This window comes from Aquarana catesbeiana, linkage group LG02, assembly GCF_042186555.1.
Source record: "Aquarana catesbeiana isolate 2022-GZ linkage group LG02, ASM4218655v1, whole genome shotgun sequence".
NCBI lineage: Eukaryota > Metazoa > Chordata > Amphibia > Anura > Ranidae > Aquarana > Aquarana catesbeiana.
Genome location: NC_133325.1, coordinates 508,708,650 through 508,852,828, shown reverse-complemented (window position 1 = coordinate 508,852,828; position 144,179 = coordinate 508,708,650).

Below are 144,179 nucleotides of genomic sequence, written 5' to 3'. Positions count from 1 at the left end.
ATTCGAGTGGCGCGTCATGGCCCATGATTCAGGGTGGCTTTGGCCAATTATGGCTCAGGAGGTTTAGTACACGCCCCACACTATATAAGGCCACCTGCGTGGCGGCCTTGTGTAGTGTGTTGTGGCGGCGGAGAGATAGACAGAGAGATAGTGTCATTTGAGTAGGCAGGCGAGTCAGTTAGCTGCACTTACAGTGTATTGTATATATATATATATGCATCCCAGGTGTGTTTTAGATATATATATCTAGATATATATACAGTATATCTAGATATATATACCGTATATACTCGAGTATAAGTTGTTCCGAGTATAAGTCGAGGCCCTAATTTACCACAAAAAAAATGGGAAAAACTTAGTGACACGAGTATAAGATGAGGGTGAGAAATGCACAGCTACTGTAAGTGGAAAAGAGGGTCAACAATGCCCATTTGCAGCCTCACTGTGCCCATTTGCATGCCTCACTGTGCCCATTTGCAGCCATAGGTCTCCCAAACTTCAAACTTGGTAGTTAAGGGTTCCTAGATTCCCACTAGCTACAGCCAAAATTTGGGGTCTCTGAACCCAAATGGTCCCGAAATGACATTGCTGCAGATGGACACAGTTGACCAAATTTGGGGCCCCGTATCTCGGGTCCACTTAGTGCTAGGAACCCCAAATTTGGTGTACAAACTCAGTGGAACTAGCACCATAAAATAAAAAAAGCTGGGATTTCTATCACCAAGTGTCCCCGAGATACTGGGCCCCAAAAATCGGTTCAGAAAATGTCAAGCACTTTTCTGCAGCAGAGAATGACATTTTCCAAACCGATTTTGGGGCCCCGTATCTTGGGGCCACTTAGTTCCAGGAACCCCAGCTTTGGATATGTTATGGTACCAGTTCCACTGGGTTTGCACACCAAACTTGGGGTTCCTAGCACAAAGTGGCCCTGAGATACGGGGCCACAAAATCGGTTCAGAAAATGAAATTTTTTGCTGCAGAAAAGTGCTTGACTCGAGTATAAGTCGAGGGGGGCACTTTCAGCACAAAAAAATGTGCTGAAAAACTTGACTTATACTCTAGTATATACGGTATCTAGATATATATATTTATATCTATATATATATATATATATATACACACACTGTATTCAGTTTAGCTAGATCCTGTTATTCACTATCTACTGACAGGCAGGCAGGTGTTTTTACAGTAGAAAATGACTGGTGTTCTTCTGATCCTATTAGTACCACAAACAGGCAGCTACAGTATTTACAGTTAGTGTACTGTGTCCTCTGCACAGTGTGCACCTAAAGCTACCCAAAGAAAATTGCTGGTGTTCTTCTGATCCTATTAGTACCACAGGCAGGCAGATGCAGTATTTACAGTTAGTGTAGTGCATCCTCTGCACAGTGTGCACCTAAAGCTACCTGAAGACAATTGCTGTTGTTCTGATCCTATTAATACCACAGGCAGGCAGTTGCAGTATTTACAGTTAGTGTAGTGCGTCCTCTGCACAGTGTGCACCTAAAGCTACCTGAAGACAATTGCTGTTGTTCTGATCCTATTAATACCACAGGCAGGCAGCTGCAGTAATTACAGTTAGTGTACTGTGTCCTCTGCACAGTGTGCACCTAAAGCTACCTGAAGAAAATTGGTGGTGTTCTTCTGATCCTATTAGTACCACAGGCAGGCAGCTGCAGTATTTACAGTTAGTGTAGTGCGTCCTCTGCACAGTGTTCACCTGAAGACAGTTGCTGTTGTTCTGATCCTATCAATACCACAGGCAGGCAGCTGCAGCATTTACAGTAATGCCCCATACACACGATCGGACATTGATTGGACATGGATTTTGTCCGATGGATGTTGGCTCAAACTTGTTTTGCATACACACGGTCGCACAAAGTTGTCGGAATTTCCGATCGCCAAGAATGCGGTCACGTACACCACGCACAACGAGACTAGAAAAGGGCAGTTCAGAAACAAGTGGGGCACCCTTTGGGCTCCTTTTGCTAATCTCGTGTTAGTAAAAGTTTGGTGAGAGGCGATTCACGCTTTTTCAGACTCGTGGTTTTCAGATCGTTTTCTGCTGTTCAGTTTGTGCTTGTGGGTTTGTATCTGCTCTTCAGTGCATGCAGTCAGTTTGTATTGGATTTTTCTGTGCGATCTTGTCCGCTCGTTGCTTTTTTCAGGTCGCTCTTCACAGGCCTTGCTGTTCTTCAGTGCGTTCTGTTACTTCGTTCTGAGCAGCCGTCCGTTTTCTAGCCATGTTGCGTATACGTCCTCCTCGTAGAGTTCGTGCTGTGCGGGGGCTTGGTGTTGGGGTCCTTACCTTGACACAAGTCCAGCCCATGAACAGGGTGGGGAGGAGTTCATGGACCAAGAATTGGTTGCTCCAGCATGACCAGTTCTGTCATATGCCTTTGCTCCGTGAGATCCATGAGAATAATCCTGATGATTTCAGGAACTTTCTCCGGATGACGGACCCCGTATTTCACCGTTTGTTGGCTTTGCTGGCCCCTTATATTAGCAGGCAGGATACCTGCATGAGGCAAGCTATCACTCCGAAGCAGAGGCTAGTTGCCACCCTGCGGTACTTGGCGATGGGGAGAAGCCTGCAGGACTTGAAGTTCTTGACAGGCATCTCCCCCCAGGCTCTGGGGATCATTATCCCGGAGACCTGTTCTGCCATCATTCAGGTCCTGCAGAAGGAGTATATTAAGGTAAAATTTTTATCCTTTAACATCACATAACATTGTCTAGAATGTTTGTTAATTTATTGTATTTCTTTCCTTATTCCCTAATTACCATGATTGTAATATGCTGTGAATGTCCCCTTTGTCCTCATGCATGCTGGATTTTTATGTAATTTTTTTTTGTCCTTCATACATATTTGTCTTCACTTACCTCCCCAGCATGGTCTCCTGGCCCTATATTCACTTCGTGTAGTCACTTAACAATGTATTTTATCAGCTCCATAGTAGTGCTTTACCCTAAAAACCCCCTAAAATGTAAAAAAATGTGATGTGTGCTTTAAATTCAGGCAGAGTGCCAGAGGCTTTTTATTTTTGGTCCCCAAATCATTTGGAACCCTCCCTCCCCCCAACTGCTAAGTCAGCTGATACCAATTCTCTATCTATCCTCAGTCATCTATCTGCTGACTTTACCAAAACCCATACACACTATAACCATCTCTTTTGTGATCAGATGTATGGATGAATTCCCCAAAGCATGTAGTGCAAGGGCCTGCCTGTATGCTTTCAAATGGTACTGTTGAAAGTTTTTGTATCCTATTATTATCTTGATAGGTAATAGCAGAATTTACAAATGTGCTCAAATGTGTACAGTGTGTATTTATATCTTTGTATTATGACACGTCTTACCTGTCCAGTGGGCTGTCAATAGTGTAAGTAAGGAGGGGCTGGCCAAAGTAATACACATTATTTAGGCATTCATCTCTCAATGGAGTGGAGAGGGTTACCTGTCCAAGAGCCCCCCCTATAATGTTAGAAATGGCCCGTGAGAGGGGGGAGGGGGAATCTGATAGGTGGACCTTATACTTTGGTCTTTCAAAACTCTGTAAAATAAATGTTATACTGATGTTGGGCAAGAATGTTTGTGTCTAATCTGCTTTCCCTGTTTATGTGCAAAATGATTTTTTTTTTCTTGTCTGACTCCACAGTTTCCTTCCAACCCACAGGAATGGCAGACTGTGGCCTCCCACTTTGCCCAGCGGTGGGACTTTCCTAACTGCAGAGGGGCAATTGATAGGAAACACGTCCACATCATCCCACCACCCAACTCGGGGTCATACTATTATAATTATAAGGGGTTCAATAGTATTGTGATGTTGGCAGTGGTGTTGGCTACTTACTAGTTCCTGTATGTGGACGTGGGGAAGAATGGCCGGATGTCCGATGGTGGAGTCATCGCCCAGACGGACTTCTACAGGCGTCTCCAGAATGGCAGCTTGGACTTGCCACCTCCAGAAGACAATGTGGAAGGAATCCCATTCGTTTTCGTTGCTGATGAAGCGTTTGCGCTGGGGGACCATCTTATGCGGCCATTCCCGATGAGGACCCTCACCCGGGACCAGAGGATTTTTAATTACCGGCTGGCCAGAGCCAGAAGAGTGGTGGAGAACACGTTTGGAATCATGGCCAGCCGGTTCCGCCTATTTCTTACACCCACACACATGGCGGAGTACAAACTGAATCATATCATCCTGGCGTGCTGTGTTCTACACAACTTTTTAAGGCAAAATTCTACCAATTATGCTGGCTCAGTTGGGCCTGAGGCTGGAATTCCTAATGAACCAACCCTGACGGCACTTGAAAGTGGCCGTCCTGGCTTGCCCCCCCTGAGTACCCGTGAGGTCCGTCTTAAACAGTTTTCAAATAAAAAAATAATTTTAACTACTAAAATTTACATTTACTGTTTCTTTTGACTGACCCTGACAGAAATGTGGGGAGTCCTGAAAATGGCATGATTGTGTAACATTACAAAGCACTGTTGGGTGTTATTTACTAAAGGCAAAGACACTTTGCACTACAAGTGCACTTGAAACTGCACTTGTAGTGCAAAGTGGATTTTCCCTTAGGAAATAACCCCCATTGTCATAGAAAACACCAATTTGAGCACAACAAAAGTTTTGGAGCGTTGAAACAATAATCCACACATTCTTGATTATCAATCTTTTTAATACCAGCACAATCACATGTGCATTTGTAAAAGGTTTTTTAAACAAACCAACATGTTTGTTGTATAACAATTTTTGGGGTCACCTTAGAAAAAGTAGAAATGTCCATTTAAGATAAAACAGGCATGTTTAAAACCAACTAGAAGGACACAAATCTTGAACTTACAAAGTTCAACTTTTAAAGAAATTGAAGGCAATATCAGACATGAGTATTTACAAACTGTGTTTGATAATGCGTTCAGATGGGGTAAAGTCACCCCTGGAAAAGCCAAATTTTGAAGATGTACACAAATTGCCGAATGTCAACATGTGCTAGCTGCCATCACGGGGGATCAATGGATGTGTTTTGGGGGTGCAACCGCTTCCTCCCATCTACTTTGTTATTGAGGAAGGGGTTGCACCTCCAAAACACCTACATTGATCTCCCGTGATGGCAGATAGCACATGTTGACACACTGTGTGCATCTTCAAAATTTGGCTTTTCGCAAATATGTCAAAAAATGTTAGAAATTTTTAGATCACAAAAAGCACAAAAAAGGGAAGGGATTTGGAGGGGTCTTAAACTCTCCCTAAAACATCAGTGATGTTCTTTATTTTTTTTTAACATCATTGATGTTTTTCTGGATGTTTTCCAAGTCCCTATTGCACCCCATGATCTCCCCGATCAGGATCTGTGCACTTTCAGAGGTGAAATGATCTGGATCCACAACATCACGATCACCTAAAAAGATAGAAACAAAAACACACCATGTATTATAAATATGCCAGCATCCATCTCTTACCTGAACCTGTGGTTGAAGACACTCACCTGTTGTGGTGACAATTTCCACCACGTCTCCTTCCTCCTCCTCCTCATGTTGGCTTTGTGGGATCTCCACTTCTTCTTGAGGTGGGGGGTCTTTTGTCTCCTCGGATGAGGGGTGTCCTCCGAGTCTTTTATTCCCTATGTAAAAAAAAAAGGTATACTTAGCACACAGATATTTGATGGCAGAAATAGGAATATGAAACATTGCTTGGAAGTGGGGTACAATTGTCTCTTTTGGCAGAGTTCCAAGATGCAGAAATTTTTTTGTCCTTGGTCAAGCTTGAATACTTACCTGTTTTGTACAAGCTTCACAGATGGAGTCACTCCTATAGTATACACTGGAGCACCTGTGTGGGCCCCCTAATAAAAAGGGTGTTCTTTTGTCCCACACTAGTGCTCCAGTATCCAGATGTGTAAACAGCTGCTGAGTGTCAACTCCTTACACAGAATCTAGTTTGCATTTCATTCTAGTTACAAACCCATCTACACAACCAAATTATTTTAAGAGAAGTAGGCCGTAAAAAATCTATTCAAATGCATATGGCCAAAACAATGGTGTTTTCTAGGCCGAACGAACAATGTTTCATACGAACGAATAATGTGCCCATGAACATGAAAGTTGCCATTTTAAACTGTACAACAGTTAAGAAAAGCACATGGAGCAGCACGAATGTAATAAACATAAAGAATAGGAACACAGTACAACTACTTACTTTTTTGCAGCTCTCTCCTGATCCTTCTATACTGCTCGTGCTCCCTTAATTTGAGGTCCGACCACCGCTTCCTGAGCTGATCCTTGGATCGTTGTACCCCGAAATTCTTCTGCAGACTCTTGACCACTTTCGCCATGATCTTGGCCTTTCTGACACTGGGGTTGGGGTAAGGTCCATACTTCCTGTCATAGTAGGGATGAGCCGAACACCCCCCTGTTCGGTTCGCACCAGAACATGCGAACAGGAAAAAAGTTTGTTCAAACGCGCGAACACCGTTAAAGTCTATTGGACAGGAACATGAATAATCAAAAGTGCTAATTTTAAAGGCTTATATGCAAGTTATTGTCATAAAAAGTGTTTGGGGACCTGGGTCCTGCCCCAGGGGACATGGATCAATGCAAAAAAAAGTTTTAAAAACGGCTGTTTTTTCAGGAGCAGTGATTTTAATAATGCTTAAAATCAAACAATAAAAGTGTAATATCCCTTTAAATTTTTTTTTTTGGCCAGGGGTTCCCCTTAAAATCCATACCAGACCTGAAGGGTCTGGTATGGAATTTAGGGGGACCCCCACGTCATTTTTTTAAAAAATTTTGGCTGGGGTTCCCCTTAATATCCATACCAGACCTGAAGGGCCTGGTATGGAATTTAGGGGGACCCCCACGTCATTTTTTTTTTTGTTAGGGGTTCCCCTGTGGGGAATTCCCATGCCGTTTTTATCAATGAACTTCTATATGTATTGTCGGACCGGCAATGCAATAGCTGCAAGTAGTTTTAAATGGGTTTTTTCCTTCGAAATGTCATTTTGCTGTCAGACTGTTCTAAACACAGGAAACATGCGCCCCTTTAAAGGCATACTATAGACACCCCCCAGCTACGAAATTTAGGGGGATATTACACTTTTATTGTTTAACTTTAAGCATTATTAAAATCACCGCTCCTGAAAAAACGGACGTTTTTAAAACTTTTTCTTGCATTGATCCATGTCCCCTGGGGCAGGACCCAGGTCCCCAAACACTTTTTATGACAATAACTTGCATATAAGCCTTTAAAATTAGCACTTTTGATTTCTCCCATAGACTTTTAAAGGGTGTTCCGCGGCATTCGAATTTGCCGCGAACACCCCAAATTGTTCGCTGCGAACTTGCGAACAGCCAATGTTCGAGTCGAACATGAGTTCGACTCGAACTCGAAGCTCATCCCTACTCTTCAGTATGTCGACCATCTCCAACATCTCCCCAAAGGACATATTTGAGGCCTTAAATCATCTCTTCCGGGATCGGGACCTTTCTGGCTCCGGTCTTTCCTCCTCCTCCTCCTCGTTGCTGTACTTAGCACGCACCTGTTGTGTCTCTGCCATGTGCTCTTCCTCCACTGCGCTGAACGAGAAGGGGCGGGGAATAGACTAGAAAGAACGTCAGGGGCAGGCGGAGTTTCACGCAGGCACAGTGTATATAAAGCGTAACACGCGTGCATAGTACATACAATCTGTGAGCGGAGGAAGGAGTATCGGAGGCGCCGATCATGATAATGAAGGTAATATCTAAACTTGGGCCTATACTACTTCGAGATTGAGACCTATATTATAACAAGATTAGGAGAGTTTCGCCTGACATTAGGGTTTGTCTTGTGTTGTGTCTTGCAGAGAAAATGGATGGCTTCAATGACCACAACTTCCTCCCCCTGTTCATAGACAAATACAGGGAGCTGCCCTGTCTGTGGCAGGTCAAACACCCGCATTATAATCATAAACAAAAGAGGCAGGCAGCGCTGGAGAAACTGCTGGAGTTGGTGAAGCCCGTGGTCCCCACAGCAACCGTCCCTTATTTAAAAGCCAAAATTGGTGGCCTAAGGAGCACTTATCTTAGGGAGCGCAAGAAGGTCACAGATTCCCAGAGATCAGGAGCTGCAGCAGATGACGTTTATGTCCCCAGGCTGTGGTACTATGAGAGACTTTGTTTTCTGTCAGACCAAACTGGAGTCAGGGAATCCCTCTCAACCCTTCCTTCCACTCTTCCTTCCACCCTATCTTCCACCCCAGCAGAGGCTTCCAATGTCCAACCTGGGACTTCCAGCCAGGAAGAAGTGGAGGAGCCCAGCTGGAGCCAGGTAAAGCATTCTTCTACAGATTTCTGGTCAATAAATAAATTATGTTTACTAGATTTTATTATTGATCACTAATTGCTGATTTAATAAAGTGTTTTACATATCAATAGACAGTAGTGGGCAAAAATAATTGGGACACGAATGAAAAATGCTGGGCTCAGAATGATAATCTGTTATTTTTGTTAACATTCAATTTGCAACAGTCATGAGATTAAAACTATGTCCCTTTTTCATACACAGGAAGACCTCAGCCAGGAGGAGGAGGCTGTGGAATGTGGCACACAGGAGGAGGCTGTGGAATGTGGCAGCCAGGAGGAGGAGGGGTTAGTGGTAGCCAGGAGGAGGCAGGCTAAGTGGCAGCCAGGAGAAGCCTGGGCCAAGTGAGAGCCTGACAGAATCACAGGTTCCTCCCCTCCACCTTCCAAACAAAAGACCCAGGAAGGGGAGTCACATGCAGGATTCAGCACTCAGGCTGATTCAGGAGGCTTCTGCGTCCCTCAGAGCCACCCCCACTCCTGGAAAGGCCTTTGCCTGCATGGCTGCCACCAAACTGCAGGGCATGCAAGAGGGCCAACACCTCCTGTGTGAGGACCTTCTTTATAAAGTCTTAACTAAGGGGGTGAGGGCGAAATAACACCCAATACCCACCTGAGTGAGTTGGATCATCCCCCTCCTCCTCCTGCCACAACTTCACCACCAGAGCCACAGCGTGGAAGGAAGCATGGAAGGAAGACCAGAGAGTGATGACCTGGGTTCAGTCTGGTCTGACAAAAGATGCAGGCTCTTGTATGACCACAGCCTGGGGACACAGATGTCATCTGCTGCTTTCATGATCTCCGGGACTTCTGGACCAGACTGCACTCCCTTAGATATGGACTCCTCAGGCCACCAATTTTGCTGTAAAATAATTGATGTGTGCCCTGGGGGCCAAAGGCTTCGCCAATTTCTGCTGTTTCTCCAGCGTTGCCTCCCTCTTTGTTTGGTTATGAGCCCTTAATAAAGAATTTTTTGTTTCAATTATACTCGCCTATGTGTGTTTCCCTTCAAAAAGGACAGTTTGTTTGTGAGGAGGCAGGTACATTTGTTAACTACAATGTGAAATTAACAAGAGACACCAACAATGCTTTAAATGCTTCTTCTTTCTTTTATCTTCTATCTTCTTTCTTCTATCTTCTTTCTGCTATCTTCTATCTTCCTTCGGTTTCTTCCTCCATCTTCTTCTTCTTCTAACTCCGATCCTTCCTTCTTCGTGCTCGGGCCGCTCCGTATCCATGATGGGAGGCTCCCGCTGTGTGATGCTTCTCGTCTTCTGGCGGTTCTTAAATAACGGAGGGGGGCCACCTGGTAACCCCGCCCCCTCTGACGCACAGGGACTTCCCTGTCCACCCCTTTGATGTCACGGGGAAAGCGGTACTTGGCGATGGGGAGAAGCCTTCAGGACCTTAAGTTCTCAATAGGCATCTTCCCCAGGCTCCGGGGATCATTATCCCAGAGACCTGTTCTGCCATAATTCAGGTCCTGCAGAAGGACTATATTAAGGTAAGTTTTATCCTTTAACATTACATGATATGTCTTTAATGTAAATTAGAACCTTCCCCCACCCCCTCAAATGTCTCCAAATGTCATGGATTTTCTTCTACTAAATTATAACCCTCCCCCACATACAAATTGATCAATGGGCCATCAGAGGGGGTGAGTAATCTTATAAGTGGGCCTTATATTTTAGATTTTTGGAAATAATACTTTTAAAAAATGTTATACTGTTGTGGTGCAAGAATGTTTTTGTGTAATCTGCTTGCAAAGTTATGTTTAAAAGTACTTATATATTTTTTTTCTTGTTTGACTCCACAGTTTCCTTCCACGCCACAGGAATGGCAGACTGTGGCCTGCCAGTTCGCTGACTGTTGGGACTTTTCCAACTGTGTAGGGGTGATCGATGGGAAGCATGTCCGCATTGTGCCACCACCCCATTCGGGGTCTTACTACTTTAATTATAAGGGGTTTAATAGTGTAGTATTGATGGTGGTGGTATCGGCACAATATGATTTTATGTTCGTGGACGTGGGGAAGAACGGCCGGATGTCGGATGGAGGAGTCTTTGCACAGACCGAGTTGTGCCAGTGTCTCCAGACTGGTGGCCTGGGATTGCCACCTGATGCCGAGAACGTTGAGGGACTCCCCTCTGTATTCATCGCAGATGAAGTCTTCGCTCTTGGCGAGCACCTGATGAGGCCGTCCCCCCAAAGGTCCCTCACCCCTGAGAGGAGGGTATTAAATTACTGGCTGGCCAGAGCGAGAAGAGTTGTGGAGAATGCCTTCGGGATTATGGCCAGCCGGTTCCATTTGTTCCTCTCGGCCATCAATATGGCGGACTATAAAATCAATTATTTCATCATGTCTTGTTGCATTCTACATAATTTTTTAACAAGACATTCACAAACATATCTAACTTCTGTTGGGCCTGAGGCCGGAGTTAATGCCGAATTTGCACTCACAGGCCTGGATAATGGCCATACTGGCTTGGCCCTCCAAACCGCCCGTCAAGTGCGGGACAGATATGTCAATTATTTTAATGATAGGGGGGCCATTGCAATGCCAGAACATATTTAAACTTTAAACTAATAAAAAATGTATTTGGATCAAATCTCTTGTTTTTATTCTTGTTTGATTTTATTTTTGGCTGTCTCCTAGTGCACTTGTAGTGGCAAGTGCATTTCCCTTTAGTCAATAAGGCCCTTTGTCACTGTAAACAAAAAAAAATTACAAAACTGGTATTGAGTATTGAAAGAAGAAGCCACACACATTGTTGTAGTAAAAACATTTTACTTTGCGCACATTCAAAGGTGCATTTTTTTAAAACGTCATTTAAATTTTTATTATTTTTATCATTTTTTTTAGTTTTTTTTATTAATCTAATTTTTTTTTTTTGTTATTTTATGTATACTTTTAAAAAAATATTTGTTTATACAACTTTGTTTTTTACAACAGGGTTTTTTCACACATAATAAAAAAACACTACTCTGGAACTTACAACATGTCAAAAAATGTGCTGGTGATGTCACCCATGTAAAAGCAAAATTTAGCAATTGCACACAAATTGTGAGTCCAAATGGGTAATGTCAACATGTGCTATCTCCCACCATGGGGTATCAATGGATGTGTTTTGTGGGTGCAATCCCTTCCTCTCACAAACTAGCATTATGAGGAAGGGGTTGCAAACACAAAACGCGTACATTGAGATCCCCTGATGGCAGATAGCACATGTTGACACACTGTGTGCATCTGCTAAATTTGGCTTTTACTATTTAACAACTTGAAAAACATAAAAAAGATAAAATGTTAAACTGAAATTAATAACATGATTGATGTTTTAGGCAAAAAGTGATTATATTCTCCCCAAAACATCAATCATGTTCTTCATTTCCTGTTGCATGCTGTCCAGCCGATTTCTCATGCTGTCAATTTGTTTGTGCATTGCATCAATTTGGCCATTCCAGACCATTATCTGCCCAATGAGTCTTTGTGCACTGTCTGTGCTAAATGGGTCCGCCACTTGGCCTTCCACAACCAGAACATCACCTAAAATTTGAGGAGAAAAATGTATTTAGAAATATGCATGCTTAAATAGATTACCTTAAGCTGGGGTGTCAGACTCTCACTTGGTGGGGTGCAAATCTCGCCCACTTCCTCCACCTCTCCTTCCTCCAGATCCTGGGGTAGGCGTGGTCTTGGGCTTGGGCTTGAGGTAATTCCCGATTCAGGCTGGTGAGTTTGTGGGGTCCTGGGATCCTCTGACTGTTGTCTGAGTCTTTTCTCCCCTATGAGAATGAAACAAAATGTATACTTAACACAGTGATATTTCAGTCCAGAAATAGGAATATGAAACTTTGCTTTGAAGTGGTGGACAATTGTCTGTTTGTAAAAAAAAAAAACTATTTTAAGACATGATTCAAATTCTCTTTTAACAAAACTGCAATACTTACCATTTTTGTCCAAGTTTCACAGATGGAGACACCTCAAGTATCCCCTGGAGCCCCAGTGTGGATAACCCTCAAAAATGCTCTCTGGTATCACACAGTATACTAGTGCTCCTGAGTCCAGATGTGGAAACAGCTGCTGTGTCCTGTCCTTACATTACACTGAATCATTTTTTATTAAGCATTCTAGTTTCAAACACATCTACACAACAATATCCTAAACTTCTTTTAATACGACAAATTATCAAGACCTAAATGTATGTAGAACCCTGTACCATTGTATTTCTTGCCAAACGAACAGCATTTTATTATAATCATATGTAGTTTCAAAAGAACGATCTTTACGAACTATGCTGTATAAACGAAAAGCATATGGATCAGCATGCAAGTTAAGTATCTCAATAGGAACACACAACAAGTACTTACTTTTTTTAAGCACCTTCTTGATTCTGTAATATTGTTCTGGCTCCCTAGTTTTTAGGTCAGACCAGCACTTTCTCAATTGGTCTTTAGCCCATTTAATTCCAAATTTTTGCTCAATAGTGGTGACAACTGAGGACATTAGTTTGTCCTTCCGCATATTGGGTCTTGTGTACGGTCCTTTTTTGCCATCATCTCCACCATCTCTTCAAAGGCCATGTTGGTGGCCTTATATCTCCTCCTGGATCTGGATGTTTGTGGCTCCGGGCTTTCCTCCATGCTAGTTCCTGATAATCTCTCCGCCATCTTTATCTATATACTCCCACTGCGCAATGAAGAGTGAAGGGGCGGGGAAAAATCATCCTAAAGAACATCAGGGGTGGGCGATGCAGGTGAGGCAGGCGGAGCATGACACATGCGCAGTGTATATAAAGCTAGTACGCTGGCCTACGTATGTCTGAACAGAAGTAGTGAGCGTCATAAACGAAGGTAAGATTTAAACATGAGTGTGTGTTTTGTGTATGTGTTTGGTGTGTGTGTGTGTGTGTGTGTGTGCACCCTATATTGTGATAAAAATAATACTGGGAGTTTGGACTGACATTTTACAGTTTTTATCTTGTGTCTTGTCTTTCAGAAAAAATGAATCCCTTTAAGGAGGAGGATTTTTTGAGTCATTTTATTGACCTCTATCAAGAGAACCAAAACCTGTGGGAGGTCAAGCACCCCTTGTATTTCAATAAGCAAGCAAGGCAGGCAACACTGGAGTTTGTAAAGACTCGAGTCCCCCAGGCAGATACGAAGTTAGTGGAAAATAAAATTGGGATCTTGCGGAATATGTACAGGTGGGAACACAAGAAGATACAGGATTCCCTCAAATCAGGAGCAGCAGCAGACAAGATTTATGTCCCCAAGCTGTGGTACTACCCCAAACTGAGATTTCTGGATGACCAGACAAAAGCAAGGCAATTGCTTTCACCCCTTCCCTCAACCCATCCCTCCACCCTTCCCTCAACCCATCCCTCCACCCTTCCCTCCACCCCAGCTGAGGCGTCCCAGGAAGAACCGGGCCCTTTTATCCTTGATGAAGTGGATGCGCCCAGCTGCAGCCAGGTATACTTTTTGTGGTAATTTTGGATTGTCTAAATGTTAATGATGTAAACTAAAATGTTTGAATTGCTTACAAATCAATGAATTAATCACAATTATTATTATGTATACATATTGTCACGGAAGGTCCCACACTCCGCTTGAGTGCTCCCATCAGTATACCACTTCCTCCCAGTCTGGATACATATATCAGATATTCCAACTGCTCCCAAGCACAAAACAAGGCGAGACTTGCTTAGATGCTAACATGGACTGTTTTTTTTAGAATCAAAATTACAAGACTTTATATGCCGTTGTAACCTCCTCTAACAATACAACTGTAACCTATTTAACATGAGCTAGTTATCTAACATGACCTTTTGCCCAGACTTGTGGTCACCGAGCTTCACACAGTACATTATACATTATCATAAGTACAACCACAGGACCTTTTTACAATAGCAGGAGCTAATTACAATTAACAATACAAACAGTGTCCCCCCCCCTCCTCAGCCTAGTCATCAACAACTATAGTAGGAGTAGACTGTTCGTCTCCTAGCCAGTCCTGGAGGCAAATGTGAGCAGCTCACTCAAGTAACATGTTGAGTTCAGAATCAAACAAACCAATAATAGTCTTTACAAATATATCCTGGGAGATATTGGGGATAAATATTACTGTCCCATTTTAAGCAATCCAAGACATACCCTCCAAGTCACCATTTCCCATATGGCATACACAGGGTCCCCAGAGTCTGTTTGTCCCAGGGGACCAGCATCCGAATCCACAGCAATACCACCTCAAGTGTCCCCAGGCACACAGCTCACAAAGAGCACCATTCCCCCAAATGCCAGGGCCCATAATCGGTTGTCAAGAGGCTTGCATTCAGTCCCCTCCAAAAGCCTCTATCACGGGTGAGTCTGTCACACATATCACTAGACAGTAGTGGCAAAAAAGGTTGTTCAATGATTGGTGAACAGCTAGAATAATGGTGGGGTCAAAATGATAGCCTTTTCTATTTGTTTAAAATTATATTTGCAAGTCATGAGCTGAAAATTGTGTGTTTGAGGAAGCAAAAATTACAACTATGTCCCTTTTTTTATACACAAGATGAGCTCAGCCAGGAGGAGGCCGTGCCCAGGGGTAGAGAGGAGGAGGCCTTGCCCAGTGGTAGAGAGGAGGAGGCCATGCTCAGTGTCAGGCAGGAGGTGGCTGGGCCCAGTAGAAGTCTCACCGAATGCCAGGTGCCTCCCCTCTGCCTTACCACCAATAGGCCCAGGAAGATGACCCGAACAGAGGAGGAATCACTTGCCCTCATTTGGGAAGCCAGCCAAATGCTGAGTAACCCCCCCAATGCTGAAGAGGCCTATAGTACTTATTTGGCCACCAGGTTGGTGGAACTTGGGAAGGGGCAATGCCTCCTCTGTGAGGGGATTTTTTATGAGGCCCTTCAGAAGGGATTGAGGGGCCAGCTTACTCAAACCAGCCATATTTCTGATGAAGCCCCTCCTCCTCCTGCCACAAGTACACCACCAGAGGCACAGCCTCCATGGAAGGCTGCAGAGAAACGTGGAGGGAAGGCTGCAGGGCAGCGTGCAGGGAAGGCTCCACGGAAGAGTCGAAAGTGATTGCCTGGCTTAAGTCTGGTCTGACAGAAGATGCAGATTGTGCTCCCTATTATATGAACTTCGCAAGATCCCAATTTTGATTTCCACTGACTTGATGTGTGCCCTGGGGGACAAAAGGCTTCACAAATTCCAAAAGTGCCTCCAGTGTTGCCTTCCTCATTTATGTTTTTCCCAAAATAAATGGCTATTTTATTTACCTAAAATTATTTACTATGTGTTTTTATTCAAAAAGGACATTTTGTTTGTGAGTAGGCAGGTACATGTCAAAAAGACTATGGGGGTTATTTACAAAGGGCAAAATCATTTTGCAATTCAAGTGCAAACTACAAATGCAAAGTGCACTTTAAATTGCACTGCAAGTGCACTTGTTGGAAGTGCAGTCGCTGTAAATCTGAGGGGAAGATCTGAAATGAGGGGAGGCTCTGCTGATTTTATCATCCAATTATGTGCAAGCTAAAATGAATTTTTTTTGTTTCCTTGCATGTGCCCCTCGGATCCACAGCGACTGCACTTCCAAGTGCTCTTTCAGTGCAATTTCAAGTGCACTTTGCACTTGTAGTGCTAAATGAACTTTCCTTTTGAAAATAACCCCCTATGTCAAATTAACAAGGGACACCAACCTCATTAAGGTTCCTAAACAATAAACGATAATAATGTTATTGTGGTAACTTGAAACTCCTAAAAAAAAATTAAAAATTTAAATCAATAGATTTTTTATAATTTTTCACATTGTAAAATATATATTGTTGAAATATAAAAGTAAAAAGATGAGTCAAATAAATAATTTTCTACATTATTTATGGAGATCTGGCTTTTAAAAACTATAATATTAGTCACGACACGAGGATAAATAAAAGTAGTTTGTGAGAACTCTGTGTAAATATAAGCAGAAAAACAACTTCATTCTTCTTGCATTATAAAGAAGAAAAGAATGTGCTGTATTAAAAGATCACAGAATTAGCAGCATGAGGAATGTGCTAGCTTCAATACGAAGGCTAGTTTTACTAGACCGAGCGCTTCCGTCTTGTACTTGCTTCGGAGTATGCGTCAGTTTTGGTCCGTCGGACTAGCACACAGACGAACGGTTTGCACGTTATAAAGCCGAGTCCGTCGGAAAGATTTGAAGCATGTTTCATTTCTAGGTCCGTCAGACTTTTGGGGAAAAAAGTCCGCTGGAGCCCACACACGATCGAATTATCCGACGGAGTCCGGTCTGCCGGAAAGTCCACTCGTGTGTACGCGGCATAATATGTACTTTCTTTGTTCAGGAGTGAGGTAAATTTGGAGATCTTTCTCATGGAGAAACGGGTGGTATGAAAGAGTCTAGTGGTATTAAAAGTTGAGAAGCAAGAGATACAGGGTGTCATAGAGTTTCAATGTCTGAGCATATTCGTTCTAGCACTGTCTGAGTGGTCAACCTCTGGGAATTATTGTGAATTGGAAATTGGAGAGCACGTTTCCAGCAATCTAACAGGGGTCAGCCATGAATCTAATTTAGACATGTGCAGAATGAAAACATTTGTTTTGTTTCGTTTTGTTAAATATAATTATTCAAATTGTATAATTTTGTTTAGTTAAATTGTTTAAATTAATTAAATTTTATTGGAATTTGTTTTGTTTCATTTCTTTTATTCATTTTTTTTTTTTGAAAAATATTTATTAGGTTTTACACAATACAGCAGTATAAAACAGAGTACATAATAGCTATAAAGCATGTACATGCAAATTCTCTAATCAGTAAGATAGTTTTATACCTAAACAAAGGTGGGGGGGAGGGGGATCAGTAATTCTCATTTACCATCGTAGCAGTGGTATTAAGCAATATAATGCCTGTGAGGCTGTACCTTACACCTTTGTACCTTCAGGAGTGCAAGCAACGTTTGGACATAACTAACTAGTGAACAGATAGATTGGTCTAGTTAAAACAGTGAAACTAAATGATGATACTGAGGTTAAATAGAAGAGAATTGTGGAAGTCAAAGAGCATCGTGAGCTTGCAGTTGTCCTATGGTGGCCTAAAAGTAGAGGGGTCAGAAGCGTGAGATATTTTGAGGTTGCCAAGTGAATTAGTAAGATCTCTCTTTAAGTACCAAAGGGAATGGTTGCATTATATCTTGTATTGTTTGTTGAGTGAATGTGGCTTCCATGTAGTTTCTCCATCTCTTGAAAAAGCGTGAGGCAGAACAAAAGTTCACTGTAATCGTGTCTAATCTCTCCAAGTAAAAGAGTGAAGTCATGGATTTTTTAACCGCCGGCAGATTAGGTGGTGTTGATGTGATCCAGTGAGACATAATAGTCCTGCGGGCAACTAAAAGACATAGATGAGCCCATTGTGGAATATTCTGTAGGCCTATTGCTGATGAGGAGGATGATTTTGGTATACAGAACAGGCATAAGAGACAGGCTTTCCATATCCACGTTTTATTGATTTTGTTGATGTAGGCTATCACAGCATTCCAATAGGAAGTGACAGCCGTGCAATCCCAGAGTCGGTGGAGCAGTGTGGGGCAAGGCAGGGAGCACCAGGGGCATTGCGCTTGAGTTGGGTCTGCCTTGTTAAAGCGGAAAGTAGGCCCTGTGAATGATTTTAAATTGTGTATCACGCCATGTTTCTGATGCAGTAAGTTTGCGGATATGTCTGTATCCCTCAAGGATTTTTTCCGACAGATCGTTGTCACCCATTATGTGAGACCATTTTTGGAATGGTTTGAGACAATATTTCCATGATTGGTGTTGGATGAGGTAGGAGTAGATATTGGAGATGGAATAATCATTACTTTGAAGTACAGTGTCGATGAAGGACATTTGAAGGGGATCGGACGCAGGCCCACAGCAAGACCTTAAATAATCGGTGAGTTGGTGATAAAAAAAATGTGTGTCGGTGGCAGTGAGAATTCCCACATCAAGGTTTGAAAAGGTTTAAATTCGCCTGGTTTGTCATGGTAGATGGATGTTATTCTCGTAAGGCCCTTGAGTTTTCATTGACTAAAGCTTTGTGCAGAGTGAATGGGAGGAACATAGGGTTTCCTTGGATCGTTAGGTGACGGGAGATGCTAGAAGGCAGTCCAAGAAATTTTCTGACCTCTCTCCAGGCGATGACTGTATCTCTAAAAAGTACACTTGTCTTGAGGTGGGGAGGCAAAGTATTAGGATTAGAGTGAAGGATGGCTAAAAGGTCATATGGGGAAGCTATAGCACCTTCAAGAGCAGAGTTGGTGTATTTAGACTTTCCATCCAACCAATCTAGGCCCTGTCTAAGTAGGCATGCAAGGTTATAGAAACGTATATTGGGTAGTCCTGCCCCGCCTTCACCCTTTGGGAGACACAATTTTTGTAGCGCAATGCATGGTTTCTTGTGAGACCATATAAAAACAGTTAATGCTCTCTGGATTTTTTGTACATCAGAGTGTCTCAATAAAAAAGGTATGGTCTGCATTGGATAAAGCAGGCGCGCAAATGACACCATTTTAAAAAGGTGGCATCTCCCAAAGAGCGAGAGAGGGAGGCCCCCCAAGCTTCCAACTCCTTCACAATTTTGGTTATTAAGGGGGGATAGTTGAGTAGATATAGAGAAGATGGCTCACGTCCTATACAAATACCCAGGTATGTGATATGTTGGGTTGCCAGGGCAAGTGGTGATAGATGTCTCCATTTAATAGATAGGCATGGGTATAGTGCTAAAACTTCACTTTTGTCAAAATGTATGTGAAAGCCAGAGCATAGTCGGAAGGCCGCAAAGAGTTGTTGGAGTCTGTCGAAGTCTGATATGGGGTCGGTAGAGAATAACAGTATGTAGTCCGCGAACAGGGCGGAGTGGAGAATTTGGTTACCCAAAGTGATGCCACTAATCCCATTAGACAAATTGAGTACTCTAGATAAGGGTTCAATTGCAATGTTGAATAACAATGGAGATAGGGGGCATCCCTGCCTCATTCCCTTTGCTAAGGGAATCGTGTCAGAAACAGTCGGGGGTGATAAGACGTGTAGTTGGGGAGGCATACATTTGCAATAAGAATCGCATAATTTAACCCGAAAAGCCGAATTGTTCCATTACTCTGAAAAGCCAGGAGAAACAAATGTTATCAAAGGCTTTTTCAGCGTCAAGAGACATAATAGCGACATCTTGGTTTAGGGTGGTTAGGGTGAGTTTTAGCGTATTCTAAAGCCATCAAAGCCTTGCGAATGTTCAGGGTAGCTGATTGTCCTGAAACAAAGCCAGATTGGGTTGGGTGTACTAAAGAAGTAAGTAGGAGAGCTAAGCGTGATGCAATTATTTTAGACAGGATTTTTACATCAACGTTAATTAATGAAGTTGGACGGTATGATCCTGGTAGTAGGGGATCCTTGCCTTTCTTTGATGTGTGCCTGCGTCCCTGTGGGAAGATAGGGGCCCCCATCCCACATGGCTGCGTATACATGTTTCAGGGTGTCAGGAATAAAGTCACTTGTTAATTTGATAAATTCAGCCATGTAGCCATCCGGGCTTTGGCTGACGCCAAGGATTTGATCATAAGCCGGATGTCGTCAGTAGTGATAGGAGCATTGAGTGCCTCCAATTGTGTATTTTGAAGTTTGGGCAGACATATCTTGGCTAGCAGAGCTTCTGCTGTAGGTTGGTCAGTTGGGTCAGCTCTATATAAATTTGTGTAGTACTCTGCAAGTAATTTGCTAATTTCAGCAGGCGAGGTAACCAGGGAGCCGGCCGCATTTCTCAGGGTAGCGATATGAGTAGGACGTCTTGGTCCTGAACATAATTTAGCCAATAATTTGCCTGCCTTGTTACCAAACTTGTGGAAGTGAAGAGTAGAGTATGATGTTTTGGCTGCTTCGTGTTGCTCTGCCCAAAGATCAAAAGTACGTTTAGCCTGCCACCACTCTTGTATTTTATCAGAGGTACGGTTTAGTGTTAGCCGCTCATGAGCCAAGCGTAAAGCTTCGCTGGCCTGCCTGTATAGTTGTCTGGCCTGTTTTTTAAATTGGGCGGTATATGAGATGATTTTCCGCCGTAGGAAAGCTTTGCAGGCTTCCCAAAAGAGGTTCGGGTCAGTAATGTGAGCTCCGTTTGTGGAAATATATTCTTCCCATGCTTCATATAGTAGGTGTCGGAAGTCTTCACTATCCGCCAGGTACGAAGGAAAGCGCCATGTGGGAGAGGGAGATGAAAGCTTAGCCTGAGTTATGTGTACAGCGATAGGGCTGTGGTCAGAAATTCTGGTGTCATTTATTTCTGGAGCACATATTGCAGAGATTAATGCTGGGGAGGCAAAAAGTAATAGATGCGAGAAAAAGTGTTATGCGAGAGCGAAAAAAAGCATATTCTTGATCTGTCGGGTGGATTAAATGCCAAACGTCAAAGAACCGCATGGAAGCGATGGATTGTGCTAGGAGGGTAGAGTAAGGTGTAGGGGGGGTATATGTACGTGGCCTACGTGTTGGGTCGCACGTACGATCTGTCAGTGTGGACATAACAGAGTTGAAGTCTCCACCCACTAAGTGTAGCGTCTCAGGAGCAGTGAGTACCCACTGCATCATATCGTCGAAAAAGGAAGTGTCAGGGGAATTAGGAGCATAAATGTTGGTTATAGCAACTGTTTTGTTGTCTAAGGTCATATGTAGGGTCACTTTTCGGCCTGTCGAATCAGCCCTGACATCTCTGACAGTATGTCGTAGGTTTTTGTGTAATAATATAGCTACTTCCGCCTTGCGGCCTACTGCCGGTGAGCCATATACAGTGCCCACCCACAGTTTTCGAAGGTGTGTTAAATCGTCTGCAGACAGGTGTGTCTCTTGAAGCAAAGCCACATCCGCCCGGAGACGCCGTAAATGCTTAAGGACTGACATGTGTTTACATGGAGAGCGAAGCCCTTTAACATTCCATGAAACAATCTTTAGGTGACTCCCATCGGTTGAAGATGCCATGTCTGGAGATGAGCAATGTAGTGGGCTAGAGGCTTGCAATGGAGCCTCTCTGCAGGTACAGTATCAACCATCTGAGAGTCACCAAAGTGTTGTAGGTCTCCTGAGAGCGTAGGTACAAAACAGGTAAAGATGAGTTTTACATCATCTAAACTACAATAAAGAAAGAACAGTAACAAAGCAGATTTTCGGTTAAATAAAATCAAAACACACATGGTAGACTCCACTTTTTTCCACATGAGGTTAAACTACCTATCATATCCCCCGCTGGTCGCTAGCTCCTCTCGTAGGGACAAGATGCGGGCTATGGGGAGTGGAGGGAGGGAGGAAAGGAAGGGAATGAGGGGAGGGAGGAAAGGAGGGAGATGGGTAGTGGGTAACAGGGAAGGGTAGTCAGAGGGGAGAAGATCAGGAATAGAGCATATCACAACTGGATGATGGGGCAGGCTCAGATGAGTGAGGGCTCAGTTCATGGGTCTAATCCTCAGAGGGGCAGTGGCTGCGGCTATCACAGGAGCCTCTAGAGTGACCCTCTAAGCAGATAGCATGCGGCCTTATTGGTAACTGAAATAGCAAACTAAGAAGCAAATAAATGTTGAGCAACAGGCTGACACAAGTACTGTGTCAGAAAGTTCAGTCATGAAAAAGTAAAATAAAAATAAATAAAAAGAGAGAAATAAGGGGGGTAATACTACCCGTCTTTGCATGCATGACTGGTGAAGGTGAGTTTCTAAAGTCCTTCAGCGATTCCCAGAGCAGTCCTCCTGGTGGGTAAAGCGGCTGCGTTTATATGAAGGTTTGGTCAGGCTGCGTTGATGTTTAGGCGGTGTGGTTGGAGAGGACGTTGATGTCAATGGTGAGCCCTCTGCAGAGTTGCTGTGTTCCATCTCGGTGCCCTGGGCATTTATGTAGTTTTCCACCTCATCTGGTGTGGTGAAAGTGGGATGTTCTCCTTCATGCGTTTGGATGCGGAGGATAGCTGGGTAAGCTAGGGAGAACTGGATTTGGTTGTTGTGCAGAGTTGAGCAGATCTGCGAAAACGCTTTACGTTGTTTCATCACCTCCATGGAATAATCCGCAAAGAGCAGTTAAGGAGCACGTGCAGCCAAATTTTTGCATTATGGCATTCCTATCAGCATAGAGGTATTTGACTATGATGTGACGAGGTTTAGCTCGGGTATCTGAGTATTGACCCATACGGTGTGCACGTTCAATGGTGCAGGGTATGCGGAGGCCCAGTTGCTCAGGGATTTTTGCGCAAATATTCATGAGCTGGGTAGCGGATACCAATTCTGGCAATCCAATTATGCGCAAATTGTTCCTTCTCAAAAGATTTTCCAAATCGTCAAGTTTATTTCATATGTCCCTGTTTGTGGCAGTAATGCGCGCAATCGAGGCAGAGGTGGCTGTGGATTCATCTTCCAAGGATGAGATCCTCTCCTCCACATGCGTGAGTCTCCGTGCCTGTGCTTGTAGCTCTATATGGAGCTGTTCCAGTCCTCTGTGTACTGCTGCATCCACAGTGGCCGTTAGTGTGGGGCCCAGCAGTGTTACCACTGCTTGTGCAATGCCAGCAGGGGAGGTAGGATCCGTACCTGGCAGTTTTGGGGCTGAGGGAGGCTGTGGCTGAGTCTGCAGCAGTTCTGGCAGGCATGGAGCGGCCACCATCTTGGCTGTGTCTGCCGCATTCTCTCCCACGGGGGGTATCGTGGAGGATACCGCTCGGGCATACGATCGCTCCACAAATCGATCCATGTGTGCCCACAAGGTAGCAGGGATGGAGGGGGATCTCCCCAAAGCAGTGGCCGGGTTTAATAGCCAAAGTTGTGAGGGGCCCTGCGGGAGCTGGAGATACTGTATCTACTTCCTCCTCATGTGGCGCCAGAACCGGAAGTTTATTCATTTTTTAATTTGATTGGAATTCGATTTGAATTTGAAATGGCATTTGAATTCGAATTCATTCAATCAAAATTTTCGGTAGACGCTTATATTCTTTCTATTTTATTCTATTCAATTCTATTCTATTGTTTTTTCTATTTAGTTCTTTTTAGTCTATTCTATTCTTTTATTTTCTATTTTATTCTTTTCTATTCTAATCTATTCTATTTGAATTTGAATTTATTCTATTCTAAATTCGAACTTTGGAAGAGTGGTATATTCTTTCTATTTTATTCTATTCTATTGCATTGAATTAAATTGAACTCTGTTCTATTGTTCATTCTATTCTTTTCTATTCTATTCTTTTCTATTTTATTCTATTTGAATTTGAATTGGCATTCGAATTCAAATTTATTCTATTCAAAATTTGAATTTCGGATTCAATTTATTCTATTCTATTCTATTGTTTTTTTTATTATTCAATTCTTTTCTATTATATTCTCTTTTCTTTAAGTCTATTCCTTTCCATTCTATTCAAATTTATTCTATTTGAATTTTGGAAGATGGTTATAGAAAAACACAACATTTCTGCGCTGATTGAAATGAATATATAAATGAATGAAATGATTAACAGTATAAGCAGCTAGCATAAAAAGTTTCTGGAAAACTGAACATAAATAGCAATAGAAGATGCAGCGCTTATAATAAATAAAGCCACCAAGTGAATAGTGTGTTACAAGGATATAAATATAAAGTCCATATATAAATCAAAAATTCCAAAAAACTCCAGTGACAACAATTCAAGACAATGGGTGTTGCAATGAAGACCACCACTGATAGGGTGGACACATGCTGACCCCAACCCTAAGCATTGGACTATCCAATAAAGTATTCAAAACAACTTTGTTTACAACAAGGACATGAAGCTCCTCCACATCCAAAGTGACTAGATTAAACTAGCAAAGTCTCCTTCCGAGATGTTAATTGAATCTCACATATTTATCAGATATAAAACATAAAAACTTCACTGCGCAGTATTACTATTACGATGCTTTATTTAAAAAGATCCAAAGTACTCACAAGCATCGAATAAAAAAATCACATATGTGTCCACTGACAGCAATGAGAAGTAAAAACAACTGGATCCAACCAACATAATGTCAAACCATCAAACGTGGCAATGTCACATATTTCAGCACCTCTCTATGCATTTCATCATCATGGAAGTCAGAACAAGAATCAGCTCCAGTGCTGGATGCAAAATAAAATAAATAAAAATTAAATTAAAAAAAGAACAGGATATTATTTCTATTTTATTCTACTCTTTTCTATTCTTTTATTTTATATTCTATTATATTATTTTCTATTCTTTTCTATTCTATTTATTTCTATTCTATTCTTTTCATTTCTATTCTATTTCATTCTATTCTTCTATTTTCTATTCTATTTTGTTCTGTTTTACTCCATTCTGTTATTTTTTTATATTCTTTTATTTTCTATTCTTTTTTATTCTATTCTGTTCTGTTTTTTTATTCTATTCTATTCTATTCTATTTTCTATTCTATTCCTTTATTGTCTATTATATTTGATTCTATTGTTTTATTTTCTGTTCTATTCTGTTCTGTTTTACTCTATTCTATTCCTTTATTTTCTATCCTATCTGATTTTATTGTTTTTTTCAAATTAAAATTTGTTTTCAAGTTCGGACGAATTTTCATTTTGGATTCATATAAAATTTGTTACTATTGTAATTTGGAGATTCGTATACATCCACATTTCTGAATAACTAAAAATTTGTCCGAATTTAGTTTCAGAATGAAACGAACCGCACATGTCTAATCTAATATCTGTAAGGGATTTAATGACCCTAGAAGATAAGAAGTCTTTAAGATGCCATTTGTTTGTTTTGTGGAAGTGCTTTTATACTTTTGACCAGGAGTAAAGGATGGATTCCCTGTTACAGGAGCCATGAGTGATGGTTTATTATCAGGTGTCAGGGTGCAAGTTGTAGAAGATGCAACCTTCAGAGTAGGGCAAATGCTAGAGTGATTGTAGAGGAAGATGGTCTGTTTCACCTCCAGCCATGACAGGCATGATAGGGGTATATTTTAGTTTGCTTGTTCTAAAGGTATCCATTCAGTTTCTGCACCAGTCCATGATTCTAGCTGAGGGAGTTGCTTCATAATTATTTATAGAGTCAGGTAAACAAATACCTCCATGCACTTTAGGTAGAGTCAGTAGTTTAGGAGACATTCTTGGTGAAGATATAAGTTTACAGTAAAAATGGAGCAATTTCAGGAAGAAGGATAGTATCAACATTGGGAGGGTTTGGAAAAGGGAAAGTATCTGGGGTAAGATATTAATTTTTAAAATAGCATTTTTGCCAAGTTATCTGTAGGATGACTTACTATAGGCATATATCCCTATGTACAGTATCTCACAAAAGTGAGTACACCCTTACATTTTTGTAAATCTTTTATTACGTCTTTTCATGTGACAACACTGAAGAAATTACACTTGTATAACAGTGTAAATTTCCTGTCTCCTCAAAATAACTCAAAACACAGCCATTAATGTCTAAACCTCTGGCAACAAAAGTGAGTACACCCCTAAGTGAAAATGTCTAAACTGGGCCCAGTTAGCCCTTTTCCCTCCCCAGTATCATGTGACTCGTTAGTGTTACAAGGTCTCAGGTGTGAATGGGGAGCACGTGTGTTAAATTTGGTGTTATCACTCTCACTCTCTCATACTTTTCACTGGAAGTTAAACATGCACCTCATGGCAAAGAACTCTCTGAGGATCTGAAAAAAAAATGTTGCTCTACATAGAGATGGCCTAGGATATAAGAAGATTGCCAAAACACTGAAACTGAACTGCAGCACTGTGGCTAAGACCATACAGCAGTTTAACAGGATAAGTTCCACTCAGTACAGGCCTCACCATGGTCGTGGTCGACCATAGAGGTTGAGTGCACATGCTCAGCATCATATACAGAGGTTATCTTTGGGAAATATACGTATGAGTGCTGCCAGCATTGCTGCAGAGGTTGAAGGGGTGGGGGGGTCAGCCTGTCAGTGCTCAGACCATAAGATGCACACTGCATCAAATTGGTCTGCATGGCTGTCATCCCAAAAGGAAGCCTCTTCTGAAGATGAACAAGAAAACTGTTTGTTGAAGACAAGCAGACTAAGGACATGGATTACTGGAACCATGTCCTGTGGTCTGATGAGACCAAGATAAACTTATTTGGTTCAGATGGTGTTAAGCGTGTGTGGTGTCAACCCGGTGAAGATTTGATACAAATACAAATGTGTCTTGCCTACAGTCAAGCATGGTGATAGGAGTGTCATGGTTTGGGGCCACATGAGTGCTGCCAGCACTGAGGAGCTACAGTTCATGGAGGGAACCATGAATGCCAACATGTACTGTGACATACTGAAGCAGAGCATGATCCCCTCCCTTCAGAGACTGGGCCGCAGGGTAGTATTCCAACATGATAACGACCCCAAACACACCTCCAAGATGACCACTTGCTAAAGAAGCTGAGGGTAAAGGTGATGGACTGGCCAAGCATGTCTCCAGACCTAAACCCTACTGAGCACCTGTGGGGCATCCTCAAACGAAGGGTGGAGGAGTGCAAGGTCTCTAACATCCACCAGCTCTGTGATGTCGTCATGGAGGAGTGGAAGAGGACTCCAGTGGCAACTTGTGAAGCTCAAGTGAACTCCATGCCCAAGAGGGTTAAGGCAGTGCTGGAAAATAATGGTGGCCACACAAAATAGACACTTAGGGGTGTACTCACTTTTGTTGCCAGCGGTTTAGACATTAATGGCTGTGTGTTGAGTTATTTTTAGGGAAAGAGCATTCACACTGTCATATAAGCTGTACACTCACTACTTTACATTGTAGCAAAGTGTAATTTCTTCAGTGTTGTCACATGAAAAGATATAATAAAGTATTTCCAAAAACGTGAGGGAGGGGTGTACTGTATGTAATGTCTGTGCCCAACTGAAAGAGAAATTGGGAGAGATGGCAATTATTCTAGTTGGGGGAAGTGTTATATTAACAGCTTCAACCCCGGAAGATTTGGCTGCTGAATGACCAGGCCATTTTTTTGCGATTCAGCACTGCGTCGCTTTAACTGACAAGTGCGCTGTCATGCGGCACTGCACCCAAACAAAATTGATGTCCTTTTTTTCCCACAAATAGAGATTTATTTTGGTGATATTTGATCATCTTTGCGGTTTTTATTTTTTGCGCTATACACAAAAAAAGAGCGACAATTTTGAAATTTTTGAAAAAACACAATATTTTGTACTTTTTGCTATAATAAATATCCCCATTTTTTAAAAAAAGCTATTTTTTTATCAGTTTAGGCTGATATGTATTTTTCTACATATTTTTTGGTAATAAAAATTGCAATAAGCATATATTGATTGGTTTGTGCAAAAGTTATAGCATAGATTAGGATAGATTTATAGAATTTTTATTATTATTTTTTTTTACTAAAGCTGAATTACAACACATCATTAGTAGGGTAAAAGTTGAAAAATAAAAAGTGTGCTTTAAAGTTTTTTTTTCCTCTTTTATGCACAGTTGCACAAGGCACAGTGATGTAGTGGGTAGCACTCTCACCTAGCAGTATAAAGGGTCACTGGTTCGAATCCCAACCACAACACTACCTGCCTGGAGTTTGCATGTTCTCTCTGTGCCTGCGTGGGTTTCCTTCAGGTACTCCGGTTTCCTCCCTCACTCCAAAGACTGGCTGGTAAATTGGATTCTGTCCAAAATTGGCCCTAGTATATGAATGTGAGTTGGGGACCTTGGATTGTGGGCTCCTTGAGGGTAGGGACCGAAGTGAGTGTGCGATGTATGTGTAAATTGACGGCGCTATATGGGTACCTTAAATAAATAATAATATAATAGATGAGCATCTTAATGAGATGCAATGTACTGAGATAGGGATAATTATAGACATGCACACACACGCAGGTTGGACTGGTGTCTTTATTCGACCTTACTAACTAGTAATGGCAGTGATCTGCGATTTTTATCGGAACTGCAACAGTGTGGTGGACACATCGGACACTTTTGACACATTTTTGGGAACATTGACAATTATACAGCGATCAGAGCTATAAAAATGCACTGATTACTGTAAAAATGTCACTGGCAGGGAAGGGGTTAACACTAGGGGCGATCAAGGAGTTAACTGTGTTCCCTCTCTGTGTTCTAACTGAAGGGGGGTGGGACTGTTTAGGGGAGATGACTTTGTATGAACACACGATCAGTCTCTTCTCCCCTCAGAGAACCGGGATCTGTGTGTTTACACACACAGATCCCGGTTCTCGTGTGTATCACAAGTGATCGTGGGAGCCCGGTGGTCATCGCGCCTGCCAGGCACTAACATCAGCTCCGGGGGGTGAGCAGCGGGTGCGCGAGTGCCCCTAGTTGCCACAGGGCGAAGCGACGTAACATAACGTCGTTTCGCCCAGCTGTGCCAGTCTGCCACAGTAAAACTGCGGCAGCTGGTCGGCAAGTAGTTAAGGGGTTCTGATTTATGAGGGTTTAATTTGAAGTTGGATAGATCTCCATAAATATATTGTTCATTTATCAGATAGGATGAGTGACTTCCAGCTTATTGACCAAAAAATAATAAGTCATTCACAAACTCAGCAACCTTATGAAGCACATCTTGGATATCAATGCCAGGATAGGCTTGCATTTTGGGTTGATTCATAGTAAGAAGGGTTCCAGAGTGAGAATGAAAAAGATGTGTAACAGTAGGTAGCCCTGCCTTTGCTAAGAGAATCATGTCATTGCTAAGAGAAATAAAGGGTATAAGGCTTTGCTCGCTCTTACCAGAGCAATGTTTTTTGAATATATGGTCTCCAACCAGATGCACACGTTGTTACCTAGCCCTACATGTCAGAAGGTTGCTTTCAGAAAGTGCCAGTTTAGGCTATCAAATGCTTTTTAAGCACCAGGGGAAAGCAGTCAAATAGAGATTACACACGAGTGGGCCATCTGTATGGCATTTAGGACCCTTATGGTGTTGTCTTTTGCATCTCTACCAGTCATATTGCCTATTTGGTCCCAGTGGATAATTTTTTGTAGCAGTGGAAGCAGTCTGTTGGCTAAGACTTGGGTACAAATGTCTATATCAATGTTTAGGAGGGAAACAGGGTGATAATTTGCTCACTTGGGTTTTTCTAGCTCTTTATGTTACTGATATGTGAATGTATAGTATGTTATCCAGCAAGGTATGGTCCAAAATGAAATTGAATGCTGCCACAAACTGGAGAGTTGTGATATCTGTGAGAGAATTTTCGTTACAGAGTGTGGAACCATCAAAATTAGGTCATGTTCCAGCTTGGATGCTGCAACATTGTCCATCAATAAGGCAGCTGTGGCAACTGAACTTACACAGCTTGGGGAGCTTTCAAGAACAGGGTTCAAGCTGGAGCTGTATCTGTCAAATTAAAAAAGCCAATTTTTGGGGCTGATAGCAAATTAACAAGTGGGGTGCACACTATCCTGGGGAACATGCACCAATTTAAAAACAATTTTGAAAAGTTTAATTCATACAGGAGCAGTGATTTTTTTTAAATGCTTAAAGTGAAATGTTAAAAATGCCACATAACCACATCCTGCCCAGCCTTTTGAATTGCCTCCTCACCATATACTTTAACCTCTTGGACACTTGTTCACTTGAATGGGTCACAATTGGGGGGAGTGCAGGGGTATAATTCCTGCCACAGCTGCGAAGCTAAGCATCGTGACCATGCCGATGTAGATCCCCAGCCACTGCAGCTAAAGAAGGTAGTGGTTAAAGCATGGTAAAACAGTGGCACAACCACCAGGTTTTATCATTCTCCAACTTCATGTGTGAACTAACCCTAATAGAAATTTAAAAAAACAGGAGCAAGTGGGGGGACTTTACATGAGGCACACGGAAGCAGATGAGTAAATGGAGTAAAAACAGCTTTAATAGATTCAAATAATCATATATTTATATGTTTAATGTTAAGGCATAATTCTATATATCAATATTTTATATTTCATAAGAACCTAATATTGCACAGTAGTATACATTCCAACAAGGAAATAACAATGTTTACAAATACATGGAGAACTTAATGCATATATTACACACATAATAGTAGATACCTATACAGATTAGTATTCCACTAAGGTGTCACTTAAAAGGGATAAAAAGAAATGAAAATAGGTCTAGAAGGAACGTCCATACAAAGTTGATAAGTTGTGTACACATATCGGTAGTTGTAAGTTCTACGCGTTTCGGGACCTTATAGCCACTAGTCAGGAGTAAAACCGTAGTGATCACCTATGAGTAGGGAAGACAACCATATTTTAAATAATCCAGGGGGATTATGGAAACAAGTGGGCAAATGTAAAATATGCAAGACCTATACACATGTACATTTGGCTCACAAAACTTACGTATACATCTGCGAAATGGTGGTGCAGCCATGAGTCACAGACCAGCCAAAGATGCCACATCAGGGAACTGAGGGGGCGGATATACAGTGGGGACGGAAAGTATTCAGACTCCCTTAAATGTTTCACTCTTTGTTATTTTGCAGCCATTTGCTAAAATCATTTAAGTTCATTTTTTCCTCATTAATGTACACACAGCACCCCAATATTAAAAAGAAAATCTGAAATATCATATGGTCCTAAGTATTTAGACCCTTTGCTCAGTATTTAGTAGAAGCACCCTTTTGATCTAATACAGCCATGAGTCTTTTTGGCAAAGATGCAACAAGTCTTTCACACCTGGATTTGGGGATTCTCTACCATTCCTCCTTGCAGGTCCTCTCCATTTCTGTCAGGTTGGATGGTAAACGTTGGTGGACAGCCATTTTTAGGTCTCTCCAGAGATGCTCAATTGGGTTTAAGTCAGGGCTCTGGCTGGCCATTCAAGAACAGTCACGGAATTGTTGTGAAGCCACTCCTTCATTATTTTAAGTGTGTGCTTAGGGTCATTGTCTTGTTGGAAGGTAAACCTTCGGCCCAGTCTGAGGTCCTGAGCACTCTGGAGAAGGTTTTCATCCAGGATATCCCTGTACTTGGCCGCATTCATATTTCCCTCGATTGCAACCAGTTGTCCTGTCCCTGCAGCTGAAAAACACCCAAGAAGCACGATGCTGCCACCACCATGCTTCACTGTTGGGACTGTATTGGACAGGTGATGAGTAGTGCCTGGTTTTATCCACACATACCGCTTAGAATTAAGGCCAAAAACTCCTATCTCGAACTGCCCCTTATACCTCATTTAAAGTCCCAAAATTCTTCTCTCTTCTCTTTGTCAACTAGCTCTAATAGTGCAGCCATTCACAGTTCTCCGATCACCACCACATGAGCCACAGTGTCGCCAGACCAGTGTATCTAGAATCAGTATTCCTGATTTGCCTGTTTTTTTACCACATTTCTGCCTAATGCCTTAACTGACCCATCGCCTGTATACTGTCCATTTCTCTGCCTGCACCTGAACTGACCCATCTACATGACTGACAGACAATGTTCCTGCGAGACACCAGTCCCAGCATCCTCTGTGGACAACTGAACTCCTTGAACTCCTTTTTAGTTTCTTTAGCCTCCTTTACTTCTTGGCCAGTGAACATGGCATTACTGGGGGCAGCAACATACCAATAGGCTGAGCTTGCTTGGCTTATAGGAACAGGGACTGCTATAGGTGATAATACACTAAGCTTTATTCCCTGACTACTCATACAGAGGCGACCGTTACAGTACATTTGTTTTGATACATCAGGTTGATTTATGTGATACACATGTTACAATGGGGCTCTATTCACAAATCGGTATCTTACCGCATCCAAGTATGCAATAAGATACTGCACAGTGTCCCCCCCCCAAAAAAATGTAATTTACTAAAAAACACTGCTAAAATACCGCATGCGCTATTTTGTGAAGTGATACAATATTTTAGTAGTGAAACCTTGCATTAGATTAATGCTGGTGGCCTTAACAACTGATATGTCATTAGCTGTCAGCAGGGTTCCCTGCTGACAGCTGAATGTAAAGAAAAGAATTGACAGCATTATAAAGTCACAGAACAAAATGGCATGGGTCCCCCCCCCCAATCCATACCAGGCCCTTCAGGTTGGGTGTGGATGGTATGGATTTTTAGGGGGAAAAAACAATTGCCCCCCGGTGTAAATCAATAGCAATGAACACCAGCCACCGACCAGAAAAAAAAAGCTCTATTCCTGATGAAGGGTCCTACTGAATGACAGCTCCATCACCTCCTGCCACTAAATAAACTAAGTTATGACGTTACCGATTGGGGCATGCTGGGTCCTTAACTATCACATGATGGGACCACTAATTATTTACTGCATGCATTTATTTTTTTATTTCCTTTTGTTAATGTGGTATTTACAGAGTGTCTTTTGCTTTATGCGGTAAATACTACATAAAGCAATAGAGAATTGACATTTTTAGGATGCAGTATTTGGAAAAAACCTAAATACCATATGCGATCTGCTTTTGTGAATGAAGCCCAGTGTCTGGTACATAATCAGTTCAGATAGTAAAAAAACTCACACATGGTATCACCATTCTCAGAAGGCATGGCAGAATGTGTTTTGAATTGTGATTCTAAGTATGCCCATGTTGTATGTGAGAAATATCTTACTAAATTGATAACTTGTAAAAAAAAATTTGTGGCAGAAAATTAAGGTTTCAAAAGACTCCCTATACCTCTCAGAAAATACCTTGAGGTATTTGCTTTCCAAAATGTGGTCATTTTATTGGTGTTTCTACTGTCCTGGTGCTCCAAGGCCTCTAAAAATGGGGTACGTAGACAGAAAATTAGAAACATATATTAAGGCCCTTAGAAAGCCTGAAAGTGCTCCTTGGATTTTGGGCCCCTCTATATGGTTAGGCTGTGAAAAAATCTCACACGTGTGGTATCCCTATACTCAGGGGGTATAGCCAAATGGGTTTTGGGGTGTAATTCTAAGAATGCCTATGCTGTGTGTTAGTCATAACTTGTTAAAATTAGAACTTTGTGAAAAAAAATATTACTTAATTTCTATTTTCCAAACAACTGTGAAAAGCTGACAACTTCAAAAAACCCACCACACCTCTTACTAAATACCTTGGACTGTCTACTTTCTAAAAAGGGGGTCATTTGGGGAGTATCTGTGCTGTACCATCCTTTAGGATCTCTGGAAATTAGATAGGCAGTCAGTGCATCAGGAGTGATCAGATTTCCAATATTTAGTGAAATGAAAAGTGAAAGTGACTTTTAGTGAAATGGGACTTTTGAGGCATAACATTTTACATTAAAACACAATTTCTTTAAAATCAACACTTGTAAAAATGTTTTCCATTTTGTTGCACAACATAGCATAAAACACCAAAATACAACATAGATACAGTATTATAACATTGTTGTGACATAGCATTACACGTTTAATAAAATACTGACTTCTTATGGCTGAACACATTTCTTTAACTTAATCCACTTCTTCAGGAGTCATCAGTATACTTCTACACAAAACAATGTAAACAAAAATAATCATAATTATTATAAAGCTTAACATCCCAGTATATAGCAGGGTGATCTGCCACAGTTTATATACGTACTGTATATCGTATATCTATACTGTTTATTGAACACATTCTAGTTTCCTAATCATTTTATAAGTTGTAAATCAATCATATTTGAATGTGACAATGGGTTTCTATAATTCACGTGCCATTTTTTATTGACAGAAGAAAGACGGTAAAGAATACAAGTTCCTGTCTGCCACATACAACAGATGGCTTACTGTGGATTGCATCTTCAAAGTCTGTTATAATTTGAAAATGTATTTGTTTTTCCAGGAAACTTTTCACCATGCAAATATCTAATTTAACATCAAAAATGTTGTTTTAAAGGTATTCTTTTGACTAGAAAGACGTAATTCTTGGATAATACTGTTTTTATGAAAAAACGCATAGACAGATTATCTCTGTGAAATGACCCTCTTATCATTTATTTAATGCTCTTATGTACTTAAGCATGTTAACACAGTTAGCAACAACAAACTTAAATTAGAATGCAGATACATAAATTTTTAAAATTCAAAAAATGTACTGAATCTTTAATCACATCAGAATAATGTGTGGATTACATAATACTACACAAAGCAATATAAAGCACACTTCAGGGCATATTTATAAAACTTTCACTGGCACATTTACAGGTTAATAATAGCACAGTTGCCAGCTTATTAATTTCAACCATCCTTAATGGGTGATGCAAAAAAAAAAAGGTTTTCTTCACTGAAATTTCAAACACAAATTTAAAGTAACCTTGGAAAAATTTCTCAATTCAGTCAAATACATTAGACATGTACACACTAAAATATTTTGTTTTGGAATTTCGGTTTCGTCCGCAAAATACATTTATTTTTTTACTCCCGTAATCCGTTTTTATTTATTTTGTTTCGTTAAAAAATACATTCGTACAAAAATCCAAATTAATTTAGGTCAAATCTGTCAATTAAAGGCTTATGGTATCTATCGGATGTTCTAAGAAGATTCAACGAAGCAGCTAAACTGTACGATGCCACGATCGTACATTTCCAATCGAATGCTCCACCCACAAGCTATAGTAGAATTTGAATGTTGTTTGACTAGTAATAATTGTATTTACATTTATATTTAATAAAAATTATTATTACTAGTCAAACAAGCCTATGGGTGGAGCATTTGACCGTAAATGTCCGCTCGCATCGATCGTATGTTTTTAGCTGCTTCGTCGAATCTTCATGTTGAACGGTATTATACATATTTTTAATTGTATCGAATGATACGATACTTGTTTGTTTCTGTTATGCCGCGTACACACGAGCGGACTTTCCAGCAGGCTTGGTCCGGCAGACCGGACTCCATCAGACATTTCGATCGTGTGTGGGCTCCAGCTGACTTTTTTTCCCAAAAGTCAGAGGGACCGAGAAATAAAACATGTTTCAAATCTTTCCGACGGACTCAAGTCCGGTCGTAAAATCTGCTTGTCTATATGCTAGTCCAACGGACAAAAACTGACGCTAGGGCAGCTATTGGCTACTAGCTATCAACTTCCTTATTTTAGTCCGATCGTACATCATCACGTACGAATACGTCGGACTTTGGTGTGATCGTGTGTAGGCAAGTCCGTTCCTTTGAAAGTCCGTCGGAAAGTCCATCGGATCAGTCCGGTCAAAAAGTCCGCCCGTGTGTAGACATGTGCACAGCCAAAAAATTTGTTCATTTTCATTTTCGTTTAATTAGTTTATTATTTTTTTTAGTTTTTCGGGTCATTCGTTATGATCGCGATTTGTAAATTTATTCATTCATAAATTCGTAAATGCGTTCATTCGTACATTCGTACATTCGTAAATTCAAATATTCGTTCATTCATTCATTCGTTCATTCGTACATTTTTACATTTGTACATTCGTAAATTCGTAAAATCGTACATTTGTAAATTAGAAAATTCGGAAATTTGTAAATTCGAAGTTTGAAAATCCAAAACCCCGAAAATTCAAAAATCTGAAATAGTAACTAACTATTAAATTATAGGTATTGTGATTTCCTTTCAAATTTGACTATCAGTGAACATAACAAATATGAATTTATCCGAAGTTACGAATTATCCAAAATGAATGCTGCATCTAAACAAATGGAACGGAACAAATTAATAATAAATAATAATACATTGTTATTATTATTACTGTTATTTATTATTATTAATTCATTACGTTCCATTCCATTTTTTCGGATCATTCATAACTTCGGATAAATTTGTATGTGTTACGTTCACTAACAGCCAAATTTGAAAGGAAATTACAATACCTATAATTTAAAAGTTACTAGTAATTACTAATAGTTAAGTTATTATTAGTTAACTATTATTTCAGATTTCTGAATTTTCGAATTTATAAATTTACAAATTCACTAATTTACTAATGTACGAATGTACAAATGTACATTCGTAAATTGTGAATGTACGAATGTACGAATGCCCCAATTCACGAATGTCCAATTTTATCGAATTTACGAATATTCTGAAAAAATTTGTTAAATGGATTTTCGTTAATTCGGATATTCCCGAATTAACGAATTTGTCGAAATTCGTTAAAAAACAAATTCGGAACAAAACGAATTGCACGTGCCTACCCGTGTGTACGCAGCATTTATGTCGAACGGTCTACCCCAACAGCCAATGGAATTGCATTGTATCGAAATTCAAGCTACAGTATATCGAACTGTTGTCACAACTATATGAAATAAAGCATTTTTTTTTATTTCAGATCTTTTGGATTTTCGCGTTCATTATCATTTTGTTAAAATGAACATGAAAATCCCCGAAATTCAGATGAAAATGCATTTGGACGATAACGAATGCACATGTCTAAAATATATTTTTGGTTAAAGGGGGAAGCAATATTAAGCTGATTTTTGTTATATTCTGTAAGTTAATTTCTGGTATTCTAGACTTGTTCTTACACAAAAAACAGACACTTATTAGCTAGAATTTGAATCATCGTGTTAGATATTGTAATGATTGTTGTTTTGTTGCCTATGTATTTGTAACAATTGCTCAGGGTTGCCTGTTTGTGGTTAAGAACACCCATTTATTTCTTGCATTTTTGAGTTACTGTCTATCCATTATCAAGAAATGCCCATTTATTGCAAACATATTTTTATCATCATTTCACATTTGTTGCACATGTATTAGCATGCTTGCCCCTTCGTTGCCTGCATTTTATCACAATTGCCCATGTGTTGTCCTCATATTATTTTAGCTGTTTTTTTTGTATCCTTGTAGTGTCACAATTGCCCATTTGTTGTTTATGTATTGTCACCATTGCCCAAATCTTGCTCAAGTAATATAAAGAATGCTTATTTGTTGCTTACTTGTTGCAATGGTGCCTGTTTGTTGCCTGTGTATTGTCATGATTGCCCATTTGTAGCAATGCATTCTAAATTGTCTGTTGGTTGACTAAACTTTGCCAGGAATGCCATTGTTAATCTACAGGTCAGCACTATTTTTTTTAATAGACCATATTACCGGAATATAATCCTCTGCAGGCCTGTTACTATCACACCCTGCCAATATAATTCCCCACTTCAATGCACACATGTCATTCCTTTAAACTCTTTAATTTGATTTTACGTTAAACTCTTTCCATTCAAAGATTGTGTGCTAGGGAGGTTTGCAAAACAACATGCCAAGGTTCTACTAAAGTGTAGATTCATTTTTTCAAGCACTTTTTGTTTAGAGGGTCGTTTTAATGAAATTTTGCTGAAATTATTCTACTCATCTTTATTATAAAATTAACCAGTAATATCATATAAATTGTGAATGTGCTTCCAGGGAAATTTTACAGCATGCCAATGACTAGCAAATGTGAGTCCTGTACAAATTTTTTTTGTCCTTTTTTTATACAAATAGAGCTTTCTTTTGGTGGTATTTGATCACTTCTGGGTTTTTTATTTTTTGTGCTATAAATGAAAAAAGACCGAAAATTTTGAAAAAAAACAAATTTTTCTAAGTTTCTGTGATAAAATTTTGCAAATTATAAATTTTTCTTCATAAATTTTGGCCAAAATTTAGGCTGGGTTCACACTGCTGCGAATTCTATTGCGAATTTGAGCCGTTGCGATCGCTCAAATTCGCAAGTCATTTAAATTACATAGATTAACATTAGTGCCGTTCACATCGACGCGTTGCGAATATAACCTGCGTGAAAAAAAGGTCCTGTGCGAGTTTACTGCGTTGCGTTGCGTTGCGAATTTAGTCTCCATAGACATCAATGTAAATCGTTCTTGAATCGCATTGATGGTTCACATATGTGCGAATTCCACCACACTACTCTCCACAAAAACCAGGAAGTACACAGGAAGTTAAGACCCTTTTTTTTTTTACATTATGATTCCATTGGCTAGACTATCAATCGCAGCTATATCCAACTCCTGAAATTCGCGGTAAAATCGCGGTAAATTCGCGGTAAAATCGCGGTAAATTCGCGGTAAAATCGCGGTAAATTCGCACTGCAGCAGTGTGAACCTAGCCTTATACTGCTACATATCTTTGGTAAAAATAACCCAAATTAGTGGATATTATTTGGTCTGTGTGAAAGTTAGAGAGTCTACAAGCTGTGGTGCAAATCATAAAAATTGATCACACCTGATGTACTTGTGGCCTATCTCATTTCTTGCAACCCAAACAAGCCAGGAAAGTACAAATACCTCCCCAAATGACCCCCTTTTTGAAAGTAGACATTCCAAGGTATCTAGTAAGATGCATGGTGAGGTTTTTGATGTTGTCATTTTTTCCCACAATTTTTTGCAAAATTAAGAAAATACATTCTGCTACTCCTCCTGAGTATGGTGATACCACATGTGTGGGACTTTTTCACAGCCTAGCCACATAGAGAGGCCCAACATGCAGGGAGCACCATCAGGTGTTCTAGGAGCATAAATTACACATCTAACTTGTTGACTACCTATTGCACTTTTGATGACAGATGGCACTAATACGTGGCACTGATGGCACGTGACACTGATGTGGCACTGATGACAGATGGAACTAATACGTGGCACTGATGGCACGTGACACTGATGAGAGATAGCACTAATACATGGCACTTGATGACAGATGGCACTAATACGTGTCACTGATGACAGATGGCACTAATACGTGGCACTGATGACAGATGGCACTAATACGTGGCACTGATGACAGATGGCAATAATACGTGGCACTGATGACACGTGACACTGATGTGGCACTGATGACAGATGGCACTGATATGTGGCACTGATGACATGTGACACTGATAACAGATGGCACGTGACACTGACAGGTGGCACTGATGACAGGTGGCACTGACAGGTGGCACTGGGGACAGATGGCACTGGGGACAGGTGGCACTGGGGACAGATGGCACTGATAGGTGGCACTGGGGACAGATGGCACTGACAGGTGGCACTGGGGACAGATGGCACTGGAGACAGGTGGCACTGGGGCCAGGTGGCACTGGACACAGGTGGCACTGGGGCCAGGTGGCACTGGGGACAGGTACTGTGGGCACTGTATTTACTGTTTTTTTACTGTTTTCACTCACGCTGCAGCACAGGTCACTCTCCCTCCTCACATGCGGTCTCTGTGTGAGGAGGGAGAGCTGGCAATGAGAGATGATCTCATATGTTTACACTTCAGATCATCTCCCACACCGATCAAGTGCTAAATGGCCACTGTGATTGGCCATTTAGCACGATCTGTGATTGGCTGTGTCTAAGGGACGCACAGCATGCGGCGAAGCAGTGGGAAAGCGCGGGGACATCCAGGAACGCCCTCCCGGCAATTAAGTGTTGTGCTGTAGCCGTCATTCAGCTATAGCGCAGGCACCTAGTGGTTAATTCTAAATAACACAGAGCTCCTTACAGATGTGCACATTAGATCATAATGTAATTACATGTGCCTTAAGCTACATGAAAAAGAGGCATGTGGGTATGGCAAGAACTCTAAATTTCAATAGGGCTTACTTCAATAAGCTGCTCTCTTTATTGCATGGTTCTGAACAAGACCATTTTTTTTAATAAAAAAAGACACAAAAGACATATGGGAATGTTTTAAAGACATTTTAAATGGGGGCACATGCGTGGCACAAAAATGGACGGAGGCTTGTGATCAGAGCTCTGTGAGTGACAGAGGCTTCTGCTGGTTCCCCAGAGCTGTTTAGCTGTGCTTTCCCCTTCTTTTAGCCTGGTGGAACACCCAGCGCATGTCGGCACCTAAGAATAGCAGCAAAAAAGGCCCAAAGATCCCTGATGACCTATTTACTCCGGGTGAGGAAGCAAAACAAGTTGTCTAAAGATGGTGCCCTGGCCCAAACAGGCACAGACACACTCCCAGGCTGTGGAGACTTCACCAACACACTCCATGGGGCACAGTGAGTACTCATTACAGCTGACTAAAGCAGATCTTGATGCCAGCATATCAGCAATGTATGAAAAATTGCTCAGAAATTCCAATCTGAGCTAAACTAGTCTACTATTACACTCTCTCTTGAAATTGTGGCCTTGGGCAATAGGACTGACTTGCTAGAAACCAAGCATGACGAGCTCAGTCTAGCATACTCAGACCTCAGGAAGGAGTATGAAACACTATGAGACTGTCTTGCAGCTCCAAGCCCATCTGGAAGACCTGAATAACAGAAAAAGGTGCAACAATCTCAGAGTGAGAGGGTCCCTGAGACGGTTTCTGATCTGCTCAATTCTGTGCAGAAACAGTTTCAGTCTCTACTCCCAGATTCTCCAATGGCTTCCTTTTCCTGCCATAGGATCCACAGTTCTACGTCCCAAACCACCGCCTGAGAAACCACCTAGGGACATTATACTGTGTCTTAAAGAATATTAAATAAATATTAAAAGCCTCCCATAACACTCCCTATCCAAATATAACCTGACGTCTCTCCCACAACCTTGGACAGGTGCAGGAAAATGAAGGAAGTCAACATTGTATTTTTGAAAAAGTGAAATTCAGTTGATTGCATTGCCCTCAGGTGGCAATCAAACACCTTTGGTATAAATGTGCCACATCCTACATAATCTATAAATGCTGAAATTTCGGAATAATGGACTTTGTAGGCAAGTATAAAAATAATAACAAGTTGTAATAGTTTACATAAAATTCATACATATACAACACATTGATTATAAAAAGATATGGGACACAGTGATTTGTCCTGGAGGATATACTTGAGTATAGGTAGGTGACCGCGATATTGTTTCAATCTTGCCGCTGTTATCGGAGAGATTTGACACCTGCGAGCCCCGGGCTGGCTCGCTCATGGGGAAAGGAAAACAGTTTTTTCCTTTTGCATTGAGCGACGGGCTGTGCTGACAGCTGTCTGGTATGAATCATGAGGGGGAACGCCGCAACAAATTTTAAATAAAAAACTGGCATGGGTTCTCCCCCAGGGGCATACCAGGCACTTAGGTCTGGTATGGATTTTAAGGGGAACCCCCTACACCGAAAAAAGGCATGGGGGTCCCCCAAAATCCATACCCAGACCCTTATCTGAGCACGCAGCCCGGCCGGTCAGGAAAGGGGGTGGGGACGAGCGAGCGCCCCCCCTCCTGAACCATACCAGACCACATGCCCTTGACATGGGGGGTGGGCGCTTTGGGCCCTGCGGCCCCTCCACCCCAAAGCACCTTGTCCCCATGTTGATTAGGACAAGGGCCTCTTCCCAACAACCCTGGCTGTTGGTTGTCGGGGTCTGCAGGCGGAGGGCTTATCAGAATCCGTGAGCCCCCTTTAATAAGGGAGCCTCCAGATCCAGGCCCCCCACCCTATGTGAATGAGTATGGGGTACATCGTACCCCTACCCATTCACCTAGGAAAAAAGTGTCAATAAAAAAACACACTACACAGGTTTTTAAAGTAATTTATTAGTCAGCTCTGAGGGTCTTCTTCCAACTTTGGGGGTCTTCTTCTGACTTCTCTGCTCTCTCTGGCCACTTCTCCCAGGGTCTGGCCTCTTCTACCGGTGTCCTGGTTCTTCTCCCGATCTCTGGATCTTCTGCCGGGCTCCTCCACTATCTTCTGCTCTTTTGCTGCTTTTTTGCTAGCGAGGCACGCAATGACTTATATAGGCATGGGGCATGATCACCAGGTGATGTCACCCGGTGACCCCGCCCTATGCCTATTTAAGTCATCGCTCACCGCTCACACAGCATTACAGCGGGAGAGAGCGTCATGTCAACATCGGAAGAAGAGAAGAAGGAACAAGACAGCGGAGAAGACCGGACCACCACTAGCAAAAGAGGGGCAAAAGAGGGGCAAAAGAGCAGAAGATAGCAGAGGAGCCCAGCAGAAGATCCGGAGAGCGGAAGAAGAATCAGACACCGGGAGAAGAGGCTGGACACTGGGAGAAGAGGCCAGAGAGAGCGGAGAAGTCAGAAGAAGACCCCCAAAGTTGGAAGAAGACCCCCAGGGCTGACTAATAAATTACTTTAAAAACCTGTGTAGTGTGTTTTTTACTGACACTTTTTTTCCATAGGTGAATGGGCAGGGGTATGATGTACCCCATACTCATTCACATAGGGTGGGCGGCCGGGATCTGGGGGCCCCCTTGTTAAAAGGGGCTCCCGGATTCCGATAAGCCCTCCGCCTGCAGACCCTGACAACCAATGGCCAGGGTTGTCGGGAAGAGGCCCTTGTCCTAATCAACATGGAGACAAGGTGCTTTGGGGTGGGGGGCCACAGGGGCCCCCCTGCCCCAAAGCACCCACCCCCCATGTCGAGGGCATGCGGCCTGGTACGGTTCAGGAGGGGGGCGCTTGCTCTTCCCCGCCCCCTTTCCTGACTGTCCGGGCTGAGTGCTCGGATAAGGGTCTGGTATGGATTTTGGGGTGGACCCCCACGCTGTTTTTTTCGGTGTAGGGGTTCCCCTTACAATCCATACCGGACCTAAGGGCCTGGTATGCCCCTGGGGGGAACCCATGCCGGATTTTAATTTAAAATTTGGCACGGCGTTTACCCTCATGATTCATACCAGACAGCTGTCAGCACAGCCCGTCGCTCATCGCAAAAGAAAAAAACAGTTTTCCTTTCCCAATGAGTGAGCCAGCGCGACATGCACAGTACCCTGTCGCCGAGAACCTGCGCTATGGGATCACGCTGGAAACACAGTCCCGCGGTCAGGTACTGTATGTATTCCTCTTGGTTGTTCCCACAATCCTCATGTATGTCAGAAACCATGAATCAGACTGAGACAGAAGTACAGTTAAATCACAGAGAGCATCAGAGAGTAGTGAATATCTCCACTAGACACTAAAGGAGTGGACCAATGATCAGCTGGTAGAGATCATTCGTTTTGCTCACTCCTACGTTGAGGGCTGTATGCTGTTTGGGGAAGTTCAGCCTTTAATTCAAATCTGCACAGAGCTGGCTTTGCCCTGCATGCCAGAGGGCCAGGATGATTTTTCTTCCCCTTTCAGTATTAATCAGGTCACATCACTGGTATGGCTTTTGGAAGATGACTCCCCTTACTTTTTTGAACATTACACAGCCTGTTCCCAACAGATGATAAAAGAATGTGTTGATTCTGTACAATCCCTTGTCAGACAGACAGTATGTAACCTGCAGTTTGTGCAACCTCTACTTTTAGCATGGTCCGGTATTTTGCAATCAGCCCCAGCTAGTCCACAACAAAGCATTTCTGCTGCCAGACACCTGCCTGCCCAAGAGTCTTTTTTCCCCTTCACCCATGGCAACCTCCGTTTCAGCCCAATATACCCTGCTTCCCACCAAATATCAATACCCTGTCTCTACCCGCTGCACTTATCCTGCCTTTAACCCGCCTGCCTCTTCTCTGCTACCTACAACTTCCCCACAAGAACTTCCTCTGGCCACTGTTCCCTCTTCCTTGCCATATCCCAGCCCATCACTTCAGCACGCCTCACTTGATGTATCCCTGTCTGCTGCCCAGCCTGATTTGCCCATGCCTGCTGCCCAGCTTGAAGTGCCCGTACCTGCTGCCCAGCTTGAAGTGCCCATGCCTGCTGCCTAGCTTGAAGTGCCTGTGCCTGCTGCCCAGCTTGAAATGCCCATGCCTGCTGCCCAGCTTGAAGTGCCCGTGCCTACTGCCCAGCTTGAAGTGCTTGTGCCTGCTGCCCAGCTTGAAGTGCCTCTGTCTGCTGCCAAGCCTGATGTGCCTCTGTCTGCTGCCCAGCCTGATGTGATTCTGTCTGCTGCCCAGCCTGATGAGCCTCTGTCTGCTGCCCAGCCTGACGTGCCTCTGTCTGCTGCCCAGCCAGATGTGCCTCTGTCTGCTGCCCAGCCTGACGTGGCTCTGTCTGCTGCCAAGCCTGATGTATCCCTGTCTGCTGCCCAGCCTGATGTATCCCTGTCTGCTGCCCAGCCTGATGTATTCCTGTCTGCTGCCCAGCCTGATGAGCCTCTGTCTGCTGCCCAGCCTGATGTGTTTCTGTCTGCTGCTCAGCTTTATGTGTCCCTATCTGCCTGATTTGCCCATGCCTGCTGTCCAGCTTGAAGTGCCCATGCCTGCTGCCCAGCTTGAAGTGCCCATGCCTGCTGCCCAGCTTGAAGTGCCGTGCCTGCTGCCCAGCTTGAAATGCCTGTACCTGCTGCCTAGCTTGAAGTGACCATGCCTGCTGCCCAGCTTGAAGTGCCCGTGGCTCTGTCTGCTGCCAAGCCTGATGTATCCCTGTCTGCTGCCCAGCCTGATGTATCCCTGTCTGCTGTCCAGCCTGATGTGTTCCTGTCTGCTGCCCAGCCTGATGTGTCCCTGTCTGCTGCCCAGCCTGATGTGCCACTGTCTGCTGCCCAGCCTGTTTTGCCCATGCCTGCTGCCCAGCTTGAAGTGCCCCTGCCTGCTGTCCAGCTTGAAGTGCCCATGCCTGCTGCCCAGCCTGATGTGTTCCTGTATGCTGCCCAGCTTGATGTGTCCCTGTCTGCTGCCCAGCCTGATGTGCCACTGTCTGCTGCCCAGCCTGATTTGCCCATGCCTGCTGCCCAGCTTGAAGTGCCCGTGCCTGCTGCCCAGCCTGAAGTGCCAATGCCTGCTGCACAGCCTGATGTGTTCCTGTCTGCTGCCCAGCTTGATGTGTCCCTGTCTGCTGCCCAGCCTGATGTGCCACTGTCTTCTGCTCTGCCTGATTTGCCCCTGCCTGCTGCCCAGCTTGAAGTGCCTGTGCCTGCAGCCCAGCTTGAAGTGCCCGTGCCTGCTGCCCAGCTTGAAGTGCCTGTGCCTGCTGCCCAGCTTGAAGTGCCCATGCCTGCTGTCCAGCTTGAAGAGCCTGTGCCTACTGCCCAGCTAGAAATGTCCATGCCTGCTGCCCAGCTTGAAGTACCCATGCCTGCTGCCCAGCCTGATGTGCCTCTGTCTGCTGCCAAGCCTGACATGCCTCTGTCTGCTGCCCAGTCTGACGTGCCTCTGTCTGCTGCCCAGCCTGACGTGCCTCTGTCTGCTGCCCAGCCTGATGTGCCTCTGTCTGCTGCCCAGCCTGATGAGCCTCTGTCTGCTGCCCAGCCTGATGTATTCCTGTCTGCTGCCCAGCCTGATGAGCCTCTGTCTGCTGCCCAGCCTGATGTGTTCCTGTCTGCTGCCCAGCTTGATGTGTCCCTGTCTGCTGCCCAGCCTGTTTTGCCCATGCCTGCTGCCCAGCTTGAAGTGCCCGTGCCTACTGCCCAGCTTGAAGTGCCCATGCCTGCTGCCCAGCTTGAAATGCCCATGCCTGCTGTCCAGCTTGAAGTGCCCGCTGCCCAGCTTGAAGTGCCCGTGCCTACTGCCCAGCTTGAAGTGCTCGTGCCTGCTGCCCAGCTTGAAGTGCCTCTGTCTGCTGCCAAGCCTGATGTGCCTCTGTCTGCTGCCCAGCCTGATGTGATTCTGTCTGCTGCCCAGCCTGATGAGCCTCTGTCTGCTGCCCAGCCTGACGTGGCTCTGTCTGCTGCCAAGCCTGATGTATCCCTGTCTGCTCCCCAGCCTGATGTATCCCTGTCTGCTGCCCAGCCTGATGTATTCCTGTCTGCTGCCCAGCCTGATGAGCCTCTGTCTGCTGCCCAGCCTGATGTGTTTCTGTCTGCTGCTCAGCTTAATGTGTCCCTATCTGTGTCAGACTTGTACGTAGCAGACAGGTGAGCCCGATGTAGCAGGGGGAGGCCTCCCTTACGTATCTGGTTACCGGCCCCTGGTAGTATGGACAGGAGGCACGGGAGCACAGAGTGATATGAGAGCCTGGCGGGTAGCTGCAGGAAGATCCCGGTAAAGATGGTTATGGAGATCACCAGTCAACTAAAGCACAGGCAGTGGATGCAGAGCAGGAGTGGAGCGGATTGGTCGGGTCACAGGCAGAGGTCGGCAGCAGGCGGGCAACGCAGTACAGAGGAGCAGGCAGGTTCGTAGTCAGGACGGTCCGGGATCAGTGGCAGGCAGCAAACAAGGAGGATCAGAGACAGGCCGGTGGTCAGGAGATTGGGAACAACAGGAAACAGGAAGCAGGAAGCAGGTGCAGGGATACAGGGAGCTGAAGATCGGACAGCACCGAGCCCCCTGTGCAGATGGCCTAAATAGGCAGGTTGGCGCCAAACACCGGGCGCGCGTGCCCGCCGACGCGCGCCCCCGCACACACGCACGTGCTCGCACACCGGCACCCGCAGCAGCGCGCACGGGAACGCGTGCGCCGACGCGTCCCAACGCACCGCGATGCCCCCCAACAGCGCATCTGCCCAAGGGAACTCTCTGACAGTGCCCCCCCCTCAAGGGCAGCCTCCGGATGTCCAACTGTGCCAATTTGGAAGCGTGGGTACTCCTAAAAGACCTCAGAAGCTCTTCGGCATGTAAGTTGCCCTCTGGCTCCCAGGAGTTGTCCTCTGGTCCGTACCCCCTCCATTTGATCAAATACTGCAACTGGTTGCGTCTTTTCCTGCAATCCAAAATAGCCTCCACCTCGAATTCTTCCTTGCTATCGACAATTATGGGTTCTGGTGGGTCAGTACTTCGACCAGCAAAAGTGTTGGGTACAACAGGTTTTAACAATGAAATGTGAAAGACCGGATGAATCTTCAAAGTACTAGGTAGATTGAGTTCGTAGGCCACATTGTTAATCCTCTTCTTGACTGCGAACGGACCCAAGAATTTGGGGCCCAATTTCCTTGAAGGCAGGCCATTCTTATATTGGTCGTGGATAACCAAACCTGGTTGCCAGGTTCCAGGATGAGCTCTCCCCGCCTCTTCCTGTCAAACATCTTTTTATTATACTCTTGGGTCTTAGCCATGGTGTCCTGCAAGAGTTTGTTGTTAGAAAGAAAGAAGTCCATGGTCTCAGAGACCACAGGGATCGCACATTCAGGTAAAGACCTGGGCAGAAAGGACGGATGGAATCCGTAATTGGCAAAAAACGGTGTTTGCTTAATGGCCGAATGTAAAGAGTTGTTATAGGAGAACTCAGCGATTGGCAGCAGAGAGACCCAGTTGTCCTGAGAGAAAGATGAAAAACAACGGAGGTATTGCTCCAAAGTTTGATTAGTTCTCTCTGTCTGCCCATTAGTCTGTGGATGGTAAGCGGAGGAGAGTGCCAGCTCAATTTCCGGGGAGTTACAGAGAGCCTTCCAGAACCGAGAGGTGAACTGAACACCACGATCAGATATGATGTTCGATGGGACTCCGTGCAACCTGACAATCTCTTTAATGAAGACCCTTGCTGTCTCCATGGCCGAAGGCGTGCCCTTCATCGGCAGGAAGTGAGCCATCTTGGTTAACCTGTCTACGACGACAAAGATGGTAGAGAAGCCCTCTGACTGGGAAAGCTCTACAATGAAATCCATTGATATCATCTTCCACGGTCTTTCCGGGACGGGTAATGGTTTTAACAGACCCCAGGCTCTAGTCCGGCTATTCTTGTTCCGGGCACAGGTGGTACAAGATTCTACATAGTTCTTGCAGTCGTTTACTAACAAAGGCCACCAAAATGTGCGCTGCACTAACTCCGTTGTCTTCAGCACACCGAAATGTCCAGCCATCTTATGATCATGGCAGAGCTCCAGCACTGCCACCCTCAAATCTTCAGGGACTACGATTTTACCCTTGTGCCCAAAAAGACCATCCTGGGCCCTCACCACCTCTCCGGAACTTGGGGTCCAATTTAAAGAAGCTTGTTTTATGCGGGATAACAGATCCACTTGGAGCAAAAGAAAATTTCCGGATGGAAGAATGGTGTCCGGATGCTCAGGTTTGCCGGAATCAGGGAACATACGAGAAACAGCATCCGGCTTGGTATTTTTGGAACCAGGTCTGTACGTTATATGAAACTGAAATCTGGAGAAAAATAGAGCCCATCTTGCTTGTCGAGGTTTCAGTCTTTTGGCAGTTCGGAGATACTCCAGATTTTTGTGGTCCGTATAGACCAGGATAGGGTGTGCTGCACCCTCCAGTAAATAACGCCACTCCTCCAAAGCGGATTTAATGGCCAGAAGCTCCCGATCGCCAACATCATAATTTCTCTCCGCTGAAGAGAGTTTGCGGGAGAAAAAGGCCACTGGGTAGAGAAGGGCCTTTGGGCCTTGCCGTTGGGACAGAACAGCTCTGACTGCGACCTCCGAAGCGTCCACTTCAAGGACGAATGGTAGAGCAGGATCCGGGTGATTTAAGATTGAAGCGGAGGTGAACAGCTCCTTGTGTTTTTCGAAGGCAGATTGTGCCTCAGAGGACCACTGGAACCGATTCCCTTGTCTGGTTATTTCAGTGATGGGGGCAATTATTGTAGAGAAGCCCCTAATGAACTTCCTGTAAAAGTTCGAAAAGCCGATGAACCTTTGAACCCCCTTTTTATCGGAGGGATCGGGCCACTCCAGAATGGCTGATACTTTCTGCGGATCCATTTTTATACCATCAACAGAAATGATTAGGCCTAAAAACTGGATGCTTTGAAGTTCGAATTGGCATTTTTCTGGTTTAGCATAAAGTCCATGCTGCCTGAGACGAGCTAACACATTTCTGACATGCCTGCGATGATCTGAGACTGAGGAGGAAAAGATCAGGATATCATCTAAATAGACAATAACATAGATCCAGGAAGTCACGGAAAATGTCATTGACAAAATGTTGGAACGTAGCAGGTGCGTTGCACAGACCGAAGGGCATGACAAGGTATTCATAATGTCCGAATCTGGTGCGAAAAGCTGTCTTCCACTCATCTCCTTCTCGAATGCGGATCAAGTTGTAGGCACCACGGAGATCTAACTTGGTAAAGATTACTGCGGATCCTAATCTCTGGAAGAGTTCGGGCACTAAAGGTAGAGGGTAACGGTTCTTGATTGTTACTTTGTTCAATTCCCTATAATCGATACAAGGACGCAAGGAATGGTCCTTTTTCTCCACAAAGAATATACCAGCCCCGGCCGGAGAGGTAGATGGGCGGATAAACCCTTTCTTCAGGTTCTCGTCGATGTATATTTTTAGAGTATGCAACTCCTGCTCTGTCAGTGGGAAAATCCTTCCAAAGGGAACTTCTGCTCCAGGTAATAGCTCGATTGGGCAATCGTAAGGCCTGTGAGGAGGTAAGCCCTTTGCTCCTTTTTTGCTAAAGACGTCCAGAAAGTCCCAATAGGGTGCAGGGACCACCTGTTGAAGCTCGGATTCGGTGTCTAAACAGAGTAATTGGGTAGACTCAGCAGAGTTTGTATGTAAGCAGTGTTGTCGGCAGTAATCAGAAAAGAACTTAACTTCTCCACTGGACCAGTCAATGCTAGGGTTATGGGCCTGTAACCATGGCATCCCCAATATGATGGGAAAAAGGGGAGAGGAGATGGCATCCAGGCGCAGAAGTTCTTGATGATTAGAGCCCATGGTGGCTAACAAAGGAATGGTTTCCTGCGTGACAGGGCCGGAGCGAAGAGAGGAGCCAATCCGCGAGATGTACCGAGAGTCCCCGGACTTTGGACTGGAGAGGAATGTGATGGTTGGCAGCGAAGGTCAGGTCAATAAAACAGCTGCAGGCTCCTGAATCAATGATGACTGTAGCTGGAATAATCTTTCCTGGAAGCTGTAGGGTGATAGAAAGAGCAAGATGATTAACAGGTTTAGAGAAAGCAGGTGCACAAATTGAAGAGATGGGCAGCGACTTAAGCGACTTATGTGTCTTGTTTGGGCAAGACCTCACGTAGTGTCCAGGCTCCCCACAGTACATGCAGAGATTGTTAACTCTTCGGTGTTGGCGTTCTTCTGGATCGAGAGAAGGGCGGAATAGCCCGAGTTGCATTGGTTCGGGGGTATCTGGAACTGGTGTGGCCGGTGCCGGGAAGGACTGGCTGGGAGAGCTTGGAACCTTGGGTAGCATCCAGGTAGGGCGGAATTGGCTGGTAGACCTCTCGGAGCGACGCTCTCTGAGGCGTTGGTCGATCTGGATAGCCAGATTGATGAGTTCATCCAAGGTTTGGGGTACACCGACCCGTGCTAACTCGTCCTTCAGGGGATCAGACAACCCCATGCGGAATTGATAACGTAAAGCCGCATAATTCCAACCAGTGTCGGAGCTCCACCGCCTAAATTCCACCACATAGTCCTCTGCGGCTCTACGCCACTGTTGAAGGGCGTGCAGGGCGGCTTCGGCAGTCGCTGTCACCTGGGGATCCTCATACAACTGGGACATGACGGTGAAAAAAGCATCAAGGTCGTCCAGTGCTCCAGATTTCTGTTCCAGGAGGCGGTGAGCCCAGGTCTGTGGTTCACCAGACAAGAGAGAGATCACAAAGCCCACCTTGGTCGCCTCCAAGGAAAAAGTGCGAGGTTGCAGGGCAAAGTATAGCTCGCGGGCATTGCGGAAGGCCCGAAATTTACTGCAATCCCCAGCAAATCTTTCGGGTACGGGTACCTTAGGCTCTGGAGGTAGCATAACTACTGAGGGCGCAGATGGCGCTCCGGCCGATGAAGCAGCTTGTGGACGGGTTGGAGCTGACAGGACCTGGACTTGTTCTTCCAGCCTTGTGTAGCCTTCCTGGAGGCTCTTCACAGCTTGCGTGAGACTCACCAGGTGTCTACACAGTTCCTCCATGGGGGAGGTTCCCTGCTCGGGCTCGGACATGGCTGTCCGATACTGTTAGACTTGTACGTAGCAGACAGGTGAGCCCGATGTAGCAGGGGGAGGCCTCCCTTACGTATCTGGTTACCGGCCCCTGGTAGTATGGACAGGAGGCACAGGAGCACAGAGTGGTATGAGAGCCTGGTGGGTAGCTGCAGGAAGATCCCGGTAAAGATGGTTATGGAGATCACCAGTCAACTGAAGCACAGGCAGTGGATGCAGAGCAGGAGTGGAGCGGATTGGTCGGGTCACAGGCAGAGGTCGGCAGCAGGCGGGCAACGCAGTACAGAGGAGCAGGCAGGTTCATAGTCAGGACGGTCCGGGATCAGTGGCAGGCAGCAAACAAGGAGGATCAGAGACAGGCCGGTGGTCAGGAGATCGGGAACAACAGGAAACAGGAAGCAGGAAGCAGGTGCAGGGATACAGGGAGCTGAAGATCGGACAGCACCGAGCCCCCTGTGCAGATGGCCTAAATAGGCAGGTTGGCGCCAAACACCGGGTGCGCGCACACATGCACGCGCCCGCACACCAGCACCCGCGGCGGCGCGCACGGGAACGCGCGCGCACCGACGCAACCCAATGCCCCGCGATGCCCCCCAACAGCGCATCTGCCCAAGAGAACTCTCTGACAATCTGCCTGATTTGCCCATGCCAGCTGCCCAGCTTGAAGTGCCTGTGCCTGCTGCCCAGCTTGAAGTGCCCATGCCTGCTGCCCAGCTTGAAATGCCTGTGCCTGCTGCCTAGCTTGAAGTGCCCATGCCTGCTGCCCAGCTTGAAGTGCCCGTGGCTCTGTCTGCTGCCAAGCCTGATGTATCCCTGTCTGCTGCCCAGCTTGATGTATCCCTGTCTGCTGCCCAGCCTGATGTGTTCCTGTCTGCTGCCCAGCCTGATGTGTCCCTGTCTGCTGCCCAGCCTGATGTGCCACTGTCTGCTGCCCAGCCTGATTTGCCCATGCCTGCTGCCCAGCTTGAAGTGCCCCTGCCTGCTGCCCAGCTTGAAGTGCCCATGCCTGCTGCCGAGCCTGATGTGTTCCTGTCTGCTGCCCAGCTTGATGTGTCCCTGTCTGATTCCCAGCCTGATGTGCCACTGTCTGCCGCCCAGCCTGATTTGCCCATGCCTGCTGCCCAGATTGAAGTGCCCGTGCCTGCTGCCCAGCTTGAAGTGCCTGTGCCTGCTGCCCAGCCTGATGTGTTCCTGTATGCTGCCCAGCTTGATGTGTCCCTGTCTGCTGCCCAGCCTGATGTGCCACTGTCTGCTGCCCAGCCTGATTTGCCCGTGCCTGCTGCCCAGCTTGAAGTGTCCGTGCCTGCTGCCCAGCCTGAAGTGCCAATGCCTGCTGCCCAGCCTGATGTGTTACTGTCTGCTGCCCAGCTTGATGTGTCCCTGTCTGCTGCCCAGCCTGATGTGCCACTGTCTTCTGCCCTGCCTGATTTGCCCCTGCCTGCTGCCCAGCTTGAAGTGCCCGTGCCTGCAGCCCAGCTTGAAGTGCCCGTGCCTGCTGCCCAGCTTGAAGTGCCTGTGCCTGCTGCCCAGCTTGAAGTGCCCATGCCTGCTGTCCAGCTTGAAGAGCCTGTGCCTACTGCCCAGCTTGAAATGTCCATGCCTGCTGCCCAGCTTGAAGTGCCCATGCCTGCTGCCCAGCCTGATGTGCCTCTGTCTGCTGCCAAGCCTGATGTGCCTCTGTCTGCTGCCCAGCCTGATGTGCCTCTGTCTGCTACCCAGCCTGACGTGCCTCTGTCTGCTGCCCATCCTGATGTGCCTCTGTCTGCTGCCCAGCCTGAAGTGCCCATGCCTACTGCCCAGCCTGATGTGTTCCTGTCTGCTGCCCAGCTTGATGTGTCCCTGTCCACTGCCCAGCCTGATTTGCCCGTGCCTGCTGCCCAGCTTGAAGTGCCTGTGCCTGCTGCCCAGCTTGAAGTGCCCGTGCCTGCTGCCCAGCCTGATGTGCCTCTGTCTGCTGCCAAGCCTGATGTGCCTCTGTCTGCTGCCTAGCCTGATGTACCTCTGTCTGCTCCCCAGCCTGACGTGCCTCTCTCTGTTGCCCAGCCTGATGAGCCTTTGTCTGCTGATATAGGGAGTATTATTCCTGCGCTACCAAGCAGTGGTGTTATAGGTGGTTTTAGATAGGGAAAAGCAGCTTGCACCGAATGGGGTCCAGCCTTAAACCCTGGTGTGACTAACAACTGACAAATGGGGATGGTGCTGTGCTAATCCTACAATAAATTATAATATCTAGGTGTACTGGGTATCAACTCTTGTCTTTACTGAGGTATAGGATGGTGATCTAAACCACCATAGGGAATATAGCACTATGTGGATGTGCAGGCAGTATGTGCATAATAGAAAAAAATAATAATAAATAAAGGGTGGAGCCCACCAAAAAAACTATACATATGTATCTCACAGGCTGGGCAGCAGACAGTGGCACATCAGGCTGGGCAGCAGACAGGGACACATCAAGCTGGACAGCAGACAGGAACACATCAGACTGGGCAGCAGACAGAGGCTCATCAGGCTGGGCAGCGGACACGAATACATTAGGCTGGGCAGCAGACAGGGATACATCAGGCTGGGCAGCAGACAGTGGCACATCAGGCTGGGCAGCAGACAGGGACACATCAAGCTGGGCAGCAGACAGGAACACATCAGACTGGGCAGCAGACAGAGGCTCATCAGGCTGGGCAGCGGACACGAATACATTAGGCTGGGCAGCAGACAGGGATACATCAGGCTGGGCAGCAGACAGAGGCACATCAGGCTGGGCAGCAGACAGAGGTACATCAGGCTGGGCAGAAGACAGAGGTACATCAGGCTGGGCAGCAGACAGAGGCACGTCAGGCTGGGTAGCAGACAGAGGCACGTCAGGCTGGGCAGCAGACAAAGGCTAGGTGTACTGGGTATCAGCTCTTGTCTTTACTGAGGTATAGGATGGTGATCTAAACCACCATTGGGAATATAGGACTATGTGGACATGCAGGCAATATGTACATAATAGAAAAAAATAATAATAAATAAAGGGTGGAGCCCACCAAAAAAACTATACATATGTATCTCACAGCTTAAATAAAAATAAAACCATGGTGAAATCTACAATAAAATTAAAAAAAATAATAAAATATTTTTTTCAATAAGATAGTGATTGCTGCTGAGACATTAAATGCCAGTACAAAGTGCTGTGAATTAATATCCGGAAATTATTATAGTTCAATGAACCATGATTCATATAAATATACTATATACTATAATAATTTCCGGATATTAATTCACACTACTTTGTACTGGCATTTAATGTCTCAGCGGCAATCACTATCTTATTGAAAAAAATATTTTATTATTTTTTTTTAATTTTATTGTAGATTTCACCATGGTTTTATTTTTATTTAAGCTGTGAGATACATATGTATAGTTTTTTTGGTGGGCTCCACCCTTTATTTATTATTATTTTTTTCTATTATACACATACTGCCTGCACGTCCACATAGTGCTATATTCCCCATGGTGGTTTAGATCACCATCCTATACCTCAGTAAAGACAAGAGCTGATACCCAGTACACCTAGCCTTTGTCTGCTGCCCAGCCTAACGTGCCTCTGTCTGCTACCCAGCCTGACGTGCCTCTGTCTGCTGCCCAGCCTGATGTACCTCTGTCTTCTGCCCAGCCTGATGTACCTCTGTCTGCTGCCCAGCCTGATGTGCCTCTGTCTGCTGCCCAGCCTGATGTATCCCTGTCTGCTGCCCAGCCTAATGTATTTGTGTCCGCTGCCCAGCCTGATGAGCCTCTGTCTGTTGCCCAGTCTGATGTAATCCTGTCTGCTGCCCAGCTTGATGTGTCCCTGTCTGCTGCCCAGCCTGATATGCCACTGTCTGCTGCCCAGCCTGATTTGCCCGTGCATGCTGCCCAGCTTTAAGTGCCCATGCCTGCTGCCCAGCTTGAAGTGCCAGTGCCTGCTGCCCAGCTTGAAGTGCCCGTGCCTGCTGCCTAGCTTGAAGTGCCCGTGCCTGCTGCCCAGCTTGAAATGTCTGTGCCTGCTGCCCAGCTTGAAGTGCCCATGCCTGCTGCCCAGCTTGAAGTGCCTGTGCCTGCTGCCCAGCTTGAATTGCCTGTGCCTGTTGCCCAGCTTGAAGTGCCCATGTCTGCTGCTCAGCTTGATGTACCCGTTCCTGCTGCCCAGCTTGATGTACCCGTGCCTGCTGCCCAGCTTGACATGCCTGCTGCCCAGCTTGACGTGCCTGTGTCCCCGCTTGAAGTCCCGGTGTCCCAGTCTGAGGTCCCGGTGTCCCAGTCTGAGGTCCTGGTGTCCCAGTCAGAAGATCCGATGTTCCAGCCTGAAGATCCGGTATCCCAGTCTCAGCCTAAAGTTTTGGTGCCCATGTGTCAGCCTGTCATGCCAGTGCCTGTCATCCAGCTTTCTGAGTCAGTGCCCAGTGTCCGGCTCACTGATCTGGGGCTTGTTACCCAGCCCATTGGGCTGGGGCCCGTTACTCAGCTTGCTGAGCCGGTGCCTGTTACCCAGCCTGCCTTTACGGTGCTCGCTGCATGGCCTGGTGTTCCAGTGCCTGCCACCCAGCTCGGTGACCGAAAGCCTGCCGCCCAGCTCGATGACCCGGAGCCTGCTGCCCAGCTCGATGACCTAAAGCCTGCTGCCCAGCTCGATGACCCGGAGCCTGCTGCCCATCTCAATGACCCACAGCCCTGATGTGCCCGCTGTCAGCCTTGATGTGCCCGCTGTCTGCCCTGATGTGCCTGATGCCCAGCCTGAAGTGCCTGATGCCCAGCCTGAAGTGCCTGTTGCCCAGCCTGACGTACCCCCATCCATTGTTCTGCTTGATACCATACACTATGGACAATTACAACCAGTTGGAGCATCCGGAGGACGCTCCTTTGAGGGGGGTACAGTCAGGAAAAGTTCCATCCACTGGTAATATCTGTCATTTGGCGTGCAGTACTGAGGTCCACCAGCAGGTGTCTCCTTGCAGTTTGAAACTGTCAGGAGACCTTTTCCCTGCTGTTGTTATTTTATCTTTGGGCCACAGTACTGGCGCCCACCAGCAGATGGATCCTGACAGTGTGGAGCACACAGCCTTCTACAATCAGGTGTCATTTGAGCCCAATTACAGGCCTATAAATACCCGACAAGAACTCACATGTTTGCCTTGGTTTCTTCCTTGTGCCCTGACCTGCTTACTTGTGATCTGATCCTGATTCTGAACCTGTTCCTGTGCCCTGAACCTGTGACCCGTGTATCTGATCCTGTCTCCCTGTCCTCATCCCTATCCTGTCCCACCTGTTACCTTGCATCTCTGCTCTGCAGTCTGAACCATCCATCCTCTACCTGTCCTGTGTTCCTTACCCCATCTGCTGATCTCCCTGTGTATGACCTTGGCCTGGCTTACGTCTAGGTTTCTGGAACATCCCCTGTCCATCTGCTGATCTGCTATGTATGACCCTGGCCTGGCTATTGTTTATGATCCTGGTATTTCCCATTTATTGTACTTATCTGTCTGTTTTTATTTGTGGGTTACTGTCTGTTGGTTGGTTATTGCACTGTGTCATATTGGAGGTGGTTGTACTTATATTATTCACTTACTTTAATAAATCATTTATATTTTCACTTACATGTGTTTGGTGTTCCTCTGTAGCTAACCACGCAGTTCTGGTCACACCTGGTACATGACAAGATGTGACCAAGGCGAAGGCAGAGATCATCTGGACTAGACAGCAGGACTGACGAGCAGGATATCATTAACTGTGGAGAGATAGGAGTTGGCAATTAGCCGACAGCTGAGCGACCAGCTTTGAGAAGCAAGGGCTGAGCCCAGCCCTGACAGTACCCCCTCCTCAATGACTCCTCCCCCTCGGAGGACCACCAGGCTTGAGGGGAAAACGCCTATGGAAATCACGGAGGAGGACAGGGGCATGTACGTCCGAGGATGAGACCCAAGAGCGTTTCTCCGGACCGTACCCTTTCCAATGCACCAGGTACTGTATGCGCCCATGGAACCTACGGGAGTCAACAATGGACTGTACTTCATACTCCACATGGTTCTCAACCTGTACAGTGTAATAAAGGCACAATCTCTCCCTCCTCCTAAGGGTTCTCTCATCCGCAGAGAGACGCGTGAAGCCCAAGTACATGGGTTCATCTTGTATAAAGAAAGAAAAATGCGCAACCAAAAATTAAGAGATTTGTGATGTGAAAAAAGTGAAAAGATATATGTTGTCAACGATGTAGCAATTAACTACTTGTAACTGAAAATATATAACTGTGATTAAACACTTAGTGACAATTTCAGAGAAAAAACCTATAAACCTATAAAAATCCTAAACAAAATAGTGCATAGACTGCTGTAAATTGTGGCAACCAGACACTGATTTTCATAGGGCATAAAAGAAAAAATGATTAGGCAATTTGTTCTTTTCCTCAATGATTAAGACAAACAGCGCTGCTTACTAGATCAGGTGGATCTCAAATTATAGAGATCATATGAGCACACACAGGAGGGGTAGATTCGGCAAGGGATGAAACAATCAGCAACAACGAAATCCTTCCTCCTACTCCCATTCAGCACTGCTGAAGTATTGTTTTCCTGAATCTTCCAAGGGGAACACTCCATGAAAATGGGTATTTTATTGAATAGAAGAGAGAGGCTTCATGGTGCAGTACTCAAGAAAGTTTTATTCACAAAACTCCTTTCCCAGTCGATGCCTTCTACGGAGAAACGCGTCAGCTGGAGCTATAGGTCTTGACGTCATCGCGCATCAGCTGGCTGGATTGAGCCGCGGCTGCTTTGAATTTTTTTGTTTACAGATCGTGTTTGGAAGTCAGTGCCGATGGAAAAACTTTTGTAAATAAAACTTTCTTGAGTACTGCACCATGAAGCCTCTCTCTTCTATTCCATAAAATACCCCTTTGCATGGAGTGTTCCCCTTGCAAGATTCAGGAAAACAATACTGCAGCAGTGCTGAACTGGAGTAGGAGGAAGGATTTCATTATTGTTGATCGTTTCATCCTTTGCCGAATCTACCCCTCCTGTGTGTGCTTGTATGATCTCTACAATTTGAGATCCACCTGATCTGGTAAACGGCGCTGTTTGCCTTAATCATTGAGGAACAGAACAAATTACCTAATCGTTTTTTTTTTTTGTTTTTTTTTTGATGCCCTATGAAATTCTGTGTCTGGGTGCCACAACTTACAGCAGTCTATGGACTATATTGTATAGGATTGTTTTTCCTCTGAAATTGTCAAGTGTTTAATCACAGTTATATATTTCCAGTTACAAGTAGCTAATTGCTACATTGTTGGCAACATATATATTTTCACTTTTTTCACATCACAAATCTCTTAATTTTTGGTTGCACATTTTTCTTTATTTATACATTTCTATGAGCTGGATATTCTGTTTTTTTTAGATGCTGCAACTTTTTTGTTTAATTATTCATTTTTGTATATTTGTATCAATTTTTTATATATACATGGTTAAGGTTTAGTGCAGATTGTCTCCTTTATCTACATGGGTTCATCTTCACAGACCGACTTGGTACCAGGAGGCATGGGAAGTGAGGGAGGCAAGGGACTGCAAAGTTTGGAGACAAATATAGAGGGGACTTCCGCAAGAGCTCCTTAAAAGGGAGTCTATCTCTGAGTCTGGAGTCAATGAGGATGGCAAATGTGATCAACCTCTCCAGGTCAGTGGGTATATAGTGGGTATATCTCAGCCTGCTATCTCATAGAGGGTTTGTCCAGGCCAAGGCTCTCTCAGAAAGCAAAGACATTACAAAACCTACCTTGCTCCTGTCCGTGGGAAATGCCTGGGGCAGCATTTCAAAGTATATCTCAACCTGGTTGAGAAACCCTCTGCATTGTACTGGATCCCCCCTAACTCACAGGGGAAGCGAAGCAGAACCAGACATACCTCTTATAGAGGTAGTACTTGAGGCGGGTGCCTGCACAGAGACTGGAGGTAGTACTTGAGGACGGCCTGCAACACAGGTTGTACCAGAGCAGCCACAGTGGGAGATTCCAGGTGAGCTGTGCGAGCATTTGCAATGCCATGGCAAACTGAACCATGTGGTGATCTTGCTCATTCAATCTGGAAAAAATATTGCCAACAAGTGGATTGACTGCATCTTCTGAATTCATGGCCTTCGCCTACTGTCAGAAACCATGAATCAGACTGAGACAGAAGTACAGTTAAATCACACTTGTTTATTAATAATAAAAAAAGGTAAACAGAGTAAACTTAGTCAAAACCTAGCCAGAGTTCAGGAACTGGAATGGATAGTCAGACAAGCCAAAACGTCAGGGAGCCAGAGATGAGTTTAGTAGAACAGCAAGCAGGATCTGGAGCCAGAAGGAATGTCAGCCAAGCAAGTCTTTAACAGGAACGCAGGAGAGCGTCTTTAGAGATGTGACCAAGGCAAAGGCAGAGATCATGTGGACTGGACGGCTTAAGTAGGCAGGACTGATGAGCAGGATATCTTCAACAGGTGAGTCACTGTGGAGAGATAGGAGCTGGCAATTAGCCAACAGCTGAGCAGCCAGCTTTGAGAAGGAAGGGCTGAGCCCAGCCCTGACAATATATTAAAAAGAATTGCTCACTCTACATGTTTTGCAACTTGAACTGTCGCTTCTTCAGGACCTTCAATATTTCTAGTTAGAAAGACATACTTTAAAGTGGAGGTCCACCCTAAAAAAAAATTGCATAAAAAAAACCTAAAAAATGGAGGAAAAAAAAATTTTACTTACGTGAAATGGCTGTTGCTAGGTAGTCTTCCTAATCTTCCTCTTCCTACACCATGGTGATCTTCAGTCTTCTGCTCCCTGCGTTGTCTTCTGGGGAATGGGGCGTGGTGTGTTATGGGAACTGTGTGTGTCCCACAACACATCACGTCCCATTCACAAAGCGCCGCGCCACTCGCATGTGCGCAGTAGGAAACTGGCAGTGAAGCTGCAAGGCTCCACTGCCTGTTTCCCTTACTTAGGATGGTGGTGCCGGGACCCGAGAGCTGAGGGACACGGGGTATAATGGACATCCACTTCCCTCAGAGCACCTGGGGAATGGTGTCCTATCCTCGCTATTTGTACACCCTGACTAAGCTCGGTCAGACTGGCGTCTGACATCACTCAGCCCGGCTGCTGGTGCACCACACATGCACCAGCGGGCGCATGCGCACTAGTGTACCGGGCATGCCGGCCCTAGTGCCCACCTGTGGCAGCCGTGGTGAACCTAGGAGACACAGGTTGGAGAGTGTCTCCATGTTTGCCTCGGGTGGATGCGTGCCCTACCTGTCCCAGGGGGGACACCTATTCTTCAGAAGGAGACATTCTGTATTGAGTGTCTTGAAGAGACTAAGCCAATGGGTATCAATGAAGTGCTATCATACCGGCCCTTCCTTTGAGGGACCTGTGCGATGGCTGCATTGACTCCTGGCTGTGAGCACTAACACTATATGATATAAGCTGGCAGTGCATTAAACTACAGAGACCATAGATGTGTACATATACTGCTGGCTCTGACAACTTCCAAACATATATGGATCTATTAAGCAATTTTCAGGCAAGAAAAAACTCAAGCAAGAAACGTCTTTTAAAGTCAATGTTCCATTAATAAGTATGTGTTAGTATAGCATTTATCCAAATTGTATTGGACTGTTAGATTTGAACCAATTTACCTGCCAAGAATCTCATTTTCTGGCACTGTGTTACACTATGTGGTATATATATATATATATATATATATATATATGTTTCCTCTCACTTGTGACTAGGATTTCTGACCACAGTTCCTCTCTTGGCCACTGGGGGCATTAGATGTGTGATGCCATGGTTGGCATAACCAGGATGTGTGGCCGCCCATGCCATACTGACCTGGGACAGGTAGGGCACGCATCCACCCGCGGCAACCACGGAGACCCTCTCCAACCAGTGTCTGCTAGGTTCACCGCGGCCACCGCAGATGGTGGGCACTAGGACTGGTGGGTCCAGTACTCTAGTGCACATGCGCCTGCTGGCACTTGCACTGTGCACCCGCAGCCCTGCTGAGTGACTTCAGATGCCAGTCTGACCAAGCTCATTCAGGGTGTATGAATAGCGAGAATAGGACACCATTCCCCAGGCACTCTGAGGGAAGTGGATGTCCTTTTTACCCCGTGGATAAGCAAATAGGCAGCCCCACACTTGGGACCTGGAACCACCACAAGTTCAGGTACTTTACTATGCACCACACTCTGGTATTAGCTAAGCAGCCACTTTGGCTCCAGTGTGTATATATTCTCCCTGTCTTCACAACATCCTTGTCTCCTCTGCCCTCTAAGAAAGTGGATGTAAAAGCTTGCCGGTGTAGGATGTGTGCACACTCTCTGTGTAGGTGCACACACCACTATGATGAATCCCTCTATCCAAGATCAGTGAACTGAGGTACTTTGGGCTCTGTTAGTTAGACCCTGGGAGGACCAACTCTATGTTTTTTCGATAGATTGGCAAGTACCTGGTTTAAGGAGATGTGAACAGTAGTGGCTATATACCAACCGATATGTGAGTATGGGACCTAGTATTATAGCTTATTCAAACTCTAATTGAAGTATTTATTAATACTTATTTAAATATTCGGTACATTCAGTTAACTCGTACATCCCCACATCCCGACACATGTGTCTATTTTGTGGCTGTCACCCAGCATCAGTGCTATCACCTCCTCCTGGAGGGGGCCTTTTTGCAGTCACAATCTAGCTGGCATAGGTGAGCATTGAAACTCTTTGCTTAAGCACTATTGGTGAGTTCATGTATAGTTTTGTATATACATGCACACTTGTACCTAATATTTATAATTTGTACTGTACTCTAATTAAAGTATGTCTTTCTAACTAGAAATATTGAAGGTCCTGAAGAAGCGACAGTTCAGGTCGCAAAACATGTAGAGCAAGCAATTCTTTTTAATATATGAGGATTGTGGGAACAACCAAGAGGAATACATACACCTCAGTGTAGGCACTTTCCCAGTATTGCCCCACAGGAAGTATATGACTCAAGTATATCCTCCAGGACAAACCACTGCGTCCCATATCTTTTTATAATCAATGTGTTGTATATGTATGAATTTTATGTGAACTATTAAAATGTATTATTTTTATACGTGCCTACAAAGTCCATTATTCCCAAATTTCAGCATTTACAACACTATTACAGGCAGCCAGGATTTGCTACTGCTGGAGGTTCCCATTCAGGCTGCAAGTTCCCCACAATGGCATCACATACACAGCCACTATGGTTCTGGAGGGCAAAGAGCTGCCGTACTACCAAGGATGCCTTCCACCCCACGTCCATCCCTAGTGTGGGTGACTCCTTCTGTCAAAGTCAATCCTAGAAACTACTTTGGGATCTCTCTGATATGATATATAACCAGCAACCATATTTTCCGCCTTTACTGGTTTGTCAGCAATTTGAATTGTCATTCGAATGGGTTTCCATATAATTTCTTACAATCTCAAGGAATTTAGTTCCCCACAAAAGAGGAAAAAAGCCTTCAGATCTAATAAGCTTTTAGGGGCTGATGTTCTCTTATTGCAGGAGACACATTTCTCATCTCATAACCACCCATTCTATTTTGATGGGTCATTTAAACAATGCTATTTTACTACATATGAATCCAAGGCATGGTACGGGACGTGGCTATAATTCTAAAAAAAACTCTATTATGCTAGATATACAGCAGGGATCCTCAAACTACGGCCCTCGAGCTGTTGCGGAACTACACATCCCATGAGGCATTGTAAAACTCTGACATTCACAGACATGACTAGGCATGATGGGAATTGTAGTTCCTGAACAACTGGAGGGCCATAGTTTGAAGACCCCTGATATACAGCATGTTTACAGAGACCCTGAAAGTAGATTTATCATTGTTAAAGGTTCTTTTTTCCTTGTCAAAAGAAGTTTATTGAGTATACAATGTTATAATGATACATAAAGTAAGTTTACAAGGATCTATAAAGTAAGCTCATTGTTTTACAGTAGGGTTTATATAGGTAAATATCATGAAATTTCAAATATTAAACATTGGGTTAACGTAAACCTAAATTAAAGATATGTATCATTTCCTTAGTTACTTTTGTAGGTATTTAAATGATTTATACCTACTATACATATTGTTTACAAGTAGAGTGTATATAGGTCAAATAAATTCTGATAATGAGCTTTAATCGTAAGGTGGAGAAAAGGAAAGAGAAAGAAGAAAACGGGTTGAAAGGTAGAGGTATGGTCCACAAGGTTGTCCCGCTCGTCAGTTTATTATTCTTTTTAGTTCTCTTTGAAGCCTTAGAATGGGTGTCTCTGTAAGTCATTTAATCTGTTACCATGGCAACAGGACAGAGTCATTGAAGTTTGACAGGAACTGTTGTTTTATCCAAGGATGCCAAAGTTTTTCAAATTTTGGAATTTGATTTTGATCGATGGCTACCATCTTAGCATGGGACATTGTATTATTCATTCTGTGAATTGTTTCTGCTAGTACCAATGTAGGAGATTTCCATGCCTTGGCCACTGTTTGTTTTGCAGCCGTTATTAGTTGGATAATAAGTTTGAATTGAGAGAATGTTAACCATTCCGGTTTTAGATTAAGTAAAGTTAAATATGGATCTGGTTGTATTATTTTTTTAAATATTTTAGATGCAATCACGAAGACTTCCTTCCAGAAGGTTTGGATTACTGGGCACGTCCACCATATGTGTAAATATGTGCCTATTTCTGGGCATCCTCGAAAACAAAGAGCTGAGGTATTAGGTGAATATTTTGCCACTCTAGCGGGTACAAGGTACCAGCGAGTTAGGACTTTATAATTTGTCTCCAGTGCTAAGATGTTGGGTGAAGATGACTTAGATGTGAGCCATATGTTAGACCAGTCCGTGTCTTCTAAAGTTCGTCCCAGGTCCTCCTCCCACCTCTGAACATAAGAGGGTCTATTAAGATTTGCTACTCCATATAATTGATTATAAAGTGATGAAATTGTACCTTTAGCAAATGGATCTTTTGTACAGATTGATTCAAAAATGGATAATTGGGATAATGGTGTATCCCCCTTTAGGAATGGTGTATAGAAATTTTTGATTTGGAGATATCTAAATATCTCAGAGTTTGGTAGATCATATTTTTCTCTAAGCGATGGGAATGAAAGGAATGATTTAGATGCTATGAAGTCATTTAGTGTCTGAATGCCTGATGTTGTCCAAGCTTTAAAAGAATTTGGGTAGATCCATGCCGGATAAAAGGCCGGATTTCTGATAAAAGAAAGGAGAGGATTGTGTGGAGATTGTAATTGATATTTGGTTTTTAGTTTATCCCAGAGAGATAAGAAGTGTTTAGTTATGGGATTATGAATTTTAAAGCGGTCTTTAGGATCAAGCCATAATAAATTTGATATTAATAGAGGGTCATTTTCTGAAGCCTCTATAAATACCCTTAATGGGATTTCCTGTTTTGCATGGTATTTGGACAGACTGGCCAATTGTGCTGCTCTGTAGTAGTTAGTAAAATTAGGGTATCCCAGGCCTCCTTTATTTTTGGGAAGATGTAGTGTGTGTATAGGTATACATGGTTTAGAAGAGCCCCATATAAACGAAGTTGCTCTTTTTTGTACTATTCTCAAAAAATAGGAAGGAATTGGAATAGGGAGGACTCTGAATAGATAAAGCAATTTGGGTAGAATAGTCATTTTGATTGCATTAATCTTCCCTATCCAGGATAAAGGAAGTTGCGACCATTGTTTTATTAGATTTGTGATCTGTCTTAATACAGGAGGATAATTGGTTGAGAATAAGTCAGAATGAGATGCTGTTAAATGAATTCCAAGATATGGGATTGATTTTTCTGCCCATGTGAATGGGAGTGCAGCCCTAGCTGGGATCAATTCCATATTTGTGAGTGAAATATTAAGCACTAGGCATTTCTTAGGATTAATCATAAGGCCGGATAGGGTTGCAAATCCATCAAGAGCTGGTATTAAGTTAGGACCAGAGACCTGTGGTGATGATAGAAAAAGTAATATATCGTCTGCAAATATACATAATTTGTGTGTAATACCTCCTACTTCAATGCCAGTTATAGTTTGGTTTGTTCTGATGTATTGGGCCATGGGTTCGAGTATAAGGGCAAATAATAAGGGAGATAATGGGCAACCCTGTCGGGTACCTCTTTCGATATTAAAGGCTTCAGATTTGTATCCAGCATATTTTATATAGGCTTTGGGATTATTATATAATGCTTTGATCCATGTTAAAAAGTGGGGTCCAAAACCCCATTTTTGTAATGAATATTGCATATATTGCCAGGATACTGTGTCAAATGCCCTCTTAATATCGAGAGATAGAAAACATAAAGGGATTTTCTGTTTTTTAGCAATATGTGCCAATAACACTGCCCTGCGTATATTATCGCCTGCCTGTCTATTTGGCATGAAGCCTACTTGATCTCTATGTATTAATTTTCCTATAATGCTATTGAGGCGTTTTGCTATTATTTTTGCTAATAATTTAATATCGAGGTTTAACAGAGAGATAGGCTGATAATTTACACAGGAAGTATCATCAGAAAGGGGTTTTGGGATCATACAAACAATTGCTATTAGTGTTTCTTGCCGAAAAGAATGTCCATCTAGAAGTTTGTTAAAAGTTTCAGTGAGAATGGGAGAGAGTATTTCTGAGAATGTTTTATAGTATAAAGCCGAGTAGCCGTCTGGGCCTGGTCTTTTGTTAAGTTTTAGGTCTTTTATGGCATTAGCAACTTCATCTATAGTTATAGGCTCATCCAAACTGCTTTTTTGATTCTGAGATAACTCAGGTAAGGTTATTTTTGAGAAGAAGGATTCAGCTTCTGTAGGATTAAATTCATTGTTTGTCTTGTATAAAGTTGCGAGATGTGAGTGAAATTTATGGACTATTTTAACTGGATTACAAGTATAAACATTTTTTGATCATTTCAAACGTATTGGTTTGAAAGATTTCTTAGTTGAATTTAATGCCCGAGCCAAATATGTACCTGGTTTGTTTGTATTCATGTAGAAATTGTGTTTGGAGCGTTTGAGGGATTTATCAACTGACTCAGTGAGAAATAGATCGTATTCCAATCTAGATTTTTCCAGATGAGATTTTGTACTCTGAGATGGATTATCTTGAAATGATATGTAGGCTGCATTAAAATTGAGTTCTAGTTTTTTTGCTAGATTTTTGCGTTCCCGTTTAAATAGTGCCATTTGTCTTTGTATTGTACCACGCAAGACAGGCTTATGAGCTTCCCACAGTGTTATTGGGGAGATGTCTGTTGTATTATTAATTGATATGTATTCCTTTAAAGCTTGTTCAATGGCCATCTGATGTAGTGGGTGTTTGAGCATTATGTCCGGTAAGTACCACGTTGGGTCATGCGCTTTTGGTATGGCTGAGGCTATAGTAGTGTATACTGCATTATGGTCAGACCACGGAATCGGAATTATATCTGATGCAATAATTTCTGGTATCATTCCTATTGTTAGAAAAATATGATCTATTCTGGTGAAGGTTTGATGAGGGTGCGAGAAATAAGTGAATTTCTTTTTCATTGGGTTACTTTCTCTCCATGAATCTATCAGATTGTATTTGGAAAGAAGTTGAGAAAAAGGTAATCTAGAGGTTATTTTGGATGGTGTAAAAGGTGATTTATCTAGAAATGGGAGGAGGACCTGGTTCGAATCCCCACACATTATCACTGTTCCTATTTTGTGTGTATTAATCACTTGTAATATATGTGAGAGGAATGGTGTAGGTTGTTTGTTAGGAGCATAGTAGGAAATCACCGTGATTGCTGTATCCATTATATAACCCATGAGTATCAGGTATCTACCTTCTGGGTCTTTAATTTCTGATGATAAGGTGAATGGTGTGGATCGGTGAAATGCAATTAGAGTTCCCCTTTGCTTGGTACAGGCAGAAGCCGTGTAAATTTGTTGATAAAAAGGAGAAATATATTTTGGAGTAGAATCTTTGGTGAAGTGTGTTTCTTGGAGGCATACTATGTGAGCCTTCTTGTTATGGAAAGTACGGAAGGCTTTGGTCCTTTTTTGAGGGACATTTATTCCCTGAACATTCAGGGAAAGTATATTCAGTGGTGCCATGGCAATAGATCAAATAGTTTTGACTTACTTTTTGTTATGCAGAGCTGACTGCGCAGATCAACCTGTGTGGACTGAAGAGATGAATAGATAGAAAAGAAACCAGTGAATTCTGGAGTAAAGAGTAAACAAAAAACATATGAGATTAGATGATACATTGTATAAATTATTTTTTGCAAGTAATCACAATTTACCCGTGAAAGAGAATAAATATCTCTCTCAGGGGAATAAGTGCCTTCGTCACACTCCCACATAATATGGTTGGGAGAATGAGGAGGGCTAATGGGGGTACACGGATCTTCCGCTTACAGGAGAGAAGTGCTATGTCAAAAGACATCAAAATGATGTTTCATTAATTGGAGTGCAGAATATAGTTTTTGTTGAAATTATTTATTCCAGGGTGGTTGTATATGGTTAGTCTTGCCCTAGGCTAAATAATTCAGTTAGAAAGGTACTGTTAATAACTTTGGTATTGATGAAGATAGTTTGAATTATTTTGGGATTTTAACCCTTTTAGAGTAAACAATTACATATTTTATTCATATGTAACTGTTTAGATATGTTAACTCATAAAATTGAGGTTGTATTGCTTCAGATTAGAATAAACAAAAACATAATTCTAGGAACTAGTTAGGTAATAATATATTTGTTTTAAGAAAAGAAAGAAAAAGCTTCCATTACTTCTGGATTATTGAACATATTTGTCCTAAAGAGTAATAAATCTATTGTTATTACCTGATAATATATAACTGAACAAGAATTTCCTTATTTTACTTATATATTCTAAGGCTATATGAATCAGAAGTAATAGGAAATATAACTGGAATGTAACATGATCCCACACAGTGTGTGACTATCAGAATGCAGTTAAATTCAGTTATAAATATAGGTTTTTTATAGAGAACCATCTCTTAGTATAATAAATGAAGAGATATCAGGAATTAGGATGTCAGTCCATTGAATCTTCTTGGTCCATGGATGATGTGGCATAACGGCCTCTTTTGTGAGAATGATGATTCCCATTTTGTTCTGAAATTTTCTGGGTGCTGCCTGAAGGTGAAGATGACGCCATTCTTCTGCGTGTGGGAGTGTTGCTGCTTGTGGGTTCTGTCAGATTTAATTTTAAAAGGGTTTGTTGTAGTTCATCTGCTGATCTGCTTCTGTAAATTGTACCTTGGTAGTTAAATCTGACTGAAAAGGGGAAGCCCCATTGATACATAATGTTGTGGCGTTGCAGTTCCATTAGTTGGGGTTTCATGGATCGTCTTTTAGTAATAGTAAGTTGGGATAGGTCAGCAAAAATTTGATAATTGTGTCCTTGAAAATTAAGTTCCTTTTTTTCTCTTGCAGCAATTAGTATTTGTTCTTTTGTTCTGTAATATTGAAATTTTGTGATTATATCACGTGGGGGTCCATCTTTCTTTTTGGCTGTGAGGGCTCTGTGTACTCTGTCCAGTTCTAAACGTTCAATAGGGATATCTGGCTTTAGTTCTTGTAATAGTGCAGTAATAGTAGATTGCAGGTCTGTCACAGTTTCAGGTATTCCCCTTATGCGCAAGTTTGAACGTCTGGCTCTATTTTCGTAATCTTCGAGCTTAGTTTGAAGTATTAAATTATCTTTTTTTAATTGTTTCAATTCTGTTATATTTTCTTGGGTTGTAATTTCAATTTCATCAATTTTTATTTCTAAGGCTGCGGTGCGGTTTCCCAGCTCTCTTATTTCTTTGGTTAGGCTTTTTGTTATTTGGTCTGAGGTTTGTTTTAAAGCCTTATGAAGCATCTTTTCAAATTGTAATAATATTACTGGGGATACTGAGGAGGTTTGTGGAGAAGTTTGTGAGAGGATTTGTTCTGTATCTGACTCAAATGGAGAGTCTTGCTGTGACATTTTCTGTCTGTGAGAGCGCACTGATGCTGTATCTTGTGAGGTGACTGGAGCTGCTTCAGCTGCAGTGAGTGCCTGTGAGCTCTTTATGAGGTGATTTTTATTTCTGCCACGGTTTCCTCCCAGTACCATATTTCCTGCCCAAACTTTCACAGTTTGTTCCCTGGGGCAAAAAGGTTCAAATGGATACCTTTTGAGCCTGCAGGCTCCGCTTTGTCCTTCTCTTCTCTCCTCAGCGGTGTGGAGCTCTAACAATGCATGTCTGCTCCGCTAGGCTCCGCCTCCTGCCCCCCTCAAAGGTTCTTTTTTCAAGATAAAATGATTACCCTGCCCAGAATGACTCCTAGGCCACTTTCTTTAAATCTTTTCTCCAAGTGTTAGACAAATTTCACTCACCACACCTAGTGATAGGTGGAGATTTTAACTTAGTAGATCACTCGAGGTTAGACATAAGCCGCACAGCAACCTCGGCTAACACTTTCTAGAAACACTCCAATATTTGTTAGATCTCACCAAATGATTGATACTTGGCAGGCTCATAATGTAGGGGATTGATTACACCTTTTATTCGCACCCCAACGATAGTTATTGCCGTTTAGACTATATCTACTGCACTCCGATCCTGTTGGCAAACTCATCCTCTGCCAAAATTCATGTATGCCCCTGGTCTGATAATCAGACTGTCTCCTGTCATATCTCCCATGTAGGCCTATCCCCATGCGGCTGAGGCATGGCGTCTCAATGACTCTACTTACTGACCCAACAGTTGTTACCCAGTTATAAGATTGTCTAACAGAATACTTTAACATAAATGACTTGTGCAAGATGAGAGCCCATCTCATAGAAATAACCACAACTAGAAAAAGACAGAAATGAAAGCAGATATGCTCCCTTACCCTAGATTTAGATACACTTTACCCCCTCCATAGCCAAACCCCTTCTATAGACTTATTGAGTCAAATTATTTAGAAGAGGGTTGCATTAAACACTTTACTCTCAGAACATACGGAAAAATCCCTTTGTTGGTCAAAAGCCTTTTGTATAGTAACTGAGCCTCAGCTATGTTTGCAAGAAAGTTAAACCAATCCCTTCAACTGTTCCATACGTATAAGCTTAGGAACCCTAGCAGTAATACTGTCTCTCACCCTAAGGAAGTCTTACAGATCTTCTCTTATTACCGAAACCTTCTTTCTAAGCCTTAAAGGAGAAGCCCAGCCTGAGCTTTTTAGGCTGGGCTTCTCCTAAGGGTCACAGGGGTGCAATTTGTTTTGCACTCCTGTGACCCATTTTCAGCAGAGAACGGTCTGAAGTCCATTCTCCACTGACGTCACCAGGATCAGTCGAGGCAGCACGTCATCCCGACATATGAAGTCTGGATCCCCCAGCTGCCTTGACTGATGGCGGCCTCAGCTTCCCACTGCAACACTGAGACAGCCACTCCCTGCCACTTCACAGCTCAGCATCAATGAGCGTGGAGGAGCAGAGCAGCAGAGATGCTGAGTGATAGTCAGCAGCTCACCGCTCGGGGAGGTGAGAGAACTGAGCCATCTGCAATGTCCTGGTGGCTCGGTTCTTAGTGCAGTGGCAGTGGGGGACAGATGCAGCATCGGTCTGATGTTGCATCCACCTAGGTAAGCATGAACAGGAAAAAAAAAATACTTCTCTTTTAAGCCCAGTCTTGTTTAACTTCCCAGGCTTGGCTCGATGTCCTATCACTACCTAAGCTCACAGAAGAGCAAGTGCACACCCTAAATGCTCCTTGCAAAGCAGAGACCTGGATAGATATATCATACTACAAAAGGTTTACCGGGTCTCTGGTGCCAAAACTAGCCAAATTATTCAACTGTGTTCTAAAAGGTGATCCTTTTCCGGAGGACTTGTTATTGGACAACATGTCTCTAATTCCTAAGCCCAGCATACCCTATTATAGAACTTTCACCCCATCTCAGTTTAATACCACCCGACAAATTACTGACAATATACTCCTGGCCTCCAATTTTATTCAGGGTACTGATCTTCATTCTTGCAGGGTTTTGCTTCTGAGCCTCAATATAAACAAAGCATTTGACAGTGTCCTCTTCTCTTACTTGGACAACATCCTGTCTAGATTTCGTTTTAAGGGGGATTTTGTTAATTACTTTAGAGCCCTCTACCATCTCCCTAGAACTCGTATTAAATTACCTCGATGCAACTCTAATTTTTTTACCCTGGGCCGTGGAACAAAACAGGGGTGCCCCCTGTAACGATATAATGTACTGTCATGAAAAGCTGTAGGTAGTGACCATGTTGTGTGAGAACCTTAGGGCAGCCATGACAGCTTGGCTAACCGTAATATTACAGAAAAATCTGAACTCCCTTCCTCCTCCCTTGTATCAGGAATTCATAGGTTTATATTTCAAAGGAACGGTTATCTCAACAGAGAAAGGAGGACCAGGCTAGGTCTGTAAAAACAGCTAATGTCGGTCTGGCAGGATGTTCAGGCCTGTTGTAAAACTGTCACCCTTTCAATTCAGAAAACCAGCAGATACCGGTCGTAAATACCTGAATGCACATAAAGCTTAAAATAATGGAATAAGTATGACATTTCAGCATGTTTCATAACTTCCAAAGTAATAATAGCACAGCCATAATGTGGACATATTTAGCTTCCTCAGATAATTTGTAATATTTCAAGTCCAGACACCCCTATGTCAAGTCATATGGGAAACCACTGGTACCCCTTATTTTTTCTAAGTAGACTAGACAGTAGAGACATAGCATGTTTATACTTGTTTTGAAGAAAATCTCATGCTGAACATTAATATGGATATTTGCAGTCTGTAAACACTATAGATGCAGAGATATTAATATGTATCACAAAGTGTACCTGGGACATGGTCATGAGTTTAGACACCTTCCAGCAACCAACCCCTAAACAAGATGACCAGACGATTGGTCACTGGTCGCTGTCAACACCCCCTTTGATTTGACAGAAAAGAGGAGATGCCAAGACAATGGTCAGTTCTCCTTTTACAATCCAAGCAGGAACATCTGCCAAGTTTGAGAACCGATTACCCAGCTCATCGATCGAACTCTGATCAACCCTCGGACATTAATTGCAAGTATTATTCCTTCCCAATTCTGCCTTATTTCTTTGTGGCTGTATATAGTCATCTCTTTGAAACATCTTTTTTCTGTAAATGTTTTTTGTACCAACTTGACCTTTTCATAATAAACCCTTATGTTGAAAAGTGTTAACCTTGTCTCTAAAGCTCTTAATGCAAGCTATAAATGAACCTGCCTCTTAAAAGAGCGCTACTGTTGTAGGGTAAGGCCTCTGAGCAGATCTGTCTGTGGTGACTAGGGATGAGTCGAACACCCCCTGGTTCGGTTCGCACCAGAACCTGTGAACGGACCGAAAATTTGCACAAACGTTAGAACCCCATTGACGTATATGGGACTCGAACGTTCGAAATCAAAAGTGCTCATTTTAAAGGCTAATTTGCATTGTATTGTCCTAAAAAGGGTTTGGGGACCCGGGTCCTGCCCCAGGGGTCATGTATCAATGCAAAAAAAACTTTTAAAAACTGACTTTTTTGGGGAGAAGTGAGTTTAAAGATGCTTAAAGTAAAAAAAAAGTTAAATATTCCTTTAAATATCGTACCTGGGGGGTGTCTATAGTATGCCTGTAAAGTGCCACGTGTTTCCTGTGCTTAGAACAGTCCCTGCACAAAATGTAATTTTTAAAGGAAAAAAAGTCATTTAAAACTGCTTGCGGCTTTAATGTAACGTCGGGTCCTGGCAATATGGATGGAAATCAGTGAGACAAATGGCATGGGTACCCCCCCAGTCCATTACCAGGCCCTTTGGGTCTTATATGGATATTAAGGGGAACCCTGCAGCCAAATTAAAAAAGGAAACAGCAGTATACAGGCTCTGTACTCTGAACAGCAGTATACAGACGGTGCAAACAAGACAGGGACTGTAGGCTTGTTGTTAAGTAGAATCTGTTTGTAATTTTGAACTGGTACCTTTTTAACGTGTTTAGCTCCAGCCAAAAAATCTATTTTAAGCTTTTTGGAAAACATGGGGAAGGGTTATCACCCCTGTAACATTTGTTTTGCTGTCTGTGCTCCTCTTCAGAAGATTTCACCTCACTTTTTGTCACAATGACAAATGTTTTTTGAAAATTTGGGGTTTTTTGTGAAACAAGGATTGGTGATAAAGCATCAGTGGAAAGGAGAAATGTTTTTCCCATATTAACTCTTACAGGAGAGAATTTCCCTTCCTAGGGGTAGATTTCATCTCACTTCCTGTTGTCTCCTTTCGTTTGCAAGTAGGAGTCAAGTTGGATTTTTGAAAGTAGGGGCCTGCCCTATATTCTCAGCAGAAATTTGGGCCTTAGGTGTTGTTGTGGCCACAACACTGTAAGCCCTCACAGGGCCCTGCTGTGAAATATTAGATCAAGAATTGTAATTACATGCCCCTGTTGAACAAGGGCAGAAAAATTGGGCCTTTGGTAATGGTGGTGGTGCTGGTGCCACAACACTGTAAGTCCTCACTCGCTCTTAGTGGGCGCAGAAACAGGCCCTGCTGTGAAATATTAGATCAAGAATTGTAATTACATGCCCCTGTTGAACAGGGGCTGAAAAATTGGGCCTTAGGCACTGGTGCTGGTGCCACAACACTGCAACCCCTCACAGATACTCTAGTTGGAATGCAGGAACGAGCCCTGCTGCAAAAGAATTGCATCAAAAATTGTAATTACACGCCTCTGTTAAACAGGGGCTGAAAAATTGGGCCTTAGGCACTGGTGCTGGTGCCACAACACTGCAACCCCTCACAGATATTCTAATTGGAACGCAGGAACAAGCCCTGCTGCAAAGTATTGCATCAAAAATTGTAATTACATGCCCCTGTTAAACAGGGGCTGAAAAATTGGGCCTTAGGCACTGGTGCTGGTGCCACAACACTGCAACCCCTTACAGATACTCTAGTTGGAACGCAGAAACATCCCTGCTGCAAAGTATTGCATCAAAAATTGTAATTACACGCCCCTGTTAAACAGGGGCTGAAAAATTGGGCCTTAGGCACTGGTGGCAGCGCCCAGAACCAAAAATGTTCTTACAAGCTATCAGCGTGATCATTGAGGAGGAAGAGGATAATTACTCAGGATAGTCACTCAGCATCAGCATAGGCAGTCTTTGAAGGGATCTGAGATTTAAAAAAAAAATTATTTGGTTACATCAGCATCAGGTGCTTGGTAGCAGGTGGTGATCCAAGACTGATTCATTTTTATGAAGGTCAGTCAACCGGCCAAGTCGGTGGACACACGCACCCTGTGATCGGTTACAAAGCCTCCAGCAGCACAGAATGTGAGTTCCGAAAGAACGCTGGATGAAGGACAGGCCAGTACCTCAATTGCATACTGTGCAAGCTCTGGCCAGTGATCCATCCTCAAGACCCAGTAACCCAGAGGATTTTCCGTGGGAAAGGTGTCCAAGTCAAATCTTGCCCCTAGGTATTCCTGCACCATGTAAAACAGACACTGGCGATGGTTGCTGGAACCAATCATACCTTGGGGCTGCGGACTAAAAAATTGTCTGAACGCATCGGTCAGATGGCCACCTTCTCCACCGCCCCTTCTTTGACTGACCAAAGCCTCAGCAACAAGTTGTCCAGAAACAGGAGTTTGTAACCTCCCAGTCTCTGGGAACGCGTTGCACAGACCTTTCTGCAAAGGCCTCCCGAAGATGTTTCATCCTCTTCTCCTTCTGCGACGGCAAGATAAGGTCCGCAAACTTACCCTTGTAATGTGGATCAAGGAGGGTTGCCAGCCAGTATTGGTCCTTCTTCTTGATACCACGAATACAACGATCCTTACGCAGGCTTTGCAGGATCAGGGAGGCCATGCAGCGTAGGTTTGCTGAGACATTCGATCTGGAGTCCTCTGGGTCACTAAGGATGACATGGTCCGCAGCCACCTCCTCTCAGCCATGTACAAGTCCATGTGTTTCTTGGGACTGATCCCTTAAAGACTGCTGCTGATGCTGAGTGCCAGGCTCCACCTCCATACTGACACAATCCTCCTCCTCTTCCTGTGTGATCGGCGGGCACGCAGGAACATTGTCTGGATAAAGGGGGCCTTGAGAGCTAAGGAAGTCCTCCTCTTCCTGCCTCTGTTCTGCCTCAAGTGCCCTGTCCATTATTCTACGCAGCGTTTGTTCCAACAGGTGGACAAGGGGGACAGTGACACTGATGCATGCACTGTCACTGCTCACCATCCTCGTGGCCTCCTCAAATGGTGACAGGACAGTGCATGCATCCCTGATCATGGCCCACTGGCGTGGGGAAAAAACCAAGCTGCCCTGACCCTGTCCTGTGCACATGGGTACTCATTGATGGACCTCTGCTGCATGTGCAGCTGCTGCAGCATGGCCAACATTTAGTTCCACCTGGTGGGCATGTCACAGATTAGGCGGTTCTTGGGCAGGTTAAACTCCTTTTGGAGGTCTGCCAGCTGAGCACTGGCATTATATGATGGTTGGAAATGCACACAGACTTTCCTGGCCTGCCTCAGGACATCCTGTAAGCCCGGGTACCTGCCCAAGAACCGCTGCACCACCAAGTTAAGGATGTGAGCCAAACAGGGCACATGGGTCATTTGTCCCTGTCAGAGGGCAGAGAGGAGGTTGGTGCCATTGTCGCAAACCACCATTCCTGCCTTAAGTTGGTGTGGCGTCAACCACCTCTGAACCTGCCCCTGCTGACAGAACCTCTGCCCCAGTGTGGCTCCTGTCCCCCAAGCACACCAGCTCCAGCACCGCATGGCATCTTTTGGCCTGCATACTTGTGTAGCCCCTTGAACGGCTATGGAGCACTGCTGGTTCCAAGGACAAAACACAGGAAGAGGCCATGGAGGAAGAAGAAGAGGAGAGGGTGGAGGAGAGAGGTGTGTCACAATCATTAGTAGTGGCATTTTGGAGGCGTGGTGGTGGAACAACCTCCAACACTACTGCACCTTGTCCTGCATCCTTCCCAGCTGCCAGCAGAGTCACCCAATGCACGGTGAAACTTAGGTAACGTCCCTGTCCATGCCTGCTGGACCATGAGTCAGCAGTAATATGCACCTTACCGCTGACCGCCCTGTCCAGCGAGGCATGGACATTGCCTTCCACATGCCGGTAGAGAGCCGGAATCGCCTTCCGTGAGAAAAAGTGGCGTTTGGGTACCTGCCACTGAGGAACCGCACATTCCACAAACTCACAGAAGGGGGCAGAGCCTACCAACTGAAAAGGCAGCAGTTGAAGTGCTAGCAATATTGCCAAGCTAGCATGCAACCGCTGGGCATGTGGATGGCTGGGAGCGAACTTCTTTCGGTGGTGCAGCAGCTGGGGCAGGGAAATTTGCTTGGTACAATCTGACGTCGGTGTACCAAAAGCAGATTGCCCACAAGTACTTGGCTGTGACACACCTAATTCTACACCTTCATTCCTCTCAGTGCAGGTCTCAGAGAGTACTGAAGGTATAGTGGAGTTGGAGATCTCAGCTGATGAGGAGCAAGGAGAGGTCCTCTTTGTTCTTTGGTGTGGGTCTTTTAGATACACTTGCAAACGAACTGCATGGCAGGTCAACATATGTCTGGTCAAGCATGTGGTGCCCAAGCGGGAGATGTTTTGGCCACGTGAGATACGCTTGAGACATATGTTGCAAATAGCGGTGCAATCTGATGGACTCGTCTCAAAAAAGGCCCACACCAAAAAACTTTTGGAATAACGCGCAGAGACAGCAGCGCCCTGCACATGCAGAGCTTTGGGGTGTGATGCGGTCAGTGTGCTGCCCTTAGGCTGGCCCCTGGAGGGCATCCTGCCTCGTTGGTGATGTGCCTCCTCCTCCTCTCTCCTATCAGGCACCCATGTTGAGTCAGTGACCTCATCATCCCCTCCCTCCTCATCACTGGAGCAAACCTGGCAGTATGCTGCAGCAGGGGGAGCATGATTGCCAGATTGCTGTCCTTCTTGGGCACCCCCTCTGTCCGTGCTCACGTTACTGCCTTCATCTAGCTCAGTATCATCATCAGAGCCTTCTAAATGCTGGGCATCCTCCTGGAGCATGTACCCAACACTGTGTTCAAACAGTTCGAGGGACTCCTCAGGAGGACATGGTGGAGCTAGGGAAGGAGTCACTGATGCCATTGAGCCGAGGGAAGAGGCCGCGTTGGCCGCTGCTTTGCCAGACAAAGTACCCTGAGCATGGGTGAGAGAGGATGAGGAGGATGAGGATGGCTTGGTCATCCACTCGACCAAGTCTTCCGCATGTTGCGGCTCAACACGGCCAGCTGCTGAAAAAAAGGCCAAGCGTGTCCCATGGCCACGTGCTGATGAGGATGCACCGTCTCCACGACCAGCACTGTTGCCTCTAGACACAGAGCCTGCTTGCCCTCTTTTATTGGCTTGTGACTGTCTGCCTCTCCTTGTTGGCCTTCCAGACATACTAATATGGCCTGTAGCTGCACTAAGCTGGGATATATATATATATATATATATATATATATATATATATATATATATACTGATACTGCAGCTAGCAAAATCAACTGCCTGCCTGTAGTATGAGAACACCACCAACCTTCTACAGGTAGCTTTAGCTGAACACTGTGCAGAGTTCGCAAAAAAAAACTTGTAGCTTATTTAGCTGCCTGCGGTAGTGATAGGATCAGGAAAACACCACCAACCTTCTACAGGTAGCTTTAGCTGAACACTGTGCAGAGCTCGCAAAAAACTAACTTTTAGCTTATTTAGCTGCCTGTGGTAGTGATAGGATCAGGAAAACACCACCAACCTTCTACAGGTAGCTTTAGCTGAACACTGTGCAGAGCTCGCAAAAAAATAACTTGTAGCTGATTTAGCTGCCTGTGGTAGTGATAGGATCAGGAAAACACCACCAACCTTCTACAGGTAGCTTTAGCTGAACACTGTGCAGAGCTCACAAAAAACTAACTTGTAGCTTATTTAGCTGCCAGCGGTAGTGATAGGATCAGGAAAACACCACCAACCTTCTACAGGTAGCTTTAGCTGAACACTGTGCAGAGCTCGCAAAAAACTAACTTGTAGCTGATTTAGCTGCCTGTGGTAGTGATAGGATCAGGAAAACACCACCAAACTTCTACAGGTAGCTTTAGCTGAACACTGTGCAGAGCTCGCAAAAAACTAACTTGTAGCTTATTTAGCTGCCTGCGGTAGTGATAGAATTAACTGAACACTGTGAGGAGGATGCACTACACTAACTTGTAGCTTTAGCTGAACACTGTTCAGAGGACGCACTACACTAACTTGTAGTTTTAGCTGAACACTGTTCAGAGGACGCACTACACTAACTTGTAGCTTTAGCTGAACACTGTGCATAGGTCGCACTACACTAACTTGTAGTTTTAGCTGAACACTGTGAGAAGGACGCACTACACTAACTTGTAGCTTTAGCTGAACACTGTGCAGAGGCCGCACTACACTAGATTGTAGTTTTAGCTGAACACTGTGAGAAGGACGCACTACACTAACTTGTAGCTTTAGCTGAACACTGTGCAGAGGTCGCACTACAGTAACTTGTAGTTTTAGCTGAACACTGTTCAGAGGATGCACTACACTAACTTGTAGCTTTAGCTGAACACTGTGTAGAGGTCACACTACACTAACTTGTAGTTTTAGCTGAACACTGTGAGGAGGACGCACTACACTAACTTGTAGTTTTAGCTGAACACTGTGAGGAGGATGCACTACACTAACTTGTAGCTTATTTAGCTGCCTGCGGTAGTGATAGGATCAGGAAAACGCCACCAACCTTCTACAGGTAGCTTTAGGTGAACACTGTGCAGAGCTTGGAAAAAAATAACTTGTAGCTTATTTAGCTGCCAGCGGTAGTGATAGGATCAGAAAAACATCACCAACCTTCTACAGGTAGTGTTGTAGAATCTCATATTAGCCAATGTATTTCATATTATATATATATTGATTTGCATATATTTTATTGATAATTATTATTATTATTATTATTATTATTATTATTATTATTATTATATAGTAGTGGTTTTATCAATATTATTATTCAATAAGTAAAGCAACAATTATTAATCTTTAATAATGTATACTGTGTTTTCCAGATTTAGAAAGTCTTCATTTTTAAGGGTTGAACTTTAAATGACCTCTGCTTTATGACAAGTACTTGTACACAGGTGTTCTCGAAAATGTATTAAGATAGTCTACTGGGTGAAAGTTCATTAGAATAGATTCAAGTTATATAGAATTGTCTCAAGTCTGAAATGCATATAAATCAGACAGATAAAGATAAGAAAACAGGTGGTTTAGAAATAATTAAAGTTATGTACAGTACATTCAATTAAGTTTGACAGGGTCAAACAAAGTTCTGCTTGTGCCCTCATTAAAACTGTTAAAATACATATATAGTGAAACATATAACACATCTGGTGGGGTTATTGAAAGTTCATTTTCCCAAATGTCATAAATCTGTAATTCTTGAACTTAGTTAAATCTTATCAAGATAAGGAGAGTTTGATAACACAGCAAGGTGCCAGACTGTCTCTATACAGGTGTTTTTAATTGGACAAAACCGGTTATAAATCACTTTAATGAACATATAGGAATTTTGGGAATATTTAAGTTTATCTGGTTGTAGAACAGGTGTCAGATTTATGGTTAGTTACATTGACGTAGATCTTAGCGACCAATCATATGTAAGAGAGATGTTAAGATAAGACTTGTAAAAGGGTATATAAATGCAAGCTCTACAATTGTTAGACAGAAAAGTCAGATAGGAGCTCATAAGGCTGAACTCTGTGTATGCTGCCCTATTGCAGGGGTCATAGAGGTCAGAACCAATGGGCAAGTATCTGTCCTAACTTGTCTCCTCGTACGAGTCAGAGAAGACTTCTTAACTTGTTCCAGAATGTGGTCTCAGGTGAATTTCCCTCACGAACTTGGTCGAGCTGGAACCCAGAACTCTGTGAAGGGACCGGACCACTGGCCGATTGACTGGTCCCTATCAGGTGACGGGTTCCCAAGAATTGGCAGAAAAGACCAATTTTGGTTCAAGGTGAGAACAATTCACAATTGTTTCAATTAGGTTAGAGGATAAGAATACCTATATCTAATATGCATGCATTGTAAGAAACTGTATAAATTAGACCTGTATCTTGTAATACTTTGAACATAAACCTGCATGTTATCAGCTGTTAACAAACCTGCATTGCTGAAGTTCTGCCTGGTTCGATACTTTACTATTCTACTTCAGTAGCTTTAGGTGAACACTGTGCAGAGCTCACAAAAAAATAACTTGTAGCTTATTTAGCTGCCTGCGGTAGTGATAGGATCAGGAAAACACCACCAACCTTCTACAGGTAGCTTTAGGTGAACACTGTGCAGAGCTCACAAAAAAATAACTTGTAGCTTATTTAGCTGCCTGCGGTAGTGATAGGATCAGGAAACAACACAAACCTTCCACAGGTAGCTTTAGCTGAACACTGTGCAGAGCTCACAAAAAACTAACTTGTAGCTTATTTAGCTGCCTGCAGTAGTGATAGGATCAGGAAAACATCATTAACCTTCTACAGGTAGCTTTAGGTGAACACTGTGCAGAGCTCGGAAAAAAATAACTTGTAGCATATCTAGCTGCCTGCGGTAGTGATAGGATCAGAAAAACACCACCAACCTTCTACAGGTAGCTTTAGGTGAACACTGTGCAGAGCTAGCAAAAAAATAACTTGTAGCTTATTTAGCTGCCTGCGGTAGTGATAGGATCAGGAAAACACCACCAACCTTCCACAGGTAGCTTTAGGTGAACACTGTGCAGAGCTCGCAAAAAACTAACTTGTAGCTTATTTAGCTGCCTGCGGTAGTGATAGGATCAGGAAACAACACCAACCTTCCACAGGTAGCTTTAGCTGAACACTGTGCAGAGCTCACAAAAAACTAACTTGTAGCTTATTTAGCTGCCTGCAGTAGTGATAGGATCAGGAAAACATCATTAACCTTCTACAGGTAGCTTTAGGTGAACACTGTGCAGAGCTCGGAAAAAAATAACTTGTAGCATATTTAGCTGCCAGCGGTAGTGATAGGATCAGAAAAACACCACCAACCTTCTACAGGTAGCTTTAGGTGAACACTGTGCAGAGCTAGCAAAAAAAATAACTTGTAGCTTATTTAGCTGCCTGCGGTAGTGATAGGATCAGGAAAACACCACCAACCTTCTACAGGTAGCTTTAGGTGAACACTGTGCAGAGCTCGCAAAAAACTAACTTGTAGCTTATTTAGCTGCCTGCGGTAGTGATAGGATCAGGAAACAACACCAACCTTCCACAGGTAGCTTTAGCTGAACACTGTGCAGAGCTCACAAAAAACTAACTTGTAGCTTATTTAGCTGCCTGCAGTAGTGATAGGATCAGGAAAACACCATTAACCTTCTACAGGTAGCTTTAGGTGAACACTGTGCAGAGCTCGCAAAAAAATAACTTGTAGCTTATTTAGCTGCCTGCAGTAGTGATAAGATCAGGAAAACACCACCAACCTTCTACAGGTAGCTTTAGCTGAACACTGTGCAGAGCTCGCCAAAAAAATAACTTGTAGCTTATTTAGCTGCCAGCGGTAGTGATAGGATCGGGAAACACCACCAGCCTTCTACAGGTAGCTTTAGCTGAACACTGTGCAGAGGTCGCACTACACTAACTTGTAGTTTTAGCTGAACACTGTGAGGAGGACACACTACACTAACTTGTAGTTTTAGCTGAACACTGTTCAGAGGACGCACTACACTAACTTGTAGTTTTAGCTGAACATTGTGCAGAGGTCGCACTACACTAGATTGTAGTTTTAGCTGAACACTGTGAGGAGGACGCACTACACTAACTTGTAGCTTTAGCTGAACACTGTGCAGAGGTCGCATTACACTAACTTGTAGTTTTAGCTGAACACTGTGAGGAGGACGCACTACACTAACTTGTAGCTTTAGCTGAACACTGTGTAGAGGTCGCACTACACTAACTTGTAGTTTTAGCTGAACACTGTGAGGAGGATGCACTACACTAACTTGTAGCTTTAGCTGAACACTGTGAGGAGGACGCACTACCCTAACTTGTAGCTTTAGCTGAACACTGTGCACTACACTAACTTGTAGATTTAGCTGAACACTGTGAGGAGGACGCATTACACTAATTTGTAGCTTATTTAGCTGCCTGCGGTAGTGATAGGATCAGGAAAACACCACCAACCTTCTACAGGTAACTTTAGGTGAACACTGTGCAGAGCTCGCAAAAAAATAACTTGTAGCTTATTTAGCTGCCAGCGGTAGTGATAGGATTAGGAAAACACCACCAACCTTCTATAGGTAGCTTTAGGTGAACACTGTGCAGAGCTCGCAAAAAAATAACTTGTAGCTTATTTAGCTGCCTGCGGTAGTGATAGGATCAGGAAAACACCACCAACCTTCTACAGGTAGCTTTAGATGAACACTGTGCAGAGCTCGCAAAAAAATAACTTGTAGCTTATTTAGCTGCCTGCGGTAGTGATAGGATCAGGAAACAACACAAACCTTCCACAGGTAGCTTTAGCTGAACACTGTGCAGAGCTCACAAAAAACTAACTTGTAGCTTATTTAGCTGCCTGCAGTAGTGATAGGATCAGGAAAAGATCATTAACCTTCTACAGGTAGCTTTAGGTGAACACTGTGCAGAGCTCGGAAAAAAATAACTTGTAGCTTATTTAGCTGCCAGCGGTAGTGATAGGATCAGAAAAACACCACCAACCTTCTACAGGTAGCTTTAGGTGAACACTGTGCAGAGCTAGCAAAAAAATAACTTGTAGCTTATTTAGCTGCCTGCGGTAGTGATAGGATCAGGAAAACACCACCAACCTTCTACATGTAGCTTTAGGTGAACACTGTGCAGAGCTCGCAAAAAACTAACTTGTAGCTTATTTAGCTGCCTGCGGTAGTGATAGGATCAGGAAACAACACCAACCTTCCACAGGTAGCTTTAGCTGAACACTGTGCAGAGCTCACAAAAAACTAACTTGTAGCTTATTTAGCTGCCTGCAGTAGTGATAGGATCAGGAAAACACCATTAACCTTCTACAGGTAGCTTTAGGTGAACACTGTGCAGAGCTCGCAAAAAAATAACTTGTAGCTTATTTAGCTGCCTGCAGTAGTGATAAGATCAGGAAAACACCACCAACCTTCTACAGGTAGCTTTAGCTGAACACTGTGCAGAGCTCGCCAAAAAAATAACTTGTAGCTTATTTAGCTGCCTGCAGTAGTGATAGGATCAGGAAAACATCATTAACCTTCTACAGGTAGCTTTAGGTGAACACTGTGCAGAGCTCGGAAAAAAATAACTTGTAGCATATTTAGCTGCCAGCGGTAGTGATAGGATCAGAAAAACACCACCAACCTTCTACAGGTAGCTTTAGCTGAACACTGTGCAGAGGTCACACTACACTAACTTGTAGTTTTAGCTGAACACTGTGAGGAGGACACACTACACTAACTTGTAGTTTTAGCTGAACACTGTTCAGAGGACGCACTACACTAACTTGTAGCTTTAGCTGAACATTGTGCAGAGGTCGCACTACACTAGATTGTAGTTTTAGCTGAACACTGTGAGGAGGACGCACTACACTAACTTGTAGCTTTAGCTGAACACTGTGCAGAGGTCGCATTACACTAACTTGTAGTTTTAGCTGAACACTGTGAGGAGGAAGCACTACACTAACTTGTAGCTTTAGCTGAACACTGTGCAAAGGTTGCACTACAGTAACTTGTAGTTTTAGCTGAACACTGTTCAGAGGACGCACTACACTAACTTGTAGCTTTAGCTGAACACTGTGTAGAGGTCGCACTACACTAACTTGTAGTTTTAGCTGAACACTGTGAGGAGGATGCACTACACTAACTTGTAGCTTTAGCTGAACACTGTGAGGAGGACGCACTACCCTAACTTGTAGCTTTAGCTGAACACTGTGCACTACACTAACTTGTAGTTTTAGCTGAACACTGTGAGGAGGACGCATTACACTAATTTGTAGCTTATTTAGCTGCCTGCGGTAGTGATAGGATCAGGAAAACACCACCAACCTTCTACAGGTAGCTTTAGGTGAACACTGTGCAGAGCTCGCAAAAAAATAACTTGTAGCTTATTTAGCTGCCAGCGGTAGTGATAGGATCAGGAAAACACCACCAACCTTCTATAGGTAGCTTTAGGTGAACGCTGTGCAGAGCTCGCGTTACACTAACTTGTAGTTTTAGCTGAACACTGTGAGGAGGAAGCACTACACTAACTTGTAGCTTTAGCTGAACACTGTGCAAAGGTTGCACTACAGTAACTTGTAGTTTTAGCTGAACACTGTTCAGAGGACGCACTACACTAACTTGTAGCTTTAGCTGAACACTGTGCAGAGGCCGCACTACACTAGATTGTAGTTTTAGCTGAACACTGTGAGAAGGACGCACTACACTAACTTGTAGCTTTAGCTGAACACTGTGCAGAGGTCGCACTACAGTAACTTGTAGTTTTAGCTGAACACTGTTCAGAGGATGCACTACACTAACTTGTAGCTTTAGCTGAACACTGTGTAGAGGTCACACTACACTAACTTGTAGTTTTAGCTGAACACTGTGAGGAGGACGCACTACACTAACTTGTAGTTTTAGCTGAACACTGTGAGGAGGATGCACTACACTAACTTGTAGCTTATTTAGCTGCCTGCGGTAGTGATAGGATCAGGAAAACGCCACCAACCTTCTACAGGTAGCTTTAGGTGAACACTGTGCAGAGCTTGGAAAAAAATAACTTGTAGCTTATTTAGCTGCCAGCGGTAGTGATAGGATCAGAAAAACATCACCAACCTTCTACAGGTAGTGTTGTAGAATCTCATATTAGCCAATGTATTTCATATTATATATATATTGATTTGCATATATTTTATTGATAATTATTATTATTATTATTATTATTATTATTATTATTATTATTATATAGTAGTGGTTTTATCAATATTATTATTCAATAAGTAAAGCAACAATTATTAATCTTTAATAATGTATACTGTGTTTTCCAGATTTAGAAAGTCTTCATTTTTAAGGGTTGAACTTTAAATGACCTCTGCTTTATGACAAGTACTTGTACACAGGTGTTCTCGAAAATGTATTAAGATAGTCTACTGGGTGAAAGTTCATTAGAATAGATTCAAGTTATATAGAATTGTCTCAAGTCTGAAATGCATATAAATCAGACAGATAAAGATAAGAAAACAGGTGGTTTAGAAATAATTAAAGTTATGTACAGTACATTCAATTAAGTTTGACAGGGTCAAACAAAGTTCTGCTTGTGCCCTCATTAAAACTGTTAAAATACATATATAGTGAAACATATAACACATCTGGTGGGGTTATTGAAAGTTCATTTTCCCAAATGTCATAAATCTGTAATTCTTGAACTTAGTTAAATCTTATCAAGATAAGGAGAGTTTGATAACACAGCAAGGTGCCAGACTGTCTCTATACAGGTGTTTTTAATTGGACAAAACCGGTTATAAATCACTTTAATGAACATATAGGAATTTTGGGAATATTTAAGTTTATCTGGTTGTAGAACAGGTGTCAGATTTATGGTTAGTTACATTGACGTAGATCTTAGCGACCAATCATATGTAAGAGAGATGTTAAGATAAGACTTGTAAAAGGGTATATAAATGCAAGCTCTACAATTGTTAGACAGAAAAGTCAGATAGGAGCTCATAAGGCTGAACTCTGTGTATGCTGCCCTATTGCAGGGGTCATAGAGGTCAGAACCAATGGGCAAGTATCTGTCCTAACTTGTCTCCTCGTACGAGTCAGAGAAGACTTCTTAACTTGTTCCAGAATGTGGTCTCAGGTGAATTTCCCTCACGAACTTGGTCGAGCTGGAACCCAGAACTCTGTGAAGGGACCGGACCACTGGCCGATTGACTGGTCCCTATCAGGTGACGGGTTCCCAAGAATTGGCAGAAAAGACCAATTTTGGTTCAAGGTGAGAACAATTCACAATTGTTTCAATTAGGTTAGAGGATAAGAATACCTATATCTAATATGCATGCATTGTAAGAAACTGTATAAATTAGACCTGTATCTTGTAATACTTTGAACATAAACCTGCATGTTATCAGCTGTTAACAAACCTGCATTGCTGAAGTTCTGCCTGGTTCGATACTTTACTATTCTACTTCAGTAGCTTTAGGTGAACACTGTGCAGAGCTCACAAAAAAATAACTTGTAGCTTATTTAGCTGCCTGCGGTAGTGATAGGATCAGGAAAACACCACCAACCTTCTACAGGTAGCTTTAGGTGAACACTGTGCAGAGCTCACAAAAAAATAACTTGTAGCTTATTTAGCTGCCTGCGGTAGTGATAGGATCAGGAAACAACACAAACCTTCCACAGGTAGCTTTAGCTGAACACTGTGCAGAGCTCACAAAAAACTAACTTGTAGCTTATTTAGCTGCCTGCAGTAGTGATAGGATCAGGAAAACATCATTAACCTTCTACAGGTAGCTTTAGGTGAACACTGTGCAGAGCTCGGAAAAAAATAACTTGTAGCATATCTAGCTGCCTGCGGTAGTGATAGGATCAGAAAAACACCACCAACCTTCTACAGGTAGCTTTAGGTGAACACTGTGCAGAGCTAGCAAAAAAATAACTTGTAGCTTATTTAGCTGCCTGCGGTAGTGATAGGATCAGGAAAACACCACCAACCTTCCACAGGTAGCTTTAGGTGAACACTGTGCAGAGCTCGCAAAAAACTAACTTGTAGCTTATTTAGCTGCCTGCGGTAGTGATAGGATCAGGAAACAACACCAACCTTCCACAGGTAGCTTTAGCTGAACACTGTGCAGAGCTCACAAAAAACTAACTTGTAGCTTATTTAGCTGCCTGCAGTAGTGATAGGATCAGGAAAACATCATTAACCTTCTACAGGTAGCTTTAGGTGAACACTGTGCAGAGCTCGGAAAAAAATAACTTGTAGCATATTTAGCTGCCAGCGGTAGTGATAGGATCAGAAAAACACCACCAACCTTCTACAGGTAGCTTTAGGTGAACACTGTGCAGAGCTAGCAAAAAAAATAACTTGTAGCTTATTTAGCTGCCTGCGGTAGTGATAGGATCAGGAAAACACCACCAACCTTCTACAGGTAGCTTTAGGTGAACACTGTGCAGAGCTCGCAAAAAACTAACTTGTAGCTTATTTAGCTGCCTGCGGTAGTGATAGGATCAGGAAACAACACCAACCTTCCACAGGTAGCTTTAGCTGAACACTGTGCAGAGCTCACAAAAAACTAACTTGTAGCTTATTTAGCTGCCTGCAGTAGTGATAGGATCAGGAAAACACCATTAACCTTCTACAGGTAGCTTTAGGTGAACACTGTGCAGAGCTCGCAAAAAAATAACTTGTAGCTTATTTAGCTGCCTGCAGTAGTGATAAGATCAGGAAAACACCACCAACCTTCTACAGGTAGCTTTAGCTGAACACTGTGCAGAGCTCGCCAAAAAAATAACTTGTAGCTTATTTAGCTGCCAGCGGTAGTGATAGGATCGGGAAACACCACCAGCCTTCTACAGGTAGCTTTAGCTGAACACTGTGCAGAGGTCGCACTACACTAACTTGTAGTTTTAGCTGAACACTGTGAGGAGGACACACTACACTAACTTGTAGTTTTAGCTGAACACTGTTCAGAGGACGCACTACACTAACTTGTAGTTTTAGCTGAACATTGTGCAGAGGTCGCACTACACTAGATTGTAGTTTTAGCTGAACACTGTGAGGAGGACGCACTACACTAACTTGTAGCTTTAGCTGAACACTGTGCAGAGGTCGCATTACACTAACTTGTAGTTTTAGCTGAACACTGTGAGGAGGACGCACTACACTAACTTGTAGCTTTAGCTGAACACTGTGTAGAGGTCGCACTACACTAACTTGTAGTTTTAGCTGAACACTGTGAGGAGGATGCACTACACTAACTTGTAGCTTTAGCTGAACACTGTGAGGAGGACGCACTACCCTAACTTGTAGCTTTAGCTGAACACTGTGCACTACACTAACTTGTAGATTTAGCTGAACACTGTGAGGAGGACGCATTACACTAATTTGTAGCTTATTTAGCTGCCTGCGGTAGTGATAGGATCAGGAAAACACCACCAACCTTCTACAGGTAACTTTAGGTGAACACTGTGCAGAGCTCGCAAAAAAATAACTTGTAGCTTATTTAGCTGCCAGCGGTAGTGATAGGATTAGGAAAACACCACCAACCTTCTATAGGTAGCTTTAGGTGAACACTGTGCAGAGCTCGCAAAAAAATAACTTGTAGCTTATTTAGCTGCCTGCGGTAGTGATAGGATCAGGAAAACACCACCAACCTTCTACAGGTAGCTTTAGATGAACACTGTGCAGAGCTCGCAAAAAAATAACTTGTAGCTTATTTAGCTGCCTGCGGTAGTGATAGGATCAGGAAACAACACAAACCTTCCACAGGTAGCTTTAGCTGAACACTGTGCAGAGCTCACAAAAAACTAACTTGTAGCTTATTTAGCTGCCTGCAGTAGTGATAGGATCAGGAAAAGATCATTAACCTTCTACAGGTAGCTTTAGGTGAACACTGTGCAGAGCTCGGAAAAAAATAACTTGTAGCTTATTTAGCTGCCAGCGGTAGTGATAGGATCAGAAAAACACCACCAACCTTCTACAGGTAGCTTTAGGTGAACACTGTGCAGAGCTAGCAAAAAAATAACTTGTAGCTTATTTAGCTGCCTGCGGTAGTGATAGGATCAGGAAAACACCACCAACCTTCTACATGTAGCTTTAGGTGAACACTGTGCAGAGCTCGCAAAAAACTAACTTGTAGCTTATTTAGCTGCCTGCGGTAGTGATAGGATCAGGAAACAACACCAACCTTCCACAGGTAGCTTTAGCTGAACACTGTGCAGAGCTCACAAAAAACTAACTTGTAGCTTATTTAGCTGCCTGCAGTAGTGATAGGATCAGGAAAACACCATTAACCTTCTACAGGTAGCTTTAGGTGAACACTGTGCAGAGCTCGCAAAAAAATAACTTGTAGCTTATTTAGCTGCCTGCAGTAGTGATAAGATCAGGAAAACACCACCAACCTTCTACAGGTAGCTTTAGCTGAACACTGTGCAGAGCTCGCCAAAAAAATAACTTGTAGCTTATTTAGCTGCCTGCAGTAGTGATAGGATCAGGAAAACATCATTAACCTTCTACAGGTAGCTTTAGGTGAACACTGTGCAGAGCTCGGAAAAAAATAACTTGTAGCATATTTAGCTGCCAGCGGTAGTGATAGGATCAGAAAAACACCACCAACCTTCTACAGGTAGCTTTAGCTGAACACTGTGCAGAGGTCACACTACACTAACTTGTAGTTTTAGCTGAACACTGTGAGGAGGACACACTACACTAACTTGTAGTTTTAGCTGAACACTGTTCAGAGGACGCACTACACTAACTTGTAGCTTTAGCTGAACATTGTGCAGAGGTCGCACTACACTAGATTGTAGTTTTAGCTGAACACTGTGAGGAGGACGCACTACACTAACTTGTAGCTTTAGCTGAACACTGTGCAGAGGTCGCATTACACTAACTTGTAGTTTTAGCTGAACACTGTGAGGAGGAAGCACTACACTAACTTGTAGCTTTAGCTGAACACTGTGCAAAGGTTGCACTACAGTAACTTGTAGTTTTAGCTGAACACTGTTCAGAGGACGCACTACACTAACTTGTAGCTTTAGCTGAACACTGTGTAGAGGTCGCACTACACTAACTTGTAGTTTTAGCTGAACACTGTGAGGAGGATGCACTACACTAACTTGTAGCTTTAGCTGAACACTGTGAGGAGGACGCACTACCCTAACTTGTAGCTTTAGCTGAACACTGTGCACTACACTAACTTGTAGTTTTAGCTGAACACTGTGAGGAGGACGCATTACACTAATTTGTAGCTTATTTAGCTGCCTGCGGTAGTGATAGGATCAGGAAAACACCACCAACCTTCTACAGGTAGCTTTAGGTGAACACTGTGCAGAGCTCGCAAAAAAATAACTTGTAGCTTATTTAGCTGCCAGCGGTAGTGATAGGATCAGGAAAACACCACCAACCTTCTATAGGTAGCTTTAGGTGAACGCTGTGCAGAGCTCGCGTTACACTAACTTGTAGTTTTAGCTGAACACTGTGAGGAGGAAGCACTACACTAACTTGTAGCTTTAGCTGAACACTGTGCAAAGGTTGCACTACAGTAACTTGTAGTTTTAGCTGAACACTGTTCAGAGGACGCACTACACTAACTTGTAGCTTTAGCTGAACACTGTGCAAAGGTTGCACTACAGTAACTTATAGTTTTAGCTGAACACTGTTCAGAGGACGCACTACACTAACTTGTAGCTTTAGCTGAACACTGTGTAGAGGTTGCACTACACTAACTTGTAGCTTTAGCTGAACACTGTGCAGAGGTCGCATTACACTAACTTGTAGTTTTAGCTGAACACTGTGAGGAGGAAGCACTACACTAACTTGTAGCTTTAGCTGGACACTGTGCAAAGGTTGCACTACAGTAACTTGTAGTTTTAGCTGAACACTGTTCAGAGGACGCACTACCCTAACTTGTAGCTTTAGCTGAACACTGTGCACTACACTAACTTGTAGTTTTAGCTGAACACTGTGAGGAGGACGCATTACACTAATTTGTAGCTTATTTAGCTGCCTGCGGTAGTGATAGGATCAGGAAAACACCACCAACCTTCTACAGGTAGCTTTAGGTGAACACTGTGCAGAGCTCGCAAAAAAATAACTTGTAGCTTATTTAGCTGCCAGCGGTAGTGATAGGATCAGGAAAACACCACCAACCTTCTATAGGTAGCTTTAGGTGAACACTGTGCAGAGCTCGCAAAAAAATAACTTGTAGCTTATTTAGCTGCCTGCGGTAGTGATAGGATCAGGAAAACACCACCAACCTTCTACAGGTAGCTTTAGGTGAACACTGTGCAGAGCTCACAAAAAAATAACTTGTAGCTTATTTAGCTGCCTGCGGTAGTGATAGGATTAGGAAACAACACCAACCTTCCACAGGTAGCTTTAGCTGAACACTGTGCAGAGCTCACAAAAAACTAACTTGTAGCTTATTTAGCTGCCTACAGTAGTGATAGGATCAGGAAAACACCATTAACCTTCTACAGGTAGCTTTAGGTGAACACTGTGCAGAGCTCACAAAAAAATAACTTGTAGCTTATTTAGCTGCCAGCGGTAGTGATAGGATCAGAAAAACACCACCAACCTTCTACAGGTAGCTTTAGGTGAACACTGTGCAGAGCTCGCAAAAAAATAACTTGTAGCTTATTTAGCTGCCTGCGGTAGTGATAGGATCAGGAAAACACCACCAACCTTCTACAGGTAGCTTTAGGTGAACACTGTGCAGAGATCGCAAAAAAATAACTTGTAGCTTATTTAGCTGCCTGCGGTAGTGATAGGATCAGGAAACAACACCAACCTTCCACAGGTAGCTTTAGCTGAACACTGTGCAGAGCTCACAAAAAACTAACTTGTAGCTTATTTAGCTGTCTGCAGTAGTGATAGGAGAGGACAGAGGACGCACTACACTAACTTGTAGCTTTAGCTGAACACTGTGCAGAGGTCGCACTACACTAACTTGTAGTTTTAGCTGAACACTGTGAGGAGGAAGCACTACACTAACTTGTAGCTTTAGCTGAACACTGTGCAGAGGTCACACTAAACTAACTTGTAGCTTTAACTGAACACTGTGAGGAGGAAGCACTACACTAACTGTAAATAGTCTAGCTGCCTGACTGTGGTACTAATAGGATCAAAAGAACACCAGCAATTTTCTTCAGGTAGCTGTAAATACTGTAACAAGACAAGCCTGCCTATCAGTAGGAAGATAACAGGAACGGATCTAGCTAAACTGAATACAGTGTATATATATATATATATATATATATATATATATATATATATATATATTTACAACACCTGGGATGCATATATATACACAATACACTGTAAGTGCAGCTAACTCACTGTCTGTCCTGCCTAATCTATCTAACTTAAATCAAATGACACTGTCTCTCTGTCTATCTCTTTCAACGCTGGAACACACACTACACAGGGCCGCCATGCAAGTGGCCTTATATAGTGTGGGGCGTGTACTAAATCCCCTGAGCCATAATTGGCCAAAGCCTCCTTGGCTTTGGCCAATTATGGCTCTCTGTTCAGACGGCGCTGTGATTGGTCAAGCATGCGGGTCATAGTGCATGCTTGGCCAATCATCAGCCAGCAATGCACTGCGATGCCGTAGTGAATTATGGGCCGTGATGCACCACACGAATTTGACGCGAACGGTCCATATTGTTCACAATTCGTGGGTTCGACTCGAACACGAAGCTCATCCCTAGTGGTGACAGTGTGTGTTGCAGACGCTTATTCTAAAATTATAATTGGTATTGCTAAAATTACGAGTCTCCCCCGGCTCGGTCTTCTAAAACGGGGGTGGTGGCAGTTAAAGGGTTAATTGCGCAATTAGCCCAGTGACAATCACTCTCAGGCTGCTCGCATCTAGATTGTGGTCTCGCAAGCTGGAAAATCTTTGTGCTGGGCGCAGCTGAGAGTGGCATTGTTATGTAAGTGACAGCGTGGTGTGAGGTTGACCAGTCCTTCGTTTGCAAGAGAGCGAGGAGGGCAGGGATCTGACACCCGTGTTCGTCACACCCCCTCCCTCCCCTTCTATTTGCCCTGGCAATAGAGCCATTGGCTAGTTCCATTACTCTAAACCCTAACTTTACAGGTTATATTAAAATAATCAAGAATTTAAGTTAAGCCTATACACAGATGACATTCTTATGTTTTTGACGGATCCGACGAAACCAAATCTCTTGACCACACTTAATATTTTCCATAATCTTACTGGCTGGGAGATGAATCCCCCTAAGTGTGCTGCCATGTCTTTCAATATCCCACAACCTATGTTAGACGGTATTTGAGATAAATTTGGCTTTTCCTGGAATAGTGGTACTTTACAATATCTAGGGATTTGTTTAGCTCTATCACTTAAACTGATGTACACTCATAATTACCCACAAGCTTTCTCTGGAGTTAAACAACTGTTGAGCTTATGGTCTACTTGCCAAATTAATTTTTGGACAGGGTGCAAGTGGTAAAAATGTCCATCCTCCCAAAATTATTATTCTATTTTAGATCCCTACCTCTGTCTGTACTCTGCTCAACAATACAGACTGAAAATATTTCTTGGCTGTGCAGTTGATTCAATAAGTCCAACCCATATACCATGGCTTAACTTTGAACGTACCTCAGTGGATCCTTACTATCTCCCTTGCCTCCTCTGATTGTTCTCTATATGTCTGAGGAATGTTGTACCGCTTAATGAAATTGTTAGTCAATCCCTTTATATCTGGTCTCTTTATAAGGAGAAATATAGGCTACTTTCCAGGTCTCCCCATTTAGCTTAGTTCTTGGGTGAACCTACGTTCCCACCGGCATACACCACAGGGCCTGAGTTTGATAATTGGATCGATAAGGGCTTGGTCACCCTGGATTCTTTATCTTGGGAATCCTCCTTTTGCACATTTGCCTATCTCCAAAAGAATTATGCCCTCCCTCATTCAGAATTCTATAAAAATTTACAGATCAGACACTTTTTCTCAACCTTTCAATTGTCAGATGGGGGAGCTGCTGGGTCACCATTTGAGAGTTTATGTAGTAAGGGATCTAGAGACAAGGGGACTACCCATCCTGTATAAGTATCTTAATGAACATGGTACCCCAACCAAGTCTTCTGCTATGCTGAGCTGGGAGGAGGAGACGGACCATATTTCCATACCCGCTGGTACTATACCCTGGCTAAATTACATAAATTCTACCCCTTAGTGCCTGAAACTTGCTTCTGGGGATGTCCTGACAGAGGTACACTCCTTCATACTTTTTGGAGCTGTAGAGCTCTCCGGTCACTATGGCAACAGGCCACCACTAAGATTTTTCAAATTACAGAAGAGCAAATAACATTGACATACTGTATCAGATGTGTATTCTTTGTGCTGATCTCCCAGACGCTCTACCCCCTTGCCAAAAACTGGATCATACATTATTCAGTGCCAACCATAAAGCCCTAAATTGGCGATTCCCTTCTGTACCTTGGTCTCAGGTGCATATGGAATCCATAAAATTGGTGGGAAGGAATCATCACACCATTATGGACTCCATGCATATCTTTGGCTGTAAATGGAAATATTGGTCAGCCTACTAACTTCCACGTAGGTCCAAAAGATTTTGTGTTCTTATATAGGTTGCTATACTTGTATAGTTCTACCGAGCTTTGTTTGATTTCAGTAACTCATATATGCGTATTCCTTTGGCTAGCAAATTATATGTATGATACAAGAACTTGGGTGTTCGGTGCATGCACCTGAATGGGCAATGTTCAGGCCGAAGTTATGCTCGGCCTGAACCGTTTGCCCATCCCTGGTAACCAATAATAATGATCAATGTGATAAACAACTAACACACACTTTATAGTATACTATACAGTGCAATGAGTGCTATGCACAACTCTGTTGAATTATATATAAATCCACATATACTTCTCCCTTAAGAGTATAGCTCTGTGCTCATGGGCAAAAAACTCTTTACTTCTGGTTTTAGGTGATGATGTCTTTAGCTCCACACAGCTTTTTCAAAGGGTACTCTGAGGCCATTTAAGATACATTGTATAAAATATTGCACAAGAGATTTTTTCACTTTATTATCTTTATCTTGCCCCAACTGTATCAGCTATAGAGATCACACTTGCAATGCTTAGATCAGAGAAACAGAAAAGAAGTTACAAGGCCTGATGTTAAAGTATATAGTGATAACCCAGGAAGGGAGAAGAATGGCATTAATATCTATCATTATCACTTCTGGATTTCTTTATATTTTAAAACAATATAGGATGTGGATGTGGATCTAGGAATAGACTAGTGGTCATTATTTTCAAGCACCTCTCTATCTTTACTTCTTTTGCTTATTAAGTTGATATGTTGATACACAAAATGAAATCATGTTATTTATTTTACAATATAGGAAGAGCCTTGCATGACTATGTATAGTAACAACTCCTGCTGCTTATAATGAAAGGTTGTGAACTTCTCATATTCCCCAGAAAACAAATAAAATGGTTTATTTCTTCAAGCTCCTGGGAGCTTTGAAGTAGAATTTTCTTTTCTAAGAGATGAAAGGGCCCGAGGCCAAGAAATATTACTGCAGGTTTAATGCTGTGTGCACCAAGCATAAGAAAGAACACAGTTTATGCATCAGTGTTCTAGGTATGCATGTTACCAAATACTTATACATTTTTTGACATGCAAAACTGAATGTAAATAAATATTTGTTTTAGAAATATAAATGTGTTTGCATCAGCAAATTAGTCAACTCTAGGCCTAAATAAACATTCTACCTACATTGACAATGATGATAGAGATATTTAGGTTAATTTAAATAAAGAGTTGATAACCTTCACTTCAAAACTTGTAACGTGTAACAATTCACCTTAATTGTCCAAACATGAGAAAAGCAAATTCATGTTCACTTAACCAGCACTGATCAGATGCTTTCACATGACTGGATAATTAAAGCGAATATTCTTTCAGTTTTTTAAGTAAAAATGTTAAACTTCTCTCAGCCCTTTTTTTCAAGTAGAATTATGTAATATTTATTTTTTTAGGGCTAGAGCACTCTAAATAATAAAATGAGGGCTGCTCCCAAATCACTGCAACATCTTTGAGTTGCTCTCACACACAGGATACAATCTGTGTTAATCCTAATTATGTTATCACCATGGTATTGCTAACATATTACAATATAAAAGGTTTCCTCTTCCTGCAGGACTGCATCTTCTACTTCACATTCCAAGATTGAATATGTTCCCTGTCTTGGTGCCTTGGAGAGTGATCACCGATAGATAGTAAGAAATGTACGCACCCCCAAACAATAGGCACCATGGGAACACTGGAAAACTTTGACCTTGGGTGCAATTACAACTACTGTAAATGGCCCTTAGGACCAGGGATGGTAGGCATAGATTTCTATTGGCTAAAGAATGTGTACCACACATAGTGATTGGTGGTTACAAGGAAATGTGGGTGGGTGGGTGTTCCTAAGAGTCATGATTTATTCTGATACACACTTTTTAAACTTGCTTCCTACATACAGTCACATGACCTCTCAGGGCCATAAAAGAATACAATGTAAGACGTCCCTTTGGCAGACCCTTCCCAACATATACTTTTAACAATAACTGGAACCTTTTGGAATATGTCTTTCACAGGTAAATGTTCTCTTTTGTTGTTTTGATTAAAATACTCAATATCCACAGCTTTGTTACCTCCTAAAACACAGAATCCACAGCTTTGCTGTTTCCTTCAATCTAGAAATAAAACACTACAGCACAAATAGGCATAATATCTGACCAGATTCAAGGGCACATTCCCTTCAGCAGAGCTCTAATGAAGCGGGTCCCCGCTTGAAACTGGTTAACAGAGATGCATGCTAGAGACACCTGTGACCCATGTAGTGAGCACTGAGCAGATCTCTTATTTTTAGGACAAAGTTTTATTATTTTTAGTACTTATTATAAAGGTTCTATTGACGTGTAAGACACAAGTGTCACTTGTGCACATTTTTTTTTAAATTGTATATGTTAAACATGTGTAAAAAATATGTTCATCCACTTTTCTTCTTAAAATGAAACAAATGTGTATCCATTTTTTGAATAGATTATTCAGATAGTGGTGTTATATTACTCTCAATTTAAAAAAAATGAAATGTAAAGATCTGGATCAGGGCTGCTTTAAAGACATATGTGGGACCAGGGCAAATCTTTGATGTGTGGACTCCCCTACTTTTATCTTTTTTTCCCCCTAACAAAAAGTAAGAAAAGAAACTATAATAATTTCAGCATGAAACCCTAATGAATTTATTGTAGTAGCACAAAATGGAAAATAGTTTTACTTCATCAATACAGACTGACTGTGCACCTATTGCACACGTTAAAGAGTTGGAAAAGAAAAAACTGCCCTATTAAGGACAAAATAAATACAAAGCTGCAACTTAAGATGATATACAACACCAGTGAAACATATAAAAAAAAAGGGGAAGCTGCGCTGAAAATTAAATAATTGCAAATGACCTATAAAAAGAACACACTGAATATGCGTATCACAAACACAGTGACAGATGTGAAAAAAAAAAAAAAAAAAAAAAAAAAATATATATATATATATATATATATATGAAAAGAATGCGAAAAAAATAGTAGTCCGCTTTTCATTAAACATCAAAACTTGATACCAAGTAATATAATTTTTTTTTTTAAATGTAAAAATTGAAACAAATGTCACAGATGGTTTAAAAAAGCAGTCTATAATGTGAATAGTGAAAACGATGAAACGTAGCAACACCCAGTGACAAATGTTCAGGGAACAGAGACTGTGAATCCACCACCACACAGAATGAAGGTTTACCAGTTATACAAGCTAGATTAGCTTGTCACCCAACTTGGGTACTACGATCTCCCAATGTTGATAGGGGCCTGTAGAGCACTCCTCAAATCCCAGTCGGAGAGGATCCCGGCTCACATGTATCGGTGCTAGCCAACACTCGCCACTAAGAGGCTTGACTTTGCATTTCTCTGTGTCTTCTCTTTAGGTCACACAGTTTCAAAGGTTGACTCTTTCAAACATGTCTAGAAGTTAGCTCATTATGGCTACAAAAAGTACCTCTGCAGGAAGAAGCTCAGCTGGAAAATGATCTCGGAACTACCTAGACTGGAGCAGAAGTCTTTGACGCCCCCGCCCTATGTACAGGGTTCACAGAGCACGCAGTCGTCTGCTTAGAAGGCACGCCCCATCCTCTGTCTTGGCACCTGTGTAATGAGAAGAGGCAGGGAAGGGGGGTGTCCTTCCCTAGGTAATGAGCAGGGGTAGCGCGTTGCGGTAGAGCGGACGGGATAGCAGTGTGAGGAGGAGGGGGAATACCAGAGAAGGAAGCAGTGAAACTAACAAGTGTGCGGCAGATGTCAATAAGCATATATTTATTGGTTTGCGCAAAAGTTGTATCGTCTACAAACTAGGGTACATTTTCTGGAATTTACGCAGCTTTTAGTTTATGACTGCCTATCTTATTTCTTGACATGCTAAAATGGCAGAGCAGTACAACCCCCCCCCCCAAATGACCCCATTTTGGAAAGTAGACACCCCAAGGAAATTGCTGAGAGCCATGTTGAGCCCATTGAATATTTTATTTTTTTGTCACAAGTGATTGAAAAATGACAAAAAAAAAATACACAAAGTGGACACTAAATGATATATTGCTCACACATTCCATGGTTATATGTGGAATTACACCTGAAAATACATTCTGCTGCTTCTTCTGAGTATGGGGATACCACATGTGTGGGACTTTTTGGCAGTCTAACCACGTACAGGACCCTGAAAACCAATCACCGCCTTCATGCTTTCTAAGGGCGTACATTTTTGATTTCACTCCTCACTGCCTATTACAGTTTCGGAGGCCATGAGATGCCCAGATAGCACAAATCCCCCCCAAATGGCCCCATTTTGCAAAGTAGACACCCCAAGCTATTTGCTGAGAGGCACGTTGTGCATTTTTCAGATCTTGCTTTTTGTCACAAAGTTTTGAAACTTGAAAAAGAAAAAAAATTTATTTTCTTTCTTCATTTTCAAAAATGAATGAGAGCTGCAAAATAGTCACCATGCCTCTTAGCAAATACCTTGAGGTGTCTACTTTCCAAAATGGGGTCATTTGTGGGGGTTTTGTGCTATCTGGACATTTCAGGGCCTACGTAACTGTGATAGGTAGTGAGGAGTAAAATCACAATTTTACACCTTTCGAAAGCCTGAAGGCGGTGCTTGGTTTTTGGGGTCCTATACATGGATAGGCTCCCAAAAAGTCTCATTCATGTGGTATCCCCATACTCAGGAGAAGCAGCAGAATGAATTTTGGGGTGTAATTCCACATATAACCATGCCATATTTGAGTGACAACTTTGTGTAAAAAAAAAAAAATAATAATTTTCCTAAAACTTGGGGCAAAATATCAAATATTCCATGGACACAATGTGCCTCTCAGCAAAAAGCTTGAAGTGTCTTCTTTCCAAAATGGGGTCATTGGGGAGGGGTAACAGGTAAATTTAGACAGGCCTATGCTTTGAGCTAGACCTGTCTGTTTTGATCTGGGGGCAGGGAGTAGTTAGTGTAGCAGTGGGTGTGACCACCTGTGCTCTAGTTCTGAGGTGCCTCCCCTGCTTCCCGGGGAGAATGTTCTGGAAGAGGGGCATGGCCTAGAACTAGAGTGGCAGGTAACTCATGTGGGAGCCCTGGCCAATCCCCAACTGGTATTGGCAGGGGGCGGGCCTCCTATATAAGCTGAGGTAACAGGCCACTGGGCGGAGTTGTCAACTGGAAGAAGTGGAGAATGGAGTACTAGACAGCAGCAGGAGGCCATCACCATCTGGGGGGTGCGGCTATCGCAGGAGAAGGCCCGGGGAGAACTGTGAGGGAACTTCACCTTTACACAGTCATTGGTGAAGTCTTCATCATTACACAATCATTGATGAGGAACTCCTGGAGCAGAGGGGCAGGTGAAGCTGGTTAAGTTCTCCATCATGGACTCAGGGCAGAGAAAGATCTGTGAGTGTACCACAGTGGAGGGATGGATGTGGAGACATGCAAGGAAGTCTGTGAGGGAATTTCACCTTTACATTGGTGAAGTTCTTATCATTACACAGTCATTGATAAGGAGTCCTGGATCAAAGGAGAGACTGTGGGGAAAAGTGTCAAATCGATGTGGCCCATGGGTACAGGATTTGCAAGCTGGGCTAGCTGTGAACAGTAGTCCAATGTCCAACACATGCTTTTAAACTACTAGGCCTCTGGGGAGAGGTACTGCAGGCCTCTGGCCTAGTAGCAGCAAGTAACCAGAGTCAGCATTAGAGACTATTCAGAGTGGGATCTTTTGCACATAGAAGAAGATGTGACAGGAAATTAATGTGCTTCAGTATAAGTTTGTGCAGGAGGAGAGGATTTCTGGAAACTTCACCCTTACACGGTCATGGGTGAAGTCCTTATCTTTACAGGGTAACTGATGAGGAATTTCTGGGAGCAATAGTCTGCAGGAGTTACGAAGAGGAGGAGCAATAGTCTGCATGGTGATGCAGGGATGAGACTTTAGCTGTTATATATGCGCATAATTTCTTCAGGCTCAAACTAGTTCTAATCTATAAAGTATTAAATATGATGGCAAAGTGATCTGATCTATGGGCATCCCATATACCCCTTTCCCCAACCAAGTTATACCCTCAATAAACAGAAACAAAACAAAGCAAAAGACCGTTCATTGTCTCAGGTGTGACATATATGGAGGTCTGGCAACAGGGTGCTGGCAACAGGGTGATATGGTGGATGTTTGTTACTAGTGGAAACTACACCGCTACATTGACATTTCAGGGCCTCCAAAACTGTCATAGGTAGTGAGGAAGTGAAATCACAATTTTACGCCCTTAGAAAGCCTGAAGGCAGTGATTGGTTTTCAGGGTCCTGTACATGGCTAGGCTCCCAAAAAGTCTTACACATGTGGTACAGTAGGTGACCACGATATTGTGTCAATCTCGCTGCTGTTATCGGTGAGATTTGACACCTGCGAGCCCAGTCGCAGGAGCCAGCGCCGAGCTGGCTCGCTCATCGGGAAAGGAAAAATTTGCTTTTTCCTTTCCCGATGAGCAACAGGCATTGCTGACAGGTGTTTGGTATGAATCATGAAGGGGAACTCCACGCCAAATTTTAAATAAAAAAACGGCATGGGTTCCCCTCCAAGGGCATACCAGGCCCTTAGGTCTGGTATGGATTTTAAGGGGAACCACCTACGCTGAAAAACCGGCATGGGGTCCCCCCCAAAATCCATACCAGGCCCTTATCCGAGCATGCAGCCCGGCCGGTCAGGAAGGGGTGTGGGGACAAGCGAGCGCCCCCCTCCTGAACCGTACCAGGCTGCATGCCCTCAACATGGGGGGTGGGTCCTTTAGGGAAGAGGGGCACCCTGCGGCCCCCCCACCCCAAAGCATGAGGACAAGGGCCTCTTCCCGACAACCCTGGCTGTTGGTTGTCGGGGTCTGTGGGCAGAGGGCTTATCAGGATCCGTGAGCCTCTTTTAATAAGGGGGACCCCAGATCCCGGCCCCCCACCTTATGTGAATGAGTATGGGGTACATCGTACCCCTACCCATCCACCTGGGGGAAAAAGTGTCAAAAAAAATACACACTAGACAGGTTTTTAAAGTAATTTATTAGTCAGCTCCTAGGGTCTTCTTCCGACTTCGGGGGTCTCTTCCGCGCTCTCCGGCCTCGCCTCTTCTCTGCACTCTCTGGTTCTTCTCCCGATCTCCGGTTCTTCTCCGCACTCTCCGGCCTCTTCTCCCGGTGTCCGGTTCTTCTCCCGCTCTCTGGTCTCTTCTCTAGGTCTCCGGTTCTTCTCCCGCTCTCCAGTTCTTCTGCCTGGCTCCGCCGCTATCTTCTGCTCTTTTACCGCTCTTTTGCTCCAGTCTTCTCCATCATCTTGTTCCCTCTTCTCTTCTTCCAATGTTGACACAAAGCTCTCTCCCGCTGTAATGACATGTGCGAGGTGCGCAATGACTTATATAGGCATGGGGCGTGGTCACCGGGTCTCCCATCATGCCCCGGGACTGTGACATCATAAGGGGCGGGGTTACATCACCCGGTGACTACGCCCCATGCCTATATAAGTTGTTGTGCACCTCGCACACATCATTACAGTGGGAGAGAGCGCCGTGTCAACATCGGAAGAAGAGAAGAGGGAACAAGGCGACGGAGAAGACTGGGCCACCGCTAGCAAAAGAGCGGAAAAAGAGCAGAAGATAGCGGAGGAGCCCAGCAGAAGAACCGGAGAGTGGGAGAAGAACTGGAGACCTGGAGAAGAGGCCGGAGAGCAGGAGAAGAACCGGACACCGGGAAAGGAGGCCGGAGAGTGCAGAGAAGAACCGAAGACTGGGAGAAGAACCGGAGAGTGCGAAGAAGAGGCTGGAGAGCGCAGAAGAGAGCCCCGAAGTCGGAAGAAGACCCCCAGAGCTGCCTAATAAATTACTTTAAAAACCTGTCTAGTGTGGTTTTTATTGACACTTTTTTCCCCCAGGTGATTGGGTAGGGGTACAATGTACCCCATACTCATTCCCGGATTCCAATAAGCCCTCTGCCCACAGACCTGACAACCAACGGCCTTGGTTGTCAGGAAGAGGCCCATGTCCTCATCAACATGGGGACAAGGTGCTTTGGGGTGTGGGGCCCGCAGGGTGCCCCACTTCCTCAAAGCACGCACCCCCCCATGTTGAGGGCATGTGGCCTGGTACGGTTCAAGAGGGGGGTGCACGCTCGTCCCCACCCCCCTTCCTGACCGGCCGGGCTGCGTGCTCGGATAAGGGTCTGGTATGGATTTTGGGGGGACCCCCACGCCGTTTTTTCAGTGTAGGGGCTCCCCTTAAAATCAATACCAGACCTAAGGGCCTGGTATGCCCCTGGAGGGGAATTCCCTCTCACGCTGGCTGCAATAGAAAGTGTGTGTTTTTCCTATTACAGCCAGCACGAGATTCACAGTACCCTGTTGCCGAGAACCAGTGCAATGGGATTGCGCTGGAAACTTGTGGACAGGTACTGTATCCCTGTACTCAGAAGAAGCAGCAGAATGTATTTTGGGGTGTAATTCCACATATGCCCATGGCATGTTTGAGCAATATATCATTTATATCACTGTGCAAAAAAAAAGTTTGTAATTTTCCCGAAACTTGTGGCAAAATATAAAATATTCCATGGACTCAACATGACTATAAGCAAATAGCTTGGGGTGTCTACTTTCCAAAAAGGGGTCATTTCATTTTGTTAGAAAATTACTCTGAACCCCAAAACATTGTATATTTTTTTAAAGCAAAGGCCCTACAGATTAAAATGGTGCAACTTTTTTTCACACAGTATTTGCGCAGTGATTTTTCAAACGCAATGTTTTTGAAAACAAAAAACACTTTTTTAAATTTTTATGCATTAAAACACACTATATTGCCCAAACAGATACCAAACATGACATGCTTTAAAATTGAGCACAACACGTGCGGTGGCGACAAACTACATCCTTTACAGGTTACCACTTTAGATTTACAGAGGAGGTCTACTGCTAAAATGACTGCCCTAGATCTGACCTTCACGAATATACCTCACATGCATGGTGCAATTGCTGTTTACATATGACACCAGACTGACGCTTGCGTTTGCCTTTGCGCATGAGCACGGGGGGACAGGGGTGCTTTTTTTATTATTATTTATTTTGCTTTTTTGTTTTATTTTTAAACTGTTCCTTTTATTTTTTTAAATCATTTTTATTGTTATCTCAGGGAATGTAAATTGTAAATATCCCTATGATAGCCATAGGTAGTGACAGGTACTCTTTTAAAAAAAAATGGGGTCTATTAGACCCTAGATCTCTTCTCTGCCCTCAAAGCATCTGACCACACCAAGATCAATGTGATAAAATGCTTTCCCAATTTCCCAATGGCACTGTTTATATCCAGCAAAACCTAAGTCATGCAATGCTCATAGCTTCCGGTTTCTTAGGCCATAGACATGATTGGATACATTCTGGTCTCTGATCAGCTCTATGGTCAGCTGGCAGAACCACCGGCTGCATTCTCGGGTTCCCTGTTGGGACAGGACAGCCAAAGAAACCATAGAAGATGGTGGGAAGGGGGGTCATTCAATCGAACTGCTTGTAAAAGAGGTCTAGAGGCTAATTAGCCACTAGGATTGCTTTTACATGAAAGCTGACCACTGGCTGAAAAGAATGATACCAATATGATACCTAATTCCTGCAGGCATCATTCTGGTATAACCACTCAAAGTCCAGCAACATACCAGTACGTTGCTGGTCCTTGTTGGGCTTATATTGTAATGTTCTTTTTTTCATGCAGCCTGTGGGCTGAACAAAAAGAAGAGATTGATCAGTAGGTATGCCCACCATTAGAATACCGCCCTTCATCCACCCACTTCTAATGATGGACATACATGCACCATTTTTTTTTTTTACTGTGGTGGTGAAATCACCTCCTACAGAGCTGGAGTCACTGATTTTCATATTGTGAAAGCAAACACTGGTGTTGTCAAGATAGGGAAATCAGTGCTGTAGCTGACTGGTGTACCTGAAAAGCAAACAATGGTAACGATAAAGCATTAACTCAATAAAACAACTTGATTTTTTAACATAATCTGTGCCTAAAAAATATTTGCCGAAGCATAGGAGCAAATCGCTCCTCCAACCCTGCCCCCATGCTTCGGCATATATGCACTTTTTTTTAACTGTGGTGGTAAAATCACCACCTACAGCGCTGGAGTCATGGCTTTATGTATCGTGGGAGCAAACACTGTTGCTGTCAGAATAAATAAACCCACGCTGCAGCTGAATTGCGTACCTGTTAAGCAAATGATGGTTATCAATAAAGCAAAGTAACATCACAGTAAAACAGTAAGACATACCATACCTGCAAAGCAAATACAATAAAACATAGTCAAAATAAAACATTACAGTTCTAAAATACAGTAACAATAGAGAGAGAACAATAGATATAGAACAATAGAGTGCGAACAATAGAGCAGACAATAGGGAGTGAACATAAGAGAGAGAACAAAAGAGAGAGAAGAAAAATAAAACCACAACTATTTTTGGCTTTTTTATTTTTTTGTGTTTATGTGGGGTTTTTTTTTGTTTTTTTTGCACTTTTATATAAACTGTAAACTGTAAACGTTCCAGATTAGGGTCTCTCAAAATGTGATGGCCATCTCATCTTTCTAGACCCTGCGTAAGTGTGTCTAGGACTGTGCAATGCTGTACCCTACACTAATACTCCACTAGTGTGTGGTAGCGTTCAAAACAGTCACCAATGCAAAGACCAGGTTGGTCAGGACAAGAGGGACCATAAAAGCGGGTGTCATGCCTATATCCACGCTTTCTACAGACACAACATCTTCTTTGGGGATTTCTTTGAGTAGGGGTACCAGGGAGGACTTGCGGAAAATGCCTCTCATGCAACTGACTCACTTCATTTGGATTGGGAAGTTGGGCCAGAGCACCATCTGGAAACAGAAGGGCTGTGATGATCTCTTTGTGGAATTTAAGGAAGGATCCAGCTCGTCCTGAAGCTTTATATAGCACATAAGCATTCAGCAGAGCCAATTGGAATAAGTATGCAGACACTTTTTTATACCAGCGTTTGGCCTTACGGCCAAATAGGTACAGCGCCAACAACTGGTCGCTGATGTCCACCACTGCCATATTAAGGGTATATTTGTGGACACAGAGGGGTTTCTTCACAACACTAGTCGCCGTAGGAATTTGGACCATTGTGTCTGCATGAAGGGAGGACAGAATGAAAACATTCTTATTACCGGTATCCCTCCACTTCACAGCGAGCAAATTATTACATCTCAAGCAGGCTCTCCCCCAGCCTAAGACAGGAATCTACAAGCTGGATAAGCCCCAGCGATTAGATCGCACAGTGCCACATGCACCAATTCCATGATCAAACAAGTGACTAAAAAGTGGCACTTTGTGTAATAATTGTCCACATACAAGTGGTACCCCTTTCTAAATAAGGGTGACACCAAGTCCCACACAATCTTACCAGTGCTTACTATGTAGTCTGGGAAGTTCTCTGGCTCTGCGTAACTATCCCTTCCCTCGTAAACCATAAAGCTATATGTATAGCCTGTTGCCCTGTTACAGAGCTTATACATATTAACCCCATATCTATGCTTGCTAGGAAGATATTCGTGCCACCCTCCTTTCCTGCTGCCTGCCAATTTTGTGCTTGGAAAAGGGTCTGGTGGATTTTGGGGGGACCCCTACGCTAATTTTTTTTTTAATTTGGGCAGCGTTCCCCTTAATATCCATACCAGACCTGAAGGGCCTGGTATGGATTTTGGGGGACCCCCACGCTATTTTTTTTTTAATATTTGTTTCGGGGTTCCCCTTAATATTCATACCAGACCCAAAGGGCCTGGTAATGGACTGGGGGGCAACCCATGCCGTTTTTTTCAATGAGTTTTATCTATATTGCCGAGACCCGACAATTCATTACAGCCGCAATCAGTTTTAAATGACTTTTTTTCCTTTAGAAATGTCATTTTGCTGTGGTACTGTTCTAAAGATGGAAAAACTGCGCCACTTTACAAGCATACTATAAACACCCCCCAGGCACAATATTTAAAGGAATATTTCATTTTTATTGTTTCACTTTAAGCATTGTTAAAATCACTGCTCCCAAAAAAACGGACGTTTTTAAAACTTTTTTTGCATTGATACATGTCCCCTGGGGCAGGACCCGGGTCCCCAAACACTTTTTATGACAATAACTTGCATATAAGCCTGGTTTTTGATGTTAGTGTCCCATAGACTTTAACGGGCTTCTGTGGCTTTCAAATTTGCAGCGAACACCGCATAATGTTCGTTATTCACCGAAGGTCCGAACAACCATAGTTCGGCTTGAACCTATGCTCAGCCCAAACCGTTTGCCCATCCCCAGTAGTCATGCTGCAGGAAGTAGCTTTTAGACAGACACGGAGGAAGTATATGTCCAAGCCTAAGAGATAGGCACTTTGTTCGGACCTGTGTTTGATGAGAAGTGAGTTGACCACTGTCTTGCACAGTGAATGGTGTTTAAACAGGCAGAGAACCTGTATAGGTCAATTTGGGAAATTAAAGAGCCAGGAGGCTATTTCATTAATAGAATGTGGTAGTTACTGGGCCACAATTAGCCAGGAGGCTGAAAAACATTCCATTGATTGTTTTTTAAACTTTATTTTTATTGAAGAGTTTAAAATAATACAGTAAAAAAAAAAAGAAAAAGGCCCATGCTAAGGTACTGTATAATTACATTCAGTCGCATATTATACAGTATAAGCTTATTGTAGTAAACATACACAGATTACATCTTAATATAAAGTAGCACATATTAATTTCTCAGAGGCAGAGATCATAAAGCAAGAATTTATGCTAGCAATAAGTCTCTCTGGAGCAATATCTTTGTAATAAAGTGTCAGCAAAGGCAAACCAAAGATAAAGAGCACACAAAAGGAAAGGTGAAACATGGTCCAGTTTATAGGCACAGGCATAGTTCAAGGCCATAAATAGAAATGCATAGTAAAAATATCTGCATAATAGTCTCTCTTTCCAGTACAGGCATGTAAAGGTTAATGAAGAAAGGTAGTGTTCAGATAACACTTAAGGTACAGTACGTTTCAGGTGATGAAACCACAGTGCCCTTAAAAGATTTTTGATAGGACAACAACAGACATTGTGAACAGATCTCAAAGCCCATACCATATATAATTATATAACAAAAAAGGAAAATCTTTTTCTCAAACCTACATCCAGAGCCCAAAGCAGAAAAACTTAAAATATCTACTTTGCAGGGCTACCACAGGGGTTCAAATATAAAGCAAAACAAGCTCTAGCCTAAATGATCCTTCCGATTAGAAAAATGCATGAATACATCCTAAAACATAGATGTATAACCAAAATTATAAGTAACCAATATATAAAACATATACATCATAGAAGACGAAAAGAGGGTTTATTAATTGCATAGAAACAGTGGTGGTGCTCTTTTAGGATACAAAAGCCCTTAAATGCTTGTATAAAAAATGTTATTGGTCTTGAAATGAATGGAGGTGGATGTAAAGCATTAAAATATAGATATAATAGGCCATCCACTTTATCAATTAAATACTACAATTATGAACCTTTCAGATTAAACTCAGGAAGGCTTTTCAGCATCTTCATATATTGCTGCTGTTTTAGTGACATGATCTTTTAGACATATTACTTGCATCCATAAACTGGAACCTGCACATTGGGGTGATATAGCCAATCTGTGGATTATTAAACAGATGTTATCCAGGAGCCATTGGCACTGCAAATATTTAGGGGTCTAAATGTGGATTTAACCTGTAAGCTCATAAAGAACATACAACATGAATTTTGATAGGGCCTGATCTTTTTTTCCAGTAACCTGAATTTACCTCAAATTACGTACAATGCCTTGAAAAAACATATATATTCCTTGAAATTTTCCACATTTTGTCATGTACAACCAAAATGTAAATGTATTTATTGAGATTTTATGTGATAGACCAACACAACGTGGCACATAATTGTGAAGTGAAAGGAAAATGATAAATGGTTTCCAAAATGTTTTACAAATAAATATCTGAAAGGTGTGGCATACATTTGTATTCAGCCTCTTTTACTCTGATACCCCTAACTAAAATCTAGTGGAAACAATTGCCTCCAGAAGTCGCCTAATTAGTAAATAGAGTCCCCCTGTATGTAATTTAATCTCAGTATAAATACAGCTGTTTTGTGAAGCCCTCACAGGTTTGTTAGAGAACCTTAGTGAACAAACAGCATCATGAAGGCCAAGGAACACACCAGACAGGTCAGGGATAAAGTTGTAGAGAAGTTTAAAGCAGGGTTAGGTTATAAAAAAATATACCAAGCTTTGAACATCTCACAAAGCACTGTTCAATCCATCATCCGTAAATGAAAAGAGTTTGGCAAAACTGTAAACCTACCAAGACATGGCCATTAATGGATGCATGCATTAATCAGGGAAGTAGCCAAGATGCCCAATGTAACTCTGGAGGAGCTGCAGAGATCCACAGCTCAGGTGGGAGAATTTGTCCACAGGACAACCATTAGTCTTGCACTCCACTTTCGCAGTAAAACTGCTATAGGGTGGTCAGCAAGTGGTTAAAGCGGTAGTAAACTCTTGTTTTTTATTTTTACCTACAGGTAAGCTTATAATTAAGCTTACACTTGTGCACCGTTTAGGAGAAATGCTTAGCAAGCTGCAGCCAGTGGCATCACCGATGCATGTGCTCTGAAGCCGTTCCTTCAGAGCTGTGTGCCGCGGCTGAGACTCCCGTGCGCATATATGCAGGAGTGACGCCATCATGGCTCGGCCAGTTAGACGGCCGGATTCCACAAACTCGGAAGGGAGACAGGGTGAAGATAAAAGCCTCTGCAGCAGTGACAGCGTGCCGCTGGAGGGCTTTGTTTTAAGGTAAGTAATTCATAATGTGCTGGTATGCAGTGCATACCAGCACATTATGATATTGCCTTGCAGATGAAAAAGAGTTTACTACCGCTTTAAAGAGATCCCTATGAGAATGATCATGTTTTATAGTTAAATTTGTAAAGGAATCAAATATTTTCTCTTTAAATAAAGGCTTGTCAAATTATCCACTGCATTGTGTTATGTTCTATACGATGGTGAGAACTCAGGGAAAACCCTTTTGTATGTAGCGCCTGCATTTTTGCTTAATAATCTAATGCTATGTTATCCTATATATATATATATATATATAAGTATATAGCACCAATCTAACGGTCAAAATATGGAATGGACTGCATTTTATTTCTTTTTTCAAGAGTTTGGCAAAACTGTAAACCTACCAAGACATGGCCATTAATGGATGCATGCATTAATCAGGGAAGTAGCCAAGATGCCCAATGTAACTCTGGAGGAGCTGCAGAGATCCACAGCTCAGGTGGGAGAATTTGTTCACAGGACAACCATTAGTCTTGCACTCCACTTTCGCAGTAAAATTTTCCTTGCACAGGATTGGGTACTCTTTGCAAAGTCAAGCCTTACCTCATTTCTGAAGCTCTGGAGCAATTGCACTTGCAGAGGGCAACTGCCCTCTGCAAAGTGCACAGTCTATTTGCTTTTCTTAAATCAACCCCTTAGTCTTTTTGACCTGTACCTGCCTACTCCCAAACAAAATGGCGTTTTTGAATAAAAAACACATAGTCAATAATGTAAGGTAACAAAAAAATCCATTTATTGTGTTAAAAAAAAATTAGGAAGGCAACACTGGAGACACTTTTAGAATCTGTGAAGCCTTTCGTCCCCCAGGACACACATCAAGTTTTAGGACAAGAAAATTGGTATCTTGCGACTAGGGAGCACAGTCAGACCAGACAGAAACCAGGCAATCACTTTCGAGTCTTCCGTGGAGCCTTCCCTGCACGCTTCTCTGCAGCCTTCCCTCCACGCTTCTCTGCAGCCTTCCTCGGAGGTTGTGCCTCTGGTGGTGTACTTGGGGCAGGAGGAGGAGGAGGAGGAGGAGTGGCTTCATCTGCCAGATATGTGGTAGCAGTAAGCTTCCCTCTCAAGCCCTTCTGAAATGCCTGAAAAATCAGACCCTCACAGAGGAGGCGTTGGCCCTTTTCCAACTCCAGCAATCTGCTGGCTATATTGGTGCCATACCCCTCCTCTGCATTGGGTGGTGTACTCAGGATTTGTCTTGCTTCCCGTATGAGGGCTAGGGATTCCTGCTCAGTTTGTGTCATTCTCCTGGGCCTTTGGTGGATAATGCGGAGGGGAGGCACCTGACACTCCATGCGGCTTCTACTTGGCCCAGCCACAGCCTCCTCCTCTCTCCCACTGGTCAAGGCCTCCTCCTCTCTCCCACTGGGCAAGGCCTCCTCCTGGCTGAGGTCATCCTGTGCCAAAAAAAGGGACATAATTGTAATTTTGTGTTACGCAATCACACACAATTTTCAGCTCATGACTTGCAAATATAATTATCAACAAATAGTAAAGGCTATCTATTTGACACCACCATTATTTCAGGTGATCAACAATATTGTATATTTTTGGCCACTACTGTCTAGTGATATGTCTACATATTAATATTTGTGCTGAAGTCATTTTTTAGGAAGCACTTAAAAAATTAACACGTTAACATCATTAATAACATTTACACAATCACAAATTACACAAAAAAGGATACCTGGCTGAAGCTGGGCGCATCAACTTCATCAATGCTGAAAAGGCCCAGTTCTTCCTGGGACTCCTCAGCTGGGGTGTAGGTGGATGGAAGGCTGGAGGGAAGAGTGGAGGGAAGGCTGGAGGGAAGGGTGGGGGGAAGGGTCGAAAGTGATTGCCTGGCTTTGGTCTGGTCATCCAGGAATCGCATTTTGTGGTAGTACCACAACTTGGGTACATATACTTGGTCAGCTGCTGCACCGGATCTGAGCGACTCCTGGATTTTATTGTGTTCCCGCTTATACATGTTTCGCAAGATACCAATTTTCTTGTCCACAAACTTGAGGTCTGCCTGGGGGACTCGAGTCTTCACAAATTCTAAAAGTGTGCCCAGTGTTGCCTTCCTTACATCCCTATTATAATATAGTGGGTGTCTGACCTCCCACAGGTTTTTCTTTTCCTGATAGAGCTCAATAAATTGGGACAAAAATTCTTCCTCTTTAAAGGGATTCATTGTTTCTGAAAGACAAGACACCAGATCAAAACTAATGTCAGTCACAAATCACAGGATTATTTTGGTTTGTAATCTAGGGGACACATACATACACACACACACACCAAACACACACACACCCCCACTTTAATCTTACCTTCGTTTCTGACGCTCGCTACTTCCGCACGGACATACGTAGGCCATCGTAATAGCTTTATATACACTGTCATGCTCCGCCTGCGTCGCCCGCCCCTGACGTTCTTTAGTACAATTTGTCCCCGCCCCTTCACTCTTCGTTGCGCAGTGGGAGTAGATAGCTAAAGATGGCGGAGAGAATCAGTGGAAGTAGCGCGGAGGAAAGCCCGGAGCCACAACCATCCACATCCCAGGGGAGATATAAGGCCACCAACATGGCTTTTGAAGAGATGGTGGAGATGGTGTCCATATTGAGAAGGGAGGACTATGATGGGAAAAAAGGACCGTACACACGACCGAATATGCGTAAGGACAAAATAATGTCCTCAATTGTCACCGCTCTAGAAGCAAAATTTGGCACTAAATGGTCGAAAGAACAATTGAGGAAGCGGTGGTCTGACATCAAAAGTCGGGAGCCAGAACAATATTGGCGAATAAAGAAGCTGCTTAAAAAAAGTAAGTACTTGTTGTGTTTTCCTATTGAGATACTTAACTTGCATGCTGATCCATATTTTTTGACTTTCTACAGCATCGTTCGTAAAGACCGTTCTTTGTAAAATACATATGATACTTTAGAAAATGACTTTATTTTTTCGCCAAATACGATGGGACAGGGTTGAACATACATTTATGTCTTGATAATTTGTCCAATTCCCACAATTTGTTGATGTGCTGTAGATGTGTTTGAAAATATAATGCTTCTTCAAAAATGATTCAGTGTAATGTAAGGACAGGACACAGCAGCTGTTTACACATCTGGACTCACAAGCACTATAGTGTACTATGTGACCATGAATACATTTTAGAGGGGTAATACACATAGGAGATCATTGAGGTGTCTGCATCTGTGAAACTTGCCAGAAAATGTGCATTGTTTATAATTGTTGTTCAGAGGGAATGTTCATCCTGTCTTCTAAATTTTTGATGACAAAAAAAGACAATTGGCCACAACTCCTAACCAACGTTTCAGAGTATTTGATAAAATCTAAAATATCACTGTGTTTTAACTATACCTTTTGTTCAATTATCATAGGGGAGAAAAGACTCAGACAACAGTCCAAGGATCCCAGGACCCCCCCAAGTCACCAGCCTGAGGCAGAAGATACCCCAAGCCCAAGACCACGCCCACCCGATGACCTGGAGGAAGGAGAGGTGGAGGAAGTGTGCGAGATTTCAAGCCCACCAAGTGAGTGACTGACACCCCAGCTTAAGTTAATGTATTTTGGCGTGCATATTGTAACCCTTGTTTTTATTAACTCATTTTAGGCGAGTTTCTGGTTGTGGAAGGCCAAGCGGCAGAGCCATTCACCACAGACATTACCCAAAGACTGATTGGCCAGATAATGCTGTGGAATGGCCAAATAGATAAAATGCATGACCAAATTCACAGCATGCAACTTCACCTGGACTCCATGCAACAGGAAATGAAGAACATGATTGATGTTTTGGGCAGAATATAATGTTTTTCCTAAAAACATCAATCATGTTCTTCATTTCCTTGTGAAGTTTGTTTTCTCTTGAAAATTGTTTTTAATTTTTTTGGTGCTACCCAAATTTACATTATGATGCACACGGTGTGTCATCATGTGCTATCTTCCATCATGGGTTATCAATGTACTTGTTTTGTGTTTGCAACCCCTTCATCCTCCAAATTATTTTGTGGTGATAGGAACAAAAAGGGATTGCACACACAAAACATATACATTGCTCACCCATGATGGGAGATAGCACATGTTGATTTGACCCTTTTGTAATGCTCAATTTTGAGCATATTCAAAATGAACGATTTCCAAGGGTGACATCACATGCACCATTCTTTAAATGTTGAACTTTGTAAGTTCTTTAATGTTTTGGTATGTTTTTTAAAACACTGTTGTGAAAGTAAAAATTTTTATCAAGGTCTATTTTTGCAAAAATGTGCCTTTAATAACGTTAAAAAAATATATATTTTTACACCAAAAAAATGAAAAAACGAAAAAAAAAAAAAAAACCTTTCAATGTGCACACAGTAAAAAGTTTTTACTAATACAATGTGTGTGGCTGATTATTTCTGAAAAAAAATTTCAATTTTTTTGCGTGGTTACAGTGACCTGATTAACTAAAGGTAAATGCACTTGCCACTACTACAAGTGCACTAGGAGACAGACAAAACTAAATGCAAACAAGAATAAAAACAAGATATTTTTGATCAATTTTTTTTATTGTATTTTTTGTTAAAATTAAAGCTGTTGCTGAATAGCAATGGCCCCCTGACCATTAAAATAATTAACATAACGCTCACGCACTATCAGACTTACACGTACCTGACTGACGAACCCGGTATAGCAGGGGAGGCCTCCCGTACGTATCTGGTTCCCGGCCCCTGGTAGTGTAAACAGAAGGCACAGGAGCGCAGAGTGGTAAGAGAGCCTGGCGGATGACTTGCAGAGTTAAGGCCCAGGATCCTGATGCGTATGGTCTGGAAGTCCTAGCAAGTAAGGGACTAAGCGACTGGTGCAGAGCAGGAGCAGAAAGGGCAGGTCCGGTCTCAGGCAGAGTTGGCAACAGACGGTCAGCAAGGTACAGAGGAACAGGCAGACTCAAAGTCCGGGTCACAGGCAGGGTTGGCAGCAGGCGGGCAACGTAGTACAGAGGAGCAGGCAGAGACGTAGTCAAGGGAAGCCGTGGTCAGGTGCAGGCAGATAACAAGAGAAGTCCAAGACAACCTGGGGTCACTAGGAGATCAGACAAGCAAACAGGAAGTGGACAGGAAACAGGAACTCAGGCACTGGGAGCTGCAGATCGGACAGCACCGAGCAGAAGGTTCCAGCACATTAAATAGGGCGGTTGGCGCCAAGTGCCGTGCGCGCACCCATGCCGACGTGCCCAGGCGCGAACCGGCGCACACCGGAGCGCCCAATAGCTGATCTTCTTGGAGAGCTTCTCTGACACGCACTTGACGTGCGGTTCGGGGGGCCAAGCCAATACGGCCAATTTGTAGGCCTGTCATTGTTTTATCTTGTTCCAGTCCGGCCTCAGGCCCAACAGAAGAAATATATGTAGCTGAATGTCTCCTTAAAAAGTTATGTAGGATGCAGCAAGCAAGTATGATGTAATTTAGTTTATAGTCCGCCAAATTAATTGCTGAAAGGAACAAACGGCCATTCTCCACAACTCTTCTTGCTCTGGCCAGCCGGTAATTAAATACCCTCCTCTCAGGGGTGAGTGTCCTTTGGGGGAACGGCCTCATCAAGTGCTCACCGAGAGCAAACGCTTCATCAGCGATAAAAACTGAGGGGAGTCCATCAACATTCTGGTCATCAGGTGGCAATCCCAGGCCACCAGTCTGGAGACGCTGGCACAGCTCGGTCTGTGCAAAGGCTCCTCCATCAGACATCCGGCCGTTCTTCCCCACATCCACAAACAGAAAGTCCAAATGTGCCAAGACTACCGCCATCAAAACTACACTATGGAACCCCTTGTAGTTATAGAAATAAGACCCCGAATGCGGTGGTGGCACAATCCAGACATGCTTCCCGTCAATCGCCCTGACACAGTTGGGAAAGTCCCAATGGTCAGCGAACTGGGAGGCCACAGTCTGCCATTCCTGTGTACTGGAAGGAAACTGTGGAGTGAAAAAATAAAAAAAACATTAAGATAAGGACTTTTAAACATAACTTGTATATCAGATTACACAAAAACATTAGTGAACAACAGCAGTCAAACATTATTAATATGTGTGTTTGTAATTTAAATTGTAAAAAACATAAGGCCCACTTATAAGATTAATCACCCCCTCTTATTGCCCATTGATCCATTTGAATGTGGGGGGGGAGGGCTTCTAATTAGGTTAACAAACACACATGACTGTTTTAAACATTTGTGGGGTGGGGGAGGGGTTCTAATTAGGGTCAAAAACACACCTGACTGTTTAAAACATTTGTGGGGTGGGGGAGGGGTTCTAATTAGGTTAACAAACACACCTGACTGTTTAAAACATTTGTGGGGTGCGGAAGGGGTTATAATTAGGGTCAAAAACACACCTGACTGTTTAAAACATTTGTGGGGTGGGGGAGGGGCTCTAATTAGGGTCAAAAGCACACCCGACTGTTTAAAACATTTGTGGGGTGGGGGAGGGGTTCTAATTAGGGTAAAAAAACACACCTGACTGTTTAAAACATTTGTGGGTTGGGGGAGGGGTTCTAATTAGGGTCAAAAACACACCTGACTGTTTTAAACATTTGTGGGGTGGGGGAGGGTCAAACAAGACAATGGAGCAGACAATATACATTGTTCAAGGGACTATAGGCTAGAGATATAAATGGACACAGGATTGCATGGTGGGGAGGTTATTGAAGGTAAATATGCATGTAGGGCAATAAATGATTAATGTCCAAAAACAGGCATGCATGAAGATAAAGGGGACATTCACAGCATATTGAAAGCATGGCAATTAGGTAAGGAGGACATTTATACAATACATTAAAAAATATTTAATACATATCATGTAATGTTAAAGGATAAAACTTACCTTCATATAGTCCTTCTGCAGGACCTGAATGATGGCAGAACAAGTCTCTGGGATTATTATTCCCAGAGCCTGGGGGGAGATGCCTGTCGAGAACTTCAAGTCCTGAAGACTTCTCCCTGTCGCCAAGTAACGTAACGTGGCAACTAGCCTCTGTTCCGCACTGATGGCTTGCCTCATGCAGGTATCCTGCCTGCTGATATAGGGGGTCAGCATAGCCAGCAGACGCTCAAAAACGGGGTCCGTCATCTGGAGATAATTCCTGAAATCCTCAGGATTATTCTCACGGAGCTCACGGAGCAAAGGCATGTGCGAGAATTGGTCATGCTGGCGCAACCAATTCTTCATCCATGAACTCCTCCTCACCCTGTTCATGGACTGGACTCGGGTCAAAGTATTAACCCCAACACCGAGTCCCCACGCAGCACGAACTCGAGAATGAGTACGTCCACGCGACATGGCTTCAAAACGGTCGGCTGGTCAAACAAACAAACTTATAACAAACGCACTGAAGAACAGCAAGGCCTATGAAGAACAATCTGAAAATCAGGAATGAGCAGACCAGAACGGCCTGCAAGGCAGGTTACGACCTGACCAACACGCACTGAAAAGCAGATACAAACCTCACAAGCACAAACAGAACCGCAGAAAACGATCGAAATAAGCTGAAGTGTGAAAAGCGCGAATCGTCTCTAACCAAATTTCTACTAACACGAGATAAACACGAGATTAGCAGAAGGAGCCCAAAGGGTGCCGTAGTGGGGCTTGAACTTCCTTTTTATAGTCCCGTCATACGTGCTATACGTCACCGCATTCAAAACCAGCGGACTTTTGCAATGATCGTTGTGGCCAAGTCCGTCCCTTTTTAAGTCCGGCGCAAGGAGCCAACAAAGTCTGGCGAAAAGTCTGCCGAGCAAAGTCTGCCGTAAAGTCCGCTCGTGTGTACGCGGCATAAGAGGTTAAAACAAACAACTTTTATTTGTGTAGTACTGTTGTGAACTAAATCTGTTGGCTGTCACACTATGTTGGTCTGAAAGTACAACTGCTATAATCACTACCTTGAAGCAGATATAGTAAAAGCTTATTCTTGTTTAAGTACTATTTGTGGAGTGTTGTTTCCTTTGAATTGCTGACCAGGTGGAGAGCTGGAGGTTAAAGGTAAAGACAAAAGGTATATTATATTTTATATTGTGGAATTGTCTTTAAGTTTCTGCTGCACACTAACATTACACCACAGCTGTGTCAAGGGAACTGAGTCAAATTGAGGGAGCGTGATAGCAGAGTACAGGCGAAATCAAACATCAGCAGCTCCTTCGGGGGTCAGTGCTACACATGGGGGCTCCTCCAGGATACTGTTACTCTGCAAGCAAACCCACCCTCTTGACACCAGTATGGACTCAATCACTGTGGTCCAGTGGTGCGAAACGGAAGGCGCACGCTCAGAAGCGAGCATGGCACTTGAACTCCCAGGGGAAGGATGGGAGGAAAGACAGGTCAAAGAAGTTGTGCAGTAGGGATGAGCCGAACACACCCCACCATTAAAGTCTATGGGACACAAACATGAATAATCAAAAATGCTAATTTTAAAGGCTTATATGCAAGTTATTGTCATAAAAAATGTTTAGGGACCTGGGTCCTGCCCCAGGGGACATGGATCAATGCAAAAAAAGTTTTAAAAACAGCCGTTTTTTCGGGAGCAGTGATTTTAATAATGCTTAAAGTGAAACAATAAAAGTGTAATATTCCTTTAAATTTCATACCTGGGGGGTGTCTATAGTATGCCTGTAAAGGGGCGCATGTTTCCCGTGTTTAGAACAGTCTGACAGAAAAAATGACATTTCAAAGAAAAAAAGTCATTTAAAACTACTCGCGGCTATTAATGAATTGTCCGACGATACACATAAAAGTTCATTGATAAAAACAGCATGGGAATTCCCCACAGGGGAATCCCGAACCAACATTTTTTTAAAAAAATGGCGTGGGGTCCCCCTCAAAATCTATACTAGACCCTTCAGGTCTGGTATGGATTTTAAGGGGAACCCCGCGCCAAAATTTAAAAAAAAATGGCGTGGGGTCCGCTCAAAAATCCATACCAGACCCTTATCTGAGAACGCAACCTTGCAGGCCACAGGAAAAGAGGGGGGATGAGAGAGCGCCCCCCTCCTGAACTGTACCAGGCCACATGCCCTCAACATTGGGAGGGTGCTTTGGGGTAGCCCCCAAAACACCTTGTCCCCATGTTGATGGGGACAAGGGCCTCATCCCCACAACCCTTGCCCGGTGGTTGTGGGGGTCTGCGGGTGGGGGGCTTATCGGAATCTGGAAGCCCCCTTTAACAAGGGGACCCCCAGATCCTGGCCCTTCCCCCTGTGTGAAATGGTAAGGGGGTACAAAAGTACCCCCACCATTTCACAAAAAAAGTGTCAAAAACGTTAAAAATGACAAAAGACAGTTTTTGACAATTCCTTTATTTAAATGCTTCTTCTTTCTTATATCTTCTTTCTTCTATCTTCTTTCTTCTATCTTCCTTCGGTTTCTTCCTCCATCTTCTTCTTCTTCTGATTCTTCTGGTTCTTCCTCCGGTATTCTCGTCTGGCATCTTCCTCCGTGGCAAAAAGACCAAAAATTTTGAAAAAAAATGACATTTTCTACTTTTTGTTAAATGTATTCGGCCACATGTCTTTGGTAAAAAAAAGTCAATAAGCGTATATATTTATTGGTTTGCGCAAAAGTTATAGCGTCTACAAACTAGGGTACATTTTCTGTAATTTACACAGCTTTTAGTTTATGACTGCCTATGTCATTTCTTGAGGTGCTAAAAGGCAGGGCAGTACAAACCCCCCCCAAATGACCCCATTTTGGAAAGTAGACACCCCAAGGAAATTGCTAAGAGGCATGTTGAGCCCATTGAATTTTAATTTTTTTTGTCCCAAGTGATTGAATAATGACAAAAAAAAAAATTACAAAAAGTTGTCACTAAATGATATATTGCTCACACAGGCCATGGGCATATGTGGAATTGCACCCCAAAATACATTCAGCTGCTTCTCCTGAGTACTGGGATACCACATGTGTGGGACTTTTTGGGAGCCTAGCCGCGTACGGGGCCCCGAAAACCAATCACCGCCTTCAGGATTTCTAAGGGTGTAAATTTTTGATTTCACTCTTCACTGCCTATCACAGTTTTGGAGGCCATGGAATGCCCAGGTGGCACAAACCCCCCCAAATGACCCCATTTTGGAAAGTAGACACCCCAAGCTATTTGCTGAGAGGCATGGTGAGTATTTTGCAGCTCTCATTTGTTTTTGAAAATGAAGACAGACAAGAAAAAAACATTTTTTTTTTCTTTTTTCAATTTTCAAAACTTTGTGACAAAAAGTGAGGTCTGCAAAATACCCACTATACCTATACGGACACCCAGGCATTTGTGAGGACGTTAGTCTCTAATCAATGGCCTCACCTCCAAATGCCTCTCCTGGCTCCCTGCGCTATGCATCACACTTTCAAACATATCTCCATCTATTTACTTTGTTATCTGGCCCGCTCATGTAATGACTGATGTTCGTCTCATCAGTTTTTTTCTTTCCGAGTCGTGTTAGCCCCCCTCCCATCATGTGAGGGCAAAACCACTTCTAAAAATGGTGATCGACTGCTGTGCGTTCCAGCAGTTCCAGACGCTGCTTGTCTCGATGTGTGTGCATGCACAGAGAGACCTCATGAACGTCCGCGGAGCGGCGGTGACGTCAGACGCCTGCCGCTCCGTAGTGCAATATTTAAACAGGGAGATTAGCTTCACTCCCTGTCATTCCTCTGCTGGACAACACAGAGGTAGGAGGGAAGGTGTCTCTCCTCCTCACTCTATTGAGATCTTGAAACATTCCTGCAAGGTAGGCAGCTTTCTTTAACGCTAAACTTTTGGATCTCTTTATCCACTATTCCCCTACTTACAACGGGCTTGACCTAATTAAATCTAAAGTAAATCTCATCTTATTGGGTTTTTATTTTTGATTCCTCTCTTTCCAGACCGTCCCTACTTCTTGTTTATATTGAAATGTTCTTTTATTACATCCTATGGCTGGTGTTCCTGTCCCACTAAACACTGAGGATGTCTCATGCTATCTAAATTGATTCTATCATCCAAAGTTTGTCCAGGTAAAATACTATGATTTTTGATTGAATATAATCAGTTCGTTTTTCTTCTTAAATATTCAATTATTTCAAACATCTTTTCCTTCAACCATATGCATCCTGTCTTTTTCAGTCCAGGACACCATATAAAAACTTTGATTATAGAAGTATTGCCTCTGCAAGCAAACCGGTGATCCAGGAATCATAACGAGAGGGGGTTAACCTAGGGATTAACCCTTTCTTTATCTGGCAAATCTTCAGTTTCAGTCTATAAATATTGTTTCTTGGTAAGGTTATAATTTCTTTTTATTTTATTTTATTTCATCTCATTTCTCTATTCATTTTTTGTTTAATTCATTAATTAAACATTAATTTATTTTTTTATCATTTCAAGTTTATTGAAAAAATAAAGAATAGTAACAAAGAATACACTGTATATTGCACATTTTGCAGGTGCAACTGCATACTTTTCGTCTTTTTACAAAATAAAAACAGATAGTGTGAAACTCGTGTAGAAGTCTAAATGTTTAACAGACACCGCATCACTGAAGTTATTTCCGCTAAGCTGACTTTGTGACTGTAAAAAAAAAAAAAAAAAAAAAAAGAAATACAACATAATAGTTCTGTCTACGCTTCGCAAGTCATTGCGACAAACATTTCTTATCTGTTGTTCAAATTGTTTATTGTTGAGAGCAAGCAAAAGTGTGGTCTCTATGATTCTCTGAGACAATCTAATTCACGTCTATAAGAGGAGTACAGATTTCCAAGGTATATACCAGTGAGGACATAGGCTATAGAACAGCCATGAAGTGTTAAGAAGTTGGATATAGAAAAAGGAAGTAGGAAAGGATAAAGGAAATGCTGGTGTGAGGGCAGAAATAGAGTACAGAGGAAGGGCACCCGCCCAGGACCGCAAGGTCCCTCCCATACCTAATTCAGGAAGGGAATTCTGCAGAGTATTTGAAAAGCAACCAGGGTTGCCATGTTTTGTGGAATCGTTCGATATGGCCTTTGTCTTGGGCCAATACGTCTTCCATTTCGTGGATCTCACTGACTCTCGACAGCCAATCCCCAACAGTTGGAGTAGATGTAGAGAGCCAATGTAGAGGTATTTGAGATTTGGCTGCGTTGAGGAGATGTATCGTCAACGAGCGTTTGTAACGTTTAAAAGAGGTGTTAGACAGGTGTAATAGACAACATGCTGGGGTCAGTTCCACTTTGGTTTCTGTAATCTTTTTAATTAAAACCTTAACTTCATTCCAGAATGGTTCAATTTTGTGGCAATGCCACCAGATGTGGGCTAGTGTGCCTTTTTCAGAGAGACATCTCCAGCATGTGTCTGGTTTTTGTGTATCCCATTTGTGTATTTTATCAGGAGTGCTGTACCAGTGGGTCAGCAGTTTGTAATTTGTCTCTTGCAATTTCGTGCTTATGGAACATTTATGTGCTAAGGCAGCCACATACCTCCATTGTTTGTCTGAGATCTCCAATTCAAGTTCTTCCGACCATCTCCTCCTGTGCCCGTCCGATATCTCAGTCCCCGAGCGACTCATCCACTCATACGCTACAGAAGTGGCCTTTTTAATTGGAATTCCCTCTCGACACACCGACTCCAAGGCCGTCAGGGGTCTATGTAGTGTTAGGGGTTCCTTAATGTTACCTAAATAGCTTCTTAATTGGAAATACGTCCATAGTTTCATTTGGGGACGGTTTAAGTCTGTCTTAAAAGACGACCAGTCTCTGAATTTGTTTTCATTATAGCAGTCTCCAGCCAGCAAGGGATCCCCCGCCGGACTCTTCTTAAGAGTCGGGTTATGTAGACCTGGGGTAAAGTCTGGGTTATCTGTCAGGGGCGTCAGAGGGCTGGGTGTTGAGGTCAGTTTTTTTTGTTTAGCTAGTCCGGTAATGATCTTCAGTGTGGTACCAGTGATTGGGTGTAACCTAACGGCATGAGGTAATGTTTTGATAGGGGACCATGGCAGGTATCTAAGCGGCAGCGTGGCAAGCGTTGACTCTAGGGATACCCAGTCCTTCTCCGACTCATGGCAATGCCAGTCTATGATTCTGGTTATGTGTGAGGCCTGGTAGTAACTGCGGAAGTTCGGGAATTGGATTCCTCCTAGATCTTTGGGTTTGACCAGGGTGCCTAGTTTGATTCTGGGTTTTTTATGTTGCCAGAGAAATCTCGTGACCATTGTATTAAGCTCATTGAAAAATTTCTGAGGTATCTCTATCGGTAGTGTGCGGGTCAGATATAAAAATCTGGGCAATATGACCATTTTTACTATGGCTGCTCTGCCGAACCAAGAGAAATAGTTCTCATTCCAAACTGTTAGATCTTTCGCACAATTTTTTAGAAAGGTCACAAAATTTCTCTCATATGTTGTTTTTAGAGATGGTGTAAGCCAGATTCCTAGGTATTTTAATTTGGTCTTATCCCAAGTAAATGTTGAGTTTGCCTGAGTTAATTTGAGTACATTATCTGGAAGGGAGAGGTTCAGAGCCTCTGACTTTGTATAATTAATTTTTAGGTTGGATATAAATCCGTAGTGTGCAAATTCTTGTAGCAGGTTAGGGAATGTTGTAGTCGGTTTTGTTAAGAAGAACAGTAAGTCATCTGCGTATGCAGCTAGTTTGTACTCTTTATTTTTAATCTGGAAACCTTGTATTGCTGTGTTTTTTTGCACTGTTCTAATAAAGGGCTCTAGTGAGAGAATAAATAACAGGGGAGACAGGGGGCAGCCCTGTCTAGTCCCATTTTTAATATATACTTTTTCTGAGAGAATTCCGTTTATTTTTAATTCCGCTGTTGGGTTCTGGTAAAGGGCCGAGATCCAATGCAACATGTTCGGACCTAAGCCCACCCCTCCACACACCGCCAGCATGAAGTCCCATGCCACACGATCGAAGGCCTTCTCCGCGTCTGTTGAGAGGAGAAAACCTTCGATCTTCCGTTGTCTCACAGCCTGTGTAAGTAAGAGAGCTTTAGTAACATTGTCTCTGGCCTCCCTGTTTGGCATAAAGCCCACCTGTTCCAAGCCAATTAGTTTTGAGAGCAGCGGCCCCATCCTCAGTGCAATGATCTTCGCAAACAGCTTGGCATCGAGGTTCAACAAGGAGATGGGACGATAGCTAGCACATTCCTCTGGGTTTTTGCCCTCTTTCGGTATAACCGCAATATGGGCAGAGAGAAAACCAGGAGTAACACGTCTTGGCTTGGATAAGGCGTTCAATGCATCTTTTAAGGGTTCAGTCAGAATCTCCATAAAGGATTTGTAATATGTGGCGGAATATCCGTCAGGACCTGGACTCTTGCCCGGTTTTAGTAATTTTATGGCCTGTTTGACCTCCGCTGTTGTGATTGGGGCTTCTAGGAGATCTGTATCATCCTTGGGTAGAGATGGTAGCCCGCTATGTCTTATGTAGTCTTGTATGAGTTGTGTCCTATCTCCTAGCATTTGTGGAGGTTTATGCTGTGGGGGTAGGTTATAAAGCTTCGTATAGAAAGCGTGGAAGTGATTAGCTATTGCCTCAGGTTTTACCTCGAGCTTTCCTTCTTTGGATCTGATACCAACTATCTGATTACTTGAATTTTGTTCTTTGAGGGCCCTCGCCAAGAACCTCCCAGCTTTGTCGCCTGACTCATAATAGAGCCGCCTCTTAAAGAAAAGAATCCGTTTGGCTTTAGTGTGGAGAATCTGCTGTAGATCCTTCCTTGCCTCTAAAAGGCTCTTGGCTGAGGTCTCCGATAGAGATTGTTTATGTAATACTTCCAGTGACTCAATTTGGGTGAGTAATTTTCTAATCTGGGCATCTTTTTCCTTTTTGCGTCTTGAACCCATCCCTATCAGAACTCCTCGTATGGTACATTTATGCGCTTCCCATACCAGTAGTGGATCTGTCCCAGGTGTGTTATTATGTTTGAAGAAATCGGTTATGTTGTTTGTAATTACAGGTAAGAGTGTCGGATCTGATAGTAAAGACGTGTTCAGTCTCCATGTCTGCTGTCGTCTACTTGAGTTCTGTAAGTCCAGTGTCAGTGAGATAGGTGCGTGGTCTGATATTGTTTGTGTACCTATTTTTGCAGCGGAAATTTTTGATAAATCTCTCTGAGGGACAAATATGCAATCCAGCCGGGCATATCTGTTGTGTGGTATCGAGAAATGGGTGTAATCTCTACCATCGGGATTAAGGAAGCGCCAGGAGTCCACCAACTGGAGCTTGTGGAGGAGTGATTTAATCTTTTTCAGAATTTTATAAGTAATGCAAGTCCTTCCATTGGACGTATCTAGAAGTGGGTTTAGAGGTACATTAAAATCCCCCCCAAGTATAATACAACCATCGGCGAACTCCTGTAGCCTCCTCACGATAAGTTGGCAAAAAGTTATGTGAGACTTATTTGGGAAGTATACATTGGCGAGAGTCAAAGGCAAGTCATTGTATGTACCCTTCAAGAACACAAATCTGCCCTCAGGGTCACATAGCTGTTCATTTAGTTTAAATGGTGTGTCTCTGCCTATTAGTATCGTGACTCCTTTTGATTTAGAATCGGGTGTGGTAGCATGAAAAGCTCTCGGGAACTGTGGGGATGTTAATTTGGGGATGTTGTTTGTTTTAAAATGGGTCTCCTGTAGGAAAACAAACTGAGGTTTACCTTTTTTAAGTTCTCTGAGCAGAGTGGAACGTCGCTCGGGTATATTTAAGCCTCTGATGTTGTGAGATATCACAAGGGGACGACTCCCCAGCGATGAGTATACCATAGTGTCGGCAAAGGAGGAGACGGACGAATTTCGAATCTGTAAAGATAAGACTGTTATATGAGGTTTGACACTTGTTCTTCACTTAGAAATGGAGTATCTCTAATAGCCCGAGCGGGTGTCCCTCCCCTAGTAAACGAAAGGGAAAGTAGAGAAGGAGAAAGAAAAAGGGTGAGTAGTAAAAGAAGAGGAAGGTTTAGCAGAGAGTTATTACTATGGGGGTCAATCTCCAGAGATACCTAAACCACCCCAGGTGGAGATGTACCCCCAGTCGTAAAATATCAAGTAGAATTTGTGGGGGGGTTGTGGGAAGCGACTACGACTAAGCGTAGTTTAGGCTCCAAGTAAATGGAGTGCTGTGGGAACTATGAATGTACAGTCTCAACGTGACACACACGGAGGCTCACAGTAGTAAAAATATTGATATTATTAAGGTCACACCCGACCAGGGTGTGTAGCAAGTAAACTCGGGTCTAATCGTGAAAACCAGAACCTGAACTCACAGAAAATAACTATAACAATTATGTCATCCGACTATCATCAAATTAGGTAGTCTTAGCTGTCACCTGTGGATACGCCCCCCAAATATGTACATAATCAGATCTAATTTGCATATAATAAATCTGTTCAGAGTGGTAGGAGAGAAGGGGGATGGGTTGTGAGGTAGAGGGGAGGGGGGGAAGGGGGGTGGTGGGGTAGAGGGGAGGAGGGGGGGGGGGGGGGAGACAAAGGAGAAGGGGGGGGAGGAGGTGTCGACAACAAACAGTTTTTACTCCTATTAACCCTCCTTCATCCATTCCTCTCGCTCTCGCACAGTTTTGTAAATCTTCGTGGTTTGCATCCCATTGCTTCAGGGCTAGGTGTTGATATAGCAGTGAGCCACGTCCAGGGCACATCTGTCGTCGTGTCTGGGATCAAGGCCCTACCTTCAAGCAGCAAGAAATATGGAGCTGAGGTGGTAGGTCTCCTCTTGAATAAGCTTCAAAGTTCGCATCTTGAGCTTAATGGCTGTGCAGAGAGCTATGGGATGCTGTCATAAGTATCCCTCCGGGTGATGTTTGTGGAAGTGTCTATCCTTTTTTTTTTTTTTTTTTTTTCCTCTTCCTCCAACGTCCCTCCCCTTTGGGGGAAATGTTCCACAGGCGACTTCAATATGACATAAACATCAGAACTGTAGGAGTTGAGATTTGGACTGCAGGTTTGTTAAGGTCATGTCTATTGTAGTACACATGAAGCTATTCACATTCCTGGGCTCTGGATGGGCCGGCCAATCTCCTTGGGGTATCTGCGTGGGAGCTGTTTCCTTTATTCTGTTTATGTTTTTTCGATAGCCTTTTGTCTGGAGAAGAGAGTGGGGAGGTGGGGGGGCTTCTGATCAAGGGTGGTTGTAAAATTTCCTCATACCAATCTGGTAAATCTATTGGTTCCAGGTCTAGTGCTTCACAGAACTCTGGTAAGTCTGCTGGCGAACGCAGGATAGCTTGATGGCCATTATATGTAACTGTGAGCGCAAAGGGAAATCTCCAGGTATATCTTAAGTCTTTTGCTCTCAGTTTCTCCAGTAGGGGTCGCAGTGCACGTCTGTTCTTTAAAGTAATCTGAGAAAGATCCTGGAACAGCATAATTGTGGCGCCATTAAATATGATTTGCTCATTTTGTCTCGCTTTTCGCATGATCTCTTCTTTAGTAGCAAAGCTTTGTAAGCAACAGATTATGTCACGGGGCGGTGCGGTATCTGAGCCTCTGGGCCTGAGAGCTCTGTGAGCTCTTACGAAATTGATTTCCGTGTCTTCCTGCCTCTCAAGCAGGCTGTTGAAGACTCTCCGGAGTGCTGTGGTGATCTGATCTTGATCCACTGATTCCGGGATCCCCCTGACTCTGATATTGCACCTCCTCCCCCGGTTATCGAGATCTTCAATGTGTCTGTTCATGTTAATAAAATGCTGCATGTGGTTTGATGAAACCAGCTCTAGCTTGTGGATTGCTTTATCTCTCTGTCTGCCTGCACTTTCGGCCGCTGCCATCTTTTCATTTATCACCATCATGCTTGTTTTCAAATCCGTTATGGCGGCAGAAAACGTAGCTTTTATGTCCGCAGCAAATACCGACATGTCTGCAAAAGTGAGCGGGTGGTCCGATTTGGACTTACCCCTGCTGGTGTCTTCAGAAGCGGACAGTGAGTCCTCGCTCTCTCCTTCCTCCTGTGGCGTCGGCGCCATCTTGCTTCTCGGGGTCCCGCTACGGGCCGCTGATTTATGTCGGAAGATTTCAGCGATGTTGGCACTGGCAGAAGCCGAGTTTCGGCGTGTCCGTGGTCCAGGCGTCCAGTGAAGCTTTCTGCCCGGCATTTGTGAGCTGTAGGTCGGGTGTTAGGGCTCAGAGCCTCCGCGTGTGTCTCAGAGCCTCCTCAATGAGCAGCCATCTCCGCCGCGCGCCAAGCCACGCCCCCTAATTTATTATAAACAACCTAAATTAAATTTACAATGATCTTTATAAATTTCATTCAATAATTTATAAAATTGATTTTTTGATTTGTATGAGTTGTCTCTTCTATCAAATGTGTTTAAATATATAAAAAATTAATTTTAATTTTCTTACTATGCACTGATGGTTTTTCCTTTTTTATGTAAATTTCAGTCTTACAAATGGTACCACATGATCTCCTGAAGAAGCTCCACAGAGCGAAACATGTTGAGAAAAAAAGTGGTATCTGTATCATAAATTGTTGTTGCACTTTTTTTTTTGCAATTTTTTTGGAAATTGTTGTACTATGTATGGCCTGTCAATAGGCTTTTTTAAACTTATTTGTAGTAAAAAAATTCTCTTTTATTCCAATATGGTTTGAATCTGTGTTAACAATTTTTCATATTGACACCTCCAAAGTCCCAAGGCTCTATGCCTACAGCCCTTTCTTCCTATATCCATTTATATATGGGATGTGGTGTCTTATTTGTTGGTCTTTCTTGTTTCCATTTTCTATCAATCATTTTTTAGAGGTGTTTAAATCCTTGGTCCAGCAGGACTTAGAAGGATTGTCAATCAAATCTAGTATGCGTAAAACAGGCATTGAAAGGGGTTTAAAATCCCTAGAAGAAAACAAACAGTCATCCGTAGTGTAGATAAAGGGGGGGCTTGTTATTCTTAATAAATCTGACTATTTAGCTGAACTTAACAAACTTGTCTATGATGCTGAAACATATGAAAAACTGAGAGGTAACCCTACCAACAAATTCAAAGGTAAGCTGAGACGTCTGGTTAAAGATGCCCAAGATGAAGGTATCGTCACCAAGAAAGAGGCTAGATATCTGGTACCGGATGCCCGTCGGGTGCCAGTTATCTATCAATTACCTAAAATCCACAAGAATCCAGCTAAACCTTCTGGCAGGCCTATAGTGCGTGGGGTGGACTCTTTGTTTGCCAGAATTGGTGAATACATTGATTGTTTTCTACAGCCATTGGCACAAAGTTGTCCATCCTATCACAGGGATATCAGGTATCTCATAGAATTATTACAGCAGGTAACAGTTGGTGATGGTCATATACTAGCTAGTATTGACGTCAATTCCCTGTATACCAATAACCAGCAAAGGCATGCAGTAAATAAACAAAAAAATAAACAAAGGGATTTTCTTGTCCATGCCCTAGATTTAGCTATGAGCCACAACTTCTTCTGGCATGATAAGCAATTCTTCAGACAGAAGAAGGGCGTGGCAATGGGGGCTAAATATGCCCCCTCAGTGGCAAATTTATTTATGAGTTTCTGGGAGAAGGATGCTATTTTTGGTGCGAACATATCTCAGCTTAAGTTTTACTAGCGCTATATAGACAATATCATTATTTGGGCAGGATCAAAATTGTCTTTTTCTCAGTTTTTGTCGAAAATTGGTGAGAATAGGTATGGGATATCATTCTCTGCAACTTCCGACATTCATTGCATCAATTTTCTTGATCTAGTTATTTTTAAGGATAACCATACACTGTCCACTAAAATCTATTTTAAGGAAGTGGACAGAAATGGTTACATCCCCCTTGGGAGCTGCCATCACCCCCGTTGGCTTAGTTCCATTTCTAAAAGCCCATTTTTAAGAGTCAGACGCAATTGCGCAAGAATCAAGGATTTTGATCTACAAGCGCAAGTTCTGTATGAGAGGTTCTTGGAAAAAGGTACCCCATGTGAGTTAAACAAAACCTTATCCTTTGTAAGGGGTATGAATAGGAACGATTAGTTTAAAAAGAAGGAAGTTGCCAAAAGAGATTTTGGTATTACTTTTATGTCAGGTTTTACCCACCAATATAAACAAGTGGAACATATTGTTTGTAAGCATTGGCATCTTCTATTGAAAGATGACGATTTAGCCAGTGTTTTACACAGTAGACCACAGTTCATTTACACCAAGCCTTCTACGCTACGACTCAAGCTGGCACCCAATGTTGTTGACCCCCCGAAAAAGCTATGCACTTTTTTGGATCAGGTGGGTTTTTTCAGTTGTGGGAGATGTGTTATATGTAGGACATCTAAACACAGGGTGAGGAAAACAACTGAGTTTATAGCACACTCCACTGGTCAATCCTATAAAATTAAGAAATTTATTACACGTGGCACTACCCACATTACCTACCTATTGTCCTGCCCATGTGGGTTACAATACGTAGGTAGGACCACCAGATCATTGGGAGTGAGATTACGCAAGCATGTTAATAGGATTAAAAAAGGTTACAAACACCACAGTTTATCCAATCATTTCAGACTAGTTCACAGTAGGGACCCCATTGGCCTCACCTTCTCTGGCATTGACAGAGTTGAGGGGCATTGGAGAGGAGGTAACCTCAAGCAAGCTATTTCTCATAATGAGACCCAGTGGATCCATCATTTAAAAATGATGAGCCCCTGAGGGTTAAACATTGAATTGGATCTGAACTGTTTCCTGTCGAATTTTTAGAACAATATAGTACTTTTTATCCATTGTATTTTTCTTTCCATTTTATTTTCATTCATATTTTTTTTATTTATGTCTATTCTTATTTTTATTATTTATATTTATATATTTTTTTTATTTAATTTTTATTTTCAATATTAGTTTTTTCTTTTATATTTCATTTTTCGGCTTGTATGTATATTTATGTCATTTTGCATGTAAATGTATTTCCAGGGAACTCCATGGTTTAGCCAGAAGTGATGTCTTTAGTCCTTGGAACCATTTTTGCAGAGTGCTATTTGCACTTTTTTGGTCTCTCCCAGTAGCTGTGCTGTGCCTGTGGGAGTGACCTTTTTTCATTTCATCATCAGCATGGTTCCCATGTGGATGGTGATTAGTCCTTTGTGTGGGGGATGTTTCCTTCTTTCCTATATTTAAGACAGTTGAGTAGACCTGGAATTAGGTCTTTGTTAACACCCTGTAGGTTGGGGAAACATGTTGACGTATTTCCGGAGGCACTGATGTCATTCTCTGCTCCTTGGAACGCACTTCCTGGTTTCTGGAACGCACGCCGTGAGCAGCGTCTGGATCCATCTTTAATCCCTTTACATGCCTGTTTTTATCAACTATTTTGTAAGTACCCATTTGTATATGGAATAAATCCCTTTTCAAACGGTACTTTTTACTATTAGTTCCATTTTTTCCATTTTTGGTGCCTGGTGATTCTGCTGAGAAATTCCAACAAGAAATCCTTTGATCTGATGTGCACAACACCACTCCTGAGCTTCTCTGGATACCATCACATAAGCCTGAAGTGAACCCCAGACTGCAAAGCTGGGGGTCATCGCCATTTGGTGAGTGGGGACACATGTGGGGGTGGCGTTTCTGCACCTGAACAGTCCTGGAGCGTCTGTGGTCCATTGCACTTAAAAAGTTTCTTCCCATTGCAGATCAGAATATTCAGCACATTTTTTTGGACTTTATTTACATGTTTTTTGCTTTGTATATTCACATCTGCACTCATCTACACTTGGTCACACATGTCTAATAACATTTGCGAGTGCCACATTTCCATAGTTTTAAAAGATTGGTTTGGCAAGAACGATTCTTCATGACTCCATGCTGATTATTGCTAATGATATCGTTCTCACTACTAAAATCTTGTATATGGTCCATTATTATCCCCTACAAGAGCTTGCATACTATTGATGTTAGGCTAACTGGTCTGTAATTCCCAAGGATGTATTTTGGGCCCTTTTTAAATATTGGTGCTACATTGGCTTTTCTCCAATCACCTGGTACCATTCCAGTCAGTAGACTGTCAGTAAAAATTAGGAACAATGGTCTGGCAATTACTTGAATGAGTTTACTAAGTACCCTCGGATGCAAGCCATCTGGTTCTGGTGATTTATTAATGTTAAGTTTCCCAAGTCTAATTTTAATTCTGTCCTCTGTTAACCATGGAGGTCCTTCCTGTGATGTGTCAGAAGGATAAACACTGCAGTTTTGGTTACTGAAGCCCCCCGATTCCCTCGTCAAGACTGAGGAGAAGAATAAATTCAATACCTTCGCCATCTCCCCATCCTTAGTAACCAGATGTCCTTCCTCATTCTTTATGAGGCCAATATGGTCTGTCTCCCCTTTTTTACTGTTTACACACTTAAAGAATTTCTTGGGATTTTTTTTTCTTCTCCTCCATTATGTGTCTTTCGTGTTCTATCTTAGCAGCCCTAATTGCACCCTTACATTTCTTGTTGCATTTTTTTATAAAGTCTGAATGCTGATGATGATCCCTCAACCTTGTATTTTTTGAAGGCCTCAACTTTGCCTTTATATGCATTTTTACATTGGAGTTAAGCCATCCAGGACTTTTGTTCGCTCTTTTAAATTTATTACCCAATGGGATGCATTGGCTAATCCCCTTATTTAAAGCAAACCCATCTCTCCTCCATGTTCTTTGTTTCAAAGATTTTATCCCAATTCATGCCTTCTAACAAGGTTTGTAGTTTAGGGAAGTTGGCTCATTTGAAATTCAGTGTCTTTGTATTCCCCTTATCTTTCCTATTTATGTGATTTATACTGAAGCCAATTGACCTGTGATCACTGTTTTCTATATTGCCCCGTATTTCCACATCCATGATCAGGTCTGTATTGTTGGTAAGCAGTAGATCCAGTAATGCTTTATTTCTAGTTGGCGTGTCTACCATCTGAACCATAAAATTGTCCTGCAAGGCATTTAGGAACAGGCAAGCCTTAGACGAATGCATGGTTCCCTCCGCCCAGTCTATGTCTGGATAATTAAAATCCCCCATTATGATAACACTTCCCATCCTTGCTGCTAATCCAACTTGTGATAGGAGATCCGTCTCCCCCTCTTCCCTCAGGTTAGGGGGCCCATAGCATACTCCCAGTAATATTTTCCCCTTAGCTTCATCCCTTTGGAGCTCTACCCATAAAGATTCCACCTCCTCCCTAGCTCCCTTAGTGATGTCATCTCTCACATTCACTTGTACATTATTCTTGATATATAAGCATACCCCTCCCCCATTTTTACCCTCTCTATCCCTGCGATAAAGGGTATACCCTTGAATGGTTGCAAGCCAATCATGAGAGCTGTTGAACCAGGTCTCTGAAATTCCCATAAAATCCAAATCCTCCTTGTACAACAATATCTCTAGTTCACCCATCTTGTCCACCAGGCTCCTGGCATTGGTGAACATGCCACATAGTTTAAACTGGTTGCATACTATCCCCTTATTGGGTGTTCCCAGAATGCAACTAGGACTTGTTACTATACTTACCTTGGGTTTATGTGCTGTAGTCAAGCTACCACTAATGCCCCCAATACTACCCTCTTTAATTTGTTCTGCGCTGACTATCTCTACCTCTGGGCCCCCCATTGCCTAGTTTAAAAACCCCTCTAACTTTTTGGCCATCTTTACTCCCAGCTGACCTGCACCCTTCTCATTTAGGTGCAGTCTGTCCCTTCTATAGTACTGGTGATCAAGTGAGAAGTCGACCCAGTCCTCCAGGAACGCAAACCCCTCCTTACTACACCAGCTCTTCAGTCACTTATTTACTTCCCTAATCTCCCTCTGCCTTTCTGGTGTGGCTCGATGTACCAGTAGTATTCCTGAGAATACTATCTTGGAGGTCCTTTTCCTCAATTTAGCTCCCAAGTCCCTAAAATGGTTCTTTAGGACACTCCATCTGCCTCTGACTTTGTCATTGGTGCCAACGTGCACATGACAGCTGGGTCTTCCCCAGCCCCTCCCAATAATCTGTCCACCAGATCCATGATGTGCCAAACCTGAGTGTCTGGTAGACAACATAGAGTTCAGATCTTCTTGCAAGGTTTCCACATACTGCGGAGAAGTTATTGCCCTGCTTAGCTTAGTGTTGTCTGCAAATACAGAGATTGAACTGTTTACCCCATCCTCCAGGTCCTTTATAAACTAATTAAACAGGATTGGTCGCAGCACAGAACCCTGGGGGACCCCTTTTCCCCCCTTGACCATTCCCCATTTATCACCACCCTCTGAACTCTCCCTTGTATCCAGTTTTCAGTCCATGCCAACGGACCTTACTTTGTATAGTAAACATTTATTTGGCAAAAAAGGATTCTTCATGAACCCATGCTGATTATTGCTAATGATACCGTTTTCATTACTAAAATCTTTTAAATAGTCCCTTATCATCCCCTCCAAGAGCTTGCATACTTTTGATGTTAGGCTAACTGGTCTGTAATTCCCAGGGATGTATTTTGGCCCTTTTTAAAATATTGATTTATATTATGCACATTTGTATGTATTCCTATCTTTGTGGACTGTCTGTGTTTTCTGTGGATCTATTGTCTTTGTCTTATGTTGGATGGTATTCATACTCCTACAATTGTTTACTTTTGGCACATGTGGGGTGTTTGGTCTGGAGTAGTATTTTTGTGGCTGAATGGTAATATTTAATTTGTTGCAATGTTGTCCTAGCACAGCACGTGTCATTTTTTTTTTTTTTCAATTGTTTTTATTAAACAGTTTTCCAGAGTACAAAACATAGTGGAGGAATGGTGATTTTTTTACTTTCCTAGATAATATAGTGTATTCTTATAGAACAGTAACATTAGATTAGAAAAGGGGGGGGAGGGGTAGGGTAGTAGATGGACAGCAACAAGTTTAACATTAACATTTTTCAGTTAGGTAGTGCATGTAAAAAACTGGTATTACTCATATATAAACGTAGTCAGAAAGAAATAAAGTACACCCGAAACAACACAATCCTTATTCCGTTATAAACTAGTCTGACCATATTTTCCATTGTTTATCAAAGAAGGGTCTCTTTTCAGCCTGTAGTGATTCATAAGAGTAGTTAGTTTGTGAGATTTCAAGAGCCTCTGATACCTTGGGCACTGTGTTTGATTTCCAATTTTTGGTTATTAGTGATCTAGCAGCTAATAAGATGTATGTAACCACTGTGCGAAAACAGGGAGGGAAATTTTCGATACCCAGGTTTAGTAATGCCAACCCAGGGCTTGGTGACTTTAGGATTCCTGTGATATGTGAGATACATTTAAATATGCTCTTCCAGAAGCTTGTAAGATGCTTGCATGACCAAAACACGTGTAGAATATTTCCCACCTCGTCACATTCTCTCCAGCATAGTGGTGAGTTGGAGGGGGAGAATTTAAACAACCTATATGGTGTGAGGTACCATCTCTGAGCTATTTTTAGGGAGAGTTCCCAGTGGTTTACACACCTGGATGCTCTGTATGTTGTTCTAAATGCACTTTGCCATTGGGCGTTTGTAAAGGATTCTTGCAAATCTAGTTCCCATTTATTGAAAGGTGGGAGTTTAGTGAAGGTAACCTTGTTTTGAAAGAGTATGTAAAAGAGAGATATGTCCTTGGGAGCAATGGGTGTTTTTGTATAGAATTGCCACACTGTGTCATGTATGTGTATGCGCTGGGACTTCAAGGATTTCAGGAAATGGTTGAGTTGGATGTATTTATAATAGTCGACTGGAGATAATATGTACTTTTTAACAAGTGCATCAAATTGATTTAAGTGTGGTGTCGACATATAGGTCGGTTATCAGGGAGATACCTTTAGTGAACCAGTCTGAGTAGTTGAAGTGTGGAATGACGTTGTTTAGAATTTCTACCAGTATTGGTATATCTGTATTGTTAGGGGAAAGTGAAGTTAGTTTGTGGAGGTCTCTCCATGCCATTCAGGAGGATTGGATGGTTAGCGGGAGTAGTCTATCTTGTAATAAAAACTGTCGAAGATCTCGGGTTGGGCTGAGGGCCTGTTCTATACTGCTCCAGAGAATATCTGGGGATGGTGAGATCCAGTGTCTAAGTTGAGTGAACAAAGATGCTCGGTTGCAGTCTTTTATATCAATTAGACCCATTCCACCTAGTGATCTATATTTAACAAAGAAGGCTTTAGAGCATCTAGGTCTCTTAGGTCCCCAGATGTAATGTTTGAGGAGGGAGTTAAGAGACTTAAGGTGGGTGTTTTTAAGTGGGATGGGTAGTGTACGGAATACATATAGTATTTGGGGTAGAAGGAGCATTTTAAAAGATGCCAAACGTCCCGACCAGGATAATTCTACTTTGGCTAAACTTTTTGTTTCTCTGGTAAGTCTATTGTTTAGTGGGTTGTAATTGGCATCTGCTAGTTTTGAAGGATCAGCAGTAATTTGTAATCCCAGATAAGGAATACTGATTGAGTTCCATGTATATGGGAAGTTTTTTTGTAGATCAGACTGAAGAGATGGGGGGAGATTCAGACCTAATATTAGGGATTTTGTGAAGTTTACCTCATAGTAAGATACCTGACTGAATTTGTTGAGAATATCGTGGGCATGTTGTAAGGATGTGTGTGGTGAGGTTAGGAGGAGAATGATATCGTCCGCAAAAAAATTGATATTGTGGGATTCACCTAGGAGGGAGAATCCTGGTGTACCCGGGTGTGCTCTGATTTTTTTTGGCCAATGGTTCTATAAGGAGGTTAAATATTGAGGGGGATAAGGGGCACCCCTGCCTGGTACCATTGGTAATGGAAAAGGGGAGAGAGAGGGTATTAGAGGTGTATACTTGTGCACATGGTGAGGAGTACAGGGCTAAGATAGCAGAGAGGATGGGGCCCGAGAATCCACATTTTTTAAGTGTTTGAGTCATGTATCCCCAATGGACCCTGTCGAATGCCTTCTCCGCATCCAAAGAGAGTAGCAGAGAAGGCACCCAACAGGACCCAGCATAATGGATGACATCAATGACCCTTCTTGTGGCATCTGACGCCTGTCTCCCTCTGGTGAAACCCTTTGGTCAGGTCCAATCAGGGTCAGCAAGATTGACAGAAGTCTGTGAAATTGGATGTGTTTGTCATATTGTTCTAGCAGCAAGAGCCTGAGACCTGAACACAGTTCAATTAGTTTGTTTGCTGTAAGAGGATCCGATAGATTTTTGTTTTGGGACTCTAGGAGTCTGATATCTGTTAGGAGGATGTCTAGTTTTTGTGTCCTCTGCCTCCTTTCTCGCAAACTTATCTGAAGTAAAATGCCTCTAATATATGCCTTATGAGCACACCACATAATAAATGGGTTAGTTACAGAATGAGCATTAAGAGCAAAATATTCAGTTAAGTGTTTGGTTACAAGCGCAACTTGTGAGGGTTGTTGGAATAGACGAGGATTAGCTCACCAAATGTAGGCTGAAGCTGATGTGTATCCCTCCTCTACCATAACAGACACAGGAGCATGGTCTGACCACATGATATCATGTATGGCAGAGGAGGAGATCTTTTGCAGCAGGGCTCTGTCCACCAATATTAAGTCTATGTGGGAGTACGAGTTATGCCTGGAGGAGGGGAAGGTGTACTCTCGCTCGTTAGAGTTTTGACACCTCCAGGCATCGTACATCTCTTCAACATGTGGCGTATGTTAAAGTGAAGGTAGAGGGCATTTTGACTTGGATGTAGTGTCCATCTTGTAGTTCACTGTAATGTTGTAATCCCCACACATTATGACTGCACCTTTCTTAATTGAGTTGACCTTGCAGAATAACTTTTTCAGGAAATGAAGCTGGTGGATGTTGGGTGCACATAGATTAACTATTGTGTAAAGGTGGTTATTGAATTCCCCGACCAGTATCAGGTAGCGTCCCTCAGGGTCTGCGTGGGTCTCCCGCAGGGAGAAGGCCACAGAGTCCCTGATGGCAATTATGACAATTAAAACACCCTTTTGTTTTTTGGAAGCTGAGGCATGAAATATGTGAGGGAATTTTTTGTGGGAGAAGTTGGGGACTGTTGAAGTTAAGAGCTTCCCTTCAAACTAAGGCTCTTTTAGCAGGGTGATTCAGGCCATGAACATTAAAGGAAGTCACTTTAACTGTCATTTCTGGTGTGTGGGATGGGATGATAACAGTACCTTAGGAAGTCCAGATTAGGTCTCCAGGATTCTCAGTTGGTGGTTTGTGAGTGTTGATGAGGAATAAGTCGTCTTCTCATGCATGGTCTTGCGTTTCATCTCAAACGAAGTAGGGTAAGAAGTAGGAAGCGGAAAAAGTAGAAACAACAGAGTTAACAAACAAGCAAGAAACTGGTGTATTAAAAGGCAGATTCCATCAGGAATCCTATGGCAGAAATACTGCGCATTACTCAGGGAGGGGAACTTCGTGGGCTGTGAGCTCCATATTGTATCAGGAATCATGTGGCATTGGGTAGCTTGTTACAGTCGAGGTGATTGAGTGTTACGTTTGTTTGGCTTCTTTTTATGTGACACAACCTGCCACTCGTTCTGGTTGTCCAACCTCAAGGTGGAGGTGGATCCTTCAGGAATTTGTTCTGGAAGTATATCCCATGCTCACAGCAGTGCTAGGCCTTCTTCTAGGTTAGTAATCACTGAGGATTTGCCTTCATGGGTAATCATGAGCTTTGTCGGGTATCCCCACCTGTATACAATATTGTAGAAAAAAATGAAGGAAAGCGCCTCTGAGAGCAGGTATTTATTAGTAACAATAGATAAGTAATCCACACTTACAAGGAAGTAAGGAAAGAACAGCTCCGAAGGGGGGGCAACTCATGGATCAGTCCCAACATCCATAGCGAGGATAAGCAGCAGGGTGACTCCGGAGGGGTGGCCGCGGTCCACCGCAAGGAGAGTACAAACAGCTGGGCTAGATGGACATTCCATAATCCAACAGGGCACTCCTGGGCGTGTGATGTTACCAGAGTAGAAGGGACCACAACGCGTTTCAGAGCATGCGCAAAGCTCACACTGGGCATGCGCGCTCCTTTATCAAGGGTGGACGGGGAAGGACGGAGACTTAAATAGCTCCGCATGTTGGGACAAAAACACACTGCAGCTGACAGGAGGAAAACTAATAAATAGCAAAGCTAAAGATAAAAAGGCATGAGAAGCATGGCTGGTTATAAGGATATAAAAGAATTCCTAAATAAATATATAAAAAAGGAAAAAAGCCTAAATAATTATTAAAAAAGAGAAATAATAATAAATAATAAAAAAATATATAAATATATATTTTAAAAAAGAGCCAAGGATAATGATAATGGCTATGGATAAAGTACACAAGTAAATGATAGCAGTGCCTAAAAAACTAGATTATTGTATCATACTGCATAAGGTACAATCATATTGACCAAATAATGTATCATGTAAAAATGTCATCTGCCTAGAAGATGGATGTTGGTAGATTAATTGAATAATATAGATAAAGAATTGTTATTTAAAATGTATAAATAAAGGGGCATTACACCAAGGGGGAAATATGACTAGTAATAAAACTGCTGGTGGCAATTGATGGAAGTGTCTGCGCATATACATGTGAACCCATGTACATGTGCATGCAAGATAAATTCATATCTGTAGGGGTATATGCCAAAAAATGTGTGTGGATGCATGTGAAAAAAATATTATTTGAGAAGGGAAAAAAGGAGGGGAGGGGGGCAGGGGGGAGCGGGTTTCTGTAAGGAAGAAATAGGAACAAAAGGGGAGGAGAAAAACAGGGAAGGAGCATAAAGGGAGGGGGGGAGGGGAGAAGATATATATTGTGAGATGCTACATGATGGTATTAACTTCTATTTCTTCTTTCAACCCATTGGGCGCAAGAGTGTCTAAGGTGTATATCCAAAAGGTTTCGCGTTCACATAGCTTGGAGAAATGTTCGGCTTCAGATAAGTGGTGAGTTATCGATTCTATGACCCACACCTGTAGACCAGCAGTGGATTGATTGTGGTGCTCTAAAAAGTGGCGAGGAATGCTATGTTCGTCACAACCTTTTTCTACAAACCAGCGATGTTTACCAAACCGTTGCCGTTATGGGCGGATTGTACGACCAATATATAATAATCTGCATGGACATGTCAGACAATAAACTACATATTCGGTAGAGCAGTTGTAAAATCCCTCTAACTGATATATCATGTCCTTGTGTTGGAAGCTAAGTTGTCCACGTCTCACAAAGGCGCAGGTTTTGCATAGCGGTTTATTGCACCTATACATACCTGTGAGAGGGATAAGGCACAAGGGATTTTTAGATTTGATACTTTTTAGTTTGCTGGGTGCTATCTTATTTTTCAGTGTTGGGGCCCTTCTATACGTGACCTTAGGTCTATCACTAAGGCTAGTATTGAGAAGAGGATCCTGTTTTAAAATGTTCCAATGTTTATAGAGAATGTGCTCCATTTTCTTGTATTTGCCGTGGTATCTGGTGATAAAATGCACAGTGTCATTTTCGGGCGTTTTTTTAGTCTTAGATTTTTGGCCTGAAAGGAAGATGGTATAGGCCCGATCTACTAATTTGTCAGGATATCCCTTTTCTAGAAATTCAATTAAAAGGGATATCCTGACAAATTAGTAGATCAGGCCTATACCATCTTCCTTTCAGGCCACGGCAGTGCCCAGTGTGAGCTTCGCGCATGCTCTGAAACGCGTTGTGGTCCCTTCTACTGTGGTGATGTCACACGTCCACGAGTGCCCTGTTGGATTACGGTATGTCCATCTAGCCCAGCTGTTTGTTCTCTCCTTGCGGTGGACCGCGGCCACCCCTCCAGAGTCACCCTGCTGCTTATCCTCGCTATGGACGTTGGGACTGATCCATGAGTTGTCCCCCCTTCAGAGCTGTTCTTTCCTTACTTCCTTGTAAGTGTGGATTACTTATCTATTGTTACTAATAAATACCTGCTCTCAGAGGTGCTTTCCTTTGTTTTTTTCTCCTGTGTATTAGAGAGCTGACTTTGCTCACCTGGAAAAGCTTGCCCTTAGCGCTGGTTCCTATACAGAGACACCCAAGTTTCTTAAACCACAGTTTTTTAACTACAGTGACTATCCGTCATGTACTCTTTATATCTCCAGCAATCACTGGCTTATCCCTATTTCTAGTCTACTGTATATCCCACTGCATTTTTATTGCATTATTTTATTGCATTATTTATTGCATCATTTTATTGCATTATCTCTATTGCAGTATCATTGGTCCTGTGCGCTAGCATATATGCATGTATACAATATTGTGGTTATGCAGTGCTTTAGTCACAGTTATCAATGATTTGCATAGTGTACTGTGAGAGATCTGTCAATACCTGGATAGTAGAGTATTGCTCAGGGGGTTGTGCATTTTTCCTAAAGGCTAGCATAAATTGCTCCTTCATGTGGAAACGTGGAACGTCTCTGGGAGGGAGGAGCTTCGAGTTCGAGTCGAACTCATGTTCGAGTCGAACTCATGTTCGACTCAAACATTGGCTGTTCGCCAGTTCGCTGAACAGCGAACAATTTGGGGTGTTCGTGGCAAATTCGAAAGCCGCGGAACACCCTTTAAAAGTCTATGGGAGAAATCAAAAGTGCTAATTTTAAAGGCTTATATGCAAGTTATTATCATAAAAAGTGTTTGGGGACCTGGGTCCTGCCCCAGGGGACACGGATCAATGCAAAAAAAAGTTTTAAAAACGGCCGTTTTTCAGGAGCAGTGATTTTAATAATGCTTAAAGTGAAAAAATAAAAGTGTAATATCCCTTTAAATTTTGTACCTGGGGGGTGTCTATAGTATGCCTGTAAAGGGGCGCATGTTTCCCGTGTTTAGAACAGTCTGACAGCAAAATGACATTTCAAAGGAAATAAAGTCATTTAAAACAACTCGCGGCTATTAATGAATTGCCGATCCGACAATACACATAAAAGTTCATTGATAAAAACGGCATGGGAATTCCCCACAGGGGAACCCTAAACCAAAATTAAAAAAAAATGATGTGGGGGTCCCCCTAAATTCCATACCAGGCCCTTCAGGTCTGGTATGGATATTAAGGGGAACCCTGGCCAATTTTTTTTTTTTAAATAGCGTGGGGCCCCCCTCAAAATCTATACCAGACCCTTCAGGTCTGGTATGGTTTTTAACGGGAACCCTGCACCAAAATTTAAAAAAAATGGCATGGGGTCTCCCCAAAAATCCATACCAGACCCTTATCCGAGCATGCAACCTGGCAAGCCGCAGGAAAAGAGGGGGGGACGAGAGAGTGCCCCCCCTCCTGAACTGTACCAGGCCACATGCCCTCAACATTGGGAGGGTGCTTTGGGGTAGTCCCCCAAAACACCTTGCCCCATGTTGATGGGGACAAGGGCCTCATCCCCACAACCCTTGCCCAGTGGTTGTGGGGGTCTGAGGGTGGGGGGCTTATCGGAATCTGGAAGCCCCCTTTAACAAGGGGACCCCCAGATCCCGGCCCTCCCCCCTGTGTGAAATGGTAAGGGGGTACTTGTACCCCTACCATTTCACAAAAAAGGTGTCAAAAATGTTAAAAATGACAAGAGACAGTTTTTGACAATTCCTTTATTTAAATGCTTCTTCTTTCTTCTATCTTCTTTCTTCTATCTTCCTTCGGTTTCTTCCTTCATATTCATCTTCTTCTGGTTCTTCTGGTTCTTCCTCCGGTGTTCTCATCCGGCATCTTCCTCTGTGGCGCCGGTATCTTCTTCCCTTCGTCTTCTGGGCTGCTCCACATCCAGCATGATGGGAGGCTCCTGCTATGTGATGCTTCTCCTCTTCTGACGGTTATTAAATAAGGGAGGGCAGGGCCACCCGGTGACCCCGCCCCCCTCTGACGCACGGTGACTTCCCTGTCCACCCCCTCTGACGTCACAGGGAATGCCACAGGGAAGTCCCCGTGCGTCAGAGGGGGAGCGGGGGTCACCAGGTGGCCCCACCCTCCATTATTTAAGAACCGTCAGAAGAGGAGAAGCTATGATAACTAAGAAAAATGGACATTGGAGGCACACGGGTATTTTATCTACAAAACGTAAAAAAAAAATGATTTTATTGAATAATAATCTACAAAAATGGAGACAATACTATCGATAATACATTTCACAATTAAAAATTATATGTATTCAATATTTCCTGTCCTACGTGCAATTGAGACACCACTGAGTATAGTTCGTAACTGTAATAAATTATTTCCAGAACAAAATGGGGAATAAATTCCCAAGCCAAATTTACGGTTTATGAATATAGAATGACAGATTGTGGGTCTGATTGCAGGTCCAGGTAGGTGCTTTCTTGTTAGCTCGACCTGTTGCACGTCTAAAGTACGCTTCTTCAGGAGCTAGGAAAATTCTGCTGAATATACATAAAGTACATCAATAAATATAAAATATAAACACAAAAAACATATTTCAAAGTAGAATGTGAAGCATTGAATAAGTTATAGGGTGTGCTCCGACCAAGTATGACAGTCGCATGTAAACCCCCCATAAAGGCGCTGATCACCCGGGGGCAAGCGGTAAAGCCGGGCAACTGGGGAACCTATTATGTAATATAGGTATATATGTATGTATCAAGATACTGAGTTCATATAAACCAAATATAGGGTAAATTATTTGTTCCTCCAAATCCCAAAAAGGGGGAGGTACCAAAAGTAAATGTTGGTAGAGTGCGGGGATAGTGGTATTTCCATCAAAGTTATTTTAAAAATGTTAGTATATAGACATGTATACATATACATTGGGGAGGGGAGTTAATCCAATACGCTAATACATATAGGTATTTAAGAAGAATTTAAAAGTAACCAGGAAATGTATATAGACACAGCTTACCCTGTGTAATCAGGTATGAAGGAACACAAAAGTTGTAATCTTTCAGTTGATAGGCAGTTATATTAGTTAAATTGAAAACATAGCGGTCTATGCAGGGCGTTTCCAGGGCATCATATGTAACCAAGGCTCCCGTTTTGAAGGTAGGTGTTGGTAGAAACTCTTGTATCTAACAGTAAATTAATAGTTTGAGGAGGCTAGTATTTATAAAGTAAAGGAAAATAAATTAAAATAAAGTAAAAAGGGGAAATAGAAAGAAATATAATATAAATGGTCCTTTTATGCTAACCATCTCTCAGTGAAGATCAAATTAACAGAGGTTACAATCTTCAGTGGAAGCATCTTACCTCAAGTATGGTGTAGGGGGGCTCTGGAGTCTGATGCAAATCCCTATGGTAGCGCAGCACCTGCTAGCTGTGATGCAATGCTATGTGGATTAAATAGATCCCCCCACTGGAAATGCGATGGGCCCGGAAGGGCGGGGTGCATCCCAGTCTGACCACTGGCTGCTGCGCATGCCCTGAAAGACGCCACCGACACAGCGGCGCACGGCCAGTGCGACAGCAATAGGCAGGGACTGGAGAGAGCCCGCCGGCTACTGTGCATGTGCCCAGCAACGCTGCCAGTACAGCGGCGCTCGGCCAATGCAACAACAGCAAAGGCGGGGACTGGGAGGGAGCCCGGGGGTGCCCCGTGTCTCCGTGAATCGCCGCACATCCGGTCAAAAGAAGGGAACGGATGTGCACCGCTGGGTGGTCAAATTGGCCGACTGAAAACCGTAAAGCCAGCCGAGCCATCAGGGCCAGGGGAAGGAACCATGGGACCGTGAGCAAGGAAGGAGCAAGTGAATAAGATAATATGCAAGACGCATAAACAAAAATAAATATATTACAATATACAAAATAGATATATTCATGAAAAAAAAATGTTTTACAGTATTCAAAAAATGTGTGTAATGGTATCCACATTTGGGACCAGATAAGATAGATAGTACATTTATAAACCAAGCAAACATCTTTACAGAATAAAATGAACAATCTTGGACATAGTTAGTATTTTGTTGTAAGCTGGCATAGAAAATGGTTACAGATTATTGTATTTATTATGTAATTAATTATAACTATAAACTGAGTTTGATAAAATATGTAAAGTATTGATGTAGTTACATAAAGAAGCAATGTTGAAAAATCCAAAACTATGGAATTGTCATTATTTATTCTAAACAAGGTTAGACCCAACTCTAAGAACA